Source organism: Erithacus rubecula (genome assembly GCF_903797595.1).
Source record: "Erithacus rubecula genome assembly, chromosome: 2".
Lineage (NCBI taxonomy): Eukaryota > Metazoa > Chordata > Aves > Passeriformes > Muscicapidae > Erithacus > Erithacus rubecula.
In genome coordinates this window covers 60,781,566-60,904,154 of record NC_136685.1, presented here as the reverse complement: position 1 = coordinate 60,904,154, position 122,589 = coordinate 60,781,566, and the positions used below count along the sequence as shown (strand labels likewise).

Here is a 122,589-nt window from a genome sequence, read left to right as displayed (position 1 = left end):
ATGATGTCCAACCAACATTAGTGGGATATGGAGAGAAGCTAAAGCAGCTGGTGCAGCTCCTTAATCCACAAACCACCTGATCCAAAACTCACATGGGCTGGTTTGCAGAGCCAGACAAACTGTGGTGGCATCCAGGAGGGACTCAAGTCATGTTTCAAGAAGAAATTTTCTCCTTCCTTGCATGAAGAAGATACTTTCCTAAGTTAGGTACCTTTCCTAATGTACCTCCCTGAGATGCTCTATATTCAAGACTGCATTCAGCTCCATTGTATAATGTAACCCTGAAGCTACTCCCTTTTGTAAAGCATGCACTGTACTTGTTTTCTTGTGAGAAAAACATGTGCAGATCACATCCATCTTATGGTTTATGTGTCCCGTTTTCCTGGCTATGCACTCATTTAATAGGCAACTGAAAAAAAGTAAAAGGCTCTGGCTGAGTCTTTTTAAAATAAATCCTCCTTGGTTATCCAGATAGAGTTACAGAATAACAAATCAATGCTGCCTTTGTGTGATGCCTGCATGACTCTTACTAATATAAGACTCAACTGTGGAATGGATTCTGTGGAGATAGAAGATAATCCAGCCATAATATCAAGGGAACTTAATGTATATTTGCCAATTGCCAAATACTTCAGCCTTTTCCCCCTAATTTGCTTTTCCCTTTTTTTCTTTTTTTCAGTGCCTGAGCTTTTAAATGAGTCTGATTTTAACTGAAGAAATACTTTGTGTTTGCAATGTGATTAATGTAGGCTCAGTTTAATTGCCTGAGACTTGTTCTGAGAAACATCCCTGCTAGCTGATTACTTGTATAATGTTTGCAAACTTCCCAATCCCCACATGACAACCTGATCCTTTTGTATTTGTATATTTAGGAAGTAATATTCCAATGGCACAAGAACACAAGTAATTGCTGAGGATACTTGGTGTCTGTGAGCCGAGTTCTTCCTTTTCTGTGTAGTTTATATGACCTGGAGGCAGACAGCACCTCTGAGATAAGAAATGAGGAAGATTGGCAAACTGAATCACATTCTAGAATCAATATTTTAATAATGAGGGAATATTTTCTTCAAAGCTTTGTTTAAGTGATTGCTGTGGTTACAAGCCCTGTAACAAGGATATTCAATTATACAAATAATTGAATTTAGCCTGCTTTTAAATCTGTTTCCTGCCAAAGAATATATTGAACTGTGTGGAAGTCTTTCCTTGCTGTTGGACAGCCTCTCCATTTGGTGCAGCCATGGCTAGATTGGCTGCCAGGTTGATGGCAAAAAGGGATCAGGCTGCAGACCTCAGCATACAGCCAGGTGGAACATGGAAACCGAGTGGTTGGGAGCACAGTAAAACCCACAAGGTGTAATCCACTGCTTCAGACAGTGCAGCAGCCAGGTTGGATAGAGTCAGAAGTTTTACAGCAACTCTTCCTGTTGGTTTTGTAAGCAGTTCCTCACTTAAAAATTGGCAATGCTTGTACCTTGTTGAATTTAACTTCCTCTGCCTCTGACTGGAAGAGTCCCTGTTCCACTTTTACCTCTGCTGTCCCACCCATGCTGGAGTTGAAGGGATTCTCACTGCTAGGGGGATCATGGACCTGGCTCCTTGCAGACCCACTGACCTGGATCTGTGCACCTTAGTCCTTGCAGGTACAAGATGTGGTGTGGAGAGTTGGAAGCCTTGGAGAGGGCCAGATGGATATGAGTGAGCTGAATTATTGTGCTCCTGCATCCTGCCTCCATCATCTCTTGTGAGAACTATTTATCTAAAAGGCTGTCATGGAAAAGCAAGGTAAAAAGCAGCAGCATTTAACTACCCCCATTGCTGCATGTCAATGATGAGTCCTGTTACTCAGGGAACCTAAAGCATCATGAGCCTGCTAGAGTTCCCTGCACCATGCAGGGACATCTGGAGAGGGTCCTTGCTTTGTTAGTCGTGCACTGGGAAGACTGGTGGGAGCACAGTGTCACTACCGTGGTGTGTGTGACTGCTTGGTGCTCTGCAGCAAGTGGAGTAGGACTGCCCACCCATCTTTCTGCTCTGTGGGAAGATCCTCCTAGAAGCAGGTTTCAGCAGCTGCCTGTTTGTAGCTGGAAAAAGAGAGAAATGAGTAGCTTGCAGCAGATTTAGGAAGCCAAGACAGGATTTTGGCAATGTGGTTGCCTGAAGTTGCCTGTCTCCTGAAGTCTGTGGAAAAGGGGTTGTGCCTGTTTATGCCAGAAGATTTGTACTAGAGCTTTGGATAACTGATGGACATCAGAACTTCAGAGTACAGGTATTACTGAGAACAAGCACTGTACAAATTAGTCAAGTCATGTGTTTGGCAGATCTCTCATTAGCAAGGAATTCTTAATAAGAATTAAATATTAATGAGGGTTTATCCACTAAATCCCTTTCACGGGAAGAATCAGAAATCTGACTCAAACGGTAAGGTGAGGACATTTGGCTGGAGGCATGAAAGAGGTGATGGCAGAATTAACACTGCAGTTCCTCTCTGGATTGTGTACAGCAGAGCCGGGCTGGGGGGAGAAGAGGTTCTGACCCAGCAGACGGGGGAGAGGTGGGATTAGCACTTTGGGGAAGACTAAGAGAGCTTCACTCAAGCTGTTTGATGCCTCATTTCATTTGTTTGCAATATAAAGTTTAGCTGGTGAGAAACCATTGTCAAATACAAAGGATGTCCTCTGGTCTCTCTTGTCACTAACGTCACTAGAGCTGGTGGGAGTTGCCACCCATGGCAGTGGTCACAGCATAGTTCAAGGACACCCTGGAAGGGAAGGTTGTGGGTTGCAGTCAAGTTTTGCTGAGGGTGGTGTCTGATGCTGGCACTCTCTTCTGCAGTGTTGTCATGGCCTTACTGGAGTTCTGGTTTTTGTGTAGATTTTGACGTGCTTCATGCCTGGCCTCTGATGAGAATGTGCTGGCAGCAGAGAAGCACTGGAGGGCCCAGCCCTGCCCTGCTCCTGGGTTGAGAGCAAGGCTGCCCTGCTGTCCCATGACCACTCAGCTGCACCTCTGCACAAACACACAGCTACACATAAAGCAGCTGGACTTTCTAGTTCAGACTGCTGCTGAATCCTCTCTTCCCTCTGTGCTCAGCTGCTGAGTAATGGATATGTAGTTTTGTGAGGAAAGCCAGAGGGGCTAAGCCAAGTTTTAAACTAGGTGTGTATAATCTTCAGAAAAAATACTGTGACTGTGAACTCTCATTTTCTTCTGATTATTTTGGTGGATGCCAAGGCACGTTAAACGTGCATGTGGGAGCTTACACTGGTTTGACCAATTTGAAATTGTACAGAACCCAGAAGTGTCAGTATTGCACTTCTGGAAATCTGTAGTGTGGCAGTGAGGACCCCAAAATAAGCCTGATTTTCCTCTGCAGTACTGTTGCTCCCTCTGACTGCTGCAGGTGCACACTGCAGCAGCATGGGGGAAGATATTTCAGACAGGCTTTTACGGGTGCTGGAGTCAGTAGTGCTAGGGCACAGATCATCTGAGAGCTTCATTATATTGACTTAACCTTGCCCCTGTCTTCTGGGACCAAGCTGATGCTTTACAAATCCTCACAGTTATGTGAGCCATGACTGTTAGCTAAATTGCTTCAACAGTTTTCAAAATAAAAATATATATCCAACAGACTTGAAAAGTGTTATCACACATATTTTGTTCAGACTTTGGTGGTTGGAGAAGCTCTGGGAGATGCCCTGTAGGGTATGTTTCTGTTTAATGTACTTTAAATGGTCTGGAGGCAGGAGTTGAATGCCCTGTTGGCAGGTTTGCTGACAGTACTCAGCTGGGAGGTGCTGATGACTCTGGAGGGAGGAGATGCATTGCAGAGGGATCTGGATAGATTGAAGTGCTGGGCAGTGATTCATGGGATGAAATTCAACAAATCCAAATGCCATATTCTGCACCTGGGACAGAGTACAGGTACAAGTATAAACTGGGAGAGGAGAGTCTGCAGAATAGCTGTGCTGAGAGCAGCCTGGGAGTGTTGGTGGGCAGCAGCTCAGTGTGGGTCAGCAGAGTGTGCCCAGACAGCCAGGAGGGCAAACTGTGTCCTGGGGTGCATCAGATGCAGCAGCACCAGCCTCATCCTGGGCACTGTGAGCTGTTCTGGGGCCCACGATTCAAGGAGGATGTGAAGGTCCTGGAGTGCATCCAGAAGAGGCAACAAAGCTGGTGGGAGAGCTGGAAGGCATGTCCTGTGAGGAGAGGCTGAGGGCTTTGGGCTTGGCTAGTTTGGAGAAAAAGAGGCTGAATTTTGACCTTGTTGCTCTCTGTAGCTGCCTGAGGAGGGGACATGGAGAGGGAGGTACAGACCTCTTCTCACTGGAATCCAGTGATAGGATGCATGGGAATGGTTCAAAGATGCAACAGAGGAGGTTCAGATGAGCATTAGAAAGCTTTGTTTTTTTAGCAAGAGGGTGATCAAACACTGGAATAAGATTCCTAGAGGGGTGGTTGATGGCACAAGACTGTCAGTGTCTAAGAGGCATTTGGACAATGTCATTAACAAAGTGCTTTAATTTCTGGTCATCCCTGAGGTGGTCGGACGTTAGACTAGATGATCCTTGTAGATCCCTTCCAACTGAACTGTTCTGTTCCATGCTATTCTGCTCTACTTTGGCTTCTCAGTAACAGGCTGGTGTGACAAGACAAAATGTCTTTACAAGACTGACTTAAGCTTCTTAACCTTTAAGGATTAGAAAAGACTTGTGCTTGTTTTGCTTTCTGTTTGAACATAGCTCGCATGGGTGTGCTTTAACCAAGTTCTTGTGCTGCTGCATTTTTCTCCTTAATCCTTATAACATTTTGTTTGGCAAGCAGGAGCAGTACATGTGGAAAGTTCATACACCTGTGTAAATGTTATTGTTAACAATTACTGCTCTGCTGAGGACTCAGAAAGTTTGGTGAAACCTGGGGAGAAAAACTCTATCAAGCACAGGAACCCAAGCCTATGGGAGTTAGTGCTCAAGTAGCTGTTGCTGTGCCACACACCCTGTGGGAGCTGCAGCCACAGAGGGATGAGGATTTTGCATTCCCAATGGACCTGGATGAACCCACCTGTTGGCCAACAGTTTTTTCTCTGCTCATCTGGCACAGCTGCCTACAAAGTCATGCCCTGAGCAAAGCCAAATCAAAATTATTTGGTTTGCTTGAGCATTTGCATCTAAAACTGCCTAAGGCATTTTCACCAGGTTGGGTTAGAAAATTATCAGGTGAGCTGCCATGCTGGAAAAATAGGTGAGGGTTTCCAGTGTGATGGAAATTGTGAGGTATTGGGAAGACTGGTGGATGAATGGGGAGTGGTGGCTGCTTCACTAGGAGAGCAGCAGTGCAAACTAGGCAGGGAACACACTGCTGCAGTTAAACATGCACGTGGGTTCTCTTGTTATGAAAGGAGAATGTCCCATGTCATCTCAAGGGCTGTTTTTTTCCAGCCTGGAAAAGGCTCAGAGGGAATCTTAAACTAATGATGGGAGGCTATAGAGAAGACAGTGATGCATAATGGCAAGGAAGAGAGGCCAAGGACATGGGCTGCACCAAGGAGGATTAGATAAAAGAAAGAAATTCACTGTGAAGAAAAGTCAAATATGGGAACAAGTATCCAGAGACATGCAGTCTCTGTCCTTGGAAATACTCAAAACTGCCAGGACCTGAGCAACCTGATGTAGCTTCAAAATTGGTCATGCTTCCCTTAGGAGGGGGAGGTGATCTCTAAAGTTCCCTTCCAATGTAAGATATTACGTGATTATAATTTTTAATGACATCTTAAATTAGATGCGAGCAATTAGCCTTACTGAGCAATAAATGTTACTTGCACTCAAAATAATTCACAACCACATTCACTACCCACATTTTACAAGCAGCAATATGAGGTCCCAACAGCAGAGACCATAATGCAAAATTTCCAGGAGTTCCAGGTGCACCACCACATGGTGTCTGCATTCTATGTCTTCCCCTGCTATCCACTGGTACTTGTGGGATTCTCCAGGGTGCAGCAAAAATCCCAGGTCCTCTCTGGAGTAGAAGGGCACGAAGCAGAGCAGCAGTGTCCTTGCAGTTGTGGTGTTGCAAAGCTCACACCACTAAAATGTCTTACCACAGCTCTGCAGGCCTGTAACAAAACACCTGCATCATTCAATATATTACATTAATACATAATTAGGATGTCAGTATGGTCAATTATGTCAATTGACAAAAATATATGTCATTTCACCAGTAACTGTGGCTTAAGCTGTGTTTCATTAAGAATCTTTATTGTTATGTGTCTAACAAAGATATAGAAATAGATAACAGCAAACAATAAACTAAAGGGTGGGTTGTCAGCTGTTGTTCTGCATGCACAAGGTCACTGTGATCTTTTACAAAAGGAGAAGCTCAATCTGCTTTTGTCCTAGCTTTGTCTGAAATAGGGTTAATTTTCTTCCTAATAGCTGGTACAGTGCTGTGTTTTGGATTCAGTATGAAAATAATGTTGATAATACTCTGATGCTTTAGTTTTTGCTCTATAGCTCTTATCCCAAGTCAAGGAATTCTGTTTTCCTTGCTCTGTCAGCAAGAGGTGCACAAGAAGCCAGGAGGGAACATGGCCAGGACAGCTGACACAAACTGTCCAAATGGTTATTTCACATCACAGAGTGAAATGTGCAGTATATGAACTGTGGGGTGTTGGCCAGGAGCTGCTGATTCCTGCTCAGGGACAGGCTGGGCATCAGTCAGTGGATGAGCAACTGAATTGTGCATCACTCATCTTGGGTTTTATTCCTCTCTTGCTCTTTGTTACCTCCTCTTTCATCACTGCTACTATTATTATTGTTATTATTATTAATATTTTTATTGTTATTATTGTTAATATATTTCAGTTGTTAAATTGCTCTACTTTTTTCTGATTTTCCTCTTCATCCCACAGTGGGGATGAGGGTAGTGAAGGGGTGGTTACATGGTATTTAATTGCCAGCTGGGGCTAAACCATGACACCTTTCTGAGGAGCCAGCTGAACGTACCATGCTGTTGTGAATCATGCTTGTAAACTGCAGTTATTTTCATCTAAAGTGTTATGGGTGTATTTAATGATGCAGAAAATGGCAGGTGAGGTAAATGGGTTGGCCAAGACAGGTACAGAGATCCGCTGCTAAGCCATCTCTCATGGTGGCAGGTCCATCTCTTTCCAGCCCAGTGTCAAGCCACTATTTCTGTCACCAAGACTTTTCTGAACAGATTCTCTAGCTGTGCAGAATAGCACCAGTTAAAGGTGTGGGTTTGTGCAATGGTCTGGCAGTCTAGCAATGGTCTAGAAGCACAAACTTAAAATCAAAACTGTCTCCAGTTGATATAACTCAAATGTGACCCTGGATTTCAGGAGGTAATACTGCATTACCAACCCACAAAGAGAGGCACTTCTAGCAAAAATGACACAGACTTCACTGGTTTTCTTCTTTCTGTGAAAAAAATGCCTCTTTTTCGACATTACATTTAGGCTCCAGTGTAACAGAAGCAGAGTCTTGTGTTCTGGGATGCTGTGGTCTACAAACTTTGATTTAATAACAAAGAAAAGAAAAGAAAAGAAAAGAAAAGAAAAGAAAAGAAAAGAAAAGAAAAGAAAAGAAAAGAAAAGAAAAGAAAAGAAAAGAAAAGAAAAGAAAAGAAAAGAAAAGAAAAGAAAAGAAAAGAAAAGAAAAGAAAAGAAAAGAAAAGAAAAGAAAAGAAAAGAAAAGAAAAGAAAAGAAAAGAGAAAGAAAAATATTGTACATGCATATTACTGGGTCATTTTGTGAATTAGGCTCTACCACAGTGACTGGGACCAGTCACTTGCAGATTGAGTGATCACCCTGCTGCTGGCACTTGACCTGTTCTCCTGTATGAGATCCCAGGGTGTCTGTAGGGAAGTGTGAGAGCTTTCTTTGTGTGCAGAAGATGTAACACACAGCTCCAAAGGCTGCAGCTGGTCATTATCGATGTGTGTCGGCTATTGTGTCTTCCCTGTCTTTTGTGTTGGGGGTCAAACTGAGATTTAAAATACAATTTTCCAAATTCTGTGTTTGGTCCAGGAGATGTCTGTTAAAAGAGACAATGGAAAGGCTACCATTAACTCTGAGAACAGCATTATACTCCAGAGTTAACATCCAAATGTGTGGATTCCTTTATGAGCAAAGGATGGGTGGAGTTCAATTAGCAGTTATGGTGACCAGAATTGAGGTCATGTTTCCCTAGATACAGTCAGAACAAAAACCCAACGGGATCGCTGCAATGATCTGAGATAAAATTAGCTGTTCTTGGTGATTGTGGTGGTGTATTTTTAACCTGAATTGTTTGAGTGACCCAATTCAAATGCAGCCATGCAGCAGCACACTGAGGGCAGTGGGTGTAGTATCTGAGTGGGAGTGATGCCTTGAGTGAGGGCACAGGGGGACAAGCTGTAACTCATGTCTCTGCCAGAGATGGCATTTTATTTTTATTCTTTGGAGACTGGTGGGAAACACATGGGAACAGATAGCATGGTGCCTAGCAGCACTCGACCCTTGGGACTTAAGGTTCTTTTCTGTGTAGGATTGGCTGTGACACTGGAGGTGTGTTCAGATTGCAACTTTGTTTTTCAGAACCTGAAATAGCTGGCAGTGTGCAGGCTGAAGCTTTCTTGTGTCAGTCATAGGGCACCTGGACCACCTAAACTGAGAAAACAGAAATTTCAGAAACCAAATGAATCGCAGCAGTTGCTGCTTTTTAAAAAGCTATTGCTTCTTAGTGAGGAAGAAATAGCTACCATCACCACCTCTCTTCACCCCCAAATCTGTGCCTGATGACAAGGGAATAACTGTGTAAAATAAAAGCAAGACTAAGGGAGGCAACCACACCAGGACTGATGAGACTGCCAGGTTAGTAGAATAATGATGGTAACAATGAACACCAGGAAGGCAGGTCTCACTGCCACTTTCTGCCTCCAAATGAGTGTTGAAACCCACACAAATGTGGGTGTCTGTGCCTTGAGTGCAGAGGCACCTGAGGGAAGTGCAGCAGAGCTGTTGTGCACACTGCCATCCCAAAGGCTTTTCACAAGGATACTGTGCATAGTCAGTTTTATACTGGGTACCAGTGGAAAAAACCAGCAAGAGAGGCCAGCAATTAATGCTGAAGAAGAATGAGATAATGTAGGTTTGCACACAGAAATCTGTGATGGTGTTGATGTTTTAATCCTCCAGTCTGATGCAGTGGATGATGAGAAAGTGCTTGGTTAAATTTTGCAGATTTTCCACTTCTACTGAGGGTAGTCCAGCTTTCCACAGCTCTGCAAGTCATGAGATTACACATAAACCATCTCCATAGTACAACTCTAAATGCTTTATGCAGTCTGGGATCAGCCAGAACTTTCCCTACAATTCTCATCTCTTGTAAACATGTGAAGTCAAATCCTGAAATTAAAAACTATGGAGGTCACTCTCCTGTGCTTTCAGTGTTGTATGTGTCCATAGATACTGAAAATGAGGAGGAAGCTGCTGGAATAAAATTCAGTTGGTACATGGTATTAAAGAAGAGAAGCTACAGGTCTGTGAGAGAAACTCATAGTAATAGAAGCTGCAAGTATGTGAGTGCAGTGTTAGAATTTCAAGGGCAAAACTGAGGAAGGTGGAATAGAGTGGGAGTAATTTTCCCAGAAGGCTATGTCTTTATTCATGAGGAATGATGCTGTAAGAATAAATCATAACTATGTAGGAAGTTTTTATCTGCAAGATCCTTGTCTCCCTGCTTGCTGAAGTTGGAAGGTATGAGACATCAATTACATAATTAAAGATGTGACCATAATGATTACACAAAATGGAACCAACCTAAAGTTGCAAGGCCATTATTATTGCATTGAATATTTGAATGTATAAGAAAATATCAACAGCTGAAGGTTATTTGAAGAAAAAGAAGGGCATATTTAAAGAAAAAGAAGTTGGTTTAATGCAGGTGGTTACTAAAATGGCAAGAGAATCAAACAAGATCAAGAATTAAAGCCCCCAAAACATTAACATGTATATAAATTGCATTAATTTTAAAAGTCACCCTAATAACAAACAAAACTTGTAATGGAAACTATATTTCTACCAACTTAAGTCAATGGAAACTAAAAAAAGAAGTGTATCAGGTGAGTATAACTTTTTATCTTAGGATACTAAGATTTGTTATAGATTAATGTTTCCACAGGCACATCTGGCTTGGTTTTCAGACATGGCCATTCACTTAGGGCTTTGAATCTGAGTATTTGATGGGATTCATGTTGCCTAATTTAGATACCTAACAATAGACATATTAAATTTAAATTAGTTGTCTAGGGCTGGCTCTAGAATCTGAAGAGAAAGATCATCCTCAGAGAGAAAGTAATTTCTTCTGACTTGGATACCAGTCTTATCATGGGATAACTTCCTCAAAAGATGCTTTTTCTTTTCCACTGCTTATAAAAAGAGCTTAAGTTAACTAAGACTCATATTATCTACTTTCACTGATTGAAAACATGAGATAAATCCTGTAGGTCTTGTTATCTAACATAAGGCATTCACATCTGAAAACTGTAGTCCTAATAGCTACAGGCCATATCCAAACACACTTTTGCAGGTTATGCTCTATAGACTCCAAGGGTTACCTCTTGAAAAGGCTGAACCAATCAGTTCACAGACATATTTAACCAGGGTGCAGACCTTGTTGGCAGTAAGCAGATTCAAACCCCATTTTTGGAGGGTGGCATGCTGGAAGGACTCTGTGGCCACTGTTTCCCACAGTGTGTCCAGGTTCTTGGTTCACCTGTGTTCCAGCTTTGGCTTGAATGAGTCACTTTGTCCTCAGGGTCTTCTTGGGATTTGTCTATAAACATGGATTTCTTTGGTTCTAAGATTTCCCTTTCCAACCTCTAAACATCTTATTTAATTGCCCTTTTCAAACTCTTAATCTATCCAGCTCAGACTCTGAAAGGTCTGGATGGAATTCAGAAGAAAGAGATGAGAAACAAGGAATGCTCCTACAGGATTGTTTAACTTTCTTTGGGAAAGCCTGCTTACTCTCCTTGCTTGAGACTGTAGAGCTGTCAGGGTAGGTTCCCTCTCTTGCCTCCTTCTTTCTTCATCTCTATTCTTGGAACCAGAATAAACCAAGGTGCCCACATTATTAAACAATAGCTGTTGGCAGGCAGATGGGAAGAGCCAGTTAGACAAGAAAGGGAATGAGAATGCAGCCAGCCCCTGGAAGTGTCTGTGAGAGGGATTCCTGCTTTCCTGGTTGCTTCTAGATTATTGTCTTGTGCTCTACTTCCAGAACAGGGTGACAGGTGAGTGTCCTCATCCTTCTCCTGGGAGCATTAGCACATGCAGCAGTGCCAGGAGGGAGCTGTGATTCATGTGGCTGTAACTGGGAGGGACAGCACCATCCAGAAGCATGATCTCAGGATTATTCTTCTGTATTCTTCTGGAATACATCCTGGTACCTTCCACTCTGCTTTCTGCTCCGTGCCTGGAAACTGGGATCTGCAACCAACTTCTGGACTTCTAACCTCATTTGTGAGCTGGAAACAGGCACAATCCCCATTGTCAGCCTTGTGATTCCAAACAGAATAACAAGCAGCAGTTTTCCATTGGATGTAGAAAGAGAGTTGTGACCCCTACCTTGGGAATTGTCATCAATTTGGAAATTGCTGTTTTCAGTTATTTTATGTAAATCTAGAAAAGATATTTTCCCCTTTCCATGTAGTGCTGTTGAAAAAGAAACCTATTCTAGAGCATTGAGCAGAAAAGACCAATGGAAGTAAAGGCTAAAAGCTTGTGGGTATTTAGGCTACAGTGCTGAGTGGTCATTTCATTGCCCAAAAATTCACTGTTTGTTGCACTGCTCCTTGGATATGGTTGACCACATTTATGGTTTCACTATTTTACTTTGTAATTGCAGATTCATTTCACATCATTTATTAAAATGACTGTGTGTCCAAGTAGGCCATCTTTTATGCAATGTCAAAATAAATAGCTAATTAATTATAAGTCTTTAAATAGATGCATGAGAATTACAATAGTTTTTGAAACACGGAAGAGCCAACACTAAAATTATTTTCCTGAATGAGATGACTCATCATGCCTGGGAAAAAAAGATCCTGTGATTTCATTGTATTTTCATATAATTAAGAAAATATTATACTGCAAGCAGATGAGGGACTGCAAAATTTGCAGATCCATTATTACTGTATAGTGGTAGCAAAGAGAAGTGCATTACATTTGCATACAAATACATGAGTGTGTTTTAGGAACCAATTTTTGTTTCTTAAAAAAAAAAAAACCAACAAAAAAACCAGGTATCCATTTAGAAATCAATTCAGAGCTCTGATTTGCAGAAGACAAGTCTGAACACACAGTGTCTTCAATCCACTGCTTCCATGTCTGTGTCCCCTGTTTGCTCTGCAGACTGGCCCTGGACAGATCTATCTGCTGGGTCATCTGCACATTCTACAGCTTTTGGTGGACACTGAATGGGTACTGGCACATTCCCAAGGGAAGGGGGTGTGTTTTGTGTGGGTGTTGGCACACTTTTGGGGGTTGCTGGCATGCTTTCAGTGGCTATTGGCACATTCCCAGTGGGTACAAGGACACTCTCAGGAGGGATTGGCACACTTTCTGTGGGTGTTGGCCCCATGCCTGGAAGTGAAGGTGTGCTTTTGGTGGGCTTGGACACGTTCTCAGTGGGCACTGCCATACTTTCAGTGGGTGCTGCTTTGTGCTCAGTGGGTGCTGCTGTGCTTGTGCTGGGCTGCTCACAGTGATTCCCAGGCTCTGAATGTGGAATGAGAGGAGCAGGGGGTTCTGGCATCAGGATGGCATTATGTGTTTGAGTGTCACAGGTCTCTGGATTGCTGCTGTTGCTTGGGAGGGACTCCTCTGCCTTGTGGGACACCCTGAAAGCTTCAGCCAGCTGCTTCAGCATCCTCTTGTCACTCTCATGCAGCTCAATGCTTGCCTGCTCAGAGGAGGAAGGGGTCATTTCAGTATCATCTTCTTCATCATCTTCTTCTTCTAAGATGCCATTTCCATTCACCTCTTCTGGGAGCTGTGCTTGCTTTATTTTTTTGTACAATTCATTCCTCTCTTCCTGCAGAGCACGGCAAAGGTTCTCTAGTCTCTGGATTTTCAGCATGAAGCACTCATATTCCTTGGTCCTCATGGCTTTCTGTAATCAAAGACATCAAGTAAAGGTACAGGCTCAGTTTGGGTGCATACAATTCATTAGTGGAACTGGCAATTAGGAAATTATTTGAGATCTAAGCAGCTCTCAGAGGATGCTGCTGGAAGGCTGGCTTTCACCAACTGCTCTTCAATAACTATGGTCTATTGGACCAAAGCTTCAAGAGGAAATTCATCCCTGTAACTACAATGTATTAACATTCTGGATACATATCCAGAGCAATTAGACTCAAATATATTTGCTGGAATACCTGCTGATGATCTGGAGAGATGGAAAAGTATAGTGGATGTCCATACAGATAAGCAACCAAAAACCTACTTGGACTTTTGGTTGGTGTGGGTGTGAATTTGGAGGAAAACAAGCTGCTTTTTTTTTTTTTTTTTTTTTTGGTTATCTTGCTTCTGGGTTCTGTGAGAGCATCTTGAATTGGAACACTTTCTAGACCCCGTGAGGAAACAAGAGATACAGAAATCCATAAAAATAGAAATAGCAATAGCACAGAGCTACAAAGCTAACCAGAAATATCTGGTCCAAGTTCAGCATATGTTTGGGGTGAAACTTCAGGCAGCCTCTTATCTTCTTTGAATTAGTTCCAATGTGCTTATGAACTTCCTTTGCAATGCCCCTGGGACAGCACATTTAAAAGTATGGTGAGACACAGTGCTTGCTTTTGCCTCTTAGAGTCTGACTACACAGGAAGTTAATGAAAGGCGTGATTTTAAAGTTCATTAGCTAGAACACACTAATTCCCTGGGTGGATGCTCTTATACAGAAAGTAGCATGATGTGAACTAATGCCAATTTGCTTCTGTGGGAGAGCATTCAGAATCACCCATTTTTAGAGCACTTAAAATTCAGAGTTACATAATTCAGTTTCTCATGGATGTAGTGGATGCCTGCACAATCTAAAAGCCCTACCAGCTGGGATTGTCTTTTACTCTAAAGACCTCTGATTATCAAGGTAGCTTGAAAAAAAGACTCTTAGAATCTAGAAGAAATTTTCCACTGACTTGTGGGATTTTCAGTTTATCTCATCTCCGAGTTAAAGCTTTATGTGGGGAAAAGGATGCATTTTGAGATGGGAAAGACTGCTCACCTCTTCAATCATATCCAGTAGTGCTCTGTTACAGTTCTCAAACCTGGATTTCCATGTAGCAGTATCCTTTTCCAACTTCTTCATTTTCTTTGTCATCTATAGAATCGGGAAGAAAAGCTGAATCACAACAGAAATTCCATGGTGCAGATGAAATTAGGGCAGCCCCTTTATTCAAGTCTTTGGCCCTACTTATAACTCTGCTACCAGTGGCTGTAGTGTCTGTGCTAAGTAATAATTTATGTTAAAGGATGGATTTCATTTGAAGTAGTTGCTATATCACTTTCAGTCTCTTGTCTGTAGTCCCAAAAGTAGTACTGGTTGATTGTAGCCAACTTTCAGCATACAAGCTACCACAAAAACAAAAGGCAAAGAAATGATGGAATCTCTTTGTCTCTATACAAGACTACAGTGTTAGACTGCTGGGAAGTTAAAGATGGGCTCTTCTGAGCCCTTGAGGCCAGGGAAGTTCCCCCTGGACAAGTCACCCCTCTATAGTACCTCCAGAACAAACCACTAGATAAACAGCACCATTTTTCCTGTTGGTTTTCTGCAGGCAGAACTCTCTGTGAAGAATCAGGGCATGAGGATTTTGAGTCTTGGTGGCAGAGCAGAACATGGTTTATTATGAAAACAGGTACAATATGTAGGTGTGTTTGGTTTTTAACTCCCATTCATTACAGGAAATGAGAACCCCATCTGCAAGAAAACAGTTTATTGGACTGTTTCCACTTGATGTAAAGGGGTTGGTGGGCTTCAATTCTGCCTACACACTCTAGTGGAATGATGTGTTGCCTGTGTCAAATTCTCTGTTCCAGTGTCAGTCACTCAGAAGGTTCTGAACACTCCTGGGAACATGGTCTGATAAATGTGGCTCCAGACTCCCCCTCTGGCATGTCTTATGGATCTGTACCCAACCACCACATTAGATTTTAGGTAAAATATTTATTCTTCCAGACACTTTCAGTTTTAGCTGAAATTGAGAGCTTCCTACTCTCCTTTCTGCTGTTCAGCTTGCAGAGCTGAAATATAATCTGCTGTTGGTTGTGGCTGAGTGTGTCCTAAATCTTATTTGAATGTTGATGGAGCTATTCTTCAAAATGTGCAGAGATTGTCCCATCTCAGGTAAAATTATTAGAGTGAGAAATATCAAAATCTAAAAGGAAAGTATCAATTAGGGAGTTCAGGCATGAGCTCCTTTTTCCACTCACTTTTTCCATCTCCTGTTTGAATGTGGCAAACACTTCATTGCTTTTGGCCAATGTTTTCTGAAATTCTTCAAACCTTTCAGAGTAGAGAGTGATCTGTATTAACAGATTAAAAACAAACAAACAACCTTCATTAATTTCAGAACATCCAGGATGGTGAACTATTTTGGTGGAAGATAATAATATAAATATTTTATTTGGACATGGAAATTAGCTATTGTTTGAACACCATGAAGCACAAACATCAGGGAACAGAAACTCTGCATTTTTTATGGTTGCAAACTATTGTGATTCCTTCATTGCAGAAAGCTATACTGAGTAAGAATAGAATGAGCCAGGCAAGTGATTTTAAAATGACCTGGGAGTTATGGATGCCCTACTCTCCTGAATGTTGTAGCTGTGGTATCCTTATACAGGGTGTCCAGAAGAAAAGCAATTCTGTAGATATCAAGACTTCTGAAAACATTTTCCTTGGTTTGATCCCTGGCCCATCTCCATGGACCTGAGCTGGTCCAACCACTGATGCTGTGCAGGATCATTCATCTGTGCAGCCTGGCAGCTTTCACCACAAGTGATGTGGCTGGGGCAGGGTGGGTGCAGAGCACTGGGAGGGTAAAGAGCAGCCTGCAGTATTCCAGCGTGTGGCTGGAAGGTGGTTGTCCTCTCTCTTCACACCAGCAGGGAGCTGGATAAAGGATTATCTAGGAGTTTTTCTTTGGTGTGGTGCCAGCCAACTCACCCCCTCCCCTGATACTACTGTGAAGTTACTGAGGAGAAGATTTAGAAAACATTGCTAATAGTGGGTTGGGTTTCATTCTGATTTTGAAATCAGGTATGGGTATATTAAGTATCATGCTGGTCCAAAGTAGTTGTTATGGTGCCCCTTGCCACAGCCACAGATGCAGAGTTCCAGCCAAGTACAGCCTGGGCTGTAAGGGGCTTGGGGGCTGGCAGGAGAGTACAGGCTGCAGCCCTTCCCTGGGCAGAGCTGGGTGAAGGGTAACCCACAGAGAGCACTCTGTTGTGCCAGTATCAGAGCTAGCTGATGTGAAGCTGGCACGTCTGGATTTGCACAAGGCTGTAGCCAGAGCAGTGACCCAGGCACACATGAAAACTCAGAGGGACTTGTTTTAGCAGCCCAAGTTCTACAGCCTAGGTGGGACACTGACACCAAGTGTATCAGTGGAACGTTGGCATTTGGAAGAGATGTCGCAGCTCTAAGGAGAAATGCCTGAACATCCCAATGCCAGGTGATGGAGTAGGGGTGGGAGTCAGAGAACTGAGGATCTTAGACCAGTTCTGTTTTAAAAAATCTCACCTCAATTCTGTCTCTGCTTTCCCTTCCAATTTTTGCATATTTTTAAATTAGGTCAAAAACATTTCATGTTTCAACAGGGCAAGCTCTGACCTCAGCTGGGGCCCTAAGCAGCACCACAGCACTAAGAATAGTTTCTGCAATTTGAACTGAATAATAAATTAAGGTTTTCATAGTGGCTGGGAAGAGGCTGTGAGAGATCTCACTCACTAGGAGCATGCACCTGTGCTCTTACACAGGGAGATGAGGACCCCCTTGCTGCATCCATCAGGACTGTGTGGGCAGGGAGGGTGGAGGCAGCACTGCTGTGAGTGCAAAGCCTTGGGAAGGAGAGGATGCTACAAGGGACACCCCTGTCGCCTTATGCTCTTCTTGACTGCCATGGCTTAGTGGTTGCACTGTGCTGGCTACCAAAAATTCAAGGTCTGGGCTGGATTCTATCTTTTTATTTTGTTTCAGTGTGTGAAGCTAAAATAGTCTGCCTAAGCATCATGCCAGGGGAAAGCATGCAGCATCCTAGGAAGCACCACCACAATTTGGGTGTACCTCCTCAGCTGGTGCCAGATCCCTGTCACCATTTGGAGTGCTAGCTTTGGCTGTCTCTGGCACATTGTGCCATCCAGAGACAGGCTGGCATGAACATGATGTCCCCAGTTCCTTCCAGCTCAGAGAAGAAGTGGGTGTTCACCACCTCCTCTGAAAGAGAGTGATATCTCACTGTGAAGTTTATATTATGGCTTCTCCCTATATCACTGACCCAACATCTTCTCATAAATTTCCATGCAGCTGTTCCTCTGTTAATGACAGAATCACAGAAAGATTCATGTTAGAAGGGACCCCAAAGACCATTTCTGCCATTGGAAGGGACACCTTCCACTAGACCAGGTTGCTCAAAGTCCTGCCCAGCCTGTCCTGGAACATTTCCAGGGATGGGGCATAATATTTATTTATTGCTTTGTGCTGTTTGTATCAAGTAGCTCTTTATGCTCTTTCTATTCTGCCCTTGCACAACACCTTGCATGATAGCATCTAGATCATGAGGGAGGTCTTCTGGTGCTACCATAGCAGAAATAATTATTTTTAAAAATTATAGTAGTAATGTTATTTATTCCAGCAATTCCAAATGAAGGCTGATATGTGAGAGCTCACACTTGAGCAACACATTTAACTGCATGTTTCATTTCATAAAGTGAATAATCTACATTTTTTTCTGCACAAGTCTGCAATGGGTACATGTATTCTCAATGCCTTTACAGACTTGTTTGACTCATGTTTTCTAAAAAAAACCTTTTCTGTTCCAACAGCTCTAGTTTTTATCAATGCCTCCAGCTTCATGAAACTGGCTATGGAGGTCTGCCTGCATGAACATTTTTCTTCTGGTTGAACATAAAAGTTTAATTAAAACCACTTTGAGAAAATTTGGAGCAGGTTTGCAGTTGGGACAGACTCAGTTGGAGGCCCTTGAGGTTCAATTGCAAAACCTGTCAAACTATTGTCAGCAGCAGTTTACTGGATGCTCTGCAGTGTGCTACAGGCTTCTCTCAGCCTCTGAAAAAAAATGTGAGAAACTAAACCCCTCTTAGCATATTTCCAGGTTATCAATATAAAACTGGCATATCTTGATAGCTCAACAGGTAGGGATTAGACCATCCGCAAGGAAAAAGCTGGGACAACTAGCTTGTATGATTAACTGTGAGCAAGGGCTAGGAGGGTGATGGTGAGGGGATTGGCAGCTGCAAGAGAGGCTGACAGACCAACAGCACCCCCCTCAAAGGGGAACTCTTTCTCACAGACAGATCAAATAATCTACATAATTGTTTCTTAAATCTAGAAAAATCTACTCATACTCTCTCTTGATGTCATCTAGTGTACTCACTCATGGATTCAAAGTCTCACTCAATTATTCAAGGTGGTTATTGCTCCCAAAGTGTAGTATATTCTGTCTATTTTTTTGTTTTACTGCCTTTCACTCCTGGTGAGCTTGACTCCTGGTGTAATTTTGGCATGAAATTTTATTTTATTGAAAGTTTCAAATTACAGTTGAGCACTGAAATCCTGGAGACCCTTTTCTATAACCCTTACAATTCCTGTTAGAGTTAATGAAAATGCTGCTTTTGCACCCCAGTCAGAAAAGCATACTGGGCATAGCAGCTCCAGTTTGGTAAAATTGTTTTTTGATATATATGTACTTTCAGGTTGTATTGGAAACCTGCCTGAAGGGTAGTAATGGTGAATAATCAAGGCACACACATTCTGTGGCTGAGCACTGTAAACACTCAGAATCAGCACTGTATAATGATTAGGGTCAGATCTTTAAAAATCACGTAGTACAATCCTCCTGCCTTAGGCAGGGACTCTTTTCACTGACCAGTTGTTTCAAACCCCATCCAGCTGGTCTTGAACACTGCCAGGGATGGGGCATCCACAACTTCCCTGGGCAGCCTTTTCCAGTGTCTCACCATCTTCACAGCAAAGCATTTCTTCCTCATATGTAAAAGAAGTCTCTCCTCTTTCACTTTAGAATTGTTACCCTTTGTCTTATTACATGCCCTGGCAAAAAAACCTCCCCATCTTTAAAAACCTCTTTTAAATACCAAAAAATTTGCAAAAGGGCCTTCTCTTCTTTAGACTAAACAATGTCAGATATGTCAGAGTATGATTTGCAGCATGGGCATTACCTTACAGTTGGCTTGAAAATAACCTGCTTCCTTTGCAATAGTCTATGGGATGTAGAATGAGGCTAGAAGGAATACACAGAAAGTAGTTTGGATACTTTACCTGGGATGTGCCTCATGGATTAAAAACTTGCAAACAAAGGCACACCATGCAATCACCTCTCCTACATCACCTGTGCCTGTAGGACAGTCTCTTGCTCCTTTAACATTTTGGCCTGGAGCTTCCATTCTGCAGCTTGGTTCAGGAGCTACATTTTGGGAAACAGAGAGAAAATTGTTAGGTCCCTAGATTATCAGCTGGAAATCCTCCAGCTACTCATGTTACTGTTATAAGGAGTGATTTAACTTTCAGGTGAATATAGTTAGAGCAGATAGGTAAGGCAGACTATTTAATGTTACCCTGAGACATGGGACAGGCTATTTGTGTTCCAAAGGCATATTTGAATAGGAGTTCAAAACCTACTTGGAATTAAGTGTGCAGTGTCATGGGCTATAAAAAGTGTGATATTTAACCACATCTTCACCAGACTTCTAGAGAATGGTTATTATCGTTTGTGGCACATTCATTTCAGCACAGATCCAGCCAAATTCCTGCTCTTCAGTGAATAGCAAACTTCCTTTCTCATTAATGAACATGAGTTAGCATGTGGGTATGGTCACAAAAATGCATTAAAAAAATCTGTGAGCTTTCAGAAAGCCAGTGCATAATAAATGTCATCCATCTACTGCTGTCTCATATCTTCGGGCCCTGTTTGCACTGACAAGTGGAGAATTCCAGCCCAAGGTGATAAATGTCTCAGGTTAATTAGGAGGAGCTCGACTGCAGTTTCTTTCCTGGCTTCTCCTGGGAAGGTGTCCTTCCCTACTCCAAGGTGTTTGGCAAAATCACATTCTGATGTTCAGGCTGCAGATAAAACATGTGGAGGATTGGACAAGGCTGAATGAATTGTAGGAATGAGGTGTGCAGAGGCCTTTCCTAGCTACAGTTCTGAGTCAGCACTTCCAAAGTATACAGTAATATTTTAGGTACTGGTTTAATCTGAAAGCAGGAAACATTTACCAGAGTGTTAAAGAAATGTCCCTGTCATCTACCATGCATTTATAAAGTGTTTTATTAGTCAAGCCAAATATATTTTAGAAAAAGAATGCTAATTATAGCTTGAGAAATGAGACACAGAGAAGTTATTTTACCATAGAATTTTGCTCTGTTGGATTAAATTGTACTTAAATTGTACTGTAAATTGTATTTAAAATAGCACAGCTGGGCTCTGAAAATATATTGAAAATTAAAAGGACTGTGTATGTTAGTGGATCTTATATGGAAAGTGAAAGGTGAGTAGAAGCACATGCAGAAAATGTATTTGATCTCCAGTAAAAACTTTTATTCTAACCATTTTATTGGAAATAACACATGTAAACTATGGAAATACAACCTAGTAAAAGAGCTGAGGACAAACCCTAAAATCCCGACTGCCTTCAGCTGTTTGTGGCACAGAGACCATCTGAATTAGACTTGCTACATATATAAACATATATATATTTGCTATAGAAAAATACTTCTTCTATCAATTTGGCCTTTTGATTTGGATCCACTGAATTTTTGCCATCTAAAGTTTCCTAGACAAGAATGTTTTACAGCTCAATTATAAAGAAATGCTGTGTTGTTCTTGTTTTATACCTGCCTCTTCATATTTATTTTGAGAATTTAATTTGATGGTGAGATAAATCAGATCTTGTTGATTAAAATTTCAAATAGGTTGTGCCACAGCCAGTAAAAAGAGTTGGTATGAGTTAAATGAGCATCAGTTTGTGCTTTTTTTTCCCCTCAAAAGAGGGTACACTTTACATGCACAAAAAAAAAAAAAAAAAAAAGAATTTTTTTTTTCAAAGTTTGGATGAAATATGGATTTTTAAGTTTCACCTTTCTTTGATATCTACTCTTTAAGAGTGTTTTTTAGAATGTATGGGGTTTGAATAATTTAATGAAAAGTGCTTTGAAAGCCTTCAGAGCTACCCAGTCCCTAGGCCAGTCATTACTTCCAAGAACTGGAGTATTACTTTCATCTCAGCCAAGGTTGCCTCCACACCCAGTGGGACTGGAATAACAAAAAAGGTCCCACCTCCTGCACCATGTCTTTGGACACAGCACAACCAATGGACAGAGAAGGAAAAGAAAAGTTGCTTCTTTTGCCTCTTAATGAAATAGCTCTCTTTTATTGACCCACATAACTTGTGCAGTCAGTAAAAATCCAGGAGTTAACAAACTCTTCTGTAATGGAAACAAGCCACAGAGAGGCTTGCTCAAATTAGCACCCGTTCTTATGCAGCCTGAGGTCATCTGCAAACACCAAGCTGGGAGAAAATGAATCAGAACTGATACATTTATTAATAGATTATGAAGTGGTAACAAGGAGAGTGAAGTATCAAGAAATGAATAAATATTGCATGTGGTGTTTACAGAGCAGCACTTTAGTGAAGGGGGGTGATGCTACACTTTATTATTAGAGCTATGATAGCTGCTGAAGGCCCAGACAGTCACAGGGGCTGGCTTAGTGAAAATTAAGCTTCTCTTTTTGCTGTCAAACTCTGTAAATTCTGATTATGTAGAAATCTGACCAATATTTTGCAGTCATGTACAGATACTTTAAACTGCAATTAATTGCACATCAAAGTTTATATTACAAGTGCTAAAAATGTCTGGAAAGAGGAAGCATACAAGTAATGCTGATCAGTTGTGGGATGGTGGTAAAATTGCATCCTTAGGTCAAGTTGTCCCTTTGTGGAAGCCACACATTATGAACTATTGCTGATCCAATAGGGAATTGCATTTTTGATGCATGTGTAGAGTGAACTGGGAAAGCAATGAGAGGATCTCCTATTGAGGTGTACAGGTTCCACAAGAGGGTACATCTCTCATTGTCTGAGGCAAAGAAGTTTTGCATAGGGGCAAAGATTCCCACATGGGAAAGCATCAAAGTGAGCCTTCAAAGAGTAATCATATAGATAAAAGAACACAATAATTTCCATTTAAGAACACTTACAAAATCCTGCAGCAAAGGTCATGCACATGAATGAGGAAATTCTATGGAGAGAAAGGTTTTGAAAGCTCTTCTACTTTGCACATTACTGATCTGGAGAGAGTTACAGTTAAGTGAGAGAACTCCATCAAACCTTGATTTCATACATCCATGTGTATACATCACTCCCACAGGCACTAGTACAATAGCTGGGTGGGTGGGACTGAGAGCACATCAGTAGCGTGGAGGTGGGAGCCAAGTGTAGGCCAGCTCTCTGGGTGCTGGGCCACCTGTGATGAATCGTGACAAGCCAAATGACGCCTTGACTCATTGCATGGCTTTGGGCATCAATTTCTGCAGCTAAATCTACCTTGGAGGTGATGTTAGCCATGCATCACCAGCCTATCTCGAGGATAGGATTTTTATCATTCATTTTGTTTAGCAATTTTGTTTGTCCTTAGTTTTTGAAATCTGGTACTCATTAGCAGAACTCCCAGTGACATCAGTAAAGCAAATCCATATTTGCTTTGCCATTGTAAGTGATTTCTTGGACAGCTGGAGTTTTCTGGAATTTAAATCTGCCAAGAATCAATGGTCATTAATGAAATTTTGGGGTCTGGCTTTATGTAGGTTTCAGAGTGAAAGGGAATAAGTCAGCTGGACTACAAATTGTCTTGCAGGGATATGCACATTTGCACAGAGAAGCCCCAGCATCTTTTCACCCTCACTCTTTAGATGGGAGTAAAGCTGAGCAGGAGTGAGTGTTTCAGCTGCAAGATCAGTGCAGAGAAAGAGGATAAATTCTCTCTTGGGCTGTTTTTGGTAAGAGGTGTGTGCTGTGCTTCCCTTGTGCCCTAACCATAAGCCTTAGAGCCCCACATTTTATTTTCATCTATTTTAAATATTTTAAGATACCCTTTAGAACCATGCTTGTGCTATTATATCTGTTTCCAGATATGGGGAAGGCATAAATGTCTTCTCTTTCTAGAAATCTCTCATGCTGCTCTTGAGTTAGCTGGAGGACTGGTGAAAACTAAAGCTTTCTTCCAGCTGATGAGAGTCTGTCACTCCCTCTAAGAGCTGCTGCCTCCACTGAGAGGAGGGACCACATGCCTGTGTTGAACTCTGATCCTTTGTAGATATGAGGATTGCTGTGAAAATACCAGGCAGTCTGAGAAAATTAATTTTAGTCTGATTGTGTCACAAAATGTGTGAGACTACAGATGGAGGAGTGTACTCCTCCTATCCCAGCTGTGCCTGCAGAGGACATCCCACCTGGATCTGCTTTCCCTGCCCCCTGCTAGAGATCCTCCCTCCTCCAGACAGGGAGGAAGAGCAGACAAAGCTGCTAAACAGACCCAGATCCTACCTGCCTGAAAGAGGCACTGGCAAACCAGTATAGAGAGGGAAACAGAGAAGGGCAGGCTTTGTAAGAGCAAGTGGCTCCTGTGGATTCTTCCACTGGCAGAAGTGGGTTCATGGCAGGATGCCTGGGGAGCCTTGGAACCTGGGGAATAGCAGCATTCAGCCATTCCACTTCAATCCCATACTCTTGGTGTCCTCTCTGATGGTTTAGGTGTGTGCATTCACTGTGTGGGGGGATGGAGTATCAAATACCAGAGACAAGTGCATCATGGTGCACCCACTGCACAGTAACAGTGAGCTGGCTGAAGCAGTCTGGGCTCTGACCCACTGCTCTGCAGCACGCTCCTAAAACTGTAAATGCCAATGAAACAGCCTTTCAGAGGCTGCTCCTTTGCACTGAGCACTGATGGTAGCCACAAAAACTTCTCTGCTACTCCAGATTGGACCCAAATATATTAGTGAAATAGCATGCAGGGCTTGTTTTGGCCTAAAGCTAGATAAAAGACTGACAAATTAGAAGGATAAATACATATTCCTTTTCTTTCTGATGTCGCTCCTCAGCTTCCTTCATCATTTCCTGAGACTGTTCCAACTTGGCATCCACCAGTTTCTGTTGAAGTTCTCTGTGCTTAAATATTTTATCAAGGTGCTGTAAGAAAAACAACAAAGCTCTGCTGAATGTGCAGGTTTAATTATCTACAAAGACCTTCATGCTCATACATGTACAGCTATTTAATGGAAGATTTAAAAGACAAAATCATTGCAAGACAAGAAGACACTCAACCTATTGCAATTACTGAAGAAATTGCAGCTCTGATAAGAATGAACTCTGCCAAAATTAGCATGGGAAGGGAAACAGGCGTACATTATCAATTTTGATTTATTGTAAGAAAAATAAAGCCTTAGCATCTTTGCCAGTTCTATGATCAACATATGAAGTCATCAGTATAATTTGGTATGACTGAAGATCAAATAATTGCTCATCAATAATAATGCTGGGGATATACTTTTTTAAGCTGCTAAATGGCCAGTGGATCTAAGCCACAGTGGGTGATGGTGTAGACACATTGCACCTGCAGTGCTTGGGAGTACATGCACATGATTTCCTCTGTGTAAATACAAGCCCAGTACATCCCCTTTGGTCTGGCCACACCTGCACAATGGAGGGCTTGGGAGACAGAACATGAGTGGGGATCTGGAAATAAGACCAAACAAACCAGAGGCCTCCTCTAGCCTGTAAAATATCTGCCTCCATAGTGACTTTCAGGAGATGAATGTTGCTGATAGCCTTCTTCACTCTTAATGCACTTAGATAAAATTCATAGGAGCAATTATTCTTAGTGTATCCCTCTGGTTTGCATTTTCTTCTCATAGACACAAGAGAGGAGTGTACATTTCCTTCATTCAGTATAGGGCATCTTACATGATTCAACAGATTTGGAAAAGCAGGTAGGTATTGTATCAGTCATTCCAGATTGTAAAGACAGATAACTTATGTTTTATTCAGTACAATAATGTTGTCTGATTGCACTGAGGCTCACAGTAAATGTATTTAGAAACTATAAAAAGACCCATTGTGATATTTGTTGATGTTTGTCATAAAAAAAAAAAAAAAAGGTAGTTTGGGATTTTACTGGAGGATTTCTTCTGGTGTCAAAATTTTCTGGCCAATTCCAATGTTTACAGAAAGAATAATTTCCCATCTGTCTACTATCTGCTAGATCTCAGCAAGCATTTTGCCTGCAAAAAACCCAGCATCTATTTCAATTCAAAGGCTCTCCTTTATCTGTCATCCTAATTTTCTGCTTTTGGGAAAGGGTCAAATAGTTTACATCAGAGCCCTTCTCAGCAACCTGCTTTCAGAGGGAACAAAATATATTTGTTGTTGCTTGCAGAACAAGCTGTCTAAAGAAATGAGAGCTGGGATGTACTCAGTGGGAGCTTAGTGGGAAGGAGGAAAGGGATGCTGGGGGAGGTTCCCAGGGATTTGGGGCAGCTTAGCAGACAGCTGGCACATCTCACTGCTTGGGTGCCTCAGCCCCTCTCCCCAAGGCTGCCACAGGCTGTCCCACACAATTCCATATCTCACTGCAGGCACAGCACTGCTCAGAGGGCCAAGCAGGGTGGGGCTACCCTTGCTACCCCTGTGGGACACCCAAATGATGGCCAGGCTGCTGTCAGTGCTCCCAGCTTCCCTGGGACAGCCAGCAGCCCGGGCGCTGCTCACCTCTTCCCGCAGCTCATACTGGTCAATGATGCTCTTCAGCTTCTCCGCCAGCTCCGTGTTCTCCTGGCAGAGCTTCATGTTCCTCTCACTTTGCTGCTCGATCTGAGCCTGGATTTCACTCAGTGTGCCCTGGAAGTGATTAGTTATTTCTTTCCTCTTCTCATCTTCCTCCCGTGCCCGCTGGATTGTTTCCTCCTGTTATTAAATGGGAGAGAACACAGTAAGTGAGAGGCATAATAAGCAGTCCCAGAAAAGTACTGTTTCAGAGTGGCATAAGGCTTTCCTTTGAAGGATTAACGTGTTTGCATTCCTCTTTGGAGATTTTCTTGCTTTCATCTGCTCCAGCATTGGACATGATTCTAAATTTACAGAGCAAATTACACAGTGGCCTTGAAAAAATTAGGGAACTAAGAATTTGCGTTTATAAAGATGGATGTAGAGCAGAGCTTCGGGTCAAAGCAAGCCTGAAGGACAGGACATACATGTATATTTTGATTCATGATACCACATCACAGCTTTTGCTTCAGAAAAAGATATTTAATGGAAGCAGTCAAAAGCTCTTTTATCAAAATTCTCTTTGACTGAATTAAAAAAATCACCCTTTACAATGCCTTGCTTTAACAAGGAATCTTCATATCAAATTCATAGCCTTTGGGATTTAAATTTTTAAGATAAATCCATCACTTGTTGAAGAATCCTGTCTGATTCCTTAATTTTCCTTCCCTAACTTTTAAACTGACACGAATATTTGCACTGATTTTCTAGCTAGGGAATTCTAGCTGGGAAAGCTTGTAGGTTGTTTCCTACAGAATCAAAGCAGACATTCAGATTTAATTTTTTTCCTATTATTGAAGTTCTGGTTTGGATTTGTTTATATAAAAGACAATGCAGAAGGAATCTGGATTCATTGCTTTGGATCCAGAAATACAGACTATTTTTATTCCTTCCTAATTTTTTTCCAGGGCAGTCTGCCCTTCTGGGGAATGTAATCCTGAATGGCTAGGACCATATCTGCTGTAGTTACAGATCATGCCAGGATGATGGGTTAAAAACTCACTCCACAGCATGCAAATAGCATACTCTAATAAGGTTTCACCTAGCATAGTAATTTGCATAAAAATCTCTGATAGCACTGTATATGGATATTTTCTATAAATATATTTGAATAAAGCCTTAGCTGACTCTAATAAGGTATAATTTGTATCATGAATATGACATAGCAGGTGTTGATTCAGGCCCTGCTCACAAAGTAAGGTGAATACCAAATGACCCAATTTCTGCTTATCATGCACAACATGAGCCTGATCTAGGACAGCTGCTGTTCAAGGTAGGGCATGTTTGCCCTTTTGCAGTCCAGGGAGCAATAGGGTTAACAATACCTTGGACAGTGGGAGGAAAGCTATGGAGCCATTAATAATACCTGATGCACAGAAATCACCCTGCTGTGCTCTGCAGTTCACACAAGAACCTGTGTGTGTATTCACAAACAGAGTAATGCAGAGTGTGAATACAGAAGGAACTCTCTCCCCCAAGAGGAAGGAAGAATTTCATGTGGAGCTGGGTAAATGACTTGGGGGTTGGGTCCTGGTTCAGTACTGGGCGTGGAAATTGGACACAGAAAATTTGCAGCAAGATGAAAGAGAAGATCTCCAATTTTTTTTTCTCAGTTGGTGAGAATGTTTTAGAAACATTTTGCTTGACCAGCAATTGAGCTGTTTGTAGGTACTTTTTGTTTAAATCCTTTTGGCAGAAGAATGTTCTTCCAAAATAGAGTTAAAAATGCTGCTCAGAAGTTGTTTAAAATCTACCACTTCAGCATTCCCAACAGGAAACATTTAATTTTCTTTTGAAAACGCATGTTTAAAATGTCATCTTTTTATTTTTATTTGAAACTTTTTCCAAATTTGACTTAAATTCCTAGTCAGAATTCCATTTTATCTCTAATGCACAGTTTAAAAACTCCTCATGCCTCTTAGTTTTTCATTACATAGGTGTAGCCCTTAGCAGGCAGAAGGGTGACCAGGTGCTTCACTTCCAGAAGTCAGAGTGAGAAATTGAACTTGCATGTCTGAAGTCCTCTCTCTATGGCTTCAAAACATCCTTCCTCAAAAACATTTTATTGTTATAACATATCACTACTGTGATTTAAAGTTCTCCAGAGTAATAAGACCATATAAATACATACAACAAAAAAGGTGGATTGTGCATATGTCAATCCAACAGTTCTGTTACAAGGTGAAACGAGACATCCTGAGACTACCAATCATGCAAATGTAAAAATCCCAACCATCTGCATATGTGTTACTCAGAAGATCTTATTTCCTGCTCTTCTGGAGTAGAAAAATTATATAATACAGAGCACAGAGACAATACAGAGACAATATTCATGGTTAAAGACACTGAGCCAGCAAGCATTTATTTGCAGGGTGCAGGATTTCTCTGTATCTGTTCTGCTTTGGAGAAAAATACACTTAAGAAGGATATTTGCTTGGGGGTGGGGGCTGGTGTGTGTCCTGGGAAACTCCCCAGAGCCCTCATTTGTTAAATTCTTGAGAGCACAGGCACAGATTAAGGGTGAGTGGGGGTGAGGGAATCTGGCTGGGCAGAAGGACAACAGTGTGGCTACAGAACCGAGCAGAGACCAGCCATAAACTATTGTTCTATTTTCTCTGCCCTTTGGGAACCTCTGCACTCCATATTTACCCTTTCAAACATATGTTCTTGTCCTAGTGCAATATTGCTTTTGCTCTCATATTTTGCTGCCAAGAATGTAAGAATGCATTGAGTGAAACCTTGTTAAAATTAAGATAGGATATTTTGCAGTTTGGGATTTAGCACAGGAATGTGAGATCATTTGTGAACAGAAGAGTGTGATTGATACTGGAATTGTTCTCGTGCCTCTCTGGGACAGCTCCAGAAGACTATTGGTCTGCTGAAGCCATATCAGCCAAGATGATATTAGCAAGGAACCATTTTTTCAATGAACTGTGCTCTTACTCCCCAGGCATCACAGTCTGAGCCAGTTTGGAGCTGAGCCATAACTGAAGCTGTTGACTTTTGTGACATTTGTATGAAAGTAATTTCTTAATGCCTGGTGGCAGGAAGGATGAGGGACCTGAGATGCTCATGTCACTACAGGATGCTAAGTAGCTACCAAACTGTCAGATAATTGGCAGAACATGAACTGCATGCAGAGTTGCTGTTGCTCTTAGCAGAGCTGCTCTCCATTGCAGTGGGAACACATTCCACTATTTCATGAGCCTTTATTCTGCTTTTCTTGGAGGGAGAATTAAACATCTGTGTAACTGCAAGGAAAGAATAAGAATAGCTGGACTGTACATAAGTGAGAATTTGAGGCTGGTATCCAATACTAACCAGATATTTTTCTTCTCTGATCTGCCCTGTGGATTTTCAATGCAGTTCTGCATTGCATATTCATCACCACTTGGCAGCACGGATCTGCAGTTAATGGGAATTCCACACACCAGATGAGTGAAGATGACATTTACATGACGTGATGTGCATATAATGTACCACATGGTAAGTCAGAGGGGGTTTCTGATCTGGGCAGGCCAGGTTTCTCCTTTGCTATTGAAATGACACAACCTCCTAGCTTATATTTACCACATTTTGAAATATAATCAGAGCTGCTTATCCCAAGCACTAAAAAATTATGAATCTCTGTCCTGCCAAAACCAAAATAAAAATATTGAAGCATAAGATTTTAAAAATAAGATTTGATGGATTTTCTGGTTTTGGGCCATCTCAGTACAGCAATAAGTGAAAGAAAATTGCACTTGTTTAAATAAATAGAACATAAGTTTCTGGACATTCACAGATTCCCAGGGGCTAAAGCATAAAGACAAATATTCCAAGAACTAAGCTAAAATTCTTAGAAGGACAAAACTGGATAAAGATAATGAATGTCTTTGTTTATTACTTTATTCTCATGCATTCTGCAAGTATATTTTGTCTTACAGTCTTATTTAATTTTGGGTTTTTTTCTACATGGATAACATGGGAACCAGAGGTAAGATAGTATTCTGGGTTTCTTCAAAGGTCTCCAAATTTTTAGAAAAAAGTGATGAAAATTTTAACACTTCTTCCTAATACCAGATCACCTCAAGTATCTTCCCTGGCTCACCTGGCAAAGATACAGGATAACAATAAGGACTGAGTCTAAAATTATTTGGTTTATTTAGAGAACCTACTCACAAAATAAAGCAGTCCAACAGGTAAAAAGATGTTGGAAAGATACTTCCTAATTGTAAAGATGAAATGTGTAAGCGAGTATTTATATATAAAGAGAATGCAAAAATCATACTCTCTAGCAGTAAGATTAATAAGCATAAAGTAGCTGGGAAACTGCACGAGGAATTAATCAGAATTTGTTTTAAATAGGTTTTTCAAATAGAATTAGTTTTTCCAAATGCCCCAGTCTTCACTGATTTGTTCCTCTGATATGATTTGCTTAGGAATGTCAGTTAATGCTATGCAAAGCACTGTACACTGTATCTTTAATTCACTTTAAAAATGGCTTATATTTCTTTTGAAAGATTTTACCCACAGATGGCCTGGTAAATCACTGTAGATCAATATTGAGGAATGGCTCATGTCTAATAGAAATGACAGGCACAAATTTAATTTTCACTACCAGTTCTGTGTGACTGTAACTGAGTACAGAGAGATTTGCTTCTGGCTTCCCTATCTGTTAAACTGCTTTTATCCTTCTACTAGGGCATAGTTTGTGTGTGACTATTCCCTCTTCCATCTGTATTCCTACCAGCACACAATAAAAGTCAGAGCAAGACCCTGAAGGCCCACTCCTGAGCTGATGGAAATGAATGAAAATGCATTTACCAGTAATAGAGGTTATATTAGGTGGAATTCTTGCTGCTGATAATTCCTATGTGTAATTCTACACATAACTATATCCCCATAAAGAAAGGGTTTGAATACATCAAAGCAGACGCCTTTTGTATATTAATACCAACAAAATCACTCAGAGAAAAAAAGGATGATCACAACAGAAATATTCTTCTTGAATATACTTTTTTTCAAGGAGCCTAATCATATTATAAATTTCACATTTAAATGGTGTGATGCACCAAGCAATTGGCAGACATGGTGTATGGATCCCAGCCCTCTGGCATTCCTGAAAATTCTCTCTTTTAATCATTTATATGATCCAAACAACTACCACAAATAATGTTGGCATTCTTCCTCTATTGAGGTTTGATGTCTTGAGGCAAATGTCCTCATTAACTGACCCCCATGAATAACTTGAAAAAGTCCAAGTGCTCGAATTGCATGAAAACACCACCAGCCTCCTGTGAGTCCACCAGAGCCAAGCTGGTGTTCCTGTGGTTCTGTCCATGCACGTGAGTTTGATCTGCACTCCAAGGGACCTGGCCTCTTTGCACCACTGCTCTTCTCTGCACTGAGCACCCTAATAATGCAGGGAGGTCTTAGAGGTAGTGTAGGCAAACCCAGTGTCCAAAACTGCTGGGATATTTCCAAACGAGAAATAAAGGGGTCTTGGTGTAAATGGACCTCAAGATTAGAGCATATATGCAATTATACACTGCACGGGGAGATGCAAAAGTCTCTTTGATTTGGTACTAGAGGGAGATGGGAAGGGGTCAACATCAACTTTCCCCCACTGCTGGGGCTGTGCTGAGGCTCCCCCTCACCTTGAGGTTCTTGTTGTGCCTCTGGAGCTCCCGGCACAGGCTCTCGAGCTTGCTGCGGGCGAGGATGGCGCGGCTGTGCTCGCTCTGCAGCTGGTCCTTCTCCTTGGTGATCTGCGCCTGCCTCTTCTGCAGATACTTCAGCTGTTTCTGCTCAGCACGGTGCTCTTCCAGCTGGGCAAAAGGGGGAATAAAACAGGGAAACACCGATTAAAATGAAACAAAGGGGGAGAGTAAAGTAAAGAAAATGAGATCTTTTGGTTTGGGGAATGTCTTCACACTTTCTTAACTTCTTTTGTATTTACCAGCACTAATGTGAGAGGAGAGAGGAACCTGGAGATTCCCAAACCTGCTTGCTGCAATGGTCCCAAGTGTGTTGTACTGGGTGGGTGAACATAATTTTTGACATTCTTATCACACCATTTTAGCTCTTGCTTCATTTGTTCGAATTTCTTTGAAGGACATCTGTGAGGTTTTTATTTTTGTTTCAACATTTGGAACTAGAGCAGTCAGTAGTGCTTTATGTGGTGAGATTTCTCTAGATCATGAGGTGATAGAGTAGTTGCTCATTCTATTTTACAGTTTCCTAAATATCCAGGAACCTGCTGGAAAAAACAACAGAAGTGCTGGAGACCAGGAATGCTGTTCATGCAGGAGTTTTGTTGCTGATGGAGGAAAATTCTCTTCAGAGAAGAGTTTCCCAAAATGACATGTGGCAATTCTTGCCAGGCTCCTCTGGCTCACAGGAGCATGTGAAAGGGTCTGTCAGTTGTATTTCTGGAGATCCTGTCATGAATGGGGGTGGACCATGGTGAATCAAACCTCTTCTGGGCTCTTAGTCTCGGTATAATTCCTGGAGGAAACATGGACAGTCCCTGATGTTCTCTTGGGAGCCTGTGCTGTGGGTGCACAGCTACTGCCTTCCCTAGAAGGCTGGTATGAGGATTTGGAAGGGGCAAAGAGGACCAGCAACAAAATTGTTAATTACAATCCCTGCACAGCCTGGCCATTCCTTTTGACATGTGTCTATCACTGGATGTTTGGGAAAAAAAATCCTGTATGGTAAATTAACACCCTAACAGTCAGGTCAAAGGAGCCTTTCACCTCTGAAGCTTTTAATGATTTCATCTCCCATTCCAACACATAATAACTCTCCTCTCTGCATCACAGGTGTGTATACATTGCAAGGTATTTCTGAAGTCCAGATGTTTTGTGATTGAAAAACAGTAGCTTAAACATGTGAACCTTAATAATAACTGTTGCTGTTAAGACTGTATTATCTAATAATACGGTACCACTTGTACTAATTAACCCCAGCATGACTGGGAAAGTCTGTGAGCACTGGGGAATGATGTGCAGCTCAAACAAGACAGTTAACAGCATAATATTTTGCACTTTCATCTGTTTTCTGCAGATGTTCAGTAATTTATGCTTACAGTAGAGAGCTCTGTGTATTATTAATCAAATCACAGCTAAGTGAAACAAAACACTGCTCTCATCAGCTTGGACTATATTTACAGTTTATGTCCAACTTGTAGCATGTGCATTGTCTATTTTTTACTCCTGTAGAGCACAATATGGGCTTTTGCACCTTATCAAGCTGCACTAGCTGAAATAACTTTTCTAGTATTATAGAAATTTCTTTTCTGTAACTAAGGATGAGATATTTTTCCTTCATAAGCTTGTTTTTGTCCCCTTCCCCTTTCCACTGAAAACCATAAAAAAGTATTCTTTTTGCTTCACATTTTGCATGCACAGCCTGTGCTCAGTGGATAATGGTTGATCCAAATTTCGTGATTCACTCAAAATGTGCTTGAAATAGGGGGCTCAGAATAAAGTTGGTCTTAATCATGATATGAGAAGTCTTCCAAGTATTTTTGCACTTTTTTTCCCCATTAATATTACTTGCACTAGAAACTTGTATCTCGAAGTTCTCAAGAATATCTAAGACATGGTGTTTTGCAATGAAAAAGGCAATTCACTGGTAAAAAGGAATGCCAAAAAGGTCCCCAATGATAATTTTTTTAGGATAATTAGTGAAATAGGATCTAAAATCAACTGCAAATAGAAGGAATTTGGGTTTTTGAAAGCTGACCTGGAGAAATAAACAGTCAATTTAGGAAAAAAAAAGTTTTATCTTGATCCCACTGCAGACAATGACAGAGCTCATATTTTTTAGCATATTGTTCTTGAACCCAGCACTTGTGAGACTTGCAGGACCTCTGAAAACAATTCAGTTATAAACAATTCTGCAACAGATGTTTGTAAGTGAAAGGTGTTGTAAACCAGAGCCTGCTGTACTTACCCAACACCCTGGACTGAGTGAATTAAATGTTCTCTGCTGGCAAACAGCATGGCAGAGCTTGTGCCCAAATGGCTGCGCTGTCCTGCTTCCCCATCCATGGCTCCTGCCTTCAGCAGCCCATGCTCCAGCCCCTGTGTGCTCATAGTCCTACAGACAGGGCATGGCTGGCAGGGAATAACATTGCTGGTGGCCTCTTCAGCTACAGCTGGCCTCAGCACTGCTTGAAGCAGGGGAAGCCACTGCCAGCACCAAGCTCCACCTGTCTCATGGCTGCACCTTCCCCTGAGCTGTGCTGCCATAAGTGCTTGTGTCACCACATGCTCACCAGCCCAGGGAGCTGATCTGGATGGAAAACCACTCAGCAAAAAGCAAGACATGATCTGAAGTGTGTGATGGGGACAGACAAGAGGGAGCAGGGAGAGCACTCACAGCTACAGCCAGCTGCTGACAAGCCATTAATCACCTCAGCCACTCCGAGTGAGCAGGGTAAGGCTGTCTCCAACAGGGTTTTTGTTGTATTTACCACATGATTTATTTTAGTGACATTGCACACTATGTCAGAAACAAGTGTTCAGGAGTTTTGTTTTAGCACCTTTCTCTTGCATGGACTACTGGCAATACAGCCCCTGTGTTACAGAGTGCTGCAATACCATTTGAATGCAGTGGAGAGCACTTTATAGAGGAAGAAGACCTATTTCAGCTAATCCATGAGCATGAAGTCCCTTTAAGCATGAGATAAACTACAAACAGCCTGATCCCAATTCATGAAATTGGAGGATTTTACATGAAAAAAGGGAAAGCTAAATTTCACTTCACATTATGATGAGACATAGACACATCTGTGCATAAAACCAATTACAAAGTCAGTGTTCTGCTTCACACATTTTTCAGCACTCCACAAAATGTAAAATGCTGCAGTCTTGTCATTTGTAAGATTTCCACAGCTTATGGTCGTACAATCCTTTGACTACAAAGAAAAAAATCCCTTCATCTGAAAATAACCCATCTTAAGTATGAAAAGAACAATCAGGTTGGTGGCATTGTTACAGGGGTGACATTATGGTGGTAGGGGCTTTGACTCTTCATTTCATTGTGCTGTGGCTTCTCTTATGATTAGTCTCAGTTGTCTATTACCTGCTTCCTAATATAGGAAGTTTTATACTAAGTCTTGTATTACTTCCATTTTGATGAAATCACCAATATATAATTTAAAGCAATACCCACAACAGAAGCATGCAAAACTCCTTGCAGGAGGCAAAGGCAGAAGCCTAAACACCAGTCTCCAGGGTGGGCCAGTTTGGTAGATTTGCCCTTAAGTACAAATATTCTGCCTCATCAACTTTTTGACCCAAATCTTGTTTTCCTCGCTTTTTACTCTTTTTGACCCATAATTATCTGACCATGACACTTGCATTGGGATTCACTTATCAGGACAGACAGTATTGGTAGGTTTGACCATGCTGAATGTCATGTGTTTCTTATACCTTCTTGTGTAGGCAGTTGGTACAGAAAAGAGCCAACATTGTACTTACCAGCTCAGCATACTTCTTGAACAACAGGTCCAGCTTCTCTTCTGGAGAATTCAGCTTATTCAAACTTTGCATCAGTAGGGTGGCTTCTTTTCCTTAGAAAAAGAGGAAGCATAGATTTGATGCTAGAGGTAATTTGTAGTTGATGTACTGTTAAGAAATCGGTTGTTTGATCCATGAGTCTGTAAAAATACAGGGTGAAATGAAAACTTTCCTCCATTTCAGACCTTAGTAATGCACTTTTTTCCTAACAAAAGCATTATCTGTGAAATGCTTTTGTCCTGTGTAATCTGATTTTCATTCAATGTTTTTGCAACATGATTTGATCAGACACATGGCACATTTGACTGAAATAGGACAGAAAGGGCCTGGACCCAAAAGGCTCAGGAACAGATCTCTTTGCAAGTAAAGATGGATCAAATCTGGTGTACTCGGCTCCTTTGCTGATCAACCTACACAACATTTCAGGAATAAAGTCAGATGTAGAGACTATGGTGTGGAAGGAAAAAATCAGAGAGTGGTAGGTGCTGCCAGCCAGGTCTGGGCTACATGATACTCATGTAAATCAGTTTCCTGACTTGGTGAAGAAAGCTTGTGTACCAGAGATACACAGGGTGCTCTGAGCGTCCAGAGCTAAATCACTGCACAGCCAATTAGGTATTGTTTCTCCTCTGGTACCTCTTGGTTTTCATTTCAGCCCCAGGTATGAGCTGGAGCTTCAACACTGCTTGTTCATCAAATACAAAGTATTCCTGAAATCCCTGGAGGTAAGATTGTCTGTGGTCCCAGGGGCTTGGACAAGCTTTTCCAAACGTTCCTTTTTCCTGAGGCTGTGAGAAAAAATTTGCTTTCTGTTTTGGGCTGGACGTTTTCTTCTTCAAGTCTAGTGCAGTCCAGGAGTACTGTCTCTGGAGAAAATCCTTTATTTCACACTAAGTTCTCTTTATAGCATCTGCATAAAGTAAGTAGAAGTGAGCTAAAATCAAATCCTGGTGCAAATTGTCACAAGGGCAGATGGAGAACTGTGTTGGTAGGGTTTACACTGAACTTCTGAGGTACCAGCAGCAAAGTCAAGGCACTAGAAACTGAGGAATTTTCTCCTGGATATTCAAAGAATTTTTGAGGAAAAAAATCCATGCTATGTCCTCTGCTCAGAACTCTGTCTGTATGAATGTCCTGTATGAATTTCTTTACAGGCTTAGTCTGCATTTGGGTTTGGGTTCTCATGCAAATGAGAGGCTTGAAGATTGGCTGAAGTTAATTGTAGGAAGGGAAATAATTTACATCTATATTAGATTGGAATGTAACTACATTGCTCTCTAGTGGCTGCCCAGCAGAAAGTACACGTATACAAAAACTTGCTGAGAGTTCTTTCTAGCTCTGCTGCTGACAGCCCTGCCAGAGCTGAGGTGTTAGAGAGAAAATGTATTGGCTTATGTCATGTATATTATATGCTGAGCCCAGGTGTTTGCTAAATGAAAAATAACCTGGGCATGATGGTAAATTTATTCTGCAGGTCCCCATACCACATAGTAGCACCATTTATTACTGTTGTGACCAGTGTTGTGGTCACTGTAATTTTCAGTGGTAGCTGGAGGTCTCTATCGTCCACACTATAAATTTAACATGGTAAAGAGCAACGACAGGGAGTTCCTATTTGTGTTTGCAGAGGGGCTGTTGAGTATGTAAATACTTGCCTAGTCCCTTCAGGATTTTCTTCTCCAGCTTCTGCTCCTTGCTGCTGCTGGGCTCCTTTGCTTTGGAAGCATCCCCAGCAGCCAGCTTCTCTTTCTCACTCTCTTCATTTCCATCTTCATACTCTGCATCCTCCAAGCTGCCTGGCTCTCCCTTCTCAGGCCTGTCAGTTTCTGTAGCAGTGCTTTCCTTCTCCATCAGGCTTGTGGCAGACCCGTAGGTTTTAATGATGTCCTCCAGCTGCCGGCTCAGCTCCTCTGAGATGTCACACACGGCTGCTTCGGGCCAGGCACTTGGCTGCTCTCTGGGGGCTGCAGCAGGGGATGGCAGGCCAGGGGCAGGTTTGTCCCCACTCTGCCCCTGGATGTCCTGTCCAGGTGAGGTGGAAGATTGGTCATTCTCCATGCTTGGTGCAGCACCTGACAGAAAAACAAATGGACGTTTAATTTCAAGGCATACAATTAGCCATATAAAGAATTAGCCATCAAGCTGTTTCCAAAGATTGGCCAGGATGTGAGTGATTTTGTGTGAAATTTGGGATGGCAGCTTATCCATTGGGTCTGGCTTGACAAATATGTCACACTTAGATAAATAACCAAAGTGATTTGCCTGCAAGGAGAAAAGCAAATTATGCACTTTCCAAGAGAAAAGCCTACCCAAATCTAACACTTAAAAATGAAATTCCCACTGCCAGCAATGACACATAAAATGACACTCCGGTCACTTAAAAAATTTTCCTCCTTGAATCAAATACTTTCCACATGTTTACTTTTCTTGATCTCTTTACCTGCAACACTGGTTACTGATATGGGTGCCTTCAGAGCTGCATTCGTTTCATTTCCTGTTTCTCTCCTGTTGGCACATCTTAAGTCAATAATCATGAAAAATATTTTAAATTAAACTGGTGCACTGAAAATTGCACTGTGCCCTTGGAAAGCCCAGCATGGTGCTTGATCTACAAGAGGCATGGTTTGGTACCATCACAATAACAGCAAAGAATAAGATAAACACCTCTACACCACCCTTCTCTTGCACTTGCTGCACGCTGCTGACAGCTTCTTTGACAAAGTACAAACTACAGAATAAATCACAGGGAAATAAACCCAACCACACAAAACATAGTTTGATAGTCCATGGTGTTTTGTGGGGCAAATTTCAGCAAATTTATTCTCATTTTGCAAAGGGAAGCTTTTGTTTTCTTGTGTTTTTGAGTGGGTGTGCTCAGACAGGCAAATACAGAGCCCCAACATACCTGAGCTCCTGCTCTGGCTTGCTCAGGACCTGGTAATGAGGGTGTCAGCAAGAGCATCCTGGGCACCAGGAAAACTCAGAGTACTGAAGGCCCCTTCCCTCTCAGAGGGAGAGGCTGCTGGCATCTCTGTGCTCATGAAGTAGTGCAGAAGTGTGGGGTGCACAGCTGGATCTCAGTCTGCAACTAACCCCCACTGCTGCTTGACTGCAGACTCTGCACTCTTTCCAGACATGAGTCCTTTCTCCCTCTTTTCCAGACTGATTATTGCTCCTCTCCTTAATGATATGATTTACAATGGTGCCAGTGGGAAGGAAGAGGGGAAGAAGCTCGCTTAGTTGGTTCTTTCCAGCATCTCAATTGGTTGTCTTCTTATTTTTTAAAAGACTTTGAAAACATGGAGCTAAACTGGGAAGAGCATATTGTTCCTTGTTCAAACAGGCTGTAACATATATTTTCTATAGTGTCTAAATTTCTTCAGCTTTCAAAATTGTAAACTAACATGACCAAAGGCATTATATGATAAGAAAGATGTAATTTACTATAATAAATGACTCAGTGTTCTTAAACTCTCCCCAGTCAAAGTGATGTTTGGAAGTGCAGGGATGGCCATCACCAAGGCAGCATTTTTCAAGATTTGATTTTCTATCTATATGGCTGTGCTTACAGATAAGAGAGTCAAATGAATTATCATCTCTCAAGCAAATAATTGAAAGCTTTGAGTGGGCTCAGGAAGCACTTGAAAACTGTTAGCTATAAATCCATGCCCCTGCAGTCCACCCATAGATACAACTTGCCTGAAGAAATGGTTCAGGAATGCATCTGGACCTGGTCTCACAGACCTGCCACACAATCACATCCCATTCTTTCCTTACTGCTGGAGGCACAGTCATTATATCACTGCAAAGTGATTGTAAAATTATATTGATCTGATTTGATGTCATGTTGAGTTTAATTTACATTGAAAAATTTGACCCTATATGTGCAATTTAAGTAAATAATTCCAGATAGCACAAATGTTAGACTCTGGTTTCTGATATTTTCTAACTAGAGTTAATTGACTGCCAACTAATTCAAGGTCAATAAGAGTATTGTAAAGGCTAAGCTAGACATTCCACAAAATATGTGTTTATCTCTGACATGTTCAGGCTAGTGTTTACTGTTGCAATCATTAATTTGAACTAATTGGCAGTTGGCAATCAATCAGTTAGAAAACGCAGGACTACCAGCTCTTGTTTAGGCAGAATAAAACTCTCAGAAAGTATATTCCAATTTAAATAGCTATTTTTGTAGTATGTCCATCACAGAGGGAGAGAAGGACTGCAAAATGTTCCATTTCCAAATATTAATTTATTTTCTGACTATCTCCCCCTCTTTGTAAGAAGGCTCAAGTTAATGTTCTCTCTGTACCCTGACTCTCTCCCTTGGCTGCCTCCCAAATTCATCACTCGTGGTAGCATTGCCTGGCTAAAGTTTTCCTCATATGTGAATCACAAAGCATGTCTCCAAATACTGTAGGCTTTAAATCCACAGTGGCAATTGATCTGTGTATGATGTGTCTCGGTAACAAGGGAACGACATGGGTGAATGAAAGAGAAACTAAATGATTAGAATCCAGGGCAGAAGATGTCTACAAGCTGGCCTTGCAGGAAATCTTCCCTAACACACATTCCTGGCTAGAAAGGGAATAGTTATAATCAGTCTGAATCATGGCAGAATGGTGAGCAGGCAGAAACCCCAGAAATATACAGCAATGAACTTCTAACCCAAAGGTGCCCACCAGCTGGGTCATACTGGGGTCTGTATTTACACACACATATAAATATCCTAATGCTTTATTTTGTTCTTCACCAGGCTAAACCAGAGGTCTGATAACTGCTTTCCAGCACAAACATAATGCTTGTGAAGACTTCTGTACCTTGTTTTGCACAACAGCTTCCACAGCACTGCAGTTTGTGTTGAAGGGAGTCACAGCATCTGAGAGTTGCCTGCTTACATCCTTTGATGCTGGGAGTTTTTACTGCAGTTGGCCCCAGTCCTCCCTTGTACTCTAGCCTGCTTAACCTTGATGTACACAAGGAATTCTCCCTTATCAGGCCATAAGGGTGCCAATTTCAGCAAGACCCAAAGTGTTTACATTACAGTCTGTCTTATACACACTAATACCTAAAAATTAGGTGACTGAGTCCAGGAGAAGAATTCCTTGTTTTTCAGACTTGCCCAATTTTAGATTAGCCACCTTTTCAGTTTTGCAATTCCTAGTACCATTACTGTTGCCTCCAGGCACCTGAATTTATAACACAGCCTTACTCTGTTTTATGGCAAGGGGGAGGACTGACCAGTCTGACTGAGTCTGAGCATTGCATCTTGTTTACTCTTTTCCTCCTGCATTCCCAAATCCTGGACTTGTTCCACAGCTGTGAGATCAGCACCTTTCTTGGCCCTGGCGTTTTGGATGGAAACTTGACACTTGTGGTTGCTGCTGCCTACAAATAGTCACTGTGATACTCCTCTCCTTCATTTGGAAACACCCCCAAGTGCCAGAGGGGGCTGCTACCTCCCCCCTGTGAGAAAAACTCTTCTCCATTCTCCTCTGTTCCTCTGTTAAGAACTTGGGATAACTCGGGACAGTAATGGAGCTTTCAGCAGAGCTGAGCACACAGCATATCCACAACTGCACCCAGAGGCAACAGTAAAAGGTGTGCACTTCAGATCAATCTGCTTACATGCTGAGTTTGTCTCCAACTATAACCCTTAACATTTCACATTTACAGCACAATTTACCTTCACTGTGCTTTGAAAACAGCCAGTATTTCCAAAGTAAAAGCTCAGTAGGCAAGGCCATGGACTGATCTAGCAGAGCTGCAATAGCCATCCCACTGCTGCTGGGAAAACTGTTTCTGTGCTGGGGTGTGCCAGCCTCCCTCTCACACTGCTGGCAGCTGACACTGCTGCCCAGGCACCCTCCTGGCACGACCAAAACACAAATTAAATGTCTTCTTTCTAGTTTGTCTTGCAGGCTGCCTTGAAGACTGTTTGTTTATCTTTTATAAACAGTGTACTTCCCCTTCCTTCTCATGGGGTTTGCTTCCTGATTTCCTTCTTGCAGCTTGAACTTCTAGAGGGTTTACAGACTGGTCTATATTTAGCTTTTGCATCCCCATGTATTCAGCAGAAGGACACATGCCACCTGTTCTGCAGCCAGGAGCTATTTTAAGCTCTTCTTAAAATAGCTTAAAATGGGTGAGGGTATTTAGCACTTTATGCTCAAAGTTCATATTCACACACATTTGTCTAAAACAAAGCTTTACATATATTTACCCCAGACAACACATGCTGATCAAACCTGATTTTTTATCTTTATATAACACTAGATTGGTCTGCAGTGACACCTCAAAGCAGCAAACATTAAACTCTGGAATTGCCCCTGCTCCTGTAGCTCCGATCACCCTCCAGAAAAATGCAAGTACTTTCTTGCAGTTTAGGTAGGCACTGCCCCAGGTGTTACTTTAGAAAGCAGAGATAAAACCAGCTGTATCAACTACCCACCGCATTTTAATACCTTTATGATTTATGTGCAATTTTCTGGTACAAAACTGAACAAAAGTTTAGAGGTTTTGTGGCAGTTTTCCATATAGGCTCAGAACCAGACTTGGAGGCTTTCTGAAACCTCATGGCTCACCTCTCATGTGGGACCTGAATCTTGACCACTGACTGTTGTAGCAGACCACGCATGGCCCCCAGTCTCAATTCAACACAAGTGCTACCAAACTAATCTTAAATTTCTCCGATCACTCTTAAGAGAAGAATTTCTTACTTTCACCAACAGCCTTGGATACATCCCTGTTTTCCTCAGATGTCACATGGCGCCCAGACTTTCCCAGGGCTGTTCCTAGAAAACACAGGCTGATGGTCCCAAAGGGAAGTACTTACATCAAAGCCCTTGTGCCATGCCACCAAGCAGTGGCAGCAAGGAATCTGTTCATCAGACTTACCTGAGCAAAGAGAAGAGCTGAGCAGAGGAAAAAAGTCGGGCAGAAAGCTCAGAAAAGGGCACTCCAGCAACAGGACCCTGATTCTGTAATCCTGCCACTGAGGGAAGAGGGACGGGAGAACCAAGTGAGGAGGGAAGGACAGAATGACACAGGAGGAGCAAACAGTGCAGGGACCGAGTGTGCACTGTGCAGGGACCGTCTCTGATAGGCGCAGGGGACGCTGCCTGCTGGCTGGCAGCATGAGCCAGCTATGTTGGCTATTCCCTGCTCTGACAGAGATACCAGGAGAGATTAGAGACCTGGGCCCTCAGAAAGACAAAATAAAGGAAGGATACTTACACAGCTGCTACCCGTCAAATTTAAGTCTTAATCCCTTAATGACTTGAGGCGTTGTGCTGTGTGAAATTTGTCTGTATTGATTATGGACTGGTCGAACTTGGTTGAATTTTTCTGTGTCTACCACAAAGACTGGGATGGATTTCCATAATGTGAACTCCCAGCTGTGACTTCCCTTGGCAGCCTGCGATTTGGGCAGGATTTGTTAAAAGCAGACTGATTCTTAATCATAGACTCACTGGCTGGAAGAGACCACGGACGTCTTTAGTTCAAGCTCTTGCTTGAAGGAAGCTCAACTGACCAGGTCTGTCTAGGCTTTAAGTTAGTCTTTAAAAACCACTGTGGATGGAGACTGCATGACCTCCCTGGGAAGCCCATTATATGACTTGACTGTCATGGCACTGAAAAAGTTTCTTTTTCTACACAGCCTTAACTTCCCTTGCTCCAGCTTGTGCCTATTGACTCTTGTCTTCCCGCCTTACACTCCTATAAAGACCCTGTCTTCATCTTCTTGATAATCTCCTCCAAAGCTGTCCCTTTTCCAGCCTCTCAAAGCTGAACATCCAATCTCTCCTCACTGAACAAGGGCTCCATTGCCAGCCACCATAGTGCTTTTTTGTTGAATTGACCAACTTTTCCATTAAGGCAGCAGTGCTAAAAGAGGTGAGTGGTGTAGCTGCCTCCCTGATCCCAGCAGCTCCCAAACAAGCATTGCAGCCAAGATAACCTGCCTGACCTACTTTCTGCATGAGACCATGCTGGCTCACGTTGGCCCAAAGTTGTTGATACAAACAAGCAGAGCACTCCCCAGGGAGCTCAGCTCAGCTGCTTATGCAGCAACCAGCATTTCCCACTTCTGTGACCCACAAGCCACTCAAGCACCATCTTGGGATGCCATATCACCTAAGCACCATCTACTACCCACTCCCTAGAAGATGTAGGTCAGTTCAATGCACAGATATGCAAACAATAGAGAAATGATAGGCTGGTGCTGGAAGTGGTAGCCAGGGCTATGAGAAGAGAAATGGGACTTAGTCTCCAGTGAAAAACAAAGAGGCTCAGAACAAAAGGTGGCAAAATACATGTAAACTATAATGGTTTGGAGTAAGCCTTCAAACTGACCCATGGCAACAAAAGAATCAGAAATGCTTTGTGCCTGATTTATGAGGGATGTCAGACAAAGCAGTACTGGCCAGCTCAGTATCAAGAAACACCAGCTCAGAAATAGTCCATATGTCAGCAGCATTTCAGACCTTTACTGGAGATGACTAAAAGTCTCCCTATATTTGTGGAGATGGTGGGGCAAAAAGTTCACAATTGAGGTGGTTTCTCATTAGTCTTATTTCTCTACTTGAAAAAGGCAGCTCCTATAATCTGGGAATGCAAGGGCATTGTGGCTTCAGTTCTTTCAATTTTCTTCAGACACTTGTGGTGGCTTGGTAGCATTCCTAAGGAAGTCAGTGTTTTAGGGATAATGAAAAGGAGTGAGCTTGCAAAGTCGGGAGCTTCTGTAGAAAATCTTCAGGAGAGGGCTGGAAACTGGCTGGATGTGTTTTGAGATAAGATAAAACTCTGGGGGTGTTTGTGACAGGACAGTGTGAGAGATCAGAATACCAATGAAGATAAGAGAGTTTATATGGGCTCTTTGTGCTCCTCCTGATTTGACTGAAGAATTGTCCTGTTCCAGTCCCTGTTAATTTTTCTTTTGAAATTAAATCAGCTCTGAGTTCAAAATGCACAACTGAGCTACCAAGGAGCTAAGTAACAGCTGAGCTGCAGAAACTTACTCTGGCATATTCTCACTCCTTGGCAAACACAAGGCAAGACAGGTTCAGCTTTGCTCTCTTTCACTGGGGCTAAAGCTATTACGTGTCAGCTGGCTTTTGCAACTGCCTGACAGCAGCCATGGGAACCCTTATCACAGCTGGAATGACATGATGGGATTCACTGGGCACTGGGAACTTGGTCATGTCCCTGAGACATAAGAGTGCACTGATAACAGGAATAGTTGGGGTTATCATTATAAAAATCACCTACAAGTAGTACAAAGCTACACATTCTGAGTTGTTCCTAAATATACCAGTAAATAAACCGGTCTGTGGTAAAGTCAGGAAATAGAAAGGCACAGATAAAATCAGTATTACTAATTTTGTGGGGAGTATATGGGTGTAGCTTCAGAAGATTAAAAGGGCTCTGCTGGATTTTGGGCTATGAATTGAAATAACCATTTTAGGAATAGAAAGGGAAATGCAGAGAAATTTAAAGGAGTGTGTTGAAACTGCCATGCAGGCAATTTACATGCTGAGGACAGCCAACTGACTGGCACTTGGACTCTGCATGCTGGCATGGCTACGTCTGGCCAGCTCAGGAAAGAGTGGACTGAAAATGCTTTCTGTGAAGTCTGCACAGTTTCTGAAGTTTCAGCTTTTGCAATGGTTTAAGGATTTCACATTCCTTTTTTGGGGAAGAGAAAGCAATCATCCCCAATACACGAGAAAGAGGATAAATGTACCTTCCCCACATTAAAGCTAGAGGACTCCTTGAGAATTTTCAGGAACAAAACTGTGTTTATTTTACAGGTGTGTTCAGCTATGAGCTGGATTGCTTATCAATAACCCTACACTCTCTTTGCACAGTGGCATTTCCATGGATGTCATAGGAAATATCACAAACAAACTGTCTTTTTCTGGATTAAACATAATCAGTGCAAATCTGTTGAAGGATAGACTTCCAAGGGGAGGAAAAATATTTCTACCTTTATTTGTCATTTGCTCTACATAATATTAAATGTGTTCAACCTTACCAAATGGAATGACAAGTTCATCATTAAGTCAATGCTATTGAAGCTTTTGGGTTTCCTTCCTATCTTCTACTGACATACCTTTCCCTTTCTTTGCCTAGGCCATTTCCCACAGCTGCAACATTCAGCTCTCCCCTGCTGATGCTCCCTGCTCTCCTCACTCCCTCCAGAGCTAATGTTCCTTTTGGGAATTTTGTATGTTTTCTGTGTCCCAAGGGATAGTTTAGGTGAAAGACCAATGGTTCATGCTTAGAGTCTCTCAAAGGCTCAAAGGCTTTAAAAATGCCAACTCTGAAGGCAATACTATGTTGGTTAAAACCAATTGAAAAAGTTTTGAGGGTTTTTTTTTTCAGGACAAGCAATGGCATGCCTTAGCTCTTCTTCCACCTAAACAAACACTGAGTTTCTGCAAAAGCCCTAATATCCGCTGGCAGTCATACAGACTGGTTTGTCCTTGCAGGCCAGTCTTTTCACAGAAGGCAGAGGCTGCAGAGATTTTCCTGCCTTCTGCACTGGCAAGGAAAGAGCTACCTACACCCCTCTGCAATGTGCAGCTGCTCTGCTCCATGAGACCCTGCTTGCCACCAGCAGCATAAAATTTTGAGACTAGCATTCCCAGTCCTGTCACACACAGGGATGCAGACTTCAGTGGACTGCCATGGTCTGCTACTTTAATGCCAGATCTGTATCAGTGAGAGTATCATTTTTTTATTCTTGTGCCGAACTTCTCTAAGAATCTGAATGAGTTTTTCGTGGCTTTCCTCCTGAACAGTTTCTGGTTTATTTTTTGACAGATACAGGTTTTTAGAATTAGAGTGTGCAGGGACAGAACCACTTGCTAATACCACTATTTCAGTCAATTTTATTATAAACATCATTGGAAGGCAAAACACATTCTGGGCTGCATCTAATGCAGCATGGCCAGGAAGTCAAGAAAGGTGATTCTCCTCCTCCATTCTGCCCTTGTGCGACCCCACCTGCTCATCTCAACACAAAAATGGTGTGGACCTGTTGGAGCAAGTCCAGAGCAGAGCCACAAAAATGTGGGAGGATCTCTCCAGTGAAAAGATACTAAAAGAGTTGTGGTTATTCAGCTTGGAGGAGGGAAGATCTGGGGAAACCTTATAGCAACCTCCCAGTACTTAAAGGGAGCTTATAAAAATGAGAAAGAGTGGCTTTTTACATGGACAGATAGTGACAGGACAAAGGACAATTGCTTCACACTGAGAGATGGTAGATTTAGATACGAGGAAGAAATTATGTTTACTGCGAGGTTGGTGAGGCACTGGAACAGGATGCCCAGAGAAATTGTAAATGTCCTATTCCTGGAAGTGTTCAAGGCCAGTCTGGATGGGGTTTTCAGAAACCTAGTCTAGTGGAAGGTGTCCCTGCCTGTGGCAGGGAGGTTGGAAAAAGATGGTCCCTTCTGACCTGAACCATTTCTATGATTCTGTGATTCTGTGAAACAACATTGATCTGTTCTGTTTAAATATGACCATAATATACTTATGTAATTACAATATAATATAATATAATATAATATAATATAATATAATATAATATAATATAATATAATATAATATAATATAATATAATATAATATAATATAATATATTCACAACATTATAATATACAGTAACAAGCATGTAAAATATATAATGGAAGTATAGTTTTGATGAAGAATTTAGAAATATCTATAAACATAGAACATATAATTCGAATTTGGAAAGAGCCCTCATAACAGGTCTCGAGACACAGAAGCACAGTGACATGTGAAGAGTGGTTTAGAAGTCAGAATGCTGCTGAATCTGGCAGTGTTTTTCTGCCATTGGCACCTACAACTAAACCAGTGCTGGGAGAGACCTATGATTTTCCAATGAAAAGTTTGTCAAGACCAATCTCCACTGGGTTAATTTACTTTGATAGAAACACTGTAAACACCAGGACCAACAGGAAATTTTCCATGGTGGTCTCTTGGGAATAATTTCTCTCCTGTTCTCTGCTGTGTTAATGTGAAAAAAGAGGAGGGGAAGGGGAGCAATATATTTGCATTCCACACTGTATCAATTTTCTACAGATTTCCTAGCTCCACATCAATCTCAAAGGGTTGGAAGGTTGTGATTTGCCTTCTAATAAGATTTTATCGCCTGAAGGGTTTGTCATATACCTAATGTTTGCCACGATTTTGGTTTTTTTTTTTTCAGAGCTCAAAGATCCTGACTACCAATGGCACTTAATAATGCAGCCAAATTAGCTGACACAGAAAACCCCAATAGGCAATAGACTTAACTATTTTAGGCAAATAATTTAATTCATAATCTACATCACTAAGAATATAATTTCTGCATTGTAGGAAGGAAACCACTCCAAGACTCTGGAGGGAATCCCCATGGTCTGCTACTGAACAGTTTTTGATTTATTCTTGGAAAGATTCAAGTCTTTTGAAACTTTAAGAGCTAGCAAAATCAATTATCAGGGTTTCAATTTTCTCCGGGCAATTTCCACCACTTCAGCTTGCCCAAGAGACAGACTCTACATAAATACATTATGCTATGTGCCACTTGGAGAATTTGGCAGAGTCAAGAAGAGCTCCACATGAAAAATCACACAAAAGGTAAAGAAAACCCTCAGGTGAGGCATACAGTCACACCTGAATGCATATCAGCAGTTTGAAAATAACTCTTCTCCAATATATAAAGGTAATATATTGGGAAGGGAAAGAGCAGTATTAGCTGTTTCTAGTTATTCTGGTACTGAAGTGAAGTTACTGCTGATTTACACCATTAGAAGTAAACACAAATCTAGTATGAGACTTCAAAAAGGTACTGAATCCTGAAACAATCTATTTTTGTAATGTAATTTCATTTAGAAATTATACTCCTCTATCTTGAAATGATCTTCTATCAACACATGTGGGAACAGATTTGGGCCAAGTCAACCATCAACCCCAGATATTTTTTGCACCTGTCAGGGGAAATCTCATTGATCACATCAATTCAGATGTGATCATGCTGTAAATCACATATCAAATGTAATCAGGAAGTCTTTTAAATGCCAGTGGTATGTTGGTCAAGGGTATGTTATAGAGAAGAAATTATCTATTCTGACATGATAATGTAGACCAAATTACTTTGTAAAAGGTACTTGTCTTTGTCTTTTCCTCCCTTTTCTAAATTCTTCCATTTGCTAGTAATGTTCACTTGCATCAGTTTCATTATCAGTATGTATAATTTATTTTAGATTGCTGCTAGAACTGGCTTATAAAATTAGAAATGGAAAAGACTCATTAAAGGCTCAGTCCTGCAGCTGCTTCGTATGTGGAGTTGTCATTGATTTCCCAAGCAGCCCCTGCTTGTGAGCAGCAGAGAGAATAAAGCAAATTAGAAATTGAAGGCTTGAATCTCTCAGCTGTATGGGCTGTACATAGGCAGAGAAGCACCTCATAATTGGAGCCAAGCATCTTTCTCTGGAAAGGTCCAAATTCTGCTGATAATCATAAGGAAGCTGAGGAGGGCAGAGGGCTGAACAACACTGAGGTTATGACTAACCTGTCTAGGAATACTGGAGGAAAGATTAGGGGCTGACACAATGAAAATGGCACAGATTGAGATAAATTACATTTGGGAATCAGGGGAACATTTGTGGTGAAAGATAATGATCTGTAGAAAGAAGTGGGAAAATAAGAGACAGTGATGTTGAAATAAGTCCTAATGAGGATCTTATTTTATAGGATAATGACAGGGTGGACAATGAACTCTAAGTTCATAAGGGATGATACTGTGATCATCAGAACTGGCAGCACTACTCTGTGATGTCTAAAACTGCTGCTGATGTAAACACCAGTGACCTATTTTAAGGCATGCATGGAAAGAGAATCATCACTACATGGAAAACACAAAAGGATGCAATAGGTATGTTGGCACTGGCAGATCAGAACTGTGAAACAGTGTCAACTGGATTTTTTATAAGGGTTTTCTAGCTATGCAGAAGCACCTTATTAAACATAGCATTTGTGGGACCAAATTAATAAAGAAGAAAAGAGAAACCAAGAGATGAAAAGATGAATAAAGAAAAGATCAGGTGAGAGTGAGCTTCATATTTTACTAAGCTGAAAGACAAATACAAGAGGTGGCACTAATGTCCCCAACTTTTTGAATATAGTAAATCTTCATTCTGTGTACATAAAAAGCCTAGGCAAGTCATGTGTATTGAGAAAGGCAATTTGGTCTCTAATTTAGATTCCAGACTTGAATAAGAGTATACAGACAGTTGCAGGCATAATATTTAGCCTTAGGTGTGCTCAGATGTGTCTCCAAAACTCTATTACTATGAATTTAAAGTTTTTTTTCCTCTAATAGCATTCTAAAGGAGAGGATGGGTCAGATCTCAATGTTTTTCAATAGCCTCAGAGCAGTTATGTAATTTGAGACTCTCAAACTATTTCGAGTATGGGGAATTGCTGAACTAAGGGAAGAAAATTAGTTATTTAGCCCCCCACTTTGAATCAGAGAGAACAATTCTAGTTCACTTGAAAACCCATCATCAGGCAAACTATAATATTGTCTGTGTTTCTATAGCATGGCAAGATACATCACTAGTTACTGTTTGCTTCTGTGGCTTCCAGTGTTTTCCAGTTGTGTAGTTGCTTGCATGCAAGACTGTAATATAACCTATTAAGTAACTTCAACATCAAGCAGCAGTGAACTGCAAAAAGCACATTGTACTCATTATTTGAAAGGGTAAACTGAGACATAAAGTGTTACATGTTAATGCACAATAAGTAAGGACTTGCCCAAGGTCATGCAGATAGGAACAAGACGTGCTTAGATTCTTTTGTACTTTAATTGTGGCATGCTAGCTTAATACAGGAGGACCAGAGTTGCATACTTAGAGTGAAAGGGAACTCCACCTCACAAAAATGTTCTGTGTCTGTGTGCTTTAGATGCTTTCACTTTCTGCAAAGAGTTTACATGGATTGACCCATGCGACCTGTCCAGTCAGCTTGAGCAAAGATGGTCTAAAACCCACACTGCTTTTAACAAAGGAGAGCCAAGTTAAGTAAATATAGGACTGAAGAGCCTAAAAGTTAACCAATCTAATCTATTTCTGTACAAAGGAACTGTAGTTCATATGACCAAGTAAATGTGTAATTCTGATTTTCATTAAATTTAGAAAGCATCTGTGAGATCTCTGTGAAATTTCAGAGGTTGTGACTATGACAACCCACACAGGAGAATGTAAATAAAATCACAGGACTGTAATATCATTATTCTAATGACTAGTAAATATTACCTTTCCTCAGTTTGTTTATTCCCCTGCATCATCTGGTCTCTCAGTCTCTCATCTGTCTCCTCTGTCTTGTAAGACAGATAGTGGGTAAGTCACCCAGAGCCACCATTCTGTTACATGACTGTGCTTTCCTGGTGCTGCAGGCTCCTACTGTCTGCTTTGTTGCTCCAGGCTTCTCAGTGTTGGCTTCTGTGCCATAATCTTTTCTCTCTAGGAGATCAGATGGCAGAGCAGGAATACATGAGTGTGGACTGTTTTAGCAATCACAAGATAAAACAAACAAACAAAAAAACCAGTCTTTAGTCATATCATTTTTCACTTACTTGCCAGTCATGAAGAGGAAAAGCTTTTGGAGGGCCCACCAGTCAGTAAGGCCCCCAGAAACCTCCTACCTGCCAGCCAACAGCAAGTAAAGAGAAAATACAGTTCTTTTAAGTGTGATTTTCTCTGTATTCTCTTTCCTTTTATGTCACCAACTAACATTTGACTAGCTGGGTCCTTGTGAAGCTGTATCAATTTCAAAGTTCTGTTCCATGTCCCAGTTCCTTCATAGGCTGTCAGGCATCAAGGATACCCACAGGTCATCAAACTTCCACAAAACCTTCACCAACAAAGTGGAAGAAGAAAGTCATGCTGCATTTCAGCATGATCACTCATCTCAGGCAACAAACACTGAGGACTCATGAATGCGGTAACTCTTAGCACAAGCAGGTGTAAGCTGGCAACTTGCCTTTCTGAAGGAAAGTACAAAATCTCTTTGATAACAATGGATGCTTTGCTGACAGTGTGAATTGGTTTGGATGTTAAATATTATCTACAACTATGTCTTTGCTATTTTAGCAGAACAACCAGAAAACAAAAGTGTCTATACCCCGAAGATGTGACATACATGAAAGTGATTCATGAATGTACTTGAGCTTCCTTAAAAAGCAACATGCAATTTCCTCACAAAGAAAGAGGTTGACCAAAGCCACTGACAAGCACTTTGGAACTGCTCATTTTTGTGATGGAGAGAAAAAAATTAGGAAAATGTTAGTCAATCACATTTCCATCTACTTTCCATCTCAGTAGTTAAAGGCCACCTGCTACTAGGGTGATACAAACCCCACAAAACTAAGAAAGAAGACATTTTCAAGTTATTTCACTTTAGGCTGAGGAAAAAGGGTAATCAGAAGGTCACAGTAGTTTTTTATCAGAATGATTTTCACAGTAATAAACCCCAAAAAGTTAATGTCAGAGCAGAATATGGACCAGAATGTACTTTAATCCATTCTTGACCCAAACACCTCTTGAGGATTATACTCAAATATGTGACACTCTATTTGAATTAAATTAATGAGAACATCAGATATACTCTCAGTCATCATAGTGATAATTCTGATGCAATCAATCTGAAATTACCACTATTACACAAGGTGTTGGAATTAGAGAGGATGGTTCATGTCTGCATCTGCAATGCTGTGCTCATACAACACTTCACCTTGATCCAGCAGTGTCTCCAGCAAAATCACTCCAGACTCTCAAGAAGGACATTAAAGACCCAAGACTAATTTACACTACTATGGTATAATCTGACCAAGCAACATATGGTCCTCCTAAAATGAATAATGTGTTTTGAGCACTTTTCAGCCCACTGAATCTGCTGGGGTGACTTTGGGGGAGCTGAAGTGACTGCATCAGAATATACTATGTCATTTCGGCATAAAGCAGTGCCTGCATTCCAAAAGGGATTCCAAGGCTATGGCTGTACTGGATAAACCATCAGTCATTCCTTGATTTTTCACTGACCAAGCAGCTACCTAGGTCAGAACCCAAAGATCAATGATCTGTATTTTGGTTATAAAGTGTATCTGGAAAAAAACACAGGTGAATAATAAAGTTAAGTCCTGTTTATCTTTACTGTTCAAGACCACTGTCTTTTGAAAGCTAATCATAAAAACCCAAAAACTCAAAACCAAAATCAACCACAGACAAATAAAAAAACTCACAAAAAAAAAAAAAAAAAAACCAAAACAAAAAAGCCCCACAAAACAAAAGAGGGAGACTAGAATGTACCTCCTGAACTTTGCCTTATCTTCAATCACAGTTATGAGAATGCCATTCAGGGCAAAGCTGTTATGTACAGTAAGAGCTGGAGAGACCTGAAAGACAGGCAAGGAAGTAGTCTCCTTTCCTTCCTTAGGCCAAAATACTGAGAGTTCAGCTTTGGAGTTTAGAAGTGCTCTGCTTCACTGATTCCTGTGGAGCAGAAATCCTTGCCCTTTAAACAACAGACCTCGGTAACAGAGCTTGGGAGAAAACAACTCAGTCCTCTAATAAAGGATTTCATTGCTTGCAATATTTACATGTAAAACAAGCCAAGTCAAAAAGACCTCTGGACGAAGAGGTTTGGGCTAAAGGAATCAGTCTAATAGAGTCACTGTGTGTATCAATCTAATTTTTGTGAAGGCATTGTGGAATTGCCAAGAAGAAATTCTTGCATTAGGTAAAGGCTTTACTCTATAAGCATCCATCACTATTCATTCTGACTACATTCATTCAGTTAAAATGTATACGATAAATCAAATTAAAAGGCTGCTCTTTTAAATACTGTAATCAATAAGAAAGGCAGAGCTTCAGCTACACCTAGCTACAAGCTCCCAGTACTGCAGCCTCTCCACGGCACTCTGACAGCAAAGCTTTATCTGTCGTGGTAAATGACTACTGCTCCTCTTCAATACAGAAACTGTGAATTTCAATTAAGCATTTCCAAGTAAGTATCAACAATTTAAACAGCTGCTTGTAAAAATCTGTGTCATTATCTGTGCATTGGCATCTTTCATGTAAAGTGCTTAATTAAAATGTCAGGCAAGGTCTCAAAATGCAACAGCTCAGAGAAGAGACCAAGAAGTGAGGCGATGGGATGGCGGGCTGCCCTGCAGCAGGTCCCTCTCTGCGGAGCCAGGGGCGGACCAAGATGCCTGTCAGAGCTGCTCTCCTCCTTATAGGGCAAAGTCACAAGGTGACTTGTGACAGACCAGCTGTCACCCTCCCCTGCCATCCCAGGGCACAGCTGCAGTAACGCACCGCACTGACGGTGCATCCCAAAGCAAACACGCTGCTGCCCCAAATACTTCCAGTGGTTACATTTGCCCTGATTAAACCTGAGTGAGGACATGAGGAAGCATAACGCCTGTGGTGCTGTGGGACTTGAAAAAAAAACCAAGCTGAGAGAGTGTATTACAAGGGATTTAAGAAGAGACAAGGTGGTTTTAGAAGCAGCACTGAGCACAAGCTTCAAGACCATGTTTTGGCAACAATGGTTTCCAGTGTGACAATTGATGGGAATGGGACAGCTCCCTGCTTGCAGTCCAGGAGCAGGGACATGCATCCTGTATCCACCCTCAAGAGCAGAGAAGCTGGTGCCCAAAACTGCAGGCTTCCTTGGCTCCATCCAGCAGCAGCTTTGCTCACATTCACCTAAGAAAATTCAGTAATGGTCCATGAAGAAGGTTAACACCTCAACACCTCATGTTTTCTCAAATTCTCCACTTTCTGGCATACAATGTTGTGCCCTATCAGATATGATGAGCAAAACCAACGTGTCCCAACCACTCCACTGACAGGCACCCGTTCATAGCATGTGGTTAAGGGTTTACTGGCCTTCACACCTTTTCCCCTAAAACTTTCTCTGCAATAGTCTCTATTTTTTTCTGCCTGCTACTTGGAAAGACTCTGTCTTCATCCCCATACCTGTATTTGAACCTTGCCCTTCATCTCCTTGTTGGATCACACAGTAGCCTTAGTGAAGCCTGCCAATAAGCAACCCAAAATATAAGTATATAACCCTTACAACCCTATAAGGAACCTAAATTATAACTATTTAGTTTCCGCACAAAGCAGATGAATGCAGAAACTTGGTGTCTTTCCCATCATTGGGAAATCTCAGGAATTAATTTCTGCCTTCAAACACATACTCTACTTCATATAAAGTTGATGGAGGGCATATAACTGTATGAGGTTTGTAGACAGAGATAATATCACTTATTTGACAAAATAATGTAACTTGAAGTAAATAGAAAAGGTTTTGAGTATCAAGCCTTTAAATACGTATCTGGGTAGAGAGAGAGAGGGGGTAAAATCCGAAATACTCTGTGTTACTTGTGTTTGAATAGCAGCAGATAAGACATCTTATATACTTTCAGAAATGTCCCCCTCTCCTGCACAGCGCACTAGTGCTAGCAAAGCAGTCTGAAGCAGAAAACTCACAGGGCAATTCTTAGGAAGATCTTGGTCAAAACTGCCCTCAGCACCTTATTGTAAAGATCATCTGCTGAATAATGAACTTTTGAATTTAGGAAGTGCTGTCTACTTACACAGTACATAACTGTGCCACAGTTCAGCCACATAACTTCAATACAATAACTTAAGCCACAGTTTTAGGAACTTGACAATTCTGAAAGTTTATTTTATTTTATTGCTTATAAAATAGGCAATGTGTTACCAAATGAACAATCCAATAGAGAGAGATAACAAAAATGGTCCAGTGAAAAAGAGAAGGTGTAAAAAGTGGTTAGCATTTCACAAAGCCTGATAAGCTGGAAAATGTTTTGCTTGGTTTTAATATAATAATATTAAATTAATAAGTCTTTAATATGTCTTTCAAAATCTGTTTCAAGCCTGTGATCAAATTGTCCCTATGTACTTTTTTAAGAGGGGGAAAGGCACAGCAGATGGAGAGGGACTGAACCAACTCTATTAAAAACCTGGTGTTGCAAATTTTTTCTAAAATGAGGCAAAGAGGATAACAGAGAACCTACCATAACAGCAGCTCATCTGTTCAGTCATTTGATATATCTCTTTATTGTTGCAGTTACTGAGACTCAGCTTTATCTTGCGCGTGAGCACAATAGTGACACCATATTGAAATGTGTAAATATATTTTCATAAACTATGTAAGACACCTCCTCTCTACTGACAAAATGATGCACTTAGAATACATGAAATCCTGAGAAAATACTGCTGCCTTGGGTTCCAAATTCCTCTGATTCCTCATCTGAGTTTTATTGCACATGCACAGTTATCTGACATATATCTGCCAGACTATTTTAAAAATACTTTGTTTTATCATTTAAACAGCTCCTGTCAATGTTACCTAGTCCTTGTTCACACTGCTATCCCTATGAGTGATGATACAGAAATAGATCAGGTTAAGGTCAGTGTGTGTAACCCAGATCTGTAACAATGGCATTTCTTAATCCTGTCTGCAGTAAACCTGAAGAATTTTTGAAGAAATTAAGGCTTCAAAAAGGACAGCTGTAGGGTAAGGGACAAGAACTTCTTTTTCTGACTTCATTTCCCTCCCCTCAAGGCTTGTGACCCACGATTTTGCTGGGGTTTCTGATGCAAGGGTGCATTGTCCCCTTGGGTACCAGCTCACACGTTAAACCCTGGCGTGCTGCACAGCCGGGAGGAGGCAGAGGGCAGGATGAAGAGGGCACGAACGAGGTAGGAATAGGATGACTCCTATAGCCAGATGTTGATGCAGAAGTCACCTATGAACTACTTCTGTGGGGCTCCACAGACACAAGCCTTTGGCTGACCACCAGCGATCCACAGGGTTTGCATCCAACTGAGTGTGGAAAACATCTCCCTGGGGGAAAAGTAAGAAAAAAAAAAAAAGAAAAAAAAAAGAAAAAAAAAAAAAAAAAAGAGCGTGACTAAAAAATGAAACAAATGAAAGGAACTCCACAAATCCAGATGTTGGAATTTTCCAATCCCCCTAGCAAGACAAGATAAGCAGGGGATAATCCTTGTTTATATAACTTTTTTTTACTTTTTTTTTTTACTTTTTTTTTTTTCTTCAGTAAAACCTGAGACCAACAGGCATGTTTCCACCAGGTTTATGTGCTTATTTTCTACATCCGCGCCGAGAAGCTCCGGGCGGGCCCGCGTCCCCCTCGGGCCGGGCGCTGGGCAGGGTCGGCGGGCGCGGCTCTCCCTGCACGGCTCCGCAGGGGTCCCTCGGGCGGGCAGTGACGAGCACTCGCCCGGCCGTGGTGGCTGCGAGCCGTGCCCCTCCTGCGGCCCGGCCCGGCTCGCTGCGGGCCCGCAGCCCCGCACAGCCCGCGGCGAGCACAGCCCGCAGCCCCGCACAGCCCGCAGCCCCGCACAGCCCGCGGCGAGCACAGCCCTCCCGGCTGGGGGCGGCTCCGGGCCCCGCAGCGGGCCGGCGGCACAGCGCGCGGCCGCCGCCGGGGGGCGCGCTGGCGCCGCGGCCGCCCCGCGCAGGTGCTGAGGGGCCGGGCCGGGCCGGGCCGGGCCGGGGCTCCCGCATCCCCCGGCTCCGGCCCTCGGTGAGCCGGCCCCTCTACGGCCTCCCTGAATTCTTGACTCCCGGGGAACAAGGACGAGGGCGGCGTGAATCGGTGCCTGATTTCCCACCGAGCGCGCGTTGCGTGGCGGGCCGGCTTAGGGCTGATCTCCCTTCCAAATAAAGCAGCGCGTCTATTTATGGCCGTGGCTTAAAGAGGAGCAGATCTCATGTACCATGTTGGAAGTTCTTGAAAAACAGCCAAAGTACAGAGGTCAAGTTTCCTGTACTGACAGCAACTTAGCGGGATGCGAGACAGCAGTGTCCTTCGTGAGGAGCTGGAGAACTGGGTCACTGTGCATCCTTCACTAATCGCTGGGTTCCAGTAATAAATCACTTCAGTCTATTTCGAAGAGCGTGGAGGACAGAGAGAATCTACTTGAAAGCCTGTTACTGCCTCAGCCATGGGAGCCAGTGGGAGCACTGCCGAGGGGTTCATGTTGGAAAGATGAGGGTCAGGCCCCCAATATTGCTCAGTGGATGATAGAATGAATAAAAAAATCCACACTCGGGCTATCCACTGGGATCTGACTCTTCATTAGAAATTAAGGGACAAGGCAGACAATATCATTGTTTGGCAAATTTCCCCAGGGTCTACTTTTAAGAAATCATAAAACCCCTTGGTGACGCCTTGCCCAAAGCCAGTGCTTTCAGTAGCTGCTGTTCCTCAGAGGCAGCAGCTCTCAGTTTTACACGGAGTTGTACGCAAATAGACTCTACCAGTGTGCCCATGGAACTGCCTACTCTTGGAAAAGCTTGCATGGAAGGATTTAATGTTGACAGACTTAAGTAGTGATGTCTCAACTGTGAAGAATCTGTTGTTTAACCAACTTTATGAAGCAAAAGTGCCTATCATTAAAGTGAGAGTATTCCCTTTGGTTTTAGAAGATCATCGAGGCTTTAAACATCTATGCAATTTGGTACGCACATAATTTGATAGCCTGTTTTACAAGAAGTTGATTAGAATCAGAAAAATCACCCTCCCTAACTCCCGCAGAAGAGAGCAATGAAACGTGTGCAGATCAAACAGTCTTAAAATGGAAAGAGGATTTATATAGTGGCAAATTGGGCAATGGCTCTTAAAACTACAGCTGTATTCTTCTAAACACTCTTTTATATTATTGGTGAGTTGGCAAGTTATCATTTACTGTCATTTGATGTAAAACTTACCGTCACAAAACATTAGCAATCACTGGCTGAAACCAGAAGGCTGCTTTTTTAAAATTCTTGGTATTGAGTTTTCTAGGAATGGACTGTCACTGCCTGCAGAGTGCGTTTTGTCATCTCAGTTTTTCCCAGAAGCATACACTTCCTTTTTTTTTACCTTTGCTATTACTTAAATTTTTTTTTTTTTTTTTTTTTTTTTTTTTTTTACATTCATAAAACATGTTAACTGCTTCATGTCTGTAAGGCAAAGAAGGACAAATATCACTTTTCTCACCAGCTGGGGCAATCTTAGAAATAGTAATCAGTTTAATTTCCCAGCTTGATTCAAAACACTGCTATTTACACTCCCATTGTGTGGTGATATCCTCCTGTTTACGTGACCAGGTTTAAAATTTAACTACATCCACCATGCTGTTTTTCTTCCTAATTCAGAAGACATGGATTAAAAAGGAAGCAAAAAGAAAGCTCAGTGGTACTGCTCCTCTATCAAACTTGGGAAGCATGGCTAAACAGGATTACATGTATTATTAGGGTCCTGATCCCACAGCCCTCAGCAAACTAATAAGTTGTGCAGGAGCTTTGCCAAAGGCTGAGTGAGGGCAGGAGGCAGCAACAGTTGGCACTAAGTGTCAGCTGCCTTAAAATAATGGACATTTTTCTGTGAAATATTTAAGTAGACCTGTATGGATTTGTGTCAGTGGCTTCAGTCAGCAGCAGTTTCTGGGAGAGAGGGGTCAGAGATGTCCCACTGTGGAATACTTCAATGATATATTCCCCTTTTCCTAGGTCACTGGAAATGAAATGAAACTGGTTCCAGCGTCACGCAGATCTGGATTGATGCAGCAATCTCCTGTGTTATCCTGTGAGCTGAGAGAGAGGCAGAGGGTGACACCCACCACCCTCCCTTCCCACACTTTTTACATAGCTCTTCCAGGTGAGAAAACAAATATACAAAAGAACAAAGTCTACTATATAAATGAAAGCAGATTTATAAAATTACAAGTTTAATAGATAAATATAATAAATACTTTATGCATCATAACTCTGGACAACTACATTTAAAGCAAGTATGTTGGCAAGTCACAAAAAAAGTTGCTCCCTTGGCAACTTTATTTTTCAGAAAACCACACGGACAGGCATATTACAATGTAACGCATGAGGCTTTATGCTGTAAGTATGTTCAAATCCCGCTCACCTACCGAGTTCACCATGACATATATATGGGTGTAGTGTACTTTCTATCTTGGAATGTCTTTTTGCACACCAACACAGTTGTACAGATAGATGTTATGTTCTACTTACCAGGGACAGTGGGGAAGAGTTTTGAAGAAAAATACTGGTAAATGACTTCTAGAAAAACTAAAGCATTTCTTAACTTTTTATTGACATTGGCAAATTAAAATAGAATAAATTAACAATATTTTCTCAAAAAAATGTTTTGTACAAAAATACTGTCAAAATTTCCTGAAAAGCTTTCAACACAGTAGTATCTTTTCATGTACTGAATAAACTATATTAGCACAGTGTCAAAACGCTGAAGACAGAAACAAAATTAAAAAAAAAAAAAAAATCTGTGAAATGTTTGCCACTAGTCAACATTCCATCCACACCATATTATTGTCTGTACATATGGGGGAGGGGGAATGGGTAGCAGACTTTTTAAGTAACAGTATTACTTTTCCTGATCTGGAAAGGTTTGGCCCACATCTGTTAAGCTTCCAGTTTAGCGTATTCAGAAAAAAAAAATAGTCTGCACTGCAATGCATAGTTAAAAATTAAGCAAGATGGCAGCTTTTGTGCAGTAGTATCTGCCCTTCAAAGTTCATGCAACCAACTAATGCAATTTTTTTCCCTGTTCACTCAGAATTTGAATGCAGTTCAAGTCATTGGAAATCATAGTTTACAAAATCCACAAGATTAAGCAATTTGCCAAGATTAATATCTAACAGTCCGGCACTGTGGGAATTACGGGCACGTTACTGCAAGGAAATTAAGAGAGGGAGGTCGGGAGGGGGGCAACCAACATAAAAAGGCAGAGTTTGCTAGATATTATTACTACAGGAGGGGAGGTGAGTGACAAAGCTACAAAAAGAAAAAAAAAAAAAAAGTGGCAGCGATTTAAAAAAAAAAAATTATACAAGCGCATAGTTGACTCTGCTTTCCAGATTCTCACCTTTTCAAGCCCTGAAAAGTGAGACACCGTGTCTAGGGGAATGTTTTCATTCGCACCGATAAAAGTCCTTTGTTTGTTTTAAATGAATCAGCAGCTCACCCTGCTGGGCTGCTGTTTGCAAACGAAGTCTGTCATGAAGTCAAACTCGTTCTGTCCCAACCACAGCTCGGGAAGCTCCTTGATGCGATCCAGCCCCATTTCGATGACTAAGGACATGAGGACCTCCTCGTCGATGAAGTCCGTGTCTATGACATTGGGCGGCAGCATTGCCGCGGGGACGTGGGGGACGGCGGGCGGCAAGCCGCTGCCGCCGCCGCCGCCGTGCTTGGGGTTGCAGTCCCTGAAATGCTGCTGGCTGCCGCCGTTCAGCTGGTGGCTACCGGGATGCAAGTCCGGCATGTAGTGGCTGTGGGGGTAGGGGTGGTGGCTGAAGTACTGGTTGTTCAGCTTCTGGAGCTGCATGCTGGCGCTCAGCTGCCCTCCCGGGCTGGCGACGGGGGGGGCCATGAACTGGGAGCCGCTGAAGCGGGCGGGGGGCGGCATGCTGCCCGCAGGGTGCCCTCCGCTCACGCTGCCCGGCCCCATGGCGTGCCTCACCCCGCTGCTCGCGTTCATACTCCCAGCTCCGTAATGTATATGGTCGCCCATCAGGGCGCTGAAGGCGTGCTGCTGCGGCGGCTGCTGCTGCTGGTGGTGGTGATGGGGGGTGGGAAACTGCCCCATGCCCATCCGATGCGCAGGGTGGTGGTGGAGCCCGCCGGATCCGTCGGGGAATCGCCCGTGGTTCATGGCCATCATGTGGTCTGCCATGGCTCACCTGGAAAGTTAACGTGTGAATACATTAGGAAAATACACCCTCCTCGGACATCCAGCCGCCTTCTCCCGGACCAGCTGCATCTCCCTGGCCCTGGCAGAAATTACTTCGCTGCTCCTGCAGTCGTCTCTCCTTCCTGGTGGAGGGAGTTAAAAAAAAAAAAAAATCTTCCAAAAATCTACAGTGGTTCCACCACGGAGTACAAAAGGAAAAATAAAAGGGGAGCCCGCGGAACAAAAATCCCAGTCCCCTCCGCTAATCCGGCGGGCAGCACGCCTTCCTACTCCAAGTCGCGCATACCTATCGGCGGGGAGCGTCGCATTCGGCCACCGCCGCCGCCGCCTCCCCGCACGCTCCGGAGCCGCCCAAGCCCCCCGGCTTTGCCCGCGAAGGCAGCGGATTCCCACGGCACTCTCGCTAACTTGCGGGGAACAAGCAAAGAATTGGCAAGTCCCACCTAGCCGCTGTCAGCAACTTTTCGAATTAAGTCCCAATTATTTTGGTGAAAATACGGTAATGCACAGATAAGGACACGAAGCCAAGCAGAGGAGAAACACCTTTCCTCGCGTGTTTATACAGTCACGTTTTTCCTGTTGCACACAAAAGGGACACCCGGCACCAGCCACGAGAACCGCCGCACTCACCTCCCGGCTTCTTTCTTCTTCTCCTTCAAAGGTGGCGGTGGAATCAGTCAGCGAGAGTCACCCAGCATAGAGAGGGCTTCTCCGGCTCCCTCTCCCCGGCGCTGACGTGACCGGCGCCGCGATCGCTGCCGCAGCCCCGGAGCTGGTTCTCGCCCCTCCGCGAGGCGCATCGGCACTTGCCAACAATGAGCTGTGTTCCTTACACGGCTTTGGCCGCGGCTAATATAGGATTTCAGAAGGGAGGAGCAAAACCCTTACAGGCAACCAGAAGTAAAACCTGGAGCAAACGGGGCGGGGGGGGGGGGGGGGGGGGGGGGGAGCGGGGGGAGGGAAAAAGGAGGGGGAGAAAAAGGAAAAAAAAAAATCCCCAAACACCCAACACGCAGCGCGCGGGCAGCGGGGCACACGCGTGTTCGGAGACACGCGGGAAGGAGCCGGCGGATCGGGAAGGCACCGCGCACCCCGCGCTCAGCGCCTCTCCCGGGAACAAAGCGGGGCTCCGCGGCGGGGCAGGAGCGGCACCCCGCGCACCCCGCGCACCCCGCGGCCGCTCTCCCGCCGCCCACGGCCCCGGCCAGCCCCGCGCCCGGGCATCGCCGCTGCCCCTTGCGCTCCGTCCGGCCGTGTCGCTGCGGCGCGGCGGCCACGGACACGCGTGGGGCTGAGCGCTCCCGGCAGCGCTGCCCGGGCAGGGCGAGGTCCGTCCCTCCGGCGCCGCCGCGGTGCAGGTGCCCGGATCCGCCGGCGTGAGGCCCCAGAACCCGCGTGGGCTTCCTTGAGGCCGGCCCCTCTCCCGGAGGCGAGATCCGATATCCACCTTTTTCCACAAACACGGGCGCCGTATGCGAGAGGTGTACGTGGGGATACCGGCACGCTTCCCACTTCCCACGTCCTTCCATCTCCTGTTTTTTCCCCGTTGCCACCCGGGCTGTGCAGGGCGAATGCCCACCCACTCTTGCCCTTGCCCAGTGTGGTGGGGTTTATTATAGTTATTTACGATTGTTTTCATTGGAACGGCAAAGAAAAACAGAATATGCGGTCTGCAGGTGGGCACACGCTTTGCACGGGCAGTCGCCCTGGCTGGCACGTCCCCTGTCGCTCCCCCTGCCCGGCAGAGCCTTGCCTCACTGCACACCCCGGCAAGGGCCACGCGTATCCAGGCCGGCCCCCCACCCCCGAGACCGGCGCTCCTGCCTTTTGCTCCAGATCTACCAGCTCCTTTCTGAAGGGCAGCCATGCTGAAGTAGCAGGGAAGAGCTGAGGGGCTGGGGAGGCATGCCACAGGCAAGTGCTGGATGGTGGCCCACTTTTCCACAGTGCCTTTGCCTGCTTTCTGCTTCCGTGTTTGTTTTTCTTCTTGGAGCCATCTAAGGCACCGAAAGGACAGTGATAAGCAGGACACTCCCCCAGGCACAAGGAATTGTGAATATGAGGTCAAGACGGCGATCATGTAGGCTGAGATAGGGTTTCTGCTTTTCCATGTGCTTTGCAAGGATGCACAACAGTGCAGGAGAGCATCCCTGTGAAGGAACAAGTGAGGCAAATGGGACGTTTCAAGAGTCTCTCCAAGTGGCAGTGTCTTTGCCCCCTTTTGGGTAGGTTCTTACTTGGCTGCAGGGACTTATGAAACCTAAAGGATGGTTAGCTTTGCCTTGTCTCTCCTGGGGATGGAGGCAGAGGTGGGCTCCTGGATGCACTGAGGTGTGATGGATGGGTGTCTCTGCACAGCTGGTGCAATCGTTTGGCAGAGCCACATGGGCAGGTGGCAGTGGTTGGGCACACTTGGGATACCAGGAAAATACCTGGCTAATGTCCCAGCTGTGAGGGACAAAAGGGGTGAAATCAAAGTGCTGGGAGGACAGGAAACTTTAAAAGTGTGAGTTACTTCAAGGAAGTTACCTTGTCCTGGAGCCCTCTTTCCTGCAGCACTTAAGTTGGGTGCCTACCATGATTCCACATTTTAGTCTTCAAATGCATGTGAGTAGATGAATGTGGGAATTGTCACTGAGCAAGGATCTCCGATACTGACAGGGATGGTCAGAAAAGTGACAGTACCTTTCTGGAGTTTTTTCTTCTTGTTGGTGTGCAGGTTTAGCAGGACAAAACAACGAATAATAAGAAGATCCTGTTCCATTTGGCAAGTAGTCAGCTGTGTATCATGACAAGTGGTTTGTTTAATGTCACATATCCATGGTGATACTGGTATGCCTTTTTGCTCTCCACTGCTTTAAAAGCCAAGCACACATTGTATCACCACCCTGCAAATGCCCTTTCCTATTTTCAGCTTTCAGGTGCTGCAAGCTGCCAGCTTGCCAAACTGAGTTATGGACAATTGGCCTGAGACTGCCAGAAGCAGTAGTAGGGAAGTCATAGCCTCCATGACACTCCACTCATACAAAACACATCTTCAGCAATTTACAGCCCATGTACAAAGAATTAGATGGGATGGTGCTTTCTCCATTGGGGGCTACAGTGGGATCCAGATAATGCTCAGCAGAGCGGTGCCAGACAAGGCAAGTCTGTCATTGTGTATGGCCATAGCAAAGTGGGAACACAGTCAGTTGGTTGCTTTCCAGGAAATGGCTGGAAGACTTGTGACCATCAGCTAAGGGAATGCAGGACAAAGCATGAGCCCATCACCACTGAGCTCTCAGGAAACACCAAATCTCATTTGTTTGCCACTCCTAATCTAAGCCATGGCTATTTAAAGAAATATTTTCACTCATGTTCTTCAAAGTCTTTTGCATACATGTTGGTTCCTCAGTCAGACAGCAAGAAAGCAGGGCACTGCATACCGGGAGAAAGCCAGAGATGGCCAGGGGTGGGAATGAAAGCAGCAGGATTCACAGACTTGCTTCTCAAGTGAAGAACCAGAGTAGAGTTGAAAGCTGAATGTGACTGAAGGGCCTATCTAGGACAAATCACTGAGAACAATCAAGCACGACAATGGAAAATAAGGACAAAGACAGATCCTTGGTTGAATGTTAACATTTTGGATTGGAAGGCTGGCTTGCAGATGCGGCCTTGTTCACTCCTTCCAGAGTGGAATGTCTGCTGAGCGTGGTGAAAGGAAGGAAAGGAAAATCACAAAGGATAATCCCAGATGGTGTGTTTTCAGATATTTACTGGAAGTGTTTAAGCTTGCAGAGTATTGGAGGTATATCCCTGGAACAAGATACCCAGGGCAACGAATTTCAGGCCAACTTGGATCTTCAAGTCATTTTTCTGCAACTTTGAAAATGTAATCCCTAACTCTCTGTAACTTGTGTGTCCCAGATGATTGTGGAGACGTGTGTTCCCTCCCACACAAAGCAGTCAGGAAAATCCAGGTCAGGACAGCTGCTAGCGTTATCTGATAGGAAATTTTATGTTAGAATGATATCCTGGAAGAAATGTTTTTTCTGTAGAAATGACACTGCTGTGGAGACGACAAGCCATGATTTTCTGGCTGCTCTCACATCTGACCTCTTCAAAGCTACCTTCAATCCCACCCTTCCCAGAGGCACCTGGCAGTTGGGATGGAGGAGGGAACTGTGGTGCAGGAGGTCTTCAGCTCTTTACTGGATGGCTGTCCCTAGATTCATGGCCCACCCTGAGGAAAAATGACAAGTTTGTTCCAGATGGCCACCCAGGAAGCAGAGAAATCTGTTCTAATCTCTCTACATGCCTTCTTATTACTTCTAGAATTCCGTTTGTGAGAAGAACTGTTAGGTTGGGGTTTTTGTGCTGTTGGGGTTTTGATTAACAGGGAACTCTGTTTTCTGTGTTACTGAGAGACCTGTTATTATGGGATTGAGGGGAAAGATTGGACATAGATTTTACCATTAGTCTAGTCATGAGATCTTCTGTGTATCCAGGTGGGAAGGAATGACTATGTCAAGTTTGGCTGTTCTCACAGCCCGAAAGTCCAGACTAGAGCAGAAGACATAGGATTAGCTCACTTTACATAGTTCAATATCAGACACAATCTTCCTAAATCCATCACAGCTCCCCTCTGTTGGTCCAGACACTAGCCAGGCAATCCCCAGAGCTGAGCATCTAGCCTCCTGTTTCCGGAGGCTATTGCAGGGAAGGCCACTGTTTGGAGAGGTACTGCACCTGACATACAGGTGGGCAGCCCAAGTGTGGATCAGATGGGGATTTATTTCAGTGGTGGCCTGTTACCAGGAGTTACTGGAGTGATGTCAAAGGAAATCTGTATTGTATTTCTGAGAGTTGGCTAGTGGGAGAAAGTGAGTGGAAATGCAGAAGGAGACATAGAATGTGCTATCTCAATTAGTCTGTATGGGATTCATTTTTTCTTTCACAGGTTTCACAGGACAAAACATCTCTCTGCTGGTTGCAAGTGGACACTGTGCTGAGAATTGGGGTTACAGATGTGCTTTATTAGCAGCAGACCATTCTGAAAGGAGTTACCCAGGACAAGAAACTTTCTTGAAGCATTAAGGGATATGTTAGAAGGTTTCATGTGCTTGCATCTCTTGTTGGTATGCCAGGAACCAAAGATACACACATAAAATTGCTGGTCAGATTTAAGGAACACACGCTGTGCAAATTGTGCTACTATCTTCCCACTCACTTTTTTTTTGTTTTGTTTTGTTAGATAGATCAAGATAGTAATGTGCCACTATATTTTATTTTGATAGTAATGGATGTGGCTTTGCACCCTTTATTTGCATGGTCTTATTCATGTGAGAATGTCTTGGCAAGCTCCATTTTTTTACCCATATATGCCCTCTTTGTGCAGTCTTTCAAACTTGTATGATCACAACTGAGGGGAATATTTAAGTGTAATTTCACTGCAAGGTATCTTTTTTGAAAAAGTAACTCTGCAAAAATGGGAAAACTTATTAAGAACATTATTTCCTGAAGAGACACAAGAGGATGTAAATATACTAAAATAAACACACATGTAAGCAAATAATGAATCAAGCATCATTCTATTTGTACTTTATCACACAGAACCCCAACACAGACCTTTTCACTACCCTTTATGTTTTGGCAACAGCGGGAACCAGGAGTAACAAAAGGAAACATTCAGGTGCTTTTGACAAAGCAGTGGCAGCTTCTGTAGTAAACTGAATAACACAAGCTTCAAATAGAGCATGGAGGTGGAAAGCAGTCACCAGGGCTAGGCTGTATGAACAATGTTTTTTTTTTTTCATTTGGAGACCAAGCAATGTACTAATACTACTCATTTGGGTTAAAAAAGACTTTAATTTATTTTTTTTAAGAATGAGTTGCTTTATTTAATTAAAAATTATTATAAAGCAGTGTGCATACTTGGAAGTATATATTAGACCTGGATGAGTGCACCTAAAGCATTTGTTGCATACATTCTGTAATTAATTGAACTGGTAGTTGACAAGTAATTTATTTGAAGTCCACTGAATAATTGAAATTTATTATTAGAATGAACTGGAATGCTAAAAAAGAAAAAAAATATTTATGATTACAAATATAGGGCTCAATACAGATACATTTATATACATGGTTAACAGTCACTTTTTTGGACAGATTCCTTCATACAGTACCCTATTCTCTTGAACCTGCATACAAACATTCTATTTTAAGTGGGTGAGGCTATGAAGAAAATAAGATTCTTCTCAATATGAGTAAGGTTAACAAAATCTTAATTTCTCAGACCACTAGCCAATCAAATTGACACAACTTACATCTAGCAACTGTCTTTACTTGGGACTGGATTTTCAGGTGATCACTTATTTATAGCACAACAGTCCTCTTGAGACACTGATCTGTTTGAGTTTCTGGCCTGGAATTTAATAATACCCAATTAAAAACATATTATTCCATTGATTAAGTCCAGATTGTGTCTTTGCAATTTCAATATTTCTGACTTGAAGAAAATATTAGTAAAATTAACATAGTGATTATTATATAAGATAAATGTTCTGTTGCAATGCTGAACACTAATTTAGATATGGATAATCATGTACTTTGAATATGCTTATTGGACCTAAGAGTATCATAAGCAGCAGAATCTCTCTAAATCACATGAGAAATACTGAATTTCGTGGGACTGCAAGAGTTCTGTGTACAGCAAACAAGTGTGTGCAAATATGGTGTTGTAGGATGTTGGAAAGTAGTTGTTCCATATACTCACTATGGTCATCGAGGCTTCTCCAGCAACTTTGCCACTTCAAATCTTTATTTAAAGAAATAGGGAAGTAGTTTAGTGCTCCTCTTGCTGATAAAGGGTTACAAGCAGCCTTGGTGTTGGTGTCACGTATCATACATTGTCAGCAGACAATTGCAGTTTCAGTTACATTTTCTCCTTTGATTTGATTATGTTCTTCTCCTAAATTAAATAATTATAATGTGTGTACTGTGTGGTAATGGCAGCACCATCTATTCCAGGCCTTTAGAAATATGCTGTGGGTTCAGGAGAATTTGTAAGCAATAAACATTCTCATCTTGTTTGTCATTTTAGGCAACTTACTTTGCATACACCTTCTCCAGTGGTTTATTTTTTACAAGGATGAAGAATCTGGGACTCATTCCAGTCTGACTTGTCATATCAGTGGATTTTCACTGCCTTTCTTTAGTTGACAACTTTTTACTGCAAAGCTGCATTTGCGGCTTTATATTTCAAATTTGGTCTCATCTCAATCCAGCACTTCACATTGTCTGTTCTCTGGAACAGGATAGGTTATCTTTGTTTTCTATGGCAAGGGTTAATCTCGCTCAGACAGGCTGTTCTCAGTGTAGAAGATTCCTATCTGTGCTTCTCCCTTCCTGAATTCTTGCTGCAGAGGAGCCTTGCTGCTATCCCTCTCAAGATTAGTTACACACTTTCTATGTGGATTACTTCCTGCTTTCCTTCAGCCTTTCATTTTGGTTGGCACCAGCAAATGTTGTTTCCATTTGTGTAAGTAGCTGTTTCGTGGGCCCTAGGATTTGGGAACTACAGACTTGATTCTAGTATGTTTTAAGTTTTGCTGTGAAATATGTACAGTAAGTTAGTCAAACCCCTGAAAAATAATGTAATATAAACAAAGAAATATAAATATTCAAAATAGTTTATATTTCCTAAAACGACTCAAAACTCAAGTTTGGTAGCCCCTTATTTGGAAATACACACCCTGTTTTCTTATCAGACATATCTTTATTAGTGTGGCAAACGACACCATCTTTTTTTTTTTCCATTGATTATTTTTTGTTTCAGTTGTTTTTAGGAAGACACGGCAGATGTATGTAATTTTTCACACTTTGCTTTCTTATGCGTCAGCCTGATGATATCATACTCAAGCACTAATAATACTACTACTCGCCTTTTACATAAATTAGCACTTCACAGCTTCAGAGCATAATACCAACATTACCTAATTACTTCAGAATTGAGCATGCACTCTTTTCCTTTTAGAGCAGAAGCTTAAATGGATTTAAATGGTCAAATGTAATCAGAAAGGAAAACAAGTCCTTTAATAGCTGTGCAGTGGTCTCATCAAAAGGCCAGGAGCCAGGGTATTTGTTCTCTCCTCTCTCCCAGCTCCAGCAGTGTAATTAAAATCAGACTCAAGCACCCAAATTCCTTTCTCCTTCTGACAGTCCTACATAGACCTCAGTTTATCTCTCTGTAAAGTGGAAAAAAATGATACCTTTCTCCCAGAAAATGCCTAGCAGAGATCCTTTTGGATTAATGCCTAAGAATCACTACTGTGGCCAGAGACACTTGTCATCAAAGCATTTTTACAGCTATCCTAGTTTTCAGCGTTTATTTCAGATCATGAATGGTGCTCCAGCCACCTTAATGTCAGTAGAAATAATCATTACCATCACTGACTTCAGTGTAGGCAGGATCTACTCTGGCATTTTCAATCTCATCCAAAAGGTAACCCTTCCAATAACCTTGTGTTCAGTCCCACCCAAGCAACAGGACAAAATTCTCCCCTCTCCTCTGCCTTGCCTGTGCCCTAAATATTCCACTCCCAGTGCCTCTTACCAATTACCTCTGCGAGACTCTTTGGAGGCTCTTGCTTCCTTTCTGCTCCAGGATGAATTATCCCTGCAAACTTTCAATCCTCATAGCTCTTGTCCAGGAAGATCATTGCAATTTTCCTTCCAAATAGCCCATTTCCTGCAGCTACGTGCAACACCCACCAACCAAATCTCTCACAGGGTGAATGGCAGCAGTCCAGCAACATAGTATCAATCAGAGTGAAGTTAGGTTCTTCGACAACTTCTTTACATAACCACATCCACTGCCTCTTTTTTCACTCCAGACTCTGACACCCCAATAATAACCAATTTTCATTCATTTAGAAAATATTAAATCCAACAGCTTCCCTCACTATAATGCCCATACATGATTAACCAAACATCATATAATTTGCTTGCTGTGGAAGGTGTTCAGTGATAGCACAAATATGTGTTAGGGCTCTTGAATCATCTGAAGTTGTTTCAAGATCTTAAGAAAAATACTTCCTCCAAGGATGAAGGCTGACCCACTCTTGTCCTTCAATGAGATTGTCTGCAATTCAATCCCCCTCCCCCTCACCATTCCCATGCCAGGGTAGGAAGAGGATTATTACTACTGATAGATATGTACATATTGCTTTTACTCCTCCAAGAGTTTGAGAAATATCTACCACTCTGTATTTTCATTTACAGAGAATTCTATAATTCTTTATATTTAAGGGCAAAACTCCTGATACTTTGCAATGTTTTCAACATTTCGTTGTCTTTCACATATAAATTCTCCAAGCTAGTTGACTGCTCAAGATTATTATTATTATTATTATTAATATCATATGGTCTTGAACATTATATTAGCTCTTGCAGATTAAAACAAAATGTTCTGTGACTAATACTGGCTTAAATTCAGTCTACAGCTCTGATTAATGCTGTTTTAAACTGTCATATTGCTTCTCATGCATTATGGCTAGCAATCCCTTGCTCAGTCTTTTTTTTTGTTTGTTTTCTTTGGTTGGTTTTTTTTGTACTGCATAAGGGAACTTTATTTCAGAAAGAACAAATAGCTAAAAGGATATCTGAAATTCAGTCACATGTATTTTGCCTGAAGACAGGTATTCATAGCACAGGAAAAGCTGCTGGTACACTAAATTCAGTATCTGTCTAACTAGCAATGCCAACATTAATATCTTCTAGAGAACTCGTGATGCATCTGACATTCAACAATACATGAGGAAGGATTCCCTCATGACTGTACAACTGAGAGGACAAAACTTTAATATAAAGCAACTTGCCAGCTATATCATCACTGGTGGAGACATAAATTGAGGGATTTCTGTCTTAACCCTGACGACTCCTGAACACTGGAAAGTGAAGGTTCTTGTCATTTTTATTTTCTGTACAACTGATGAAATGGTACCTCCGTGGCTTGTATAATCAGTTTGCCTGATTACAACAGTTAATGGACTGACTCTATTTACATGAGCAGAGAAGCTGTGTTTCCTTTCTTTTTTTTTATGTATAAGTCTCCTTGGTTTTGGTGGTAAACAAAGCTATTTACCACACTAACAGTTTATGACCAGTTTTCTGCAGATTAGTTACAGGCTGCATTGAGAGACTGTATCCTTTTATGTTTTTTCTTATTATGAGCTAGGTACATAAGCATGCCATGTGCCACATCTGTTCCGTCTTTCATTGAAAAAACTTTTATGTACTCTTTCTTTAAAAGTCATCAATCTGCTCAGTTGAGGTGCTGAGATTCTAGGATGCACTGCAGTTAGTAGCTGAGGAAATAAACAGCACTTGGCATGATTGACCTCTACAAGTTCACTTGGTTTTTTCTCTAGGCAGGTTTCTTTTCTGCATCCATCTGAGGCTGGATAACTGAAATTTTCTGTGAATGTTTTTTTGTATAATCATGTTACAATATCTTCTGTAATTCATTTTTTTATTACAGCTTATTTTCTGCAGTTTGACCAGTGCAGCACACTGAGCAGACATCTTCATTAAGCTGTCCACGCTGATGCCTCAATCTTTTTGTTGAAAGGTTACAATTAATTCAGAACCCATCTGTGTATATGAGTAGTTTAAATCATGCCTTCCAAGGTGCATTGCTGTGCACTCATCTACACTGCATTCCCTTTGCTGATGCATTACTCAGTTACTTAGTGTTGTCAAGGCTTACCAAGGTGCCTCACCAGCCTTGTCTTGCCCACTGCTCTTACGGATCCAGCTTTTCTAGTAGGACCTCAATAAGTGCATTAAACAATGCCACTATTTGTATTGATCCTAGAGGCACCCCACTACTTAAATGCTGTGAAGAGAACCAAGCAATTATTCCTGCTCTGCCCCTGCATGCTATCCCCTAACTGGATTTGCATCCATGACTGGCAGGGTGTTACCCACTCTTCTCCTCCTGACAACTGGCTTTCCTTAGTAACCTTTTGTGAACACTTCTTATTCAAAGCCTGTGCACTGTTTAAGAAACACCCCCTGGTTCCCCATAACCTCGTCGCAAAATTGCTCAAAATCCAAGCAACTGACATCAAAACCACAAACTTTTGTTTGTTGACCCAGAAGATTTTGTTGCTAAGAGTGTTGTTTTTTCAGTATTCTGTACAGGTGACTTTCAGGTCTGCACTACTGCAGTGCTGCTGTTATGGGGAGCTACTTTATAAACTAAATGTATTTCAGTAGGCTGTTGTGTTTTGTACAAGTAGCAATTTCTGCAGAAGCAGTTCTCTCAGCCACTTAGGAGCTGAAGAAAAAAAGATAGAGAAATGAAGTTTCCTTAGCAATGGTGCATCCACATACCCACACCCCATTTTGGGGCTTGCTGGGGGTTCACTTTTAACCCTATGATCCCATGCTTTTGTGAGTAAATTTGGTACTGACTGATCAGCATCTGTTACTTCATCCCTCAGGAAGATTCCTCGGGTCCCTGTTTTGCCTGCAGGAGAGGCTTCTCTCAGACACCAGGTCTATCAGGTGCACAAGCCTGGGCTTCCCTTCCCCTCCAGGGCTCATCTCTGCCTGCCACCCCACAGCTGCCTCACCCCAGCCTGGTTCATCCCTGGTGCCTCTTCTCAGGCCTCACACAAGAGCCTCCACAACTCCTCAATGCTCAAGTGGATCATGCTTCTCCCCCTGGCCACCACCTTGGCTAGCAGCACTGGCCGAGTGCCCTTGCTGCCATGACTTTTGGGGCAGGTGGCTGTGCACATTTTGGCATTTGGAGCAGGCTTGTTGTGGTGTCCCCATGGGCTGGGAAGTATCAGACTAGAGGAGAGTTGTGGTCCTACATGGTCCCTTGGCTGGGCCCAGGGAACGAGCCAAAACTGTGTACAGAGATCACCTAGCTTTAGGTGAATCACCTTTATTAAACTCTTCTTCATAGGTGTGAGGAATGGAAAATTACTTAGAAAAAGGAAAGGATTTGAGATCACCTGGTGGCAGAAAATAATGGCACCAAGTACTAGAGACTTGTGACAGTGTGTGGGAAGTGGTGCAGCACCCGAGAGCAAAGATTCTTTGAAATTGAGGCCTTTCACAGGAAGGGACACACTTTCTTCCTTAAGGGGATTTGATGTGGGTGTTTGTTTCTTTTCTTTCTTGTAATTTTTTTATTCACTGGCTGTGAAGCACTGGCAGGGGGCACAGCTCCTGTTTAACCTTTGTCAATGTGGATGGAGGTGAAACAGTCACTGTCTAGGGAGCTCCATCTGCAGCTGTGCACTGAGCATCCCTGATACTGATGGAGTTGGACCAACCTTGTCAGTCCTCAGAGACTCCAGAAGAAAACACTGGTGCAGACAAGGCCACTGCATCCCAAACAGCAGACACTGCAATTTTTGAAGGTTGCCTTGCCTACTAGTGTTGGCTTTTACTAGTGAAAAATAACAGGTTTAAATGTGGTGAGATGAGCTGTGATTGTGGTCAACATATGACAATCGTGCCTGCATGGGGCAGGAGGCAAAGATGGGAGTTTGGTAGTGTGGGGGAAAGGTTGGACCACCTATTTTGCCATTTTATACAACACAGTGTAACTGCATGGCAAAACTGCAGATTCCTTCAAGAAATGTACAGTTGGATGCCTTTTTTACTATTCCACATAGCAGAAGGAGAAGCAGCAACTCTTACCCTGAGCAACCTGCACCCCAACTCAGTTCCCTCAATGGAATATACTTTAGGGCACTATACTTACTATATGGCTGGTACTGTTGATACCACCTTGGCTTCCTAATGTTTTCATTTCATGGTATTCTAGTTTAGCGAATATAAAGCTTAAAATATTTTTACATTCACTTTCACATTAACCTCAGACTAGACCTTCCAAATCTGACACACTGAAAATAAGTGACACTCATTTTGGATTAATTTTAAGGCACTCTTAAAAAGTATTACCTTCCCCCCTTCTGATAAAAGAATTTTGCAGTTAGTTTCAATGATCCATTTAAAATCTCATTCTGCTTTTGAGGTTCTTCTTTGTAATCTAATTTAAATTTCTACTGCTTGGAAGACCTGCTAAGAATTCTTAATTGGTATATGGAACAGTAAATATAAAAACAAATGGCAAAGAATAGTGGAAAAGAACAAAACAGTTGGAATGCAATAGAAACAAGGAGTGACTTTGTTGCCACTATTCTAGTAATGCAGAGTTTTAACAGCATGCTGAATGTCAATTCTGTTCCATAACTTTCTACCCTCTTCTTCTACAGAATTTTTCCTTTCTTAATTATTTTTGGAATCATAGCTCTGCAAAATTCGATTTCTTCTCTTCACCCTTCTATTCCTCTACTAACTTCCTTGAAACCAAGAAATTAATTTATTTCTCTAATAATTGCAGGGTGGAATGGAGATTATATCACAGAAATTAGAGATGCAAATGGGCAAGTTAGGTCATTCAGTAGTGCATCTGCACTGTGTATGCATGATGACTCCCTATACTGTAACATGTTCTCTAGTGTTTTGTCCAATCCAATTTTGTAAATTGGGTTGACTTCTATTTAAATTGTGAGGCTGTTCTATAATACAGAGAGATTACCAAGAGGAATGTCCTACATATGACCCAATTGAGGGATTTTATTTTCTTTTTAATCGAGCTTTTGCCATATAACTTTTTAAAACTTCTTGCTAAAACCATATGGGAAAATATGCAGAAACCATCTAAGATCACTGGAATGGTGATGCATCTTACAATCACTTTGAAGGAAAACTGAGGATTAATCTTGTCAATAAGTGCATTATGGGGACTACTTCCACATCAGTTCTTCCCACACAAGTGGGAAGCCCCAAATAGGAGCTGCTCAAGTGCAATAGCTGCAAAATCAATCCCCCTTTGTGTAACATCCCTTGAATAACAAACTAAAAGTGAAGTGTATTATTAGTTTATCTACAGTCTGAAAGTCTCTCAGTTGTTTTTGCATTTGAAGTGCAAAATTATTATGGAGCTGTCTGAGCAAAGATCCATTAATCTAACCCCAGAAATCTAAAGATTATTTGCCCTAGTTTATTTGGTAGAGAAAGAGACAGGAGGCACAATGTTATTTAAGCACCTGACTGTGCTTGAATGATTTCAATGTGAGTTGGCCATCTACACAGCTGCTTGGTGCCTTAGACCTTTGTAGCTTTTGGCCTGAATATTTGGCTTCCCATTCCCTGTTCTAAACACAGCTTAGGAGTTCTAATTCAGTAACTTGTCATATGAGGCATTAGAAAGAATAGATGAGACTTCAGTATTTATATTGTGTGAGATTAAAAAAAATAATTAACTGGTCATTGTTATGTATCTTAATGTTATGTTCTTGTTTTGTAAGGTAAACAGTAAGTGGGACACTTTTGTCATGTGGCTGCTTTGGAAATCAAGATTCTTTTTTCAGGTGCCTGAGGCTGTGCATGGTATTCTAGGTTGGAGCATCAATGCAGTTTAGAAGTTACTTCCCCAATTGTCTCCACTTACAGAGCTCTGGTTTAGTCTGCAAAGTGTTTTTGGTACGAGCTAATTAATTTTGTTTCTTTTCAGAGAAACTAAACCAGAAGCTTCTCTCTGCTTGCACACCAAAACCACTTTGACAGCTGGTGATGGTCCAAGCCCGTAATGCAGCCCTTGAACAACATGGAAATGCCTGGAGCAACACATGCTCAATTCAGGGGATTGGACCAAACTTAGTCGGAATTTCCCACAAACTGCTCGAATTGGAAATGAAGGGGCCTCAGTACAAATACTTTCGATTGCCTTATCTGTGCTTATAATGTCAAATTAGTGGCTAACGATAAACTTAGCCTGAGATTTTAGGAATATAGTGTTAGGCTCCTCTGTCTGGCAGTTTGGACTCATGAGTGCACTAGTGACTCCCTACATGCCTTTTCCAATTGCACTGGAAAAATAAATCATCTTTTTCTCTGGCTTAATCACTTGGAAACTACATCATCTTGAATTAAAATTGCTTTTTCCTATTTACAAAACCGGGAATGGTTTCTAAGAGCTCTGCCCCTCCCACATCACTTTCTTTGCCTCTTTTCCAGCTGGGTCCAGCATGATTCCAGTGCTGAGATAACAAAGCACCATCAGCAGGGTGATGTGGGTGGAGGCACATTGAGAGGGTGTAACTGCCCACCGCACATTTAGATATCTTTTCACTGAATCAGGTGAAAAAGATAGTACTTAATGCCTCTAAGAAAAGGCTGCCTGTGTGACAAGTACAAATTATTCTTCATGTTCCTGTAATTTGACCAGTCAACACCTGGTCTAAAACAACTGATATACTGTTAAAAGAGAATTCCAAAGCCACATCTAACAACAGACATATCATTTTCCAGATGAAATAAACAGGCAGTTAAACCCCCATCTGCACTGACCCCTCCCTAGAAACCAGAAAAGCTAAACACTCAAAGCTTACCAAATAAGATTTTAAAAAATGAAGAAAATGTAGGTGATATAACACTGGTTTATATTAACAGGTTTTTTATTATGATTATTGATGACTGTAAAACGAAATGTTGAGGGTTTGAATCATTAAAAAAACAGAAATATTTTAAGATAAAACCTGGAAAATAAAGTTTCAGCAGATATGATCTCTATCAAAATATATTTTATCTTGGTTAGGAAATATAAGTACTTCTTTAGTTTTGTGTATATAAATAAGAAAACTGGGGTGCTTAGGTGACCTTGGTTTAATCACTTCTGCTGGGAATTATTCTTTGAATTCTGTTCACTGACAGAACTGAGTGTAGGTGCTCAGCAGAAACAAAACCAGTAAATAATTGCTTAAGAAAGTACTTTTGAATTGTGGCTCTTGGAGAAATAATGGTTTGACTCTATAATAATATATAATCGAACCAACTTGGAGGGGAAACCAAACTAAACCAAAACTTGCTGAGAAAGAAGGATGTCTCTGTGCATCAGAAATATGTGGATAGAAAATAATTCAAGTGAGAATGAGAGCTTAAAACCACAGTAAAGAAGGAAGGAGTCTGCAAGATTCAGTGGCTACCAAGGAATAAAGGAGTTTGGGGGTTGGTATTGAGGGAAGTGCAGCCTCATCTGCTGCAGGCAGTCAGTTGAAGCCCCTTTCTTTGCTCCTTGGGCAAAATCAGCAAAGCTTGGACAAGTTTGGGACTAACCCCTATGGATCCTCCAGTTCTGTGAGGGCAGGGATGTGAATATTTAGTTGAGAGCATCCACCTACATCACTGGCTTTTACAAACGTGCCTGGGACTGTGCTTTACAGCCGGTTTGGTGTATATTCTGAGGGTGTCTTGTGGCTGGAGCCGTAGACTGAGGAATGTCTTACACTGTGTTGCTTAGGAAGTCTGTCCCAGTAAGTGCTGGGCAGGGCCATTCCTCCTGAACTCGTTAGCACTCCTACTGTGAATAAGGGCTTGTTTACACTGAGCTATTTCTGAGCAGTGTTGCATGTGGATGCAATGGCCACATGTCATTAATCAAGAACAATTAATCAGGAACAACTCCATGTGTATACAAGCCCAAATTTAAGGTGAGAGTGGTCACAAGATGGTGTCCTCCAGGAAAGTGACCTCAGAGCAGATGTAATTTCCATGTGGATTATAATGCTCTTGGCTGGGAAAGAACAGACATTTGAGAATGATTTAATTTTTATGACCAGGTATACACTCATACACCACTGTTAAGGATCCCTAATCCCATGAACACTGGAACGTGGATCATGAAGACGAGCACCTCTCTCTGGTGCTGCCTGGTATGTACAGCATGCGGCTTTCCATGTGTTAGGAGACACTCGTGAACTGGCACTGGGCTGTGTTGGCCAAAGGTGTAAGGGCATTTAATCCTTTATCTTAAGTACAGAGAACCTAAGCCTTTGTCAGTAAATGGTTTGTGATGCTCAGGCCAAGATTGGGTTAAATTTTCCTGTTTACAACCAGATTACTGCTAGTGGAAGCTGCTGACAAGTTCTTGTGTGGTCAGCTTTTAAAGATAAAGATGGTACCGTGATATACAAGATAACCTCTTCCAGTTGCAATCAAAGGAGTTTCCGGGGCTGGTAGGAAGTGAGATCATTCTGGAGGTGGGTTAGTGTGCTCAGGGAATATTTACCCAAACTGACTGTTACATTGTTAGTATGCGAGCTCTTTTCTGTACCATTTTGTGAAGAACTAATTGCTTATGCTTAGCTTGTTCAAGCACTGGTCTGTGCTTCTTTGTCCTTTACTTTCCCTTTGCTTTTTGGTGCTCAGACCTAGAAGTTGATTCTCTGGTTCAGTGCATAGTTTGGTTGGGCCCCGGTTCCACAATGCTAGGATGATGTACTCTTTCTCCTCAGAATATTTAGTGGAGTTCAAGCCGTATATAATTTCCCATGAAGCAATATGAAATGCCTTGAAAACCAGAGTGTCACATGTTAGGATAGAGAAATTTTATTTTATTTTGAAGAATGCAAAATAGCAGGGAAGTATTCAGACCATGTTTGTATTTGGTCTCATTTGGAGCCATATATGAGCATACATTTCCAATATATGAGGGCACAGCACATTTTTGAGCAAGTGCGTCCTACTGAACTTATTCTTCCTCAGTGGGAAATAGAGCCCATGAAACTAACCTGCTAATTAAGATGGTTGTATGGGAGACTCAGATTCATGTGCATTCCAAGAAATGTACAAAGTGAAGCAGCTATAGTGGGACAGTTGAGATGGATTTTTTTTCCAAACACTGAATGGCTTTTTTCGTTTGACCAATCCCTGGAGAAAGAGGAGTATAGGTTCAAGTTCCTTCAATGAATGAGGCAGAGAGGAGACTTCAGAATGTATTTCTCAATACACTTAATCCTGCTGTGTGCCCTGACCCTGCTGCACCTTCCTAACCTCCCCCACCAAATGCTGAATGTGAGATTTCCAGCAGAGAGTGGGCATGTGGTAGGCTATGAGCAGCTTCATAGCCTGGCATGTGCCTACCTGTTGATCTCCTGCTCTGGCCTCAAATATAAGCAGGATCTGTGGGTTGCAGTACTGCTGAAATGTTAACCTGAGGCACCTAAACTTGGAGCTAGGCACTCAGTTAATTTGTACATTTAATTCATAAAGTCTGAAGCATTGCATAGCTTAATAATTGGTTTCTATAATAAGAACTTTGTTTTGACAATAAAAATGTGTATTTCTTGCTTGTATGTATTTGGCATTTTTAATTACTGATTTTTCTAATACTCTTGTGAGGAAAGCCTTTTCCAAACTAAATAATTCTCTGTTTCTGTGATATAATTTATATTGTATTGTCATGTAACTCAAATGCAATTCTAGGAATAGTATTTTTGGAATGAATAGTTTTTTTTCCTTGTTACATTTTGACTATGCTTAAATAAATAAACAAACTATATCATAAAGGAATATGGCCTTTAAAAATGTCAGATATTTAAAGTTACTGCAATTTTGTTCACTTAAATTCATGGAAGTGGCATTTGGATGACAGATACCCAAGGTTTTGGTGACCTTGTGAACATTACTGAGTAATCAGTCATTAAGCAATCATGAAGTGTTCATGAGCAATGTAGTCAATGTTTTCAGCTCTTAACATGCTTTCCCTTGAAAGCAGGAATCTTCTTGTTCCGTCTTCTATTCTGGGATCCAAATTTGTCCTAATTTAAAGGGAACACTGTTCTTAATTTTCTTTGTTTGCTTTTTCCTGTCACATCTCTTCTTAATGGGAGTAACAGCCTTCTGTTCAACTTTTGACTTTGTGTGTGTCTCTTAAAGACTGTAATAAAACTTGAGGTTTACGTCTTGACTGTGGAAGGGCTGAGTTCTGCCTTCAGGTGGAAAAGCATAATTCCCCTTGAAATAATGAAACTCTAGCATATTTTCTGCAAAATTCTGAAAGGAAGGTGAGCAAAGCATTATTATACCAATCTTTGCATATAATCTGAGACAAAGAGGATTAATGAATTGTTGGGATTCCATTTAAAATAATCATTATTTAAAGCTACTACTGTCACTCAGGAGTTTCTGGGCTCCCAGTCCTATGTGCAATCTATTTTGAAACCAAGGTATCCCAGGGTAATAGATAAATTGCTCTTTCAAGAAGTTCCATAGCAGGTTTTTCAGATTCTCCATCTTAGTGTGCAGACAACCAAACTGGCACTTGGACCCACACACTGCTTTGCAGTTTATGGAATCAAATCATCAGTGAAGGAAAGGCTTTGGATGCCATGGCTGAAGGATGAGCTTTAATGTCTGCTGTATGGGGTGGCACTATTGATGGTCAACACACAGGAGGCAGGGCAGGGTGGACAGAGGGGACATGGAAGAGGGAATATCATGATGAGAGAGGATAGGGTGGGAGTGGAAGGAAAAGAAAATGTGAGGAGTATGAGAGAAAAAGCAGACTGTAAAGGAAAGGGACTAATAGAGCTAAATTAGAGAAAAGCACATTAATTGATATAATTTCCTATCATTTGAAGAATGACCATTACATGTATCTATATATCTGCATCATGACAGTGCTACTGTGGAAGGTATTCCAGGAATTATTGATTGCTTCTACAACACAAAGAAATAATTGTTAATTTGATTTTCTGAGTTTAACAGATAGTGTTGTAGTTTGTGATAGATTGGAATCAGATTTGCCAAAGCACAATGAATTAAACTGGTTCCTGAAAAAATAACAGTTTATACTTGTTCCCCTGATATTGATATCAGATTTCAAAATTACTTATATTAAAGTAAGATTGTGCTTTTACGTGAAAGCTCTGATTTCCTGAGCATTAAATTTTCTGTTAGATGCAATGGGCATCCATTTAATGGCTAAGAATGCAATATATATGCCTATACTTTTCTGCTAAAACTCCAGTGTAAAATCTACCTACAGCCACCTACCTTTTTTATTCTGAACTACTAAAAGGGACCCACCTGAAAATTTCTTGGTTAGAAATACACATGTTCTGTTAAGATTCACTTCACTAATATGCTCTGTATTATTAAAAATATTATGGAAGGTTTTAATTCACTGGTAAGATGCAGGAGATCATTGAGGAAGGGAGAAATGAGAGCTTGAACATGCAAAACATGTCTATACAAGCTTACTTAGGATGGGCACATAATCAAATGTCAGAGATACAGATATATTATTTCTTTGTTGTTTCTTTCAGTTTCAGTAGCCTTAAGTGTTATTTTCACTGTTGTGGATACCACATTTGATAGGCGTAACAAAAATGTGGTTTTCAAGCTGACCCTTTTAAGGCAGAATAGCCTGAAGGAAATGCACCCATTCTGCTTCAAAGAAGATCTGTCTGTAGGAAGGAGGAATAATATGCATGCATAAGTAATTAATAATGATCTGAAGCTTTGATATTTTGTAAGGCCCAGAAAATTACATTTTTGCAGGATGTAATATATTGTTGGGTTAAAAACACATGGTTTAATTCCGTATCCTGTGACAAAATTTCTGTTGAGATAAATAGGAACCAAGCTTGAATAAGGACAGATGTATCAACAGCACTGGTTTGAGTGCTGTGTATGTCCTTTTATTACACTAGTGAATACAGTTGTGGTATCACTGCAATCCTTAATAGGATAATATGGATGAGAAAGATCTTCAATACAGAGTATAATGAGGTGCTCAAATAGCCTGACTTTTCACTTAATTTAAAGAATTCATTCCCCTGAAAAGCTCAATTTCTACATACCTAATAGTACAACATGAAATTCAGAGGCCAAATCTCATTGACTAGATTTTGTTTGAATATGTTTTAAAACAGCTGCTTTGACTTCATTAGATGTCTTTAATGTGGCCATTTGTAAAGTCCTTTTCTTGTATAATAGATTAACTTGCAGAGAGGAACTGGCTGATACAGCGATGCCTTCTGACAGTCCTATTTTTAGAATCAGAGGGAGGTACAGGCAAATAAAACATGCTGCAATTAATAAGCTAGATATCAAGCTTGGATCATTTTGAGGAATCTCTCTCTGTATTTTAACAGTCTTCCATCCCATCTTCTAACCACAGAGAATCCCACAGGCTGTTTTTACCTGTGGACTTATCCATCTGTAACAGGTAAATACATATTTTTAGGTTTTTTTTTTTTTTTTTTTCAGTGACAAAAGACGAGAACCTGATGATCAACTTCCACCATTCATTTATCTCTCCTCTCACATGTTGTTTCAGCAGAATATAATGACACTGAACTAACAGGTAACCACTCTATTATATGCCATGGCTATGGCAATGCCACTCTGGTACATTACACAGATCAAGGTTTGAAAACCTGGGGAATATGTTGCTATGATGTGTTCTGGGGGGGTTAAACTATTCAGGACACAAACTGGTCAGTTAAACAGAAACATGGAAAGATTCAGGAGATTTAATAGTAATCCCCAAAAGTTGTAGTAAAAGGAAAATTGCAATTTTGAGATCAAAGGAAATGGACTGAGTGTGGTTTGGCTTTTGGTGAACTATTACCACAGGGAAAAGATCTTCCTTATGGCAGTCTGATAGCAGGTTAGTTTAATTCTGTTACTGAGATATGACTGGCAGAGTTTATATGTTGCCTTAATTGAAACATTACACATTTAGAAATTTGAGTAGCAAGATGATGGTGTTTGCAATTGAAAACATCTCTGTATTTTTGTAGGGATAAACTTTCTTTCATATGCAAATCGGACATATAGTTAATTTGATATTTCCAGATTATGGTTATTGCCCCAGAAAAGCTTTTCACTGAACATCTCTGCCCATTAAAGCTATTAGGAAAGTAAATATTCAAACCTAGGCTTCCCTGGCTGGAAGCTTGGATTAGCAAGATGAGGTTAGTTAACCTAATTTAGGAATCCATTCCTTTTGGTGCACTGGCAAGTTGTCTGGTGAGAAAGGCTGGAGAAAAGCTGAATTTATAAGTGCAACTTCCCTGCAGGTCAGTTACACTCAGTGTCTCTGTCCTTCCAGTGTAGGGTACAATCCCCTTACCTTTTCCACAGATACTTGGGCAAATGGTCTGTGCTTTCTCAGTGAGCACTGGACAGGAATGTGCAAAGCAGCTCATGGTGAAGGGGATAAGCTCCCACAAGTCCTTCTGATGCATTTCTTTATGGCATGTCAATGCAGGTGCTTCAATGCTATGGCACATTCACTAAGTATGTGAGGCATTCCTATAATTTCCAGTTACTGGAATATAACTGGAAAAAAAAAGGGGGGGGGGGGCCTTTGGAGCTCTTTTTTCCCCAAATTTGTCCTAAACTTAGACACACCATTTTTGCCACCTGTTTTTTTTTTTTTTTCAGAGAGCAACAGAGAGCTAAACAGGCATTTCCAAGGAGTCAAACTTCATCCTTCTTCAATCCATTGCCAGCAAATTGACTTTTTGTTTACTACTGTTGGAACTGTTTGTTATTTAATTCTGTGTACTTACACCCTACAAACAAGTTACCTATTCTAATGCTCTGTCTAGACAAAGACTGAGGTGTGATGTTAGCATGTGCAACAAACGTTAACCCATGCTAACCTGTTAGAACCTAGGCTCCCCATGTTTCCTTAAGACACTCTATTCAGCATGTTTCAAAGATAATGTGTCCTGTCTAAAGCTTAAAAAAAATATAGTTTGACAAAAGCACTAAGAAGACAGCAATGTGCATCACTAGTCTCTTTGTGTAGCTGCTAGATTCCATCCACCTCCCCCCCTTCAAGTTGGCATAGTATTTTTTTGTAAAACAATGTGTCTTTGTTTTATTTATAAACCTGCCTATCACTTTTGCCTATGTGGAAGACTCCACAGTTTTATCTAGGCTCTGTTCACAATGAATTTTTAACTGATGTATTTGCAGTTACATTTAATCTTTACTGTGGAAGTTCTGCACTAAGCCAGGCAGTTAGCCCTCAGACTAAGCTGTACCACTAGTCCCACCTTTTTCACTAAGGTAGCACGTGTTCTTTAGGTACTGGTGCAAGAGTTGTCCTATATAATATAAGTTGTCCTGAATTATGTGGTCAAGTGTGGAGTCAAGTGTCTTATGAAATACATGTTGAATTCAGTTTTTCCCAGAGAAGCCATCACAGTAAAGCAGATTTTCTGAATATAGAAATTACTTGTATATAATTTGTCTGATCTCTCAGTTATTAGAACATTTGATTGATGTGCAGTGTACTTCATTCTGAATCAAATAAAACATGTGCATAACTTTTCTCTCTAGGACTATCTTGAATTTTCATATTTAAAATCTGACAGCTGAAACATGAGGGATTTTTAGCAGTGTATAACCACTGCACAACCATAGTAATGAAAAAAAAAAAAAGGAAAGACAAAAAAATTTTGATGTCTTGATAACAGCAAGATTCATCTGCCTGTGCTGCCTTGATCTTTCTTATTTGCTTTTTTTATTTTTTTTTTTTACAGATAAGGCAAATATAAGAGTCATTCTTTGATAAACACCTTATGTGATAACATGTATTTCTTATTTATGCAGCTTGTTTACTTGATCACTGAATATTTTCAGGTATCAACCCTTAAAAACCAATTGTATTCCCAGCTCTTATTGATTAAAATTAATTTTTGTCTTTATTGGTTGACCATAATGATGCCAGATTCTATACCTCCATTTTTCTCTCTTATTCTCCAGTACACTGAAACCATATTTTAGGATATAGTCATTATCTACTTATTTTAATTCTGGCCTTTGTAAAAATCTATTTCAGATCCTCAGACATTCTTATGTCCTCTGTCAAGGTCTCTGCTAGTTCAGTTTTCAGTATTCCTACATCATATTATTTTGCACTGCCATGCCCTTTACACATTTTTTCTCAGTGATTCTTCTTATACATGCCCTACATAACTCACTAAAATCAGTCTCCATTTCATTCTCTCACCTCGCTTTCAGTACTCTCCCACTTTTTATAGTGATTTTTTTTTTTTTTTATAATATAATTTTAACCTCTCTGGTAAGCTGGTTTGTGTTCCTTGTTTTCTTAACCAGGACAAACCTGCTCCGAGTGATACATAGAAACAAAATTCAGTATGTCCCCTCATAACTTTAGTTTTCTACCACTGAAATACTGCACTGTTACTTCCAGTTAAGTATTTTGATTATGTAAAGTAAGATCTTTGCTTCTATTTAATGTCTGAAGAAATGTCTAGTTTGTTCAGCAGTAGGAGAGCCACATTGTATGAGCAGTGTTGGTGCTGCCAGCAGGTCCTCAAACTCCAGCATCCACAGCACTCTGCAGGATCAGTTAAGCAGCCCCAGGCCACCTGCTGACCTGCAAGGTAGTTCTTTTCTCACAACTCAGTCAACTGGAAACACTGTCTTTTTGTAAGCCATACTCTGATAAATAGTATTCTTAATTAGCATTGGATTTATTCATGTAGTTGATTTCATTAGGCAGCAGGACGATGAACAATCATTCTGCTTCATAAATGCAAGTTGCACTAGCCTAGTGTCTGATGTTAGTTACACGATCAGTGTTCTTGAAAATGCTCTTGGGGGAGGAAGCTGCATGTCAAGCATAGACAAAAGAAAATTGACACCATTTTGACTTGATGAGAGAAGCATACAAGTGTCTTGTCATGGATTGGATGCTCTACTTCATCTTTGAGCAAAGAGATACCATTTCATCCATAATGCACGCAAGCTGTTTCTAATGATAAGGCAGAACAAGAGGCTTGTTAAAAGATGGTCGGCTTTTGCCAAGGTGGGCATGAAGCTCTTGCCTCTGTGTTGCCTGTCATCTCCCTGCCAATGTAACAGCAATGAGGTAGGAAAAGCATTTCAGAACTTCATTATATAAGATGCAGAGTTTCAAGTCATAATTCTTTGGACATTCTTTTGTGGCTGAGGTTTTCTCTTAGGTGGGAAGTGAGTGTGAGCCCATGTAGTGGTTTTGTAGGTCTTTGTCTCTTGCCCACAGGACTCTAGTATTCTTATAGAACAGTGTGAGTACAGAATGATCTGTGGAATACAGCTTTATTTTCCCTCATGCTGCAACCCTGAGTAATATAACATCAAGGAATCATTTTCTTTTAGGAAGAATAGATGCATTAAAAAAATTCCCCTTTCTGCACAAAATGTGATGGTGTGATCAGTCCAAGGTTATGGGTGCCAATACCAGCTAATTACTCTTGCTGTCTGTAAAGTTCTAATAACAGCTTTTCATTCTTTCATTATTTTGAGACAGGTGGAAACACTGTTCATTAAAAATGTAACAGTCTTCTCATTTATTCAGAATAGATTAACATAGTGGTGCAGTATGATAAGTTGTTGCATATGAAACTGGCAGTGCTGTTACCCTTCAGCCAGACATGTGGCTCTTTCTTAAAAGGATGCTGTAAATGCACACAGTTCTCTATCAATCACAGTAAAGGCACAGGATTTTTCAGAAGTGTCTATTAGTTTCAGGTGTGTCACTTCTGTGGTGCTTATATTCATACAGCGTAAGAGGAGTCTGATTTTCAAAGAGCAGGTGTCCATCATTTTGTAAAAGTCCAGTTATATTAAAGTGTCAGACAACTGGAGGTATCCAGATGCACTAAGCCATTTTTTGAAATCTTGTTCAAACCAATGTCTTCTGCAAGTCTTTGTAGTCTAATTCACCAAATACAATGTATAGAATGAAAACAAGATGAGGCTTGAGAAGAGAGACACATCAAAGGGAACAGAATGAAAACACAGAATTTGTCATATCAGAGCAGACCGTTGATCTGAGGAGAACTGTGTTCTGCTTCCAGCTGTGGCCAGTACCCTGTGATTATAAAAGAAGGGCCAAAAAATGTGATTCATAGCTTGCCATATAACCCCCCCCCCTCCCCCCAGGGATTTGCTTGTGTTGTTCACTGCAAATACACTGGTTAAGTAAGAATGAGGTGGAGCAAGAAGCCACACATGCCACTTGATAGCTGATGTGAAGGAAGTGGGTTATGTTTGCCTTGAACAGAAACTGCCAAGTTTGCATGGGGAATTTCTTTGGAATTATTTATCATCTTAATTTTTTCTGATTGCTCAGAAGAACTTTATGATATGTCATTCATTTCTCCTTTGTGCAGGAGCTGTTGCGTAAGTTGGAAAATAGCTCATCAGCTAAGGCATTGCTTCCTCAAAATGGGGATGTAAAGTTGGGCACTGAAGGTCATCCTCTGTGTCATATCCTTCTTATTTTCACATCACTTCAAACTTGCATCTTCCTGATTATCATATTATAAGAAAGTCTGTGCAGAGTCATAGAATGGGCTAGGATAGAGGGGATCTTTGGAACTTATCTGGTTAACCCTCCCCTGCTCAAAAGCAGTGCTACCAAGTCTCATGACCTCTTTGTGAGCCTGTTCCTTTTTCTGCCTATTCTTCTTATGTTTTTGGGGTTTTTTCTTTCCTTTTGCATGTCATTGCAGTCTCCCATGATGTAAGTTTTGAGGATTGCCTCTTGGCCTTTTGCTGTGCATGGCTGAGAAGAAGCTGTCTCTGTCTTCTCTCTGTCTCTTTTACTCTGTTTAGGAGCTGAAAATAGAAACTAGACTCTCCTTATGCCTTTTATCTGGGTTGAGCAAATCCAGTTTCCTCAGCTTCTTGTCCTATGTCATATGCTTCACTAGAGTGAGGGAACTTTTCTGTTTGTAAGCATCCATTTTGTCCTAGGGAACCCCAAACAACACACAGTGCTCCAGATGGGGTCCCTCAAGCGCTAAATTGTCAGGAATAATTGCTTATTTATGAAATGAGTCGTGATTGCTTTCCCTCTCATCCCTCTACATTAATACAAAGGTAAAAAAAGATTTTGGGGCTACTAAAAGGGAGAAAAGAGATGCTGTGATACTATGCTTAATTTTGCCTTCTGGTTCTTCCAGTTTTGCTTTTTTTTTCTGCATAGTGACACAACTTCAAAAGAAGGGGCAGATGGTGCTGCTACTGATCCCAGTTATCAAAGAAACACCCTCCTGTTTCTTTGAGGCAAGAGAGGCAAGAGATAGGGGTTTCAGAGAGTTCCAGCTTGGCCTATCAGTTGTTTGGGAGGAATATGCTATCCATTCAGAGATGACTTAGTATCAACTTGAATATTCCTGCAGAGATCTCTTTGCATGCAAAAATGTTGTTGTTTTGAATTTTGGGGCTTTTCTGCATTTGCAAACACTTTTCTTGTCCCTACAAGTAGAATGTGTGTGAAACACCTCAGGCTGGATTCTTGTACCTTTCAATATACTGCATGTATTTCTTTGTTTGAGAAATGGAATGCTTTGGTGATGTAGATATAAGAATTGTCTTTCTAGTTTCTAAGCTTCATTGCAGTTTAGACCAGGGGAAAACTCTGTGCTTGAGAAGCAAGGTACCTTCAGGACAAAATGAAAGCTGAGTCTGGCTGTTAGGTGAGTTGCCCAGGCACATGAAGTCCCACTTAATTGTCTAAGGCCTCTTGTGGGGGTCTAACCTCAAGAGTAAGTTTCTAGCAGTATTTAGGCAACTGAGTGATCAGATAAGAACATAATGTGATTTAAAGAATTTTCAGCCCTGTTAGCTCTCAATTTCCTGTTTTTGACATGGACATATTCTCTTCATGCAAGGGTGTTGTGGAGATGAAATTACATATTCAAGTCTACAGAGTTCTCAGACACTATACTGTGTGCAGGACATAAAGCTATTTCACCAGGTACTATGATAGAGGGATTTAATGCTCCTCCTATCTCAGTCCAGTCAATCCTCTGCTTTCCTTCTGCTTGTTTGCCATTTCCCTCCTGCTTTATTGTGATATACTTCTGTTCTTTGAGAAGCATATGTTGACGAATACTGATGGGTGAGTGAGTGTTGTGGAAGAGGTACACACTCAGCAATTTATTTCTTTTCCCCATGACAGTTCTACAAAAAATATCTGCAAAGCCATTCATGAAAAAACCCAGGCATTCGGTATCATTGTGCAGAGTATAAATCACCAAAGAGGCAGCCTTATGTTTGACTTTATAATATGCAACAGAAGTGCCTTCACATCATCAGATGTTGATGCTATGGCTGCCATTCCTAAGTTGTTCCCCCCACACCCCAAGCTGCTGCTAATAAATTACAAACACATTTGCTCTCATTAATCATTCTTTGGAATGGCAGAATAGTCTTTGCTGATTGAAAATAATTATTAGCTTCTCAAAAGGATTAAACAGCCTGTTTGGATTTTAATTTATATCACCATTTTGATGGAGTGATGTGGGGGTATGTACACAGCCTTTGTCTTAAAAGTAATAATAATAATAATTAATGCTGTGTAACAAAGAGTTTCAGAAGGACTTCAGACAAAGAAAGAAAGAAAAGGCAGGCAAGGTGAGCTGTGGAATAAATGTAGGACATAGAACTGAACATAAGCTTGCATTGGGCAAGAAGCCTCCTACTGTTGCAGAGCAGTGATAAACACAAAGGAAACTACAGCATTCTCTACATAGCAGTGGAGAGACTTGAAATTTCTGGCTAACATTACAATCTGAGCAGTGTAATTAATCTGGAATTGAAAGAATACCACAGATGTTTAAAATTATTTTTTTCTACTGAGTCAGTATCCTGCACATTTACAAATTGTAGGTTGTGGATTAATAGCCTCTGAGGTTCATTACCCGATGGGCCTTGCTCCAAGCTTTGAATTTACACTCAGCAAAGTGTATTTGGATTGAGACAATTTCCTGAAGTCGGGTCCCAAGGCTTTAAAATAAAGTGTGTTTGCTCTTAAAATGTTCTGTGGGGCCTAGGATGGGAGTGCTTGCTGGAGTGTCAGGGGTATTAAAATTTGAAAAATAAAAAGTATGCCAGGTAAGTTTAGCACATGTATACTTCAGAATGGGATGCAGTATGGAGATTGCCAAATTGTATAACCCTATTGATGTCTTATGCTCACACTGTAACACTGCTAATATGATATTTTATTTGCCTGCTGAGGGGCAGGACTTTATTAACTAGATCCATGTTCTACATTAATTTGACTGCACTGTCTTGAGACCTGAGTTGACACATCCGTGCAGTGCAATGCAACCCTCTGTGGAGATGCTAGCTACTGGGGGTTCTTCATATGACACAGGCAGGCTTTCTAAGAATCTGAGTGATACAGAAACACCATGGGTCATTTTTGGATAGGGTGAAGTCCATCAAAGTCCCCTGTGCTTGGTATTTCCTGTTGGTTCTCTGTAGGCTTCTCTCTGTCTTGACCCTCATTTTAGTTCCTCAAGTCATTCCTTAGAATCTCTCATAGAACTTGGATGAAAATGGAGCTGTTAAAATAAATCCCTCTGTGACTGTCACGTTTTATTCATCCTCAGTGGCATGCTTGAAGGGACAGCCCAAACACTGGGAGGCCAATAATGGACTTTCTTCACCTGGGGGGTGGGACATGTGGCATTCCAGCTTCTACTCAGAAATATTTATATAGATTTCACAAAATGAAAAAATCCCATCAAGAGGGATGGGGATGTGATCTCCTTGTTTGGAAATAATGTTGATCATGTAACAGCTGAATTAAACCTGTGAAGCAGAAAGGACTGTCACAACTATTGAGGAGAGGAGAATCCAGAATGGTTCTTTCGTGTGCTGCTGTTTACTGATGTGAATTCCTGAGAGAGAGACATAAGTACAGCGCCTCTTGAAATTCTTTTATGACCAAGTAATGAATGGTTGGTCACCGTTTAGATGGTTGTGTATGTACTCAACAGCACCTTACTAACTTTAGCAGTGAAAGAAGTGGATATTTTAAGTGCTGAATGTTCAAATGGTGCTTTAAATGTTCAGCTAAAGAGTCAAGCAGGTATTTTGTGAATCTAACTCTGGTCAGCCCCAGAATTCATTTCCTAATGGAAATGAATATGACTTTTGAATATGACTTTCAACTAAAGGAGAAATTGTACACACATGCACTGCAGTAGCGTATCTTCTGTTTCCCATCACAATTTGTACCAAGAATCACAATACAAAAGCTTATCTGAATTTATGGTTGGATAAATGATTTTGTGACACGGGTCAAGGAACCCTTGACCTAATTATTTAACTAGCCTCTGGAGCATTAGTTCTCTGACTGTACAATGGGAATCAGAATTCATCTTGGACTTTGCTATGCTTAATTAGTATGCAAGGTCTTCTGGCAGGTGTAATATCTTAAATTGTATGTAAGCATTTTAAGGACTTGTGCACTGAGATCCCCATTTCCAGTGAGTGCTGCAGCAGAAACAGGTAACGAGATGGGCTGTGTGACAGGGTGCACAACACAGGGTGCTCTCAACCATAAAGTTAAAGACAGTGTGTACTCCAGACAGCTTGCAACCTAAATACTGGTGATTTATTTTAGCAGCTGTTTACATAATTCTTATATCAGTGTGAAAATTGTCTGTGAAAATATTTAAAAGTAAATGCAATTTATTCTTCCAAAGTTCAGTATCCAGTCCCTAAACATGGAACTCCAGATGGAGGTTTATTTACTAGAAGTATGTCTGTATCATTATGTGTGGCAGTATATTCTATTCCTCCCCTTTTTAGAGGATAATATTCCTATGTGGAAGTTCCATTTTGAACCTACTCCATATGAAACATTTTCTTTTTCAGTCACCTAGGAAGACATTTCTGAAAACTGTATATACTGAAATAGATTAACAACTTTCTTGTTTTTCTCACAGATCACTTTAATAAATATTGTATTGATTCTTTACTATATTAATTGCTACTGTTATGTCCATAATTCAGACCATGTACAGCTGTTGTTTAAATGAGATCAAGAAGGATAGAATAGGTAAGATCTGCCTGTATTTTGTGTGCATAGATCATCTGATTTTATGAGGGGAAGGAACTTATCTAACTTTATAACTAACAGTTGCTGGTTGATTTGCATAATGAATTGATGGCAAAGCTTTCTTTGTCAACAATTAAAAGCAATATTGGATTCAAATTTACAAAGTTGCAGAGAATGAGAAATGAAAATATACTGGACCTGGGAATTAAGGCAACAAAATATCTGTCTTCCACATGTTAGCCTAATTTCTCCTTTCTCTGGATTCAGATCTCCTTTGCAAGTGACTTCATGCAGCCAGATGGGAAAGAATTTTCCTCACCTCCCATGTGTGCAGGGAAGATCCTCTCTCCAGTGAAAACCATGATCCCTTGACGGCACAGCCATCTGATGAGTAGGTGGGAGGACACTTGACTGTGTCTCTTCCAACACAATCAGCTTCATGTAGAATGGGGAGGAAGGTGTAGGAGATACAGATTTACTGCTACATACTTCCACTATGGGTCAAGAACTTTCTGAACTTTATGCCACAAAACTTTTTTGGAAGTTGAGTTTGGTTGCATGTCGGCTCCTCTTGGTAGGGTCCTGTATTTTAGCACCCAGTTACACATTTCTCCACACAAGTTTTAAAATTAGAGAGTGCATGTTATATTTTTTTTATGAGTGAGATCTTTGATTATGAACAATTCTACTATTACAAAGCAGAAACAAATGAAAAATTAAGGGAATGAAAAGCATTAAACTATAAGAGTAATTTTTACACAAACATTGGCATGCTCTATTACAGTATGTGATTTTACAGAACAAAATACATTTATATCTCCTAGAAACATTGAAAAAGTGGGAATAGTCAAGGTAGCACTGAACATTCATTATTTTTTAAGTACTTTATTAACTTGGGTTATCATGTCTTATTATCAGCTGTTTTAATTTTTACACAGTTTGAGCCTGATCCAGTATCTTTTTTACCACTAAGGAGAATTCTTTGTATAGGGAAAATAGGATTTTATTCTTTTGTTTGTTGATTTTGACTGCTCATTAGAGTTCACTTCTGTTTGAGCTGTTAACAATATGTCACTGTATCTTGAGAGTCTCTTTGGATTATTGCTTGATAATTGGGAGACTGTATAATATAGCAAATTATTTTTAAAAGGGTATGGGGCATAACAGAAGGCTGCTCTGTAATTTGTTGTAATCATTAGTTTGACTGACTTGTCTATCCTAAACAAATTTTACTGTGTTATTGCAATTACTGTATGTCAGAAAACAGCAGAAAGAAAAAATCCCATTGGCTCCTATTTCAAGAGAGTTATTAACAGGAGAACCTGAACTTAACTGCAGCATTAAGATACAATATCTAGTTCTGCCTCTTTAAATCCAACAAAAGTCAAATAAATTGTGTGGATGAAAATGAAGTGTATTTAAATTGTTTTGCTTTGCTTGGTGCTAGGATAGAATGTGAAACTAAATATGTTCATCCAAAGATAACTGAAGTTCCTGCTCCTGTTTAGATTTCATCGTCTGTTAGAAATCTCCTAGGTGATTAAACTAATGCACTGTAAAAGAATGAATCAGTCCTGCAGAGCTCCTCTCTGTACTGAGAATAACTTGCTCGGTTAAGTACTGTTGGGGTTTCACTAAATTAAAATCCTGGGAATTTTTGTACATAATATATTTTATCTGTGAAAGCTGAGTAAAATTTTATATCTGACTCTCAAACTAAATTCCTTTGGTAATTAATAAAGAAGATTTGAATACATTTCTGGTAGAGTCATCTTTGACCAATTTAATAACTTGATTTTCTTAACAGAGGAAAATCCTTATCTCTCAAGGCTTGTGGTAACACTGGGATACACCGTGAAATTGTTAAGAGATTCAGAGAGTCTTTTCTTTGTTGTGAGAAGATGAATTCAGATTGGAAAGTTATCATTTACTGGCTCAGGTGGAATACATTCTCAGTAATTATTTAATATTTATATTTCAGTTCCTCTGTAGATACCAGTAGATTCCTGAAACTCTTATGGGAAACATCATGTAGGCTGCTTGCAAAGCTGACTCATTTTAACTGTTCACTTGCTTATAGATAAATATGAATATTGGTTTTTTGCATGTCAGCACAGATAGGTAAAAAATTAGTCAGATGCATATTCTTAAACCATATATATATATCCACACACACATTTGCCTTTTTTTAGTAGATTTATTAAATGTTACTTATCCCCACCCCCTCTTGGCCTATTTTTTGTGACTGGTATGGCAAGGAGGAATGACAAGAGCTAAAAAAGAGATAAGGAAATGATCTTATCAGTCAGCTCAAAGATGGCATTTCCTGAGTGGCATTTTGCAATTGTTGCATGGAATAAAAGTGCAGATATATAATAAATTTATGCTTTTCAGTGGGTTTGTCTTTTAACACCTCATCTCCAGCTGCAACTTACTCTTGTCCATTTCAATGAGTGCAGTTGTGGATAAAGACTACAAGAAATTAATTGGAATAAACAAATGCTTCCTTTTGTTCTATGACATAGAATTTATGTATGTATTCATTATCTAATTCAAATACAGTTTGAGTGTAGTGAACAGAAATAATTATCTCAGCTATTTTTAATATGGTATGTCCTTTTCCAGTTTTTAAAGTTTTCTTTTAAAATTCCATGTAAACATCTTACTGTCCTGTACCCAGCAAGTTCTTGCAGGTGTGCACTTTTCTGTAGATTGCTGAATCAATGATAAATCTGACTAAAGTTGACTGAATTCTGAAAAGAAACCTAAATCCACAACCAAATGTATGCACCAATTTGAATTCCATTGGAAATTTAAATTCAATCATGTTTGCTGCCCTTTTATGCTTTCTGTTTATGAACACTTAAGAACTTGATTTTTGATGCAGGGATCATTTCAGGAACATTTAAGACTGAAGATTTTCTGAAATAAATGTCTATTATGGTAGTAACAGGGTGAGATTCCTTTGGTCCTTTTGTAATAAAGCTTGTGATGGCATTGTGAAATAATACTTGTCTTTATAAAGAGCTGGTTGGTATAGGACTTGATCTAGAAGAGGGCTTTTCATGGTAAAATTCAGTAATATTACACCATCTAGGGAAGACTCCCATACTTAGGAAGTAAAGCTGATAGATTTTCATAGGAATGTTACAAAGTCTATTTGATTTACTTGAAATAACCAGCATTTTCAGAAAAGGGTTTCTTGTGCAATATCACTTGGCAGAAGCCAAAAAAGGACTGCACAGTCTGGAGAAAGGAGTTGATAGCAGCTTGGCATACAGTGCTATCCCTAATTATTTTGGAACGGTACGTTTAGTTGGCTTTTGACCTGGTGTCCTCCTAAATCAACATTAAAGGTCAGACAGATAAATAAGAGAAATTTGATGCACTGGTAATTAAGAAGGTATTCGGATTCAGGGCAGTAACTTAGAGGAAATGAAAGCAACCAGGCAGATGCAAACAGAGGGGAGAGCCTTTCCAAAGCTACTCCAGCAACCTTTGAGCTCTGCTTCTGCAGAGTACAGTACTTTGCCCACTGTGGAGGGAGGGCTGGTTTAGTTCTCTCTCCTGTTTTGTTTTTGTGTAGAGTCACTGCAGTAATCTCTGTTCAAAAGATGTTAGGGACATGGCAGAACTTGCTGCAAGTGAGGAGGGCTGCCCACACTATTTTTATGTGTGAATTCTATTTCCATGTATGTGTTCTATCTCCTTGACAAACATTAACCCAAACTGGACAGCACTGGTAGCTGGTAGATTAAGACAGGGCAGATCCTCAAGGAAAGAGTTCCTTTCAGGTGATGGGGCTTTGACTACTGTCAAGACAAGGAATTTCCTCTTTAATGTAATGGAGACTTGGAAGTTCTTCCTACCCAGCTGGGAATGTAAGAGTCTGTTCAATAGTCCAAAGCCAGCAAAGCAATGGGTTGAGGACAGCATCAAGCTGGACGGAGCATAAATAGACATGTTAATGAATTTAAAAGTAAAATAGCTGCTAACAGAAGTACACATTCTCTTATTTAAGTCAGCAATTACATGGGAAGACAGCAAATATTATATTTATAAAAAAGCCTTCATAATAACCTGGAGAATTACAGAGCAGTAAGACTTACTTCAGTTTCTGGCAACTTAGCTGATAGGATGATTACAAATAGAGAAGCTATAAAAAAATCTCAGAAACACAGGATTTGACAGCAGGGAAAAATGTCACAAATTTTGTAAAGGATTATTGCACCTCACTAGTTCCTTAACTGTATAAATGTTGCAGTAGATGAATGAAAACCAGTTGATAAAGTATATTTCTGTACATAATCAGTGATACTTCTTGAGGTGACAGCAAAGGAAACAAAAGGATGGAGTTTCCCTAGAAAGATGGGGAGAGGAGATAGAAGTTTGAGATTCAGGTATTCCTTCATAGTCAGTGGTGTCTATTCTGAAGATAGATTTGATCTTAAATTCTCTGTATTCAAAATAATTTTAAAATGTTAAAATTGGTGGATTTCTGAGATCCCGAGGAGTGAATTTTTTGTTCCCTTTGTTCTGATAGGATTTACAGTGCCTGGCAGAATGCCTGCTTCAGCTGAATTGAAGCCTAAACCCCACCCATTTCCTCTGTTTCACTGCTTAGCAGTGTCACATTCAGCCAGCTTTGGGAATCTCTTTAGCTGCATATTAATTGCATGCAAGTATGCCATTAGGCATCAGGGCATGTCTGAGCTAGGCATAGTAACACTTTAGTATCTTCGATATTCTGAGCAAAGTAATACTCTGAGAAAATAGCATCCTCTGTGGATAAAAAAGTACAAAGCAGAAGGAAAAAAAAAGGAGTTAATTTTCCTTAGGGGGAAAAAACCCCAACATTTAGAGTATCTCAGATTCCAGTTTATGGGTGGAAGTTGGTTTATTTATTAATCATTTGGAAAATGGAAGACCAATGATTTATTGAATTATAAATCTGCTCCAAATTAATTTAATTATGGTTGAAGAAATGTGGATGAACTTCAGGTGGAACTAGCAAAGCTGGCAGAAAAATTCCCACACTGGCAGGATAAAATCGGTGTTGATTTAAAAGTGGTGATACCTGAATCATTTTATGCCAAAGGACTGTTGTCACACCTTCAGTTTTGTCATAGATGGCTTTTAAAAATGTGAGTCCAATGAAGACAGCATCTCAAATGAGTAATGAGGCACAGATGAAAGAATCAGAAAAATTCAGAAGAAATTAAAGAATTAAATGAGTACTAGTAAAGACATGCATGTTTTCTCATCAGAGTTTTAATGAAGGAATTATAGTACTGTTTGATATGCTCCCATGGACAGTCCACAACCTAGTTTTCATGGCTTAGCAGAACTCCATGGAAACCACAAGAATTTGGTTTAGGATCTCTTGGCCTAAGAAAGCACTAAATATTGAAAGGTACAATTGTAAGTATTTTTACAACTTAATGGTTTCAAAACCCAGTACCTTGGGAAATTTCTGGTAGAGGAGAAGGCTTTTGTGTAATAAGTGCAAGTGTTCTGATCTGAAGCCTGCTTTTTTAAGAGTCGTTTAAATGACCTCTTACAGATCCCAGCAGTTATCCATGTATATCCAGGAATACACAGATGACAGGAACAAAAAGAAAAGTCCACCAGGTCTATAAGGTTTTCTAAAGGATCCTTTAGTTGAAAATACTGATGATTAGGATTAGAGCAATTGTACCTAAGCTTGTGATAAAGTGTCTTTAGCATTTCATGTCATAGTTATTTTTAGCATCACTACTTTCTGTTTTTCAATTTGAACACAAGTCCTTTGTTTTCACTGAAATTGGAAAGGAAGACATTCTGGAGTAATTAGAACACTGCTTTTCAGCTTTAGTGTTCCCTTTATTCTTAGAGTTAAAAAAATCAAACTAGTGGACTTCAGAGCTTTGGTGGGTGCTAGGGCTGGGAGAATCAGCAGGGAAGCAATACACTTAATGTGGCAAAAGGTGAGATAGCAAACTTTTATGTACCCTAGGTACCTGTATTAATCTCCTGATAACTGCTTTCACATTTGAACCTTCTGTCTCTTATGTGAGATCCAGTAATCTTTGCTTTTTGCTGTTCTGGGAGCAATTTTCTGAATCATTAATTTTCAGTGGCCAGGCTTCAATTAGCTTAATAAGGCATTGATTAGATTTCTCAAGTCCCTGGCATTTATTTTCCACCTTGCCTATATGGTTCCTTGACTCCATTACCTGATTGTTCACTTATTGCATATAAGGTTGATTCCTCTCCATTAACATTCTCTGATGAGAGGTCTCCTTAGCCATCCAGCTAGCCACTTTCATTACTGATGGTGGCAATTCATGGTGAAGGCCAGTTTCTACTGCCCTTGCAAAACATGGTATTTTTCTTCTAAGCTGCATCACTTTATCAGCAATTTACTCCTAAATGAAGGGGCTGCTTATGAACAGTTCTGACCCAAAGGAAAAATAATTTATTCCAGATTTATTTGGAATATGACTCATATTTTGTTTAGAAAAGTTGTGAAATTGTAGAAAATTAGGGAAATAAACCGCTAATTTTTTTTCAAATTATATTTAATGCAATTCTAGGTTTTTTTTTTATTTCTGCTTTTTTAAGTTTAGCCTGCCATATTAAAATTCATTCATTCCATAGCCAATGCTCCTGATTTCTGAGAGAGCTTGACAGAGTTTTATAATCAAGGCTGGTGTGAGTCACATGTAGGCTCCAAGTCCCCATAGATAGACCCATGCCCTCTTCCTAATACTTGTTGCTCAGCAGTAACAGCTTGTGTGTAGACTCATTCCTCTGGATACATGTTTTGGGGAAGTGTGAGCATGCAGCAAGACAGATTAAGTATGGGGATGGAGGTGAGGGATTGGACAGAGCTGGAAAATGGGATTTCAAACTCAGGTGAATTTTTCTAGGTTGAAAAGCACTTTATTTTCTCTAAATTCTATTGAGGTTGTCACATCATCTGTGGGCAGCTCTGTTCACTGCATTTTGTTTTTGCAAATTATGTCTTCTAAAGGCACAGACCTCTTTTTGAAATTCTCTTTTTAAGTCGTGTATCTACCTTATATTGAATTAGACAGACCTGAATATAAATGAGCTTGTTCCAAAATCAATAGCAAGAAAGTTTTAATGGCATGGTTTTAAGAACTATATGTAATATATGCTAATTAAAAGCTGTAATAAAAAGTTTTATAACAATAAGGCAAAACATGGAATCAGATCTTTGAGGGTTTTTTTTGTTTTAGTTTTTTTGTTTTTGTTTTTTTTTTTTTGCTATAGGTTCTTTGAGTTGGGAGAGTTGCCAAAATTTCCTTTTCCTTGTAATCAAACTGATATTGTTTAATTTCAGTTTTGATGACTCAAAATTTCTGCAAAAATTTACATTTTGCCAGGTAGCTTCTAACCCACTCTAATCTTCACACACTTATATAATCAAATATATGATTTGTCTTATCACAATCCTAGGACATATAGATGCTTTCTAATTTAAATGATAAATCACAGAAAGGGATCCTTTCAAGGTTTAACATTTGATTTTTTAGAGATTGTTCTCAGAAACATTTTGAACATCAACTCTAGCTTTCAGTAAAAAATATTTGCAGAAAAAAATGTTAAAAGCAATTAATGATCCCTTTTTTCTTAACAACTAGTTGCAATAGTGATTAAATTCAATGTGAATCTGTTCTGAAGTTAATTTCATCTTTTTGTACTCTGTTTTAAAGATTCATTGTGATTTGCTGGATTTTTAGACAAGGAGAGAGATCTCTTATTTTTCTTATTCACTTCATTGCTTTTGTTCCATGACCTTATTATGGACCCAAACCTGTAGCTACTTATTTAAGAAATATAAAATATGGGGGGTTTGGTATGTTTTCTGTCTTGAAATTATTCTAGAATTATATTTTAGAGGATTAAAATCTTACATATATGAGAAATATTATTTGCTTTCTTAAAACATTTCCCCTCCCTTTTGAATCAGAGGTCCCCTTCAGTGCAGAAATTTTCATGTGTCTAAGGCTATAGAAACTATAGTCTTCTGTGATGAAAAAACCCTTTGAAAATATCTGACAGTTCATCTCTGCAATTAGTAATTTTCAATTAACTCCACTCATAATGGCAAGGGGAATTAACATATAACTATCTCAGAAATCACACCCAGTATCATCACTCCTTCAGCTCTGGTCATTCACTGTCTCTGAGGTTTCTGGGCTTATTGGGACCATTCTGGGGGCACCATCAGTTTGGACCTTTATATTTTCTAACTAGTGAAAGCCACTGCTGATTCACTGCATGACTTGGGCAGTTAACAATGCTCCATGAAAGATTTCTAGGAAGGGGTATTTTGTCAATGGCAGAGGCAACGATGTGGAGCTCAGGTTGCTCCAAAACTGAAGGCACACCTCTGACAATCTTGCCAGCTGTCCAAGCATGTCTCATTTTCAGTTTTGCAGCTGGAGGTTATTGATGGAGTATGGGTAAATGGCATGTTCAACAGAAATTCTTTCAGGTGTAGCTTTACATGCTTCACCCAGCTGAACCACCCTAGCACAAAGCAAATGTGAAAACAGTTGCCCTGAGGTCCCTTTTCTTCCTTCTTGATGGTCTCGGAGGACATTGTTGGGTGCCACACTTCAGTGCACTTTCTATAGGGGTATTTTAAGAATAAGTTTGGAAATCCCTCAACTCCAACATATGCATAAAGCAATGTGCTTGGTGAAGGGAGAAGTGGTAAGTCCTTGGTGGACAGTGCTTGTTGGACTCCTTGCCTAGCTCTGGCTAGTCACAAAACTGCTGCGGCACACGTCTGCTGTTTTTCCTGCCGATAAGGCAAACAGGCCTATTTATTTCAGACCTTCACCTTGCAACACCTTTTTACCTTCTGAGTGGTGCATGGAAATGTTCCTCCAGCAAGCAATACCTCAGTTCTCAAAACAGCTTATCATGGCTGCTTGATTTATTGAAGTGGGTTCTTAAGGAAGTCCTATGACATCCTGTTGCTGAAAGCACAGAGCTTCTGACTAAAGATGAAGTTATTTGTTTTAATTAGAGCTGATCTAGATAAAAGGACCAAAACAAATATAACATTCTCATAAAAGTTCATTTCCATTTTTCATCAAAGGTTTCTTTCCAATGAAATTTTCTTAGAGGTGAAGATTATATCTATGTAAATTTAGGTTTAACTAAGTTGCCAAAGACCAAAGCTTAGTTTTTTTTGCATTCTCTCTGCAGTCAAGGAAGAGACATGGGCAAATCCAGAAGGATTTTAAGTCCTTTAGGTGGTAATTTGAAGTAATTTGTCTTTCTGCATTGACTATAGATGACAGACACAAGAGCTGATTGACTTTGGAGCTTGTGAAAATAAATTTAGAGGAAGTGCAGAAATTCAGAGGGAAGAATCTGGACCTAAGCATCTTTACTGCAATGTGAACAGGTTGGCTAGACCTGTTGTGATTGTCCCATATGGTCTGCCTCAGGGAATGGACCTGACTTAGGTAGGGAGGAAGTGATGGAGCAAGCAAAGTTGTCTGTTGCAGAAATGACTCAGGAAGTATCTATAACTATTAAGCAAATCTGCTTCTGCTAGAGAGACAGCTGAAGCTGAAAGGCTTCATCTATCTCAAAGGGTTAGGTGTGGAGAATTTTATTCCTTGATACTTTTTTATTTCAAGACAAAAAGAACAAAAGCCAAGAGTTGGTCAAAATCCTAATATCTCCTTATCCCTTAAACATTTAAAAGTAGCTTGAACACAAAATTCATTGCTGAAATTCAGTGCTGTATAAAACAACAGGTTTACAATGTAAGTGCTTCACATACATTAGTTCTTATTTTGTCTTTAAAAAAATAACACACCTATAATGTATTGTGTTAAAAATGCGAGTATTGTAACTACGGGCATTTATGCTCTGAAATAGAAATTAATACATACCTTATTAACTGCTTCAGCCTTTGTTACGATTAGAAAAAAAAGCCATATATTCTTGCTAGAAATTGAAATAAATGTGGTACACCTTGTGCAGTATCTAAATGGAAAAGTTAGACAGTGAAGAGTACAGTTGTATATTTGTTGTATATGTATATAAAGAGAATATATTATATCATGATAGGTGTTATTTTTTCAGTGTGAATTTGGGACAGCCACATTATTAATGATTAAAATATAGTGAGTAATGTCTTGCTGGTATGAAAACTACCCTATACCTTTGCACTTTGTACATGAAATATGATGCATGTATTGTGCCTACAGAAAAAATATTTTCCAAGCACTTATATTAAAAAAATTGGAAAAAAAATTTACTTTTGCTTGTAAACTCTGGTACTTTCCACCTGTATATCTATCCAAAGCCTTTGAGGCAGCCATAAAAAAATAACTTTAAAATATTGTGAGTTTGAAATTTGATATTTCAAGAAGTTTTAAGAGCTAAATGCAATCATAAGGATCTCTTGGGAAAGAGAGGGTTTCTCCTTTCAGTTACCTTTACTGCTTTACAAGGCTGGAAAAATTTCAAGCTCCAAGTTATGATTTTTATTAATCTACAATTTCTCTGATCTATATATATATATATATATATATAGTCTGCATTTCTCCTTAGGAGTAATTTGTGGATGTAAAAAGTCAAAGATTTTTGGGACTTCTTTTTACCCTAAAATATAAAATAAGTCCCAGAGAGCAGGATTAATGTTCAGAGGTCAAAGATCCTTGATAAATGTATTTTTTTTACACTGTTAATTTCTTATGTGGCTTTTACTGAATGTGCTGTTTTGCCATGTCACTCTACAGAGACAGCTGGGTAGATTTATTGGATGGTGAGTGTAGGAATTTCTGCAGATGGAGAAACATTTCTCCTGGCTGACTGATTTAAAAAGAAAATGGTTTGTCGGTGTGCAAATGCATCTGGAGGAAGAAGGGTAAAGGAATGTATTAGAGGTCAGTCAGGATAATCATAAGTGAATCACACAAATGTGTATGTGCGCTCAGGCTGTGTAGACCTGGCTGAGCATTCATTGTTCTCATGAATATTATGCTGGACTGGGGTTTTTCTGAAGAATATTGGAAAATGTTGATTCAGGGAAACCAAATCTTTTTGTAGACACGTGCATAATTTTGTCTGGGAATATTTTTAGGTATTAGGAGAGAGTTAGGGTGGCAGGGGCATACCATCATTTTCACTGGAATAATGCACTGGCTGAGGCACCTGGCAGAGTTACCCCGTGGGCCCACCTGGCTGGAGGAGGTGAACCTCCCCTTTGCCTGGGGTAATGCCTTTCCCCAGCCTGCTGGAACTGCTCAAGGAGGCTGTGCTCACTGTCAGCTTTATAAATGGGACCACTTTTAACAGATTCATATGGGGTATTTTTTCGTTGTCGTTGTTTGGTTGTTTTTATTTTTTTTTCCTGTTTTGTTTTGTTTTATAATCTGCAAAAATATTGACTGAATTCAGAGTGAGAAAATTCAATTTATTTTTGCAACTTATCCTTGAATCCCCATATTTGCTTTTAGACCCATTGCATATTTAAGCTCCTTCACTTAAGAGAAGTGAATCTTATCACTATTTGATAAGTAAATCTTTACCTATATTCCTCTCAGTGTGTTGCTGCTTCCTTTTGATTCCTCCTTTTGCGTTCCTTTACTTCTGTATTTTGCCATAGATCCTCTAGACCTGAGGTAGTCTCCTTTTCCAATACCCCTGTTTTTCCTAAAACTCCTGATCCAAACAGTCCTTAACAGTCTTTCCTTCTTTTTTCTTTACCTTGGTTGCAATTATTGTCCCACATGGCTCTTCTGCATTGTACAGATGAGTTCCAGCTTTGTAGCTGGGTTTTTTCTTTCAGAGGTGTTCTTTTAAGATATCCATAAAGTTTTAAAGGTTTAAAGGCCAAACTTGAGAGGAAGATCTGGTAAGAGTGTAAGGGACTTTGCTATTCTTTCCTTTACCCCAAATTTTTCTTCTTAAAATATTTTTTACATTTGCAGTTTTGCTCCATGAATAGCAGCCAGAAGCCCCTAGGGCCTGTTTATACAGTCACCCCTATTCTTACACATTTGGGGTGCAATAAAATGAACCCCAGATACCATCAGCTCCTGGGGTTGGGTAAAAGTCTAACTAATGCTATTTTGATAAAAACCAAAGACCCCTCCCCCTTTCCCCACAAGGGATTCTGCATTTATTTTATGCATTTAAATTGAACAAAAAGGAGCCATCCATTTAGCATCTCCTCCTTCTAGCTAGTCTTTGGAAGGCTGAGAAAGGTGGGGTGTAGTGTTGGAGCACCCCTTTTTTCACATTAACAATTCCCTGTGCCTCTCTTCCTCCCCAGGCACAGAGAGGCACACAGGCAAACAACAGGCTATCTGCAACCTGGTTACCACTGCGAGCAACTACAGCTTTTTGTTTAACTGTATAATTGCTCTCTCAGTGGGCTGTGAGTTTTCCCCATCTCCATTTGTTTCATTAATAACTAAGACTAGTACATTTAAATGGTCCTTTTCCTTTTTTTTTCCCCCTTTTTTTTTTTTTTTTCTTTTGACAAGCATACCGGATGTAACAAGATATAAGATATGCAGCTAAAAACATTAATCATATTAAAACTAATTAAAAACTGAAAAGTTTCTGTGCATTCCAAGCACTGGGGGTGGGGAGGCCTTTGGTCTGAGCACTGGCGTTTCCTGAGGCAAGCAAATGCCTGACACATGGACTTCGCCGAATTCCAAAATGTAGCAAAACAGTGCCTGCATATTTGGCAGGAATCACCACCAGTTCAGGTCAGTGTCTGTTTCAGCAAAAGACGAAGCCCTGCATGTTAACAGAGGAAAATAACTCAGAGGAAAAGGGGAGGAACAACATGTGACATTTTGTAAGAGCAGCACTTGCGTTACCCAAGGCGCACCACTCTGTGTAAACACTTCCTCCGGTGCCAGTGCCTTAGGACGCATTTTTTTGGATTGGGGTGGGGGGAGGCAGCGGGAGGGGTGAGGGGGAGGTCAGGGCTTTCAGGCTGCTGGGATATGAATGAGCTAGGGTTTTCCCCCCCCCTTTTTTTTTTTTAACTTCTTCTTTTTACACGTTAAGTGCCATAAATGTTTTAAGGAGACATCAGCAAATGTGTGGCCGAAAAGATGGACAAACAATGCTACAGGACAGTGAACCCCAAACCAGTGAGAGCATGGGGAAGAGAAAGGAGTGCAAATGATGGGGCTCTGCAGTGCAATCTCGCAACACCAGGTGCAGGGGAGGCTGGCTGGATCCTCTGAAGCACCTCACCTTCCTTCCACCTCAGTGGTCCATAAGCCTATGCCATGGATCTCTGTCACTGGTCCCTGATGTTGGGATGGGACAACCCCTGTCTGCTTAGGGACATAGTCTGATTTTCCCAGCCTGACTACCCCAATTAATTTAGAAGCTAACCCATTTTTAAGGCCTTTCCTAGTAAAAGCAAGGGTAGGTCATTGAAGATTTAAAATATTGTTTTGGTTACTGTCCTCTTACTTCTTTCTTGAATTTAGGCACCTTAAGCTGCCTTTGTTGTTGAGGAACTTGCTATTTCTTCAGATATAGAGCTGGATCACTTGTTATTGTAACACTTCTTGGTGATAAAGTTCAGTCTAAAAATTAAGCAGCTGCAATGTTGCAGCACAAATTAGTTTAATATAAGCAGTCAGGAGCAGCTGTTTGGCTCGGGACTCCGCTCCGGCGGTGGGGGAAGGGCGCTGTGATGCTGACAGTGTTTTTTTCTCTACATAAACATTTTCGGCTGTTGCAGCTTTTGTGCCGATCATGTGACAGTGTCCCTAGGCAGATAATTTATTTCTGTAGCTTTCATGAGCAATCATTAACCTTCAGACACTGAGCTTGCTTTCTGCTTTGTGGCATTTGTTTTTTTTTTTTGGTATCCTAACTAGTTTAATTCACAGAGTGTCAGGAGAAAATTACAACCAATTTATAATAGACTGTAATGCATAATACTTATGTTTCTATTAAAACAGACCTTGCTTACAAGACCATTCTTACGGCTTAGCTTGTGTTCATGGATCAGAATAATTATTTTCAGTGATGTAAGTGCAGCTGTCATCATGATACTCCCATAGTGTCTTATTCTGAATGCAAAGCCCTTCAGAGTCCTGATTTGGGACCACCCTTTTGAATTCCCCCTTTACTGGAGACACTGAGAAGTTTATTGAGATGCAACAGGCTTGGGAGAAAGGGCATAGCATTTATTCTGGTGATTGCTATTCTCCCACCATGACCGGCTGCTGAACAGGTATTGACCGCCATAGAAAGTGTGTCTAGGGGAGAGGCGAAGCTTTACTGATAACAATTACAGCTCCAGTCTGTGCTAACTTAGTCTGGGGTTTCAGAGCAGGCTCACACGACAGGGTTGGATCACAAAGCAGTTGTGAATGTCAGAAAAAGACTTCATTTTCATTCCTGTCCATTTTGTTACAGTAAGGGAAACAATAAATTAGGTGACTTTGTCAAGGTCACAGAAGAAATACATGTCAGGATAGGAATTTCCCTTTCCCTGATCCTTTTTCCCAAGTCCTGTGCTTTTGTCTAGGGAAGATGACAAAAGAGTGAAAAATACAGAGTCTTGGGCAAAAGAACTAAAAAGTAAGCAATAAAAAAAAGCGGGAGGTGAGTGGGGGCAGGGAAGAGAAATCATAAAAAGAGCTGAAAGCCAGGGTGACTGCTGACTTACTGTGAATATAATTTTCCTTCAGATCTGAATGTGATTTTTGCTTTTGTTCACTGCCTCTCTGCCTTATCTTAATCCTTTTTTCTAACTGGTCATTCACTAGCACTAGCAAGTTCATCTTTTTTGTGCCAGGGAGCAAGATATTATGTTTGTATATGCCTCTGAATAGGTGTAATCCAGACATGTGCATTCCTTAGTTTATTTTTTATAGCTTGTGCCATAGAGGAGTCAGACATTTGTGACAGAAGTGCTCCCAACATAATGTTGCAGATACAATGGACAAAACAGACACAGGGTGGAAGGGTACAGAGATGGAGAAATAAAAAGATATTTCCAATGCCCCAAGGATAAAAAGGGACTTTATCATAATCTGTCAATGAAAGATCCAGATAGTTTAACAATTGCTTTATTTCCTTAGGACTCAAATGAAACTTTGTCCATCCTATGATTGCCCATTACCTTATGAAAAAGGCATGAAACTGGAAGAAGACCAAAATATAAGCTTAGTCTGAGATGTGACAGTAGTACATGCTGTATCATCTTGTACAACACACAAATGGGTGGATGGATTTTTCCTGTCAATGTTAGGAAAAATATTGCTTCCTCATTAGTTTAAAATAATGTCTGAAATTGGTGTTTCTGTGTGGAAAGATGAATGAATAACTCAGTGTTTGAAACCTCCATCTTTCAAAATGTTTTATGAAAAGGAAGGCACAACATATGGTAAATGTGGACTGAAATCAGGGTTGAAAAAGCAGAAGCCTGGGATGCCCACTGAAGGGCAAACAGGACTATGGAGGTGCTTGGTGTTGTGTTACATATAGAAGTGAGTAATTTCTGGATGTATTAGAGTGATTTAGGAGTTATCATCCCATTGACTTCTGACTAGAGTCAGGATGTAACTGCCGAAGTCAATTCTGGAAATGGGAATTAGATTTCTAAGTCATTTTAAGGTGCTTTTGAAATTTTTAGCTCTAATCCCAGGTTGATTAATTTGTAACAAGGTGATTCATTCGTATCTTTCTTGTCTTCAGAAGCCTGAATGACACATTTGAGATGCACTCTAAAAGCACAGGTAATAGTCAGAGTGCTACCTCAGCGACTTTAAAAGACAATTGATTAATTTGAATCCATGCTTTTATTCACACTTTTAGAGGATTCTGAAATTAGTAATAGCACTTTGGAGCTGCTTGGTTTGAACAGTCACTTCCATGCCCTTGGCTTCATAAAGGTTTTCCTATTTTTTCTTTTTTTCTTTTTCCTGAAAATTGTCCCTATCCCTCCCCATTGCTAACATCAGTGCAGCCCCTCTGGTCACAGCAAAAGCAGGAGTTCTAAGACAGTAGCTGCTTTGCTGCAGGGAATGGCTGAGTAGCTTTAGACAAAACAGTGTCCAGGAACCTGCTGTGAACTTGTCTCTACTAGTTTGCACTGGGAATTACAGGTACTTTTGCTGGAGCTGCCCTACAGTGAGTGATCCTGGAAGGAAGGACTGGTTAGATAGTTTCTAAGACAAGACCTTCTTACAATAAATTCAAACCACCTGACCTGTTAGGTTGTCCAAAACTAATAAAAAAGGCTGATCTCTTTGGTATTTCACAAGATTTTGTGAGAATCTTGCTAAGAACATACTGTAGTGTTTTATGAACATAATTATTTTTGTTATTACTGTCTTAATCTACTGTTGAAAACCTGAGACTATAGTTGTTCTGGTATAGATTTGGTGCTGCCTTACATCAGTACCATTACTGCAAAGGTCAGTTTGCATTGCTCCTATAAGCCTCTGTATTTTAGGGTGTAACTGATGACACAAAATCCTTTCTAGAGTGAAAGGAAGACTGCCAAGCCTATCTGTGGGACTTCTCGAAAACATTAGTGCTTACCAGAAGCAAATCCAAATATTTGACTTGACTGTACTTTCAGAATCGAAGGATCTGATGATCACAACAACTTCACTTTCATCCTCTGGTACAACTGCAACCAAACAGACACCTCAAATTAATTTAGAAGTCAATGGCTGGTATTTACTGTTTGGAATAAGGAAACCTGGGTTTGCTCACGTCTTCAAGGAGAAAAGTGGAATGGAAAGACTAAATGCAATACAAGTTTGATTTAGGAACTAATGTCACCACCTTTGACGGTGGAAATAATTTTGTGAATTGATTTGTTTCATGCAGTTTCAAAGTAATCTCCTTGAGAGCTTGGAAGACACCTAAGTTTTTTGTGCTGCAGGCTGGAAAGAATCAAGGTCCCAGGGAGTCCTCCCACATTTTCCAGTGTCAGCAGTCTCAATCACTATACATCTTTTGATGTAAGGATTCCTAAAAGGTCCAAAGGAATACTGTGAACATCCAAATACCAGGGAAAACTTGCCTCTAAAAACATACTCTAAAGCTCCCTACTCTCAGTTACACAAGAGAAGGAGAAAGGTAAAACTTCATCACAATCTGAGCTGCAGAATCTGGTTTTTTGGTTTTTTTTTCCCCAGTGCTGCACATCATTTGGTCCTTGAGGAATGGAATGCTTTACATTGAGGGCAGCCCTTGCAGGCACTTCTGCCTCCCATTGTCGTTTAGGACATCAAGCACTAAGTTAATGAGTGACAGAACTTTCCTCCTCTGTAGCCCAGAACTGTAGAGTGTGTATTTATAATATCTAAAGATACTGTGAGTTTTACCCCATCAGTTCCCTGAACTTGCTTTTTAAAAAATAAACTGACAAAACATGAATGTGTATATAATACTTAAACATAATTTAAAACAGATCCCAGACTGTGCACTGTGCTATCAGGAGAGAATGATAATGCAGATTGATTTGTGCAGTAATAGAGCTAGAAAATGGTGAAAAACACAGGGTGAGAATGTGTATGGAGGATAGTAAATCTGCTCTTTGAGGGTCTGAACTGGTAAATTTCTTTCCCTTGCATTTTTCATTGCTTAAAGAGGGAAAAAAACAACAAACACCCTCAAAGGCTAAACCACAAGGCAAAAGCCTAACCCAAAACCCTGCAGAGGAAACAAAACCACAAGAACATTTTTCACACCAGCTAATTTCAAGGGTCTGACAGATACACAGCAAGCCTAGAAAATTCACAGGTGCACTGTATCATTCTCCAGAATGCATCGAGCTTTTTCTCTCTTGGTATGCACAAAAGTGCTTTAATGTAGTTTTAACCATTTCTTTATTTTCACTTTAATTTTTTACCACCTGTAATCCACACATTCTTTTCACTGCCATGCAGCTGACCAGACCCAGAGGTTTCAAAGTGGAGTAATCTGTCATCCCAGAATGTGTATAATGTATGGAAAGTTTAGCAGAATACATTTATCTTCACAAGAACAAGGGATAGTCCTTATTTTTACAAAGACTTGCAGTTTACAAATATCAGGGTTTCATTTTACATGAACTGCAAAACATAAAAGAGGGGAGGAGTTAGCCAGAAACAGAAAGCAAGGATCTAGAAATGTATTTTGACAGTTGTCCCCCACTGAAAGTTAGCAACACAGAAAAAACAATGGCTTACTAATCAGAAGCATTGCAGAAGGCTCTGGGGAGACCTCACTGAGACCTTCCAGTACCTAAAGGGGGCTTGTAAAATAGAGGAGAACGACGTTTTACACAGGCAGATAATGGTAGGACAAGGTGGACAGTTTTAAACTAAAAAAGGAGAGATTTAGATTAGATGTTCAAAGGAATTCTTCACTCAGAGGAGAGTGAGGCGCTGGAACAGGCTGCCCTGAGAAGTTGTGGGTCCCCCATTCCTGCAAGTGTTCAAGGCCAGGTTGGATGGGGCTGTGAACAACCTGATCTAGTGGAAGATGCTCCTGCCCATGGCAGGGGACTGGAACTAGACATCCTTAAGGTTCCTTCCCACCCAAATTATGGTTACTTGGTCTTATGAGTCTGGCTACAATCATGAATATTTTGTCCCATTTTTCATTTTTCCCTCTTGAGAATAACAGTCAGCTTGAAAGAAGGTGTCATAGTGAGACCAATAATCTCTTAAGGAGAATGTGTTTCAAAGAAAAGGATAAATCTCTCAGATAAACAGCTAATGAGCCAATTTCATTAGCTCAATTTAAACTTAATATTAAGCTTCTGAAATGTGTTTATTCATTTGTTTGCTGGCAGTCTGTTTGCACATTCTCCCTGCTTAAAACTGGTTTGAAAACTTGTATTTTTATTCATATGTTTTCCTCAGGTAAACCTCATATGTTTCCTGAGGTAAAAGAAAAATAATTTTCAATAAAACTTTCATTTTCTTTACAGGCGATGGAATGTTAAAGGTGTTAGATACCTGAGAATGGGTGAAAATAAAGAGGGGCAACATGCATAATATTAGTTAACAATATTATTTAAGTGCCTACACAGTTTACTCTGTCTTTTCTACACTATCTACTTCACATCATAATTGATAATATTTAATTGACTCTTCTACAAATGCCTTGTCCCAGTGAAACAGAGACAGTGAAATATCCAAAATATAGCTAAATGGAGAAAAATTCCCCAAATCTCCCAATTAGGGAAAATTTCAGAGGGAGGTATAAATAGAGCATAATTGAGATTTAAGTGGTACATATCCTGTTGTGACCTTTTGCAGAGAACACATTCACCCTTAGCTAACTATTTGAGCAAAGATATGCCTGGTATTGGTCCTGTAGTAAATAAAAGACATTCCTTCCCTTTAAATGTGAACTACCATGTGATTTGCAGCTCCAGCATGTCAGTTCCCCTTCTTGGAGGGGAAGAATCTGGTGTCTGTAAGCTGCTTTTTAAGTGCTTAAGTGGATTTGAGAAGCAGGCAGCCATATACTTGGGGGAAAAAAAAAGATTCCCTGAAGAAAAAATTGATTTTCAGATTTCCCATTCAGAATTTAAAGGCAATTCTCTTTGTGTGCTCAATATGTAGTAAAAATAGGACCTATTATAGGCAATCGCTACTCTGAGTTTACATCCAGTTTCTTCACTGGAGCTCAGATTTAGCCCAGTATCTGCCTTGGGAAAGAAATATGTATGTGAAAAGAAATGATGGAATTTGATGTAACACAGAAATAGTCCAACCAAGTATAACTAGAAATAAGGGGATGAAAGTGAACAAAGAAAAATCCATGCTGATAATGAGGAAAAATTTCATAGCAGTGAGGTCTGTTAGTCTGCTGAATGATCTCCCAAGGGAATGAGTTGAACCCTCGTTGCTTTAGTTATTTTTAAAATGAACAAAACAGTCAAAATCCATGCAAGGAGACACTCTTAATTAACAAGAAGACAGGAAAAATGACCTAATGGGTCTTTTTTTCCCATCTCCACTGTTCACGTCTATTATTGTAGGCAAAACCAGATTTGGCAATAAAATTATGGATTTCCAATTTTCACTGCAATGTTGCAGCACTCTTATTCCATAATAATAGCAGTACTTACCCACTTTTCATTTCCCTCTATAAACTTTTGTGTCTTATTTTTCCTTCAAAGAGGGCTATTTTGCAGCCCTCGGACTAAAACCAGCTGTCAGGTAGCCTAATAATACTGCTTGTAGGTATAGGATAAATATTCGGGTCTTGTGCCTCCTAATTTTCATCAAGAACTCTTCAGTCAGACCTCAAGTCCAGGGTAACAGTACTGGGCAAAATGTCACTGCTTGTATCTATGGGTCATCCTGTGAAATAAGGGGCTGCATGTACAGCCAAGTGTTGGGCTTTTGTTGATTTCCACAAACATAAATTATGAAGGCATGGCATGCAGCACATCTTTGTGATCAGTGGTTAGGGCTCCTTATATGATTTCAACACTTTTCTTCTTTCCATTGAAACCAGTCTTTGACCTGGAGTGTTTTCACACTTCATAAGAGGTGCAGGCAAAGGTGATTCTTGCTCCTCTGTCCAGGCCTCTCCAGAACCCATCAATGCCCTGCATCCCTTCCCTTGTTCTCGGAAACCCTACATAGACTTATAAAGTGAACTGGCTCAAACAAATGGTAACTCTGCAAAAATAACAGGTAAGAAATGGTGCAAGGAGAGCAGCAATTGCACATGGTGCTTTATGGGCTTGCTTCTCAGGAGCTGTTTTTTTCTTTTTTTTTCAGATGATAGTGACAAGAATTTTCATAGTTAATAGTGATGTCAAAACTGCAATGAGTCAGGCCCTGCTTCTTCGAAATGCTGTGTAAATATTTGCCAGTTACTCTTCCCAGCAGCCAGCAAGCTCTGCAGTCTTGTTGCTGCTTTTTCAGAAGACAGATTGGTGGAGGTGAAATCCAGGAAGAACTGAGTGTTATATTACAGTCATACAGCAAGGATGGACAAAGGGCATTGAAGCCCGTACTTCATAATCAGTCCCAGATAAACCTGTGAGTAGTATGACCAAGATGACTAGAGTATAAAATAGAGACATGGTGCTAATGTGTATTAATTAATAATGTATTGAGATGAACGTTCATCCCAAGAGTTAATCCAGGAATATCCAAACCACTGTAATTATCCCTGCACAAAGGCTCTCTATTATTTGCCTGTTAAGTAACAAAGCCTTTTCATTACCTGGCACTGACATAACTTTAGCTGCAGTGGTAGGTAGGCAGTGAACTAGCTTCCCCTGTTTGTGGGGGATGGGATGTCATGGGATGAAGCCCTCCCCCATCCCTACAAGCTCTAGCAGAATACAAATGGGATGGCCAAACTTTTCTTTGAATAAAAATGACTATCATTGCTAATATGCCTAATTTTGTGTACCACAAACAGTCGAAATCTTATGAACTGTACAAAAAGAACAAAGGAGCAAATTCCTGTCACACACAAAAATGTAAACATAGAAGCACCGGCCACAGGAAGGTAACTGTATTAAAATTGGGAAAGGATCCAAAATCTGTAGTAGCTCTCTAATCTGCAACACAAGAGCAAGGATTTTTATTATGCTTTGCATTCCACATGCGCCTTTGCTTTGGAGCTCTTATGCAATTGTTGATGCAGTAAAACCATTGTATTCATCATGATTTCAAAGATGTGGATGCTTCCAGGGTTTGACCTATTTTACCACTCATACATTATACACCAGGTAAAGCTACTCTCATAAGGCACAGTCATTAGTACTTAAAATGTATCTGTCTACTGTAGCTGTCCCTTTTCTCTGCAAGGCTGCTGATTTTTTGCAATTCTAAATCAATTATTCTTTATTAAATAATTTATGCTTACGTGCATCACTGAAAACTGCCCAAGCACATTTTAAGGCAGAGCTCAGTGTATATAGATAAATTAAGGCAGAGATCAATGTATAAAGATAACTGTTGTTAGCCCATAGCAAATATTTCTATTAAGTCTAAATAGTCCTTTTCAATTAGCAATATTTTTTACTTTGGATCTGTAAAAACATACCTGTAGTCATTACTTCCAGACCAACAATACAACTCAGGTTTTTGGAGGCTCAGATTCAGCAAAACTCCTAATCCCATGCTTTGCTTTCAGTGGGATGAAGTCTTCCCTAGTTAAGCATGTTTGAGACATACAGATTTCAAACTTTGCTCTGCACAGTAAGATGCAAACAACTTTTTGAACATTAGTTTAATGCTTCAGGATTTTTCAATGAGTCAGACTGCAAATTTTCTGTGCTGTTCATCATTGCAAGGACAAAACTTCCTGTTTCTTTTTGAAAAAAGAATCAATAACTGATCACCAAATAGTGTAGTTCAGGGCTTATTTTCTTTAGCTCCCCTGAGCCATCCTGTCAGGTACTGCCAGCAAGCTCGAACTATGAAGACAGCACTGATTTCTCCAGGCTCTACCATGGATGGGCACAGTAAGAACATGCCCAGGACAAATGTATTCTCCTGCTGCTGAAGTGTTACCACAGGTAAGGCATGCAGTGTGCATGGGAGATGATCTCCAGAGGTCCCTTCCAACCCTAACAATTCTGTGAGGTGATGAGCAGGCTCAGACCAAAACTTTGTTTGCAGCGGTAGGGGAAGCTAGTGAATACCACCCTTCCCCCCTCCTTCCTCCACAGGGATCTTGATTTCTGTGGGTCAATCTTCCCCTTTCTCCACAAAAACTGGATTAATCTCTCTGAAGCAGCTGCATAACAAAAGCTTAGATGTCTGCCCAAAAAATCTTCCTCTATACCAGCTGCACTAGTGGTATTAGGGCAGAGATCTTCCCTTTGCTGCTGGGCAGAGAGAGGCTCTTCAACATCGTGTAGCTCCTTTTGACTTGTTTGACTTTTTGAAACCATAGTAAGGGAGATGCCACTGCACTGCTGAAGATGACCTATCTGCTGGTCACTTCAGCACTAGGGCAGAGATCAGAGCTGCTCCCAGGGGTGAATTCAGGGCAGGACCAAGGGTTTTCCCACTTCCCATTGTAGTCTTACACCTCAGCTCTGGGCTGATGTGGATAGTGTTTCTCTGCCTTACCCTGGGGTCTTGAGTGCTTTGGGGCTGAAGTGTGGTCTCTAACGAGAAGTTAAATGAAACCTTTGCTGTTTCTGTGACCTCCAAAAACAGGAGCAAAGTGAAAACAGAGGCAAAAGTCAATCAGCCAGTGATTACATTAAAGAAAATGATTCTCTGAGGAAAGCATGAAAGAGAAAACAGACTGGGTGCTGGGATTGAAGTAAGGAAAACAAGACTTGTGGGGTTTTGAGGTCTTTTACTTTACTTTTAATCCTTTCATAGTGTATTTTAAATTCATAAATAATGTAATAAAAAAGACACCAACAAAACTCAGCTAAATGATCTTCAGCCCTCAAGCCTCAATCAAAAAATAAACACTATAATGCTTTTAGAAGGAATTAGTAATGAACAATTATAGTATTCCATGTTTAAAAATAAAGCTGTTGAATAAATGAACAATACCATGGCTGAAAAGTATTTCAGCTGAAGAGTGAAATCCCTGCAGAGAGTGATCTGTGAGATTCTGCAGGAAATCTGCATTACAATACACCATTTCCATTTCCAGGGAGGGACTCACAGAAGGACACATGGAGGAGAAAAAAGAAATGAAAAAGCCCCAGTCCTTTATGCCTAGGTTGTAGGGGGCCTTGGCCCATCATTCTCATGCTAAACAGTTACTTCTTCTACAGGTACCCAACTTAAATGGGAATATTTTTGAAAGAATAGAGAATGTGAAAAAGGCTAACAGAATTGGTTCTTAGGTTAAAGAAAACTCTCTCCATAGCTCACTTAGCAGACATGAGTTTACTTCTCTGTCTTCCTGAAAATGAAGTAAGGAGTGTGTCTGAAGCACTGGGCTACTACTCTGCTGCTCTTTGTCTTCTGTCCCTCCATTCCAACTACTCCACCTCTAGTTACTAATTAAATGTCTTTGCAGTGGAGGAAAGGTTTCAAGCTAGATCATTAGCCCACTAGTCAACCAGCCTATGAAGGATGTGGGATGCCAGGGTCCTAAGGCTGTTCCAGGGACAATCACAATCTGGTGTTGCTGTTCTCCAGTACAGGGGACTAGAAATAGAGTCCTTTAGGCTTGATCTTCTGGCTGCAATTCAGCAGTTGGGGAAATGGCCATCCAGGGACTTGGATGCACAAAGTATTATGTCCTGGCTGACTGCCCCATCTGAAGGCTAGGGTGCAATGGGCCAGCCTCACTTATGTATGGAAAAATTTACACAAGGCTGGTTTCCTTTTGCTGCAGAATGGGAAAATTTGTGAAATCTTTGTCAAATTTGTGGGATAGGAAAAACGGAAAGGCAGCAAGTGGAAGAAAAAAGGAATAAAGTTCCTGGCTTCTAGTCCCAGGTTACTAAGCCAGGCATAGCAGAGTGTGACTGGGTCCCTGGCTTTAGCATGTTCACATGGTTACTTTGGTGGAGAGCAGCAGCAAACACACAGTGCTGTCTGCACCATGCACAGCAGGCAGAGAAAGTGTTTTGGCAGATGGAAAGAATGGTCCATCAGCTGCATAAATCCGATGGTTGCAATCTGTACTGTAACTAGTACAATGGGCTGCTACCCTCTATGTGGAAGACAACAATCTTGAAGAAAAGTAGATGCCATGCTTCTGTCTCCTTAGCTTTTCATTACACACAGAGTGTCTTCTGCTTGGGTATGTATTGAAAGGAAGAGAAACCACAAAGCAATCAGCATCAGGTTATTTCTGCTAATCAGAAGTTTGTGGTGATTCCAAAAAAGACCCAAAATTTGCCCCTGGCCTCTACTCCTGGAAAGCATTGACTGTCATATTCTTTTATAATTTATTATGTCTCTGCATTATATCAAAATATTATCTAATTAGGAATACAATAATTTGAAATTTCTGCATTCGTACAAACATGAATATGCCTTCATACCTGGATTTAGCCACATTTTATGTATGTGCATTATACCTATGGATTCGTGTATTTATGTTTGTGTGAGTGTGTTTGAAGGAGTGTATGTACATTTCAAATAGGTGTGTATGTGAGGAAACAGTTTTAAAAGCATACCTTACATGGTATAAAATATACTGCTACATGAATCACAGGAAGAATTCCATCTCTAAATTAAAGTACACTCCAGAAAGAGCAATTATTGCCTCTAAAATGTTTCTGTTAAATTCATGAGACACCATACAATTTTATTCATGTTATCATCTACGGTTGCCTGAAAGTGTAAAAAAAACCAACCGTAGCCACTCGCAGAGAAATGTGCAAAATACTGTCAAAGGAGTGGCAAAGGTCATTTCTATTGCCTGCCTTTTTATGCGTTCCATTTTTGTCCTTTTTTTTTTCTCATTGCAGTTTGTTTGTGTACATTGCAAAACTTTAATGGAAGAAAATATGAGGGGGCAAAATAAATATAAAGAAACAGACTGCTGTTCAACAGTGCTGAGCTGGTATTTCCATGAATGATGTTAGACACGTGTTTAGAATAGAAATTCGGAAGGTCCGCAAACAGAAGGTTGCAGAAAAGCTTTTCTCCTTTTCTCTCTCTTTTATACTTGGATACATTTTAAAATTAACAGGTATTTCTATGTAGTTTGATAAATGTGTTATCATTAAGCACAGCAGTAGTGATTCTGTGAGACACAGAAAGGAAAGGCAGTGGAACAGCTGGACCATACGTTTTCTTTGTTGCTGTAGATGGCCCATTGCTCTGTGCATGGGATTTTGTTTGTGCAAGTTCAAATTCCAAACTCGCTTGCCTAACCCCTACAGTAATAGCAACTGATTAGAGTCTAACACAGCAATAATAACATTTCCATATGCAGGTGCCTGACATCAGGCATGAGAGTTCCATTTGAGATCCCTAGGAAAACCATCTTTCAGAGATGGCAGCAAGCATCCGCAGGTTTTTTTAAATTCAGTTGTATCAGCATGTCCTTCATTTCCCTGAGAAGGAGAAGCTCTTAACTCTGGTTAATCAGTTGAAATATTATCTTGATCTTCTCAGTAAAGTGTCTTAAATTCAGACGAGATTTTCTTATTCAGAATCAGGCTTAGCAAAATGTAGAAACAAATGTGGGGGTAAAAGGCAAGACTGAATATAATCAAATACCTAAGTGCTTTGCTGTATAAGGGCACATCTTAAGTATTTTGTTGAGTCAGTCCTTAATTGTCTGTTATGCCTGCCTTAAAATGAGATTTACAATTCTTCTGGCAATGTTTAAAGGTGGTGTAATTTAATTGCTGTAGCTACTTCTTTATCTTTTTTTCTATAAGTTTGCTTTCTCCCTTCTTACTGGAATACTCCTTCTAGCAGTAAAGAAAACTCCAAAGTATGAGCACAATCCTTGAATAAACACTTTATTCCTTGATATATGGAAAAACGTAAGGAAAATGTGATGGATAAGCTGACTTCTGTAAAGTCAGCTTAAGTATTTCTGTTTCCACCTAAAATACCTCTCAGGAGGTGATGGTGCATGTTTATACCTCTCACAAGAGTCTGCATAGTTTCAAGCCTAGAAAAAAAGAAAAATGGTGTAGAAAAGGTGACATTACAGTTAAAGGCTGCACCACCTGTGCAGATGCAGAAATGACACCAAGCAGAGTTTGTGCAAAAACCACACAAGCCTCTCCCCAGAGGTCACTGCAGAAGTAGGGTGAAATGGTAGCTGGAACAAGGGTGTTACTGGACAGTGCTTGAGTGCCAGGCAGTCCCAGCTGTACGGCCAGGACCTCAGCCAAGAGAGGTAACAAGGGATTGCACACAAATATTTCCGTCAAGAAGGCAGAAATTCCTGAAATCTCCACATGTTGAATAGTCTAGGAGAGTTCCAGCATAATCTGTCAGATCAGAAGATTTGAACTTTGGAGTTTTTGGATATTTAGACTAACTGGACACTGGGACCTCTAGGTCCCTTTTATAGGCAAGAACAAAATAATGACACCCCAATCCGCTAACACAATTTGCATGCTTAGTAGCAGCAGTGTATTTCAAGGCATTTTTGTATTTATTTCACCTGTAGAGAAGCTTAGATCTGAGCAGGGAACCTATTCCCAGCCCTTTGAAACTATTTATGGTTGAAATTGTTCTTGCTGTTGGAACAAACCCAGCATGTTTTTAGATTTTTTTCATGGAGAGAAAGCACATCACTGAACTGTAAGAGCCTGCTCACAGTGAGTTAAACCCTACAGAACTCACTATGGATTATTTAGGCTGGAATTTGTTTATTTGAGTTCTGGACAATCCATGTATGCACTTGTGGAACTAATGTATTCTGTCTTCAGTGTTTTTATGATTAAAACGACAGGGCGAAAATTACATCTGAAAATCACTGTTTACAACTTATGTCTCAAAATGAGTTGAATCCCTGTAGTGGAGACTACCATATACCACTGAAACTGTTTTGTCTACCCAGATTTCTGTCTTTACTGCCCACCTGCCTAGCCAATAGCTAGTCCTAAGTATGACTGGCACATTTCAGCAATGAGGTAGAATTAAGGTATCAGGAGCTTCACATTTGCTTTTAACTGGTCCTGGACTGAGTGCAGCTCTAATTTCTGACATGAACGAAGCCCTGGATAACTTAAATTAACATTGTTTTTTGACTTGGACACTCCTGCCTTCTTCCTGACCAGCAAACACTAGCCTAGGCCAGCCAACTCCTTTTCCTACCAATATACCTTAAGCATACGTCTAAAATAATAAATAATAATTTCTCTGTTTGCTCCCAGTAAAATAGTTTTGCCAGTCTGCCTTTCTCAGGCCTTTATGAAAGGGACTTTTTTTTAACTGTGACTAGTGCAAGCAACTACATGCATAATTTCTGTTTGATAAACAGTAAAAACAATGCTAAAATTAAAACATTCTTTTTGTCAGCATATGTAGCTGGAATGCTGAAGGCTGTTTCTTCTACTAGGGAGAGATCTTGCACACATTTATTTATCTGGTTAAATTTTGTGGCTCATTTTTAAAGCCAGCAACTTCTCAACCCCAAGCAGCAGAGCACAAGTAAAGGCAGATGGTCGAATGAAGCAGAAAGACTGACTATAAAAAGCTCAGCCTTCCAATAATGTTGCTGCCTCCCAGTTTTTTCATACAAATCTCTCCATTTTGCCTTCCAGAGCCTCACAATTAAAATTCTATTCTGCCTGTCTAATCAAGACAGCAAATCTATTGAATTGCATAATGCTGGGGATAATCAAGGAAGGATGTGACATGAATCCATTTTTCTTTACAGGTAGAAAATGAAATATTTTCTCTCTTCCCCTGAAAACAGATGGGTGGCTGAGGAATTTTTATTTGGCCTGTCTTCTCCCTCTTGTGCCTTTCTACCTTTGGCACCAGCCATTCACTACTGGGTAGATCTGCTTATTAGAGGCCACTGGCATGGGGACAAACAGGTTTCAGTGGTGACAATGCCTTAGTGGTGTGGGACAGGCACTGCATGTGGCTCTAGATGCAAGCAGATTTAAGTGGTGGTGTTAATTGCCTCACTGTCCACCCTTTTACTTTAAGGTTGTTTTGCCAGTAGCCTGGAGAACTGAATAAAATGTGTATTTGCTCCCTAGTTACTGTAGCTAAACTTTGTTTATTAATGTACTCTGAAATCCCTTCTGCACCTCCTCTAATTCATGTTTACATCCTTTAGGGCTGGTCTGAGCTCCTGAGAAGAAAACAAGGGCTTGCAGGATTTGATCCTGCAGTCTGCGTGTTCTCACACTTAGTTAAGTGACCAAATGTAACTCTGGAGCGAGGGCACGTCACGCCCTCTCAGCTGTTTGAAGAGGAGCTGTGTGAGCTTGTGCAATGACTGAAATTGGCACTAGCTTCCTATCCACCAGTAAATCCCTGTGCATGGAGGTGAACAGGCAGGCTACTTTTTGTGTAAAGTCAGAGGAGGAATCAACCCAACTGAGCTGAATTGGTTTGTAACCCAATCATGCTTAATTTGGTTACAGGAAAAACAAGGCCCGTGGAGTTTCAACCTTGTTCCTGTGCAACATCAGGAATCTGATTTGTGCCGATCTCATAATCGGGTGCAGACAACAAGGAAAACAAGTCCTTGCAGTGGTTTCTTTACTGAGCCTAACAAACCACATCTGATAAGCTATATAATTTGCTACAGCAATTTGTGCCAAAAATAAAAGGCACAGTCCTACAGTGCAGCACGTTTCTGAGAAAAACAGAACCCCACCTCTTGCCTTTGCAGCATCTCTCTCTTTCTTTTGCTCTCTCAGTGAGCCTGAGCAGATGCCTTCCATCCTGAATGACTGCCTCTGTGCTGCTGTGCCTGCCTGCTCCCCAAACTGATATTGGCTCCCTTCTTCTCAGCAGGATGATCCAAGGTGATGGCACTAGCAGGATTAGGAAATGATGACAGGACCTTGATGAGTTGAACAGAGAAGGTTGTTTCTTGGCTGAATGGCCCTGTCTAGAGGGGAGGAAGCTGAAAATCTAAATCATCAAGTAATAAGCTATGTGACTTTTTTCTAAAAGAACCCAGGCTTTTTTTGGTTTTTTTTTTTTTTTTTTTTTGGTTGTTGATTTGACAGTTATTCTAATATTGCAAGAAATATGTCTGTTTTTAGTTCAGTAAACAGAAAAGGAACTGGTTCTTCATGTGTATTTTATACATCAGGCTGATAATGGAGAAAAAAAAATTCTTTGCTTTTTGGAGGTGGTGTGTGTTTTTTTAATTTGTCCTGTTGCTTACAGAGAGAGAGGGAAAGAAAAAAAGCAAACAATACAAAGTTCTGAAGAATGCAAGCTGTCAGCTATGCTGTGAAATAACTTGGAGGTTAAATGTGAATCCCTGCAGTATATTTTCTAATTTGGATTTTGCCAAGGTTACCTTAAAAACCTTAATGCTTTTTGCAGCGTTTACAGCAAAAACTGCAGATGTGCTTCTTGGTTATTAAAGGGAAAGTATATGAGAGGGAGGTGGACTAAGAGGAAAGGAGAATGAAAGGTCAATGATTTTAATTCTACCTCACTGAATTCCAAAGTTTGAAGGGATATATTTGCTTGAAAGGTCATGCTATGGAAGGTAAGCACCCTGAAAGCAGCGTGTTCGGGGTTGTACAGTGGAAATAAACAAAAAGGTAACTTGCGGGGATGTTTGCGTGTCAAAGGTGACAAAAAACCTGCCTTTCTTTTCAAAGCCTCTCAGCCCTCTGCAAACTCACTGGGATCAGGACTGAAGTTTAAAGGCAACACACTGGTGTTTGCTTTAACTCCTTAGACAAAAGCCCTATCCAGAAGCCAGCAAGATTTCACTCCTTACTGAAAACAACTAA

General features: G+C 40.8%; 2 protein-coding genes and 2 long non-coding RNA genes across 6 annotated transcripts; 2 read left to right on the top strand and 2 right to left on the bottom strand.

Moving 5' to 3' along the window:
- Window positions 1-9,912: 9,912 nt before the first annotated feature.
- On the bottom strand, window positions 9,913-42,806 carry TXLNB (taxilin beta). The gene is made up of 10 exons (XM_079299212.1): window positions 42,551-42,806; window positions 37,309-37,725; window positions 35,615-35,706; window positions 31,781-31,951; window positions 26,088-26,282; window positions 24,390-24,509; window positions 19,652-19,726; window positions 15,492-15,584; window positions 14,284-14,379; window positions 9,913-13,173 (listed from the first exon to the last, which is right to left on the bottom strand). Exons 1-10 carry the CDS (start codon window positions 42,789-42,791, stop codon window positions 12,370-12,372), a joined length of 2,304 nt encoding a protein of 767 aa, XP_079155338.1. The 5' UTR covers window positions 42,792-42,806; the 3' UTR covers window positions 9,913-12,369.
- Window positions 24,516-33,936, top strand: LOC306798875. Of its 2 annotated transcripts, XR_013773492.1 has the most exons (4): window positions 24,516-25,309; window positions 29,508-29,627; window positions 31,321-31,468; window positions 32,360-33,936. It is a non-coding gene; the product is annotated as an uncharacterized lncRNA (long non-coding RNA). The 2 variants fall into 2 exon arrangements; XR_013773493.1 differs by lacking the exon at window positions 24,516-25,309 and having other exon boundaries at window positions 28,605-29,627.
- LOC306798876 lies at window positions 41,101-51,111 on the top strand. 2 transcript variants are annotated; one of them, XR_013773494.1, is made up of 3 exons: window positions 41,101-41,254; window positions 49,417-49,597; window positions 50,629-51,111. It is a non-coding gene; the product is annotated as an uncharacterized lncRNA (long non-coding RNA). The 2 variants fall into 2 exon arrangements; XR_013773495.1 differs by lacking the exon at window positions 41,101-41,254 and adding an exon at window positions 48,044-48,300.
- An 8,356-nt stretch (window positions 51,112-59,467) lies between these two features.
- Window positions 59,468-62,512, bottom strand: CITED2 (Cbp/p300 interacting transactivator with Glu/Asp rich carboxy-terminal domain 2). The gene is made up of 2 exons (XM_079299229.1): window positions 62,126-62,512; window positions 59,468-61,484 (listed from the first exon to the last, which is right to left on the bottom strand). Exon 2 carries the CDS (start codon window positions 61,475-61,477, stop codon window positions 60,755-60,757), a length of 723 nt encoding a protein of 240 aa, XP_079155355.1. The 5' UTR covers window positions 61,478-61,484; window positions 62,126-62,512; the 3' UTR covers window positions 59,468-60,754.
- Window positions 62,513-122,589: the final 60,077 nt, after the last annotated feature.

Bases quoted from the DNA above. Each gene is read 5' to 3' on its own strand.
- TXLNB (XM_079299212.1), bottom strand. From the start codon at position 42,791: ATGCTGCCAGCCAGCAGGCAGCGTCCCCTGCGCCTATCAGAGACGGTC. The intron at 19,727-24,389 runs GTATTTATCCTT...CCCAAAATGTAG, and splicing joins ATCAGAAAGAAAAGGAATAT to CTCCTGAACCAAGCTGCAGA. The intron at 14,380-15,491 runs GTGAGTGGAAAA...CCGATTCTATAG, and splicing joins TCAAACAGGAGATGGAAAAA to ATGACAAAGAAAATGAAGAA.
- CITED2 (XM_079299229.1), bottom strand. From the start codon at position 61,477: ATGGCAGACCACATGATGGCCATGAACCACGGGCGATTCCCCGACGGA.